At 36.9% G+C, this 117,899-nt stretch overlaps 10 protein-coding genes and 1 pseudogene across 16 annotated transcripts; 5 read left to right on the top strand and 6 right to left on the bottom strand.

Annotated features, from left to right (window-relative positions):
• Positions 1-2,872: 2,872 nt before the first annotated feature.
• LOC137729670 (indole-3-acetic acid-induced protein ARG7) lies at positions 2,873-3,633 on the bottom strand. The gene is given in 2 exon segments (XM_068468673.2): positions 2,873-3,121; positions 3,123-3,633. Coding segments are annotated over 2 exon segments (456 nt in total). The 5' UTR covers positions 3,552-3,633; the 3' UTR covers positions 2,873-3,094.
• A 5,855-nt stretch (positions 3,634-9,488) lies between these two features.
• On the top strand, positions 9,489-11,749 carry LOC137730355 (putative ribosome-binding factor A, chloroplastic). The gene is made up of 5 exons (XM_088678009.1): positions 9,489-10,005; positions 10,324-10,495; positions 10,700-10,758; positions 10,804-11,014; positions 11,472-11,749. Exons 1-4 carry the CDS (start codon positions 9,613-9,615, stop codon positions 10,948-10,950), a joined length of 771 nt encoding a protein of 256 aa, XP_088534135.1. The 5' UTR covers positions 9,489-9,612; the 3' UTR covers positions 10,951-11,014; positions 11,472-11,749.
• Positions 11,750-13,760: 2,011 nt separating this feature from the next.
• On the bottom strand, positions 13,761-16,864 carry LOC137729402 (uncharacterized). Its single transcript, XM_068468345.2, has 3 exons — positions 16,657-16,864; positions 16,417-16,482; positions 13,761-14,075 (listed from the first exon to the last, which is right to left on the bottom strand). The coding sequence occupies exons 1-3, from the start codon at positions 16,702-16,704 to the stop codon at positions 14,028-14,030; spliced, it is 162 nt and encodes a 53-aa protein (XP_068324446.1). The 5' UTR covers positions 16,705-16,864; the 3' UTR covers positions 13,761-14,027.
• Positions 16,865-24,906: 8,042 nt separating this feature from the next.
• LOC148693413 (epoxide hydrolase 2-like) lies at positions 24,907-26,103 on the bottom strand (annotated as a pseudogene).
• Positions 26,104-28,199: 2,096 nt separating this feature from the next.
• VIP5 (plus-3 domain-containing protein) lies at positions 28,200-32,159 on the top strand. Its single transcript, XM_068468520.2, has 2 exons — positions 28,200-28,539; positions 29,870-32,159. The coding sequence occupies exon 2, from the start codon at positions 29,915-29,917 to the stop codon at positions 31,886-31,888; it is 1,974 nt and encodes a 657-aa protein (XP_068324621.1). The 5' UTR covers positions 28,200-28,539; positions 29,870-29,914; the 3' UTR covers positions 31,889-32,159.
• Positions 32,160-43,097: 10,938 nt separating this feature from the next.
• LOC137727938 (amidophosphoribosyltransferase, chloroplastic-like) lies at positions 43,098-45,237 on the top strand. The gene has a single exon (XM_068466804.2). It carries the CDS (start codon positions 43,232-43,234, stop codon positions 44,993-44,995), a length of 1,764 nt encoding a protein of 587 aa, XP_068322905.2. The 5' UTR covers positions 43,098-43,231; the 3' UTR covers positions 44,996-45,237.
• Positions 45,238-45,936: 699 nt separating this feature from the next.
• LOC137727937 (FMN-linked oxidoreductases superfamily protein) lies at positions 45,937-51,553 on the bottom strand. The gene is made up of 10 exons (XM_068466803.2): positions 51,027-51,553; positions 50,773-50,889; positions 50,410-50,646; positions 49,115-49,340; positions 48,782-49,038; positions 47,902-48,174; positions 47,378-47,659; positions 47,075-47,195; positions 46,404-46,573; positions 45,937-46,323 (listed from the first exon to the last, which is right to left on the bottom strand). Exons 1-10 carry the CDS (start codon positions 51,270-51,272, stop codon positions 46,225-46,227), a joined length of 2,028 nt encoding a protein of 675 aa, XP_068322904.2. The 5' UTR covers positions 51,273-51,553; the 3' UTR covers positions 45,937-46,224.
• Positions 51,554-54,504: 2,951 nt separating this feature from the next.
• On the bottom strand, positions 54,505-59,226 carry LOC137728905 (protein BASIC PENTACYSTEINE4). Of its 6 annotated transcripts, none has more exons than XM_068467703.2 (4): positions 59,082-59,226; positions 57,518-57,643; positions 55,609-55,703; positions 54,505-55,513 (listed from the first exon to the last, which is right to left on the bottom strand). In XM_068467703.2, the coding sequence occupies exons 3-4, from the start codon at positions 55,678-55,680 to the stop codon at positions 54,650-54,652; spliced, it is 936 nt and encodes a 311-aa protein (XP_068323804.2). In that variant the 5' UTR covers positions 55,681-55,703; positions 57,518-57,643; positions 59,082-59,226; the 3' UTR covers positions 54,505-54,649. The 6 variants fall into 6 exon arrangements, with proteins under 6 accessions (XP_068323804.2, XP_088534782.1, XP_068323803.2 ...); XM_088678656.1 differs by having other exon boundaries at positions 57,518-57,651; XM_068467702.2 differs by having other exon boundaries at positions 55,609-55,719; positions 59,082-59,215.
• Positions 59,227-66,616: 7,390 nt separating this feature from the next.
• On the top strand, positions 66,617-69,891 carry LOC137727800 (polyprenal reductase 2). 2 transcript variants are annotated; one of them, XM_068466623.2, is made up of 6 exons: positions 66,617-67,255; positions 67,574-67,923; positions 68,630-68,864; positions 69,169-69,267; positions 69,387-69,458; positions 69,589-69,891. In XM_068466623.2, exons 1-6 carry the CDS (start codon positions 67,100-67,102, stop codon positions 69,691-69,693), a joined length of 1,017 nt encoding a protein of 338 aa, XP_068322724.2. In that variant the 5' UTR covers positions 66,617-67,099; the 3' UTR covers positions 69,694-69,891. The 2 variants fall into 2 exon arrangements, with proteins under 2 accessions (XP_068322724.2, XP_068322725.2); XM_068466624.2 differs by having other exon boundaries at positions 66,715-67,255; positions 67,577-67,923.
• LOC137727802 (NADP-dependent D-sorbitol-6-phosphate dehydrogenase) lies at positions 69,834-73,590 on the bottom strand. Its single transcript, XM_068466625.2, has 6 exons — positions 73,359-73,590; positions 71,407-71,501; positions 71,029-71,146; positions 70,769-70,901; positions 70,436-70,655; positions 69,834-70,314 (listed from the first exon to the last, which is right to left on the bottom strand). The coding sequence occupies exons 1-6, from the start codon at positions 73,492-73,494 to the stop codon at positions 70,084-70,086; spliced, it is 933 nt and encodes a 310-aa protein (XP_068322726.2). The 5' UTR covers positions 73,495-73,590; the 3' UTR covers positions 69,834-70,083.
• Positions 73,591-109,478: 35,888 nt separating this feature from the next.
• LOC137728975 (V-type proton ATPase 16 kDa proteolipid subunit) lies at positions 109,479-112,734 on the top strand. The gene is made up of 3 exons (XM_068467792.2): positions 109,479-109,737; positions 110,209-110,494; positions 112,262-112,734. The coding sequence occupies exons 1-3, from the start codon at positions 109,659-109,661 to the stop codon at positions 112,392-112,394; spliced, it is 498 nt and encodes a 165-aa protein (XP_068323893.1). The 5' UTR covers positions 109,479-109,658; the 3' UTR covers positions 112,395-112,734.
• The last annotated feature ends 5,165 nt before the right edge of the window (positions 112,735-117,899 follow it).

Raw genomic sequence — 117,899 nt, forward strand, 5'->3', positions numbered from 1 at the left:
CAAACAGGGCCATGATTTAGAAAGCTGCCATGCGATGGTACCATCCGTAAATACAAACAAACATACGAGTGCAGAACAACTGGAAGCTCGAAAATCATTTTTTATTTTTAAGCACACTCTAAATACAATTTTTAGTGTTAATCTCGATTTACTATCCTAAAGTTTCTTGGTTTTTAACATTTCATACATTTAGTTTTTTTGTCGCAATTTGGTACTAAAGTCATAATTCTCGAACACTTCCATACATTCATCAAGTTTTTCGTCAGAACTTCCATTAAATGATGAAGTGGTGCTCATGTGGAGAATAATTGAATGCTTCGAAGCCAACATACAAAACGCCTTCACATTCTCCAGACTTAGCTCCATAACCCGAGTCATATCCTCGATCATCGAGTCAGCCTGTGCTTTCTAGTTCATCGACTGCTTAATCTTTGCCCTTTTGATGAGTGCATCGTTGTGCTCCTCGACAGCCAAGCTCTTCTGGCAGAGAAAGGACAGTGCAACGTAAATGGCGTCGAGGGCGAAGGTCTTGAATCCATGGGCGCTGAGGGTGAGGGATTTGAGAATGTGGGCGGCGTCCTTGGGGTCGAGTGTGATGGCCTTTTCAACCTCGTCGAGGATCTGCTGAGAGAGAGAGGTGGAGGAGGAGCGGGAATCGGCAGATCAGGACTAGGCGAGGAGCTGGTGGCCTTTTCAACCTCGTCGAGGGCCTGCTGAGAGAGAGAGGTGGAGGAGGAGCGGGAGTCGGCAGATCAGGACTAGGCGAGGAGCTGAGTGTCGTAGACGAAGTCGGTTGGCTTGGGCAACGGTTTTGTTACAAAAGCGGTGCCAGAGTTATGCGAGGAACTTTTGGGGATGTTGTGGATGGAGAGGAAGGCAACAACGACGAGGATGATTAGGCCAGCTTGGAGGAGAATGTCCTTCACGATTCGGGAATGATAGATCGGTGCCGATTCTTCTGTTTACGAATTAATGTATCATAATTGGGATTGAAGGAAATCCATGAGTGGGTGTTTAGGAGTTGGGTTAACTGTTAAGGGAGGACTGGGAGATACGTGGGGGGAGGGGAATTAGGAAGGGTAAGGTAGGGAGGTAAGGGGAAGGCTGAGGTGGAGATCAAAGGGTGAGAGAAAATTATTTTTTTTAATTTTTTTTATATCCACATGGGCTCATATTGACACGTGGCGTTCAATCATTATCTATATGTACATCACTTCATTAGTTAACAGAGATTTTGACGAAAAATTTAACGGATATATGAAAGTATCCTAAAATTATGACTTTAGGTACCAAACTAGAATGAAAAAAAACTTAATGTATGAAATGTTAAAAATCAATAAACTTTAGGGTTGTAAACTAAGATTAACCCAATTTTTTTATTACGCATTAGAACATTGACTACCCAATCAATGGCAAAATTTGCCTTTTTGGTGGGTTGTATGAGATTAGGCCTTAGGGAACGATTGGATTGGTAACAATTGGTTAGGCTTTGTAAGACAAGATTTGTAACATTAACTCATGTATAAGGATAGATAACATAACCTCCTCTATTATGAATTCATAACACATCACGTCTAACTCACATTTTGACACAACAAACAATGAACTGAACTCAAGTCCATTTTAACTGTTTCCAACCTATTCTGACCATTCCACCAAACAGGCGGATTGAATTGCTACAAAAAGCGATTGATCATAACATTAGGGATGTGCTATTCACACATCATTTTTTACTTCTCACACACTCTTTGTTAATTTATGTCCGTTGATCATCTTCAATTCATCCGATCCCACGGTCGAAAATTAAAAAGGTATGTGAGAAATAAAAAAGGGTGTGTAGATATCACATCCCTAATATTAAAATTTCGGAGCATTCAATATGACGAGGCATTGTAGCCACACCCTACTATAAGACATAGAATGAGTATTAATTTATCAATTTTCCCAATTGAATATGCTTGCTTTTGTTGAAATGTTTGCAACAATAACTAAATAGTTTAACCAATCATGATTTTATGAACTTTCTTTTAAAGATAATCTTTGAATGAATACAAAAATGTGAGCAGCTTCCATCATGAGATTCAATTGCAACCCCACAAAATGGTTAGCAACAATTAACTTAGCAGTACTTGAGCCGTTGAGCACATCTGCTTTTGATATTAAGTATAAATTATTAGAGGAAATAATAGTAATGGTTTCTCAATTTTAACTTAGTTGCTGTAATGATCTTATAATTAAAAATTCATCATTATTCGTCTCTTAAGTCATCAAAACATGCAGCTATGTTCTTTTCATGAACTCCGTTAGAATTTCCGTTAAAATAAGTCATGTACTACGCATGTGAGGCTGAATCAATAGGCAAATATAGAAAACCAAATAAGAAAACTTGTAGTAATGATTTCTCAATTTTAACCCAATTAGAACAATAATCCCTCAATTCTAACCCAATTGTAGCAGTGGTCCTTCCAACATGACTCATTTTGATGGAATTCTGATAAAGTTGACGAAAATGACTATAGTTGCATGTTGTAATAAGTTAAGTGACCAATGATCATGAATTTTTAGTTTAAGAACCATTGCTCCTATAGAGTTGAAATTGAGAGATCATGGCTACAACTTTCTTAAATTATTATTTTGTGCTACAATTTTATTTACGGTAAAGAGTAAGAGAATAATTATTTTTTAACACATTATTTACGAGATTTGAATTTAATACGATAAAGGTAAAGTTTAGGGATTACATGAAAGAACTTCCGTAAATTAACTAGATCTCTTCCAGTATAAAAGTATGTTAAAGACCATAGAAATTAGAAACAACTAATAAGAACAAAATAATATTAATCTACCTTTGAATTACTACAAGTATAATAGATTAGATATCAAACATTTAATTTGTTGAATATTTATATCCTGAAATTCTACAATAATACACAAATTAACCACTCCTAATTCAGTCTTTACCAAAAATAATTAAAAAAATAATTAGTTAACTCATAGAGTAGTCGCCAGTAGTCAGTACTTGTAGTCCATTTAACTCGGAAACTCGGCTGAGTCGTCTCAACTCGACCCGCTCCACTCAAAGCCCCGCACCTAATTAACATACAGATTTATCAGCCAACCCGAGCGCGAAGCAACGGCCCAGATTCACCCAAATACTCAAGCTGGTTCAAAGCATCCCCGTGGCAGCGTCTCTGGAGATCCTCCACGTTCAAGAATCGCCCGGACTTACCAGACTCGGACCGGGCCAGGACCCGAAGAACTTCTTCGAAAAACGACTCGTCGCATGGGATGGCCAAGGGGCCCTGGTTGGCGAAGCCGTACTCCTCCTCGGCCTCTACTAGAAGCTTCTGGAAGATAGGGTGGTTCAGGTACGTCGCGCGCACGATAAACCGCTTGCAGCTGCTTCCCACGCAGACCGCAACGTGTCCTGAGGGGACGTCGGACGGCGCGCGAGCTGCCGTGAGGCGCGCCTTCTTGTGCCAGCGTTGTAGCATTTGACGGATTCTGACAATGCGTCGGAGTTTGTTGCATTTGCTGATCGCCGGCGACATATTGCCGGAAAGAGTTGGAAGGAATGGGAGTTGCTTAAAAGGAGGTAATGGCGATGATGGGGGTACGAGTACTTGTTGGTGGGAGGGTTATATGGGACGTGGAGAAGTGAAATGGCCCTGCAGTTGGAGATAATTACGGGATTGTGGCTTTTGTTAAAGTTGTTGTTAAGGCCATGTGATGGGTAGAAAGGAAAGTTGAGATGATAACATGGTATTAGCGCACTGAAGTCTTCAGTTTATTGATAGATGTGCCACGCCTTTGAGAATCTCACTAGATGAATGCTTGATTGGCTCCTGACATAGGAAAAAATAGACGGAGGCAGATTGTCTGCACTTTCGTTATCATGCCCTTTCTATCTCTTCTTATATTGTGCGATCACGATTAAATCACGTTAATATTTTATATTAATTTTTTAATAAAAATAATAAGATAAAAATAATAAGAATATAAAATATTGATATATTTTAACCGTGATCGTATAAATACAAGAGAATAAGAAGGGCATCGTAAAAGAAGGACAGACAAACTGCCTCCAAAATAGACATGCTTGATTTGGGGGAAAGAGTTGCCTACACGGCTATTGCTCTACGAAATTCGACGATATAGACGTTTGTTATTATTATTAGATGTCGAAATTATATTGTTTTGGACTCTTCTTCACGTATAACAGTGTTATAATATAACGCTAAAATTCAACGTAATTGTTAAAATTTACACTTTTTTGAGGTTATATAGTAGTGGTAAAGTTATAGTTACTGATATAGAATGATGTTGTTATCACTTTAATAAAGTTGGTCTTCACGTTATGGACTTCCCATAACACTGTTAATGTAAATAATTATATTTAGACTTGATTGTATTACACTACCAACGTTGATGGTTATATCATACACACCTTATTACATTATAGAGGTAGACTACTATTAGAGACGTCGTGAAGTAATTATACATCACTGTTAGTCACTTACCTTCATATCTTATAGTGTTGAAACATGAAGTACATTATTCAACGTCTGAATTGCAAGAAAGATAAAGTTACACCATAATTGTTAACATTGACGCTTTATGGATACACAATGAAGATAAGGTTAGAGTTTATAACACAAATTGATGTTGTTATTACTGGAATAAGGTTGTTGTGTAACTTGTGGACATTCTATTACACTTTCAAGATAGATTATGATACTTGAACGCAATTGATTTACACTACAAACGTTCATATTTAAGAGTACGGATACCATTTTTGTTTGGTTAAAGGATACCGTAAGCTAACCCATGAAAAAAACTGATGTAATTGTGTTAATCCTGATTAAAAAAAAAAAATTATGTTATTGATATAAAATATTTTACAGTGACATGTTTGACGTAAATAAGTCATCCTCGGTCGATTGGCTAAAACGAACGAAAAATGATAGGTGCATGTACTAGTAATGTGTTGCAGGGCACGAGGGAAGAAATAAGATTGTTTTTGGCGGATTTGGAGTATGTCATTGTCGTGGGCTTGTTCAGCGACCAACAAGCAAATATATGCAACTGGATTTTCTCTAGTTAAGTACGAGAAAAGAACAAAGAACAAAGATGGTGTTTTCCAACCACAGATGCAAGATTTTCTCAAGTTTGGTAATGTCTTGCAACTAACAGATGCAATGTGTTTAGGAAGGTTAAAAGTAATATTTTATTGGGTATGGAGTCAAGTAACATGAAGGTGTATGTGAACTTTATATCAAATATATTTATGTCTGGTTTGGTGGTCAAAATTAGAGTACTTCAATTAAATTGGACTAGAGTCATGTTTATATTTGAGAAATTTCTGTTCAATTCTATTGAAATAGATGTGAAATATAAAATCGAACGCTACGTAAATGTATGTTGACAATATAATTTAGTAAAAATAATTCCATCATTAGATTTAAAGTAGGTTTTTTAGCCAAAATGATCACTGAGATTAGCATAACTCCCCAATTTAGTTCTTGAGATTTGAAATCGATAGAAGTGGTCCGTGAGTTTGTCCACCATCAATCATTTTGGTTATTTCGTGAAAAATCTCTATTAAATAAGGACCATAATGAAAAAAATACCAAATTTGATGAATTTTAAATTCAATGATCAATCCTCCAATTAAGTCATAGTGAAGGGACTATTGATTCAATTTTCTCAATTTAGTAGACAATTGTTGGTATTTTTAAATCCTACCAACATTTATAAGCTTGACAATTTTGTTTTGTATCCTCCTGCCCATGTTTATGTAATGATATGATCCGATTATATTCTCTGTGTCGAGGAAATAGAACATGTTTACAATTAATGAAGTGCATGCTAATCATTTCCAAGTGAAAAACTAAAAACTGAAAATCAATTATTCAATAAATATTATTTATGTTGATAAATGTGTGTAGGATTTTATGCTGCGAAATACCATGTGCATGATGAAATAAATAAACCCACAAAATAATATAATAAGATACCAATTAATTAATAAGTTAATTAATTATTCAAGTTAGTTTTGGCAACTTAATTATTAGGAGGAGGAGGAGCATGACATGAGACATCGGTCTTAACTTGTAGTGTTAACTGATCAACAAACAGGCTCTGATCAACAAGATTTTCTCGCAAACAAAAATCAACACACACTTCTTTATACATGCATGGCATCAATTAAATATTTTAATGCAAAAATACCTGCTACGTACATCGAAAGTTATAAACCCTTCTTCTCTCCCTTTGAATTTGCAGTGCCTCAGTGCTACAAGTGCAAAGACAAACACTAAATTAAAGATCATTTCCTGATTAGCCATTTCTTTTTGCATTATTATATTTGATATGATTCGATTAGAAAGCTAACTGTTTTGTGTTTGCAGTTGAATGGACCACATGGTATCAAAATTTTATATGCACATACTCATTGAGTAGAGCACAAGTAGCTAGGAAGTAAGTTATAGCTAATACTCATTTCACCACACATTCAATTTTGGAATATTGAAAATCAAGGTTAGATCAATTGATCACAACAGTATAGCCGCTCTTTTTTTTTTTTTTTTTTTTTTTTGCACTCAAATTTATATATATTTTTTTCGTAAATTAGTGTAGTTTAAATTAATAGAGCCTTGTACAAAGAACTGAAAAATCAAGCTAACGATGATTTTACCTAGTGATTTATTAAACTTTATTTTGGTGAAGGAGGTTGAGGTTCAAATTTCATAGAAGATAATTTTGTTGTGCTTTTGAATCCAATGAAATATTTACACTAAAGGGAATAAATTAATATCAAACCCGCTATCCACGAGATTCAAACGTAAGCCTTCTTATTTACAAGTAAATAGAGAATATGTACTACTAAACCGTAGTACTTTGTGAGTTTTGAAAACAAAAGAAAAAATTGAAAAACAAAATGAAAAATATGATTCGATCCCTCTGTCCTAATAAACAATAAACAGAAATATTATGCGACGCTAAATAAATAAATGAGTGCTTGAACTTTAATCAGTAGAAACTTTGAAAATTCTTGGTGTGGTGCTTAGTGCTTAAGTCCACAAATATATGTTAATTAAGCATGAAATGGAAGGATATAATTTTGTTGTGGCGCTTTTTATTTTTTCCGTAACCCCATTGAGCTCTTGTCGACCACTATCTTTTTATCACAGTAATATTGATTAAAATGTCACAACATTGAAGATTTAGGAAAATATGCTCCAATTTGGGGGGTGATTAATTAGCTGGGGTAAATATGGAGTCAAAGGATATATTTGAAAGTTCAACTACAAAAGTTAAATAAATAAATAAATAAATAAATATTGGAATGGAAAATCGGCTAGTCAAACTTTCATCTCAGCCTTTTTTAAGGGAATTGTTATTAGTATTCTAAAAATCTCATTTGGCACTTCAAATTTTCTATAATTAGAAAAAAAAATACACTTATAAGGAGTGTAGAATGAGATTTTCAGAATGCTAATAAGAGTTCCCTTAAAAAAACATATTAAAACCTATTTTTGTCAAGTGTTACTTTAAACAGGTACGTTGGTATTGGTATTGTGACGTTTCGTATAACACAATACTGTTTAAAGAAAAATTTCCATAAAGTGTTGTATTATTAGTGCTAAACTTCACAACGAATGTACTAGTGTCATTCATGTCTTTTCCGACACAAACTCATACCTTATTTTTAAACATTGCAATTCATACATCAACTTACGAATTCGTTAAAATGTCATTCTTCGTTTCCTTCTCCATCAATTTATCTATTAACTAATGACATGAATAGTGTGTGGCCAACTCCCTCCTTCTAGAACTCCATGTTGCTGACATTTCCAAGGTGGAGTGCGGCTAATCCCATTCGCTAAACATATCCAAAAATATCCTTTATGTACACCTACCATCCTTGTCTTCTCATGATTGTTCGCCACGTGGCTCCCTCATTCGCTTTCATCTCCAGCTATTTTCCCTTCCTATTTTTCCTCCCCTAGAAAATCTAAAAAACCCTAAAGAATTTCAGAGCAAAAAAAAAAAAAACTTGAAACTTGATCCTTTTTTAATTTTTGAGTTTTGCATAAAAATGTGGAGGTTTCTGAAGCGGGATTGAAAGAGGAGGTGGTTGAGAATGCGCTTCTGAATTTTCAGACGAAGTGGGAGATGCAGGCGTTGAGAAGGCAGGAAGCAGGAGGAGAAAAAAAGGCAGGACAAAATGATTCCTAAGTGGAAGACCAATCGAGAGAAAATGTGAATATGAATTTGAGCAACAAATTGAGCTGCGCTACCCGGTTCAACAACTGGGTTAGTACCCATGCCCGCCGCTCCCGTTTGTTCCATACATGAACGGGTCATCGTATCTCCATGCTATTGTTAAACTTGGTAGCGCATCTCCGTTGTCCCTTGCTCAAATTCAAAGTCACATTCACATTCGTCTTCGTTCTCTCTTTCTTCATCGTCGGCTACTCCTCCACCTGGGAATCATTTCGCCACAAGCTTTCCTTCTCCTCCCGCTTTCTCTTTGCTTCCTGCCTTCTCAATGCTTCCATCTCCCATTTCATCTGTGGATACGGGGGATATTTTGGATATATTTAGCGTATGGGATTAGCCACACTTTACCGTGGATATGTCAGCAGCGTGGAGTTCAATGGGCGATGGAGTGGGCTCCGCGCTTACCATGCCTGCAGTTGACAAATAAATTGACAGGCTAAGAAATATTGCAACAAATTTATAAGTTAAAGTATGATATTATAATGTTCAAAAGATGAGGCATGAGTTTGTTATGTGATCCAAAATTGAGGTGATAAAATATAACTTTATTTACACTTTAAAAATCCACAATGACCGCTAGTTTTTAGGTACTTTTGCTAAAAAATTTATTCGGCCCAGTTACAAAAGTTACCAGGCCGAATGCAAAATTTGAACAGAACAATGACATTCTACTATTAACAAAAATGTTAAATCATCTTGCTCATTCATGTAGGTCAAATTTGAAACTTCTTTTTTGCAGGTGAAGAGAACCTAATACGTAATGCTAGTTAGTATCCTTTGTTTTGTTTATAAAACTAAATGGGGAGGAATTTTGGAAAAGACACACAATTTATCAATCATAATTATCAAATGTGTCATCCATTGTAGTCAAATTTAAGACATTCAACTTGTATATTAGTAGAGAGAAATATTATTAAATTGTAGCGCACGTGCAATAATAAGAATTTAAGAGCAACAAAATGCATAGACAATAATAACGCAATATCAAACTTATTATTCATAGAAATCAACCTTAAACCCTTGTTGTCACTTAATACTGCAATTTAATGATATTCTCCTTCAATTATAAGTGAGAGGCATTTGATTAAATTATTGTTAAAGGAAAATTCGAACTAAATTATTACCTATGAATGAAATATTTAAGCCTGGATTTAAAACACCGGACATTGTCCTGTCCCACAAATTATCTTCCCCCTCTTGAAAAAAAAAAAAAAAAAAAAAAAAAAAAAAATCGTACCTCTTGCTCTTGCCTCGTGCAACTTTGCAATCCCTCGCTCTCAACTCAAGGCAAATTCTTCAAAGTAAGAATTCAACACAAACAGTAAAATGAAATCCAAAGAGGCGAAGAACTGGGATAGAATACAACAATCAACAATGCCAAACTTGGTCCTCCACCACCCACTACCACTCACCCCCTTTCTTTCCCACCTCCCATCATCATCATCAAGCTTTCGAATTCGGAACCAGAAATTATCGGCCTCGCTTCCCCCAAAAAATCCTGCGGTTGTACTCCGTTGGCGGCCCAACACCATCAGGTGCATGGCGAACCCGCGCAGAGTGGCAATGGTGGCCAAGCAGATAAGGAGGGAGCTGTCTGACATGCTCATAACTGATAAGGTCTTGCAGTACGCTATTCTTCCTGAGGTTTCTTTGGGTGCTGACCGTTTCCTCTCGTCGCTAACCACCATAAGCGATGTTGAAGTCTCCACCGACTTGCAGGTACATAGTTACTTGCATATGGAATTACGTATGCTTTCTTTTTATTTTGATTCTGATATTTTGACTTTGTTTTGGTGTTTTTTGTTCGATTTGTAGTGTTGGGTTTTGTGGGTTTGCTATCTTGTTTGGCATTTCATTCTCAGTAAACTTCTGTAGCATATTTGACACTTCGTGGGTGCAAATTATATGGCTTCTTGTTTTGGTTGTCTCTGAGAGTAGCTTCCTTCAATGTTTCCGCGAAGATGGCAATGTTCATCATTTGACGAATCTCGTGGCGCTAAAATTTTAGTAAACTATAGTTTATATGTTTGCCTACAGGTGGTTAAAGTGTATGTTTCTATTTTTGGCGATGAGAGAGGGAAGGAGGTTGCCCTTGCTGGGCTAAAGTCAAAAGCCAAATATGTCCGAGGTCAATTGGGAAGGCGTATGAAGCTGCGGTTGACTCCTGAGATACGCTTCATAGAAGATGGGTCATTAGAGAGGAAGCAGGGTAAACTTAATACCATACTATTTCATATGATTATCTATATAACTGGGGAAAGCAATACAATTGGTTTCTCTTGACTTTCTTCCAACTTTTTCCGTGAGAGTAATGAGAGTACTTAAGTCGTTTTTGTGTGGTGATTCTTGCATGAATTGAGGTCAAGATAAGATATAAGTTGGTAAAAGTAAAGCCAATTGTGATTGCTCATAGAGGTTGACAAGACTTGGTTATCAAGGTTTGATTTGTGTACTTGTAAAATTGCTTTTGAGGTGGGTGTCAATATATGCTAATATGTCAATGGTGAACCATTTCAGGTGATTGCAATATTAGATAAGATAAAGAATGAAAGGAAAGATGAGGAAATTCAAGATGAGGAACAATTGGAATCATCCGAGGCACCTGTGGATGACGGAGATTGGGAGGCTGATGACCCTGATGAAGACATTATATACATAAAATAGTTACTCTCCCTAGTTCCTGAGCATTATGCTATTCTGATTGAAGCTTGGCTTCGCTTGTCTACAGGTTTGTTTCATTTTCTTCACTTTCTTTGTATATACCGTTTACAAATATATGTATGTTTTAATTGTTTCTTCCATTTGCTGAAATTGGACACAAACATAATTTAAATGAAGCGGACTACCTGCAATTTGGTTTGACAATGCTTGGTCTATTTAGGTGCAATCAATGAGTTGTTGGAATCAACTTTAGGAAGGTTTAGTATTGTGTTTGTGTATTTGATTAGAATTTAGATGATGTTGGGATTAAAACTAGCGTACTATGGTTGAATTAGGAGTTTTGGTACGGACACACAGAGTGGCCAACTTTAAGGTACAAGGTTTGATCTCTGAACACCTCCCACTCCAGAGGGTTTGTTGTGGGAGTTGGGACTGCCTGTGATGGTACAATATTATGCACTTTTAATAATCTTTATTATGCTCATAAGAAGTGTATAATGTTTCATTTACTTTCCGTGAAGCAGGCAAGCACGATTAGTCACAAAGCTAACCTAGACAGAAAAACTCTTCACGGCTGGAGCCCCATCGTCTGAATTACGAGCTTCAACCATGGCACACCTTGTAAAATTACCTATAATGTTTCCGTTCTTTTCTTCAGGTATGCTTGTGATTTGCTTTTTGTTTTGGTTATCTAAAACCAGAAGCAGAAATTGTGGTATTTATGGTGCTAGATGGTTCACGAAGTTGACAATCCACATGATGTGAATGGAATTCTCATATAAACATGTCTGCCTTTGTGATATTCTGCTGTGTCTGTTACCGATATCACCTACTAGTTACTGATGCTTGTGGTGAATAAGATGCCGCAGCACTAGCTCGTATTCTCGTCCAGTGGTCAGTTTACCGGGACAGAACTGAAAATTTATCATTAGCACGTCGACGAGCCTTGGACTCTATTTACCCCATGCTGGGAATTAATAATGTATGATTTTCAAAAGAAGTAGTCTGTGTTGAGCATCCACGGGGTTTGGATTTAAAAGTTTAGGATGATGTATGACGTTACAAGAGCAGAGGCAAGGATGAAATATGAATAAATGGATTTTTCTAGTGGTTTGGCAATAAATCTTTGCTTTTACCAAAAAAAAGAAGTATATCTACCCCTTTAGCGATATAGTCACACAACTATGTCTTGTGATGACGGGATGTTACAAGTTTATGCGAATTTTAACACATGTGCAATCGCTAACGTAAATTCCAAACTCAAGTCATTATAATTGAGTGGACGTGTAGCATGACATCAAGTTGTATGCCCTATATAAATGTGTCTACAAAGACATTCAACGAAAGTTGGAGCAAGCAATTTTACTGTCCTCTATGATGAATTTCAGCTTCCAATGACTGGTACAACCTTTTTTTTGAGCCTTCGGTCTGTCTCACTAGAAGTGAATCTATGGGCATTTGGTACGTAGAATTGGATTAGAATGAACTAACTTTAATTTCAATGTATGTTTGAGGTGAGAAATGAAAAAATTATGACCATTACTCATAAAATAAGATAAGTGTTATGGTACTTCAAAAATCTCATTCTACACTTCTCTCAAGTGTATTTTTCTTTCTAAATTGAGAAATTTGGAGTGCCAATAACAAATCCCTAAAAATAAGACTTATTTTTTACGATGCCGCTAAAACTTGACTTCAATCTCACTCTCCCCCTAAACTAAAACTTGACTTCAATCTCACTCTCCCCCTAAAACTCAAATTTCGCCACTTACCATTCTAATACTCAATTTTTGTCTCTACTCTGCAATTTTCCTTCAATATTGTTAAAAATAATCTTTTTATTTTATTATTATTATTATTATTATTATTATTTTCAATTTTTATACAAATGATAGTCGTTAGTGGGTTAAATTATTAAGGGAAGAGATATCGGTAAAATTCGAACCCGCACGAGTGCATAGACATTATTACTTTCTAGCATGTGGTTAAACGCCATTTGCTAAAAAATAATAGAGAATTGTTATTGGCATTCGAACAATCTCATTTTGCACTCCAAACTTTCTATAATTAGAAAGAAAAATACACTTATGAGGAGTGCGGAATGAGATTTTTAGAATGCTAATAACAATACCCATATAATATTAAAAACTTAAGAGATGTAGAGAAACAAAAGGAAGAAGCTTGAATTTGCTTTCAAAGCTGCCTCAAGGTTTACCACCCTCCCCCATATCGCTTGTGAAGTAATTTCTCTACTAACCGAACTATTCAATATCATAATATCAACAAATATTATTAATGCATATATTTTTGGTGGTTCTGAATAATGTACGTGATGAAATTGAGCCTTAGGCAAATACCACACAAGCTTTTCAACCTCAAATGGAAGCATAATTCCAATTTCCCCACAAATCCTTACTTGACATTTTCCATTGCTCTCAAGGGCATTGTTTGGTATGTAAGATCGGATTAGAACGGATAACTCTTCAATTTAAAGGTCTGTTGAGGGAGAATAAAAACGTTATGTCTAATTAGAGGGTAGAATACGATTACTCATGAAGAACACTTATCAATCCCAATCCTTTCCTAAATGGTAGGATTAGAAGGTATGAGTTTTCTTCACGTATAATTCTCTTCTAATCCCCGCCAACTGAAAAATTATTCACTTCTACCTTCAACATATCAAACGAGCCAAAAATCTCCAGGTTTTATGTCTACACTATGATATGCAACGCAACATAGGCGCATGAGTACTGTATCTCGGTCACACATCAAATGATAATTAACCATTATAACAAAATCACCTAATAGCGAAATTGAAGACTGAAAACGATAAGCATCTTATTCATCACGGGAGCATTACCCTCAAAATGTTCGCTATGAAATGGAAATCTAAATCATCCTAAGTACCAAATTCATAATTCTCAATTTTAAAAAAAAAAACCTGGAACTTAAGCAAAGTTTTCATGGTGCAGAAAAGCTTTAAGAATCAAAATATTGGTACAGTCCACCCTTTCGTATTATTTCTATCTGAAAACCAACTCATTTTTCATTCACAACTTCTGATAAAACACACATCTCCTTCAGTGATGAGCCTTTGCCGCAGCCTTTTGTTCAGATTTAGCCTTTGCCTTAGTGGGGAGAAAAAAAAAAAAAAAAAAAAAGGAAATAAGCACTCGTGCACAAATAAAACGACATGGTGTAAGCAATCCAACAAACAGGCACAAGACTGTCACACAACTCAAACGGCATAACACATAATTTCACATTGCATTATATGCTAGCATCAACTTTGGGTTGAACAGCTTAACAATTTAAATAAAGGGAACAGCTTCAGGTTACATTTCCCATTCCATTAGTTAGCCCTAGTTGGTCAAATACCAGACCCGTATCCTTATAATGTCTTGACATGTTAAACATAAAAGTTGACAGTTATAACATATATACACATATTAAGCTGTGGTGAAGCTTTGATTGGTCATGATCAGAACGAAGTATATTATGGTAAATTGATAGGTGGTTAAAAATGTTAACCCTATGACTACTTTCATTCTCCATTTCCAGTTTCGGAAACTGGAGCAACCCCAGCTCCTTTCTAGGACACTGCTGCTAGACTTCCTTTCACATTTGAAGATAAATCTCAGCTTTGCCCCTAACTTCAGGCAATTAATTATCAACTTAAAATCCAGCAATTCACAAAGGGTTATTTCTCTCTCACATTTACTCGAGCATAGTTTTGGACATTGTGCTTATTTATATGACAACAAGTTATCAACACATTGACAAATGGTTAGCAAATATTTAGCTAAAACCCTCCCTTTCTCACAAAACTCTATGCAGCCTCGTCATTTTTCTTTTTCCCTTCACACTTGTAATTGTTTCTCTAAAACATATGCTACTGGTCACATTTTCATTGACTAATTCTGCTGTCAAATCACACCGTGCATTGAAGACTTGAGTTTTGATAGTGAGTTTGTGTAAGTTGTGTTTGTGGGTTGGCAGTTAAACCACTAAGAAGCTATAGTGAAGTCATTGGATTGGTTGCATACAGCTTGAGTTAAGATTTAATAGCCCAACCTAGAAGTCTTCATGATGTGAGAAGTCCTCGAAACCAAAAAATATTGTAATCTCTATACAGTTTCACTTGATATTCTTTACCTCCTTGTGTATTGAATACACTGCTCAAGCAATCTGAACTCGCTCAACGTGCAAGCCACTCAAAATTGAATCACTAAACTGTTTACAACAGCTTGGTTTCCTTATGAATAGTTTATTTTCACTTCAAAGACTTTGTATGCACTTTTATGAAACTTCAGAAACGCATTTATTTATTTCAATGGATGACTTGATGCTAGAAACGAAGCTGCAGTTGGAATATTTAAGTTTACTTCTAGAATTTTCCATGCACAACGTGCATATCTTTCTTTCTTAGACACACTTCCGATTGAATTCTTTCATCTTAACATAGTGGGCTGCATTATTATGCTTGACCATTGCTATAAAGACTCAGGCTTTTTACAAGCATAGCCAATAATCTAGGCATTGACATTATTTCTTATTTGTAGAGCCCCTCTAAAACATCCTTATACACCAATATCTGTTATATGCATTTTGCAGTTTTGTTGAGGGAAAGTTAACACTTCCATCGAAGCTTTGTGATAGGGAGCATACTTGGAGGTGAAGAAAAGTTCATTGCTTGCATACAACCAAATTAATAGACCATATTTAGAGCCTAGTTCTATTTCCAAATTGTTGACATGATCACATAATTGCAACATGCTCGGATTGACAAGTGGTCGAACACCCCTACAACTAAGCAATCACATACGTAAATCAACCCTAACTGAAAAAGGAGAGGACTACAGAAAAATAAAAACTCATCACGAAAACATCACCAAAAAGGGATAAAATAAAGAATAATAGAAGACAACATATGTACATTGTACAAGTTAAACAAACTATTTCTCGATTATTACTACTCTTGGAGCCAAGAAGTCAGATTTCAGCTACGCATGCCTCTGGCACTACTGAATTTTTTGATGTTTGGTGTTACCTTAGACGCCGCCAATCATTTAAAACATCAAGTACGATTTAAGCATTAATTAACAATCTCTCCTATTTCAAGCAACCTTATTCATAAGATAGAAGAGTTCCATACCTAATTTGCTACTTCACAAATTTTAAGACAAGGTTGACATCTACGATATGAGCTCACCAAATGGTGCTTATACTCTTCCATGAATACAAAGAAAATACACGAATTCTTCGTATGAAAATGGAACCAAACGAATAGAAAAAATTAATCTTTGGAATCGATTTGACCAACATCGATTAAAATCCGCATTACTTATTAAAATCTACAAAAATTTAAACAAAAACCAATACAAATTTGTAATAAAATGTACAAAATTAACTCATAAAATAAAAAAGTGCGTCAATTGAAAAAAGAAAACGAAAAAGGAAAGGAGGTACCTGGAGATACTTGAGCTTAATGCTTCCGTATACGAGTCCAAAGGAGAATGCGGAAGCCCGAGCCACCTGCAAATCACCAAGAACCCAGATAACCAATTAGATTAACAACTACCAAATTGGTCCAAAATCCATACGCTAAATTTTTTTTTTTCCCAAAATATAAACTAATTAAAAAAAAAAAAGTTAGATCCGGAATGAAAAGAGCAAAAAAAAAAGAGAAAATTTAAGAGAAATTAATACCAAGGCGAGGGTGCTGGTTCCAGAATAGGGTCCAGGAGGCGGCGCCATTGTTGTTGCTGGAGAGGACGAGACTGACTGTTAAGCAATTAGACGAAGCAAACAAGAAGGAATCTGTAAAACCTCCCAAAGTCACAAAGCACCAAGCCCTTCTACTACAGTTCAGCGTTCCGTTGCCTTATATATCGAGTAATTGCGGACCTGGATTATCTACCCCGTTTCTACCTGATTTTACCGGGTTTAAATCCTGATCGTACATCACTGTGGAAAAGTATGCGGTCGTTATCGTACGTCCACTTGTTCCATATGGTTGTGCCCGCTATTTGTACAGTCAACCAATAAAACATGGTTTATTGTCGCTCACCACCATGCTTACCACCTTACTTATTACAAAATTTAGAGTCACACAATAGTAATAAATAGAGCAATGATCATTACCATCATTTCAGGGAAGTGAGCAACTATATTCTAAATAAAACACCAACATGTCTTATCTTTAGGAATAGAGTTACTTACCTACTTTATAGAAGGGAATATTTTTGGTCGTACCACTCAAGTGATGTTGATATTCACCATCCTATTTATCACCGGTAAATGAGTTTAAATTTCAAAATATGTGTAGTGGATAGACACAAATTTCAAAATTTAAACTCATCCAAAAGTGGTAAATAGAGTGGTGAGCAAAAATGCATCCCTTTATTGCAAGGTTCTAAAAGATACTAGACACTAATCAAGGGGCGGGTTGGGGCTTAGGCCATCTCCTCCCGAAGGGTCCAAAGGGCCAAAAATAGCCCGAAAACTATCTCCAATCGAAGGCTAGGCCAAATGGCTTGTGGGCCCCATGGGACAAAAAGGGCCAAAGGACCAACCGGCTGGCCCAACTCAGCTAGCCCCAGGCCAGGCCACAAATTTGAATGCAACGGCTAGTTGACGTCAACGTGACGTCAGCTAGCCATTAGATTTGATTTTTTTTTTTTTTACAATTTTTTTTCCTATAACTTCCTAAGCCATTAAACAACATTAAATAACATGAAACAACATTAAACAATATTAAACAAGATTAAATCACATTAAACAACATAATTTTAAGTTGTTGTAGTTTTTAAATTTAAATAATAAATTATGTTTGGCCCTTTGACCCTTGGTTGAAGATGGTAAGCGATATAACCATGTACTGTTCATTAAAATATTAATTTCTTAGAGAGCCAGAGGGCTAAAACAAGCCATTTGGCCCTCCTTTGGTTAGGCCATCTCCAATCGAATGGTCCAGAGGGCCGAAAATAGCCCAAAAAACGTCTCCAACCAAGGGCTAGGCCAAATGGCTCGTGGGCCCTACTGGACAAAAAATGGCCAAAGGGCCAACTAGCTGACCCAACTTAGTCAGCCAGCCAGCCCCGAGCTGGGCCAAAATTTTCATTATTCATGTCAGTTATATCTGACAACATTGTATTTATTCCTGTCGGTTATATCCGATAGGAATGGAAGGCCAAAATTTCAAATACAACGGCTATTTACCATTGGATTCAAATTTTTTTTTGGGCCAATTTTTTATGAATTTAGCTTGTAGTTTTTAAATTTAATTTGTAGTTCTTAAATATAAGTTGTTGTAGTTTTTAAATTTAAATAATAAATTATGTTTGGCCCTTTGGAGACAGTTTTTTGTTACAGGGTTAAAACGAGCATATGGCCCTTTGGCCCTCGGTTGGAGATGGAGGCAAATATGACCCTATACTGTTCATTAAAATATTAATATCTTGGAGGGCTAGAGGGCTAAAACGAGTCATCTGGCCAGTCTTCGGTTAGAGATGACCTTAGGTCTCTATTGAAAGGGGCTAAAGGTCCAAAGGCCAAAAAATGGTTTGATTTGTCAAAAAACTTATCTCCAACCGATGACTGAACTATAATTCTATAGAGCCCATCAGACTATTATTTCGCCAAAGGAGCATCGGGCTAGTCAAATGTAGCCCTCATCTCAGCCCCTTTTCTGGGGCCGAGCTTCTCAATTGCAATAATTGATTCAAACTCAATTATTAGATTTGAAAGCATCAAACGATAGTTTAATTAAATTAAACAATAAATTTAAAATATAAAGTTAAAACTAATAAATTTCCGAAGGGGGTTGAATATGGTATATGAATATGGCATGACACTATATATTTAAAAACAATTTTTTGTAGGGGTATAATTCCGGGTAGAACTATGTTTAGCCCTTTCATTTGGAGATGACCTTAATAGTTGAAGAATGACTATGACATATGCCCAACCACATTGGATTTACTTGTGCTCATACTTTAGAATGTTGAAAATTCAAATTGTATCAAAACAAATGATCTATTGACTTCAAATGTACATTTTTTCACAATCGATATTACTTATTTAAGCTATTTTATGAGAATAGAAGAAATAAATTTGAAACGAACATAGTTAGACAGAAACATTTTATTCATCAGAATAATACACTAGCAAAATCAATTGTAAGTAAATGAAATGCGTAACAATATCTCTCTGTGATCCCATTATACCAAGATACGCCCCCAGAGCCACCACTTGCCAAATTAAGCTGCATCTCTTTCAAACATCATGTGCTTCCTCGGCAACAAGCCATAGGCTCCATAATAAACAGCACAACTTTCCGAAGATTCGGAATCAGGTGGGTCTTAAGAATTACATAGCTTGGGGTTATCATCTTGAGGACCCATATCATATGGATCAGACCAAGGCTGGTGCCCACCGTACATATTGCGCCTATGCCACTCTTCAGTTGGAAGGTGGAGTTATAACACTTGAAGTAACAGAGCACCCTCATTTGCACCTATAAGTCGGGGCATATTCTGTATTTAGCCCATCGAAAAAAGAGATTGTAACTTTGAGATTTCAGGTGGTGATTGACACTAACAAATTAGCTAAAATAAATGTGTAGAATTCAATGTTTTAAAAGGCGAAGTGTTTCTCGGATAGCCTCACTTAGGCGAAAGCCTTGAGGTGTGAGGTTAATTTTTTTTAATATATAATATAATTATAATTATATATATGTAATATCTTAGTGCGATATGTAGTTCTTAAAAGTTTAAAAATCATTTTGTCTTGGGCTTATCTTTTAGTCTTTATAATATTCATAAAATTAATATTAAAAACAAAAACATAACAAAAAAGAATATCCTTAAAGCATATGTTGTACAGCTGTCAACAAAGAAAGAAAAAATTTAAAGAAAACAAAAAATAAGGCAAAATATTTGTCGTCTTCTTCATCTTTCTTCTTTGAGCTATGCAACCAAAACCTCCAGTAACTTCTACAACTAAAAACCTAGATTTCAACAAAAAAAGAATTTCAAATTTCGGCAACATTGATGCCCAATAAAATGCCTTGAGGCGCGCCTCTGCCACCCAAGCACTCCCCAACGAAGCCTAGGCGAGTTTTGGCCTACCCCCACAAAACAAAGCTGATTTTTCTGCAACCCCGCCTCCAAAGTCGCCTTGGGGCGAGTTTTTCAAAACACTGGTAGAATTTTAAACACCCAGTTAACAAAAAAGTTAATCTTATGACTGAATAATGTTGCAGGCATTGAGTTTAGCAGCATTATTAACAAGGAAGAGCATAAACCATGCAACTCCATCATCATGCATAAGTGGTATTTTAGGAAATACAACCATACCTGCATAAGGGTCCTAATTGGATTTACTTGTGCTCGTACTTTAGAATGTTGAAAATTCAAATTGTATCAAAACAATCGATCTATTGACTTCAAATGTACATTTTTTTTTCACAATTGATATTACTTATTTAAGCTATATTAAGAGAATAGAAGAAATAAATTTGAAACAAATATAGTTAGACATAAATATTCTATTCACCAGAATAGTACACCACTTGCAAAATCAATTGTAATTAAATGAAATGTGTAACAATATTTCTCCGTGATTCCATTATACCAAGATACAACCCATACTCCCCCATACCTACCACTTGCAAAATCAAGCTGCATCTCTTTCAGACATCCTGTGCTTCCTCGGCAACAGGCCATGGGCTCCATAATAAACATCACAACTTTTTCGAAGATCAGGAATCAGGTGGGTCTGAAGAATTGCATAGCTTGGGCTATCATCTTGAGGACCCATATCATTTGGATCATACCGAGGCTAGCACCCGTACATATTGCACCTATGCCACTCTTCGGCTAGAAGGTGGAGTTCGAGTAACAGACCACCAACATCTGCACCTATAGGTCGGGGCATATTCTGTATTTAGCCCATCAAAAAAAGAGATTGTAACTATGAGATTACAGGTTGTGATTGACACTAACAAATTAACATAAACAATGCGTAGAATTCAATGTTTTAAAAGGTGAAGGCGTAGGCGAGACGTTTCTCGGATAGGCATGCCTAGGCAAAAGCTTTGAGGCGTAAGGTGAAGTCTCACGAAACCTAAATTTTTTAATATATAATATTACAAAAACAATAATAAAAAAAAATGGTTGTATCAACATTTCTTTTCCTATTGGCCAAGTGGATTTTTGGATATTATAAACTAATATTAAAGGAATAAAAGTCTTTTGATTTTTTAAGATTTATAAACTAATATTAAAAAAAATAAAAGTCTTTTGATTCTTTTCCTATTGGCGCAAGGGAAAATTTTATAGGATGGCAATAAGGCCAACAATGTTTTATGGCACGGAATGTTGGGCGGTGAAACATTAACACGTACATAAAATGAGTGTAGCAGAGATGAGAATGCTTCGTTGGATGTGTGGACACACGAGGGATAAGATTAGGAATGAGGATATTTGCATTAAAGTAGGAGTATCTGAAAATGAAGGAAAGATGAGAGAAAATCGGCTATGGTGGTTTGGACATGTGAAACAAAGGCCCACTGACGCTCCGATTTGAAGATGCGATTATGGGACAGAGGTTTAGGGCCGTAGGGGTAGAGGAAGACATATGAAGACTTTGGAAAAGGCTGTAAGAAAAGACTTAAAGTACTTGGATCTAACGGAAGACGTGATACAGAACTGAGCGCAATGGAGTTCTAAGATTCATATAACCAACCCCACTTAGTGAAAAAAAGCTTTGTTGTTGTTGTTATAGATAAAATTTGATTGATTGTTATTACTTTCTCTCCAATACGGAGGCAGTATATATACACATCAACTCCTTGTAGTACAAGGAATAATAATACAAGAGTTTATCCTAAACTAGGAAGGAATCCCTTTAATCCAGGAAACCAAATTACATTCCAATACCTATTAACTTATGACTCACACACCAACAATTGTTGTATAAAATAATATTAAAAAGTTAAAAAATCTTTTTGCCTTGGGCTTATCTCTTAGTCTTTATAATATTTATAAAATTAATATTAAAAACAAAAACATAACAAAAAAGAATATCCTAAAGGCATATACTGCACAACTGTCAACAAAGAAAGAAAAAAATTTAAAGAAAACAAGAAATAAGGCAAAATATTTGCCGCCTTCTTCATCTTTCTTCGAGCTCTGCAACCAAAAAGCCTAGTAACTTCTGCAACTAAAAACCCAGATTTCAACAAAAAAAAATTTCAAAATTCGGCAACATTGACGCCCAATAAAACGCCTTGAGGTGTGCCTCGACCGCCCAGGCGCACCCCAACGAAGCCTAGGAGGGTTTTCGCCCACCCCCACAAAACAGAGGCAATTTTTCTGCAGCCCCACTTCCAAAGCTTCCTAGGCGCGCCTTAGGGCGATTTTTTCAAAACACTGGTAGAATTTTAAACAACCAGTTAACAAGAAAGTTAATCCTCTGACTAAATAAAGTTGCAGGCATTGAGTTTAGCAGCATTATTAACAAGGAAGAGCAAAAACCATACAACTCCCTCATCATGCATGAGTGGTATTTTAGGAAATACAACTATACCTACGTATAAGGGTCCTAATTGTCATGAAAAAATAGCATGTACATGAAAATCTATAAGCATCTTGAATAAAATATATATTCTAACTCATATATTTGTTTCAAATTTATTTAGACAACAGTTAAAAGGCTTAATTACTGATGCACCATTGAAAGTGTGAATAAATCTTACTCTGCCTCTGGAAACTTATTTTGATCCAATTTACTTACTTTCTAAAATATGTAAACGTATCTTATTTTATCATCTACCGTTAGCTTCATTAAGTTTTTCTTTAATATTGCTCACATTAACGTGTAATCCATATGGCAAAAGATGAGGCCGAGGGAATACCGTTAGTATATGAATATGGCATGACACTATTTATTTAAAAACATTTTTTTGCAGGGGTACAATTATGGGTAAAATTATGTTTAGCCCCTTCGTTTGGAGATGACCTTAATAGTTGAGGAATGACTATGATATATGCCCAACCACATTGGATTTACTTGTGCTCATACTTTAGAATGTTGAAAATTCAAACTGTATCAAAACAACTTATCTATTGACTTCAAATATACATTTTTTCACAATCAATATTAGTTATTTAAGCTATATTAAGAGAATAGAAGAAATAAATTTGAAATGAACAAAGTTAGACAGAAATATTCTATTCATCAGAATAATAAACCACTTGCAAAATCAATTGTAATTAAATGAAATGCGTAACAATATCTCTTCATGATCCCATTATACCAATATACACCCCATACGCCCCCCAAACCCACCACTTGCAAAATCAAGTTGCATCTCTTTCAAACATCCTGTGCATCCTCGGCAATAGGCCATGGACTCTATAATACCAACTTTTCGAAGATTCAGAATCAGGTGGGGTGTGAAGAATTGCATAGCTTGGGGTTATCATCTTGAGGACCTATAACATCTGGATCAGACCAAGGCCAGTGCCCACCGTACATATTGCGCCTGTGCCACTCTTCGGTTGGAGGGTGAAGTTCTAACACTCGGAGTAACAGACCACCAACATCTAATCCTATAGACCGGGGCATATTTTGTATAGCCCATTGAAAAAAGAGATTGTAACTATGAGATTTCAGGTTGTGATTGACACTAACAAATTAACTAAAACAAATGTGTAGAATTTTGAACAACCAGTTAACAAGAAAGTTAATCCTCTAACTGAATAAAGTTGCAGGCATTGAGTTTAGCAGCATTATTAACAAGGAAAAGCAGAAACCATGCAACTCCATCATCATGCATGAGTGGTATTTTAGGAAATACAACTACCTACATATGTGGGTCCTAATTGTCATGAAAAAATTAGCATGTACATGAAAATCTACAAGCATCTTGAAAAAAAATATATTCTAACTCATATCCGTTTCAAATTTATTTAGACAATAGTTAAAATGCTTAATTACTGGTGCACCATTGAAAGTGTGAAAAATTCTCACTCTGCCTCTTCAAACTTATTTTGATCCAATTTACTTTCTAAAATATGTAAACGTGTCTTATTTTATCGTATACCGTTAGCTTCATCAAGTTTTTCTTCAATGTCACTCATGTTAATGTGTCATCCATGTGGCAAAAGATAGAGTACTTTTTTGTCTTTTCCCGATCTCCAACTCAATACAAGTCACTTCTTCTCTTTCAGTCATTTCGCTCATTTCACTATCTCTCTCTCTATCTCTCTCTCTCTCTCTCTCTCTCTCTCTCACTGACTTCTATCTCTTGATCTCACACTATGTTTGGATAAGAAATTTAAGATTACTAAGAAATTTTGAAATGACGGGATTTTATTTTCTAGAATATGTGAATTTTCTTGTTTGGTTAACCTAAAAGAACAATGGAATTGAATACGGAATTTGTTATTTTTAAACTTTCAATCATAAAAATTGAGAAATGACACCTATTTACATGAAATTTAAATCTGGGAATTAGAGGTTCCAAATATCAAGTTTTTTTTTCCATGCGGAAATTCTAAATTTCTATATTTATGAATTAAAACAAGGGAATTGGTGTATGTCAATTTATAAATTCTAACTTTAATCCAAATTCCAAGTTTATTTCTCTCATTCAAACATAATGTTATTGATTTTTGGCTAAATAATCTTTAAAAAATATGAGTTTCCACCTTTTTTATAATTTGTGATTCTCATTTCCACATGTGAGTGAGATGGTAATGTTTAACTCACATGAATGACAAGTTCGGTATTCAATTATTACTGCCATATTGCATGACTTTAACCTCAAATTCCTATCTCAATAAAACGTGCAACAAATGAAATCTTACTGTAGTATTTGAGAAACATTACACGTCAAAATTACAAAGCAATCTTCTGTATAAATGAAGATAAAATATTGTTCAAATTATCGAATCACATGCATAATTTTCCAGTGGTTCACATAAAACCTTTGCAAAGCCTTCTATAAATAACACTTCGTCTCTGGCAATCTTCACGCATGCATTAGCAGTCAAACGTGCTTTCCAAGGAAGGTAATGATAAGCTGATTAACCTCGTCCGGCGATTGTTCTTGAACGAAATGCGATCCTTTAGACATGTATTGAATCTCCAAATTGGGGACAAACTTTTTCACCCTCCCAACGTCAATGTAGTAATCTATCCCTGGAAATTTGTTTACATAATCCTTGCCTCCCATTATATAAAGTGCTAGAGCTTTAACAATTAGATTCGTCAAGCTGGATTCTTCTCTAAGTGCCCTACCAATACATAACGTAAAGTTCAAGAAATCATTAACGTGTACTGACAACTTGAATCCAAGTTAGCAGGGTTAAACTAATTTCAAATGATAGGTCTGATGATTCGATAATAATGTTTTTTTCATTAACTCTTCTAGTATGCGGAAGTGATAGTGAATCGAAGATCAAATGCGTTACCTATACGGAATTTGCAGTGCAGTTTGGAAGCCCGATTTCTCATACAAAGCTCCATATGCCGGAAGGTCTTCCCTCGGTGAACCAAGGGGGAATAGGGGTAGATGGATCCACCAAGTCCATGATCTCCTGGTTTTCTGCAGCTATTGGTATTTCACTTATGGAGAAAAAGATGTAAATGTTTCGAACAACAGTTTCGGCATCAAAACACCCAAAATCAGCCTCTGCTCGGCCAGGTTCCTATAGTAGAGATAACAATAAGTTGTAACTTGTAAGCAAGCTAGTCATGGCATAGATATGGATAACAAGACCAAGAAAATGCACACCTGCCATCTTAAAATGTAGAAGCCCTCAGGGAAGTTTTTATCAAATTTTAGAGGGCTTGGTGGCATGATTGGCACTCCGATTGTAATAACTCCCAAGACCCTCTCTGGGTACGCAAGGGCAAATAAGTACGGTGGCCAAGCTCCAAAGTCCTTTCCGATGAGGAAAACCTACGTAAAATTTACTGAAAATATGACTTTAACCTCTTAAACTCAATTTCTTTCATATAAAACTTGACATAACCTTTTTACTCGAATAAAACCCAATGACTAGACTCTACATAAGCAAATTCAATTAATTATATGTTTGACTCTACACATTTTAATTTTTTTTGAATGCCTAAAATACCCATTTTTGCATGTTTAATGTGCACAATTAAACATATGCATATTTTAAGAAGGATTAATGATTTTACAAAAATTAAAAAAATTAAAAAAGGCACTAATATTCTAAATGCATTGCATGTTATATGAGAATTCAGGATTTCCACGTTCTGTAATTGATTTGGTTGATTCATGTTTCTCTCACTCCATAAAATTTGCTTCTAATTTGATATAAGAATTAATTTGGCAAGTTTTCTTAATCTTAACAACATTTTTCAATTTAAATATATTTTTTAGTGAAATAGTCTATCTTATAAAATATTTATCAATAAAATAATGTACCTATAATTTTTTTTTTTTTTGCCAACTGCAAATTTATACCATAATTTATCTATCATATCAAATTTGTGGTGTAATAATGTACCTATTATTTAATTTTTACAACACTAATGTATCTTCAAAAATAATTTACCTACTGTGTATAATTTGTGAAGCTAATGATGTACCTATTGTTTTAATTTTTTAAAAATTAATGTATGTACAAAAATAATTTATCTATTGTTCAAATTTCAGGATAAAATTTTACCTGTTCTTATTTAACAATAATATATCCACAATTTTATTTTTCTATAAATATAATTTACCTACTTTTTAATTTTATATGAAATTAATTTACCTACTGTGACAATAATATATCTACAATTTTACATAAAAAATTTACCTTTTGTTACAATAAGTTTTGTATGAATTTAATTTACCTACAATTTAACTTTTCAAAAAAAATGTATCTTTTATTTTATGTTTTACTATTATATATATGTTTGATGTTTTTGTGTTCGCAAAATAATTTATCTAAAATTACATAGTCAAGAGATATGGTAATGCATTATATTAATTCATTATTAGAATGGTAAAAGAAATTGTTAAGAATGTCACACCCGACCCAGGCCCCTACCATATCCCGGGTTCAACTCCACCGTAGCACGATATTGTCCGCTTTGGGCCCCGACCACCCCCTCACGGTTTTGTTTCTGGGAACTCACATGAGAACTTCCCAGTGGGTCACCCATCCTTGGATTGCTCTCGCGCGAACTCGCTTAACTTCGGAGTTCCTATGGAATCCGAAGCCAGTGAGCTGTCCGCCGTAGTTGGATTATCCGAATAGACCTGTCCGCCGAAGCCCTCAGATTTTTTTTTCTTTTCAGGTGATTGATTTATTCTTCTTGTTGTTGCCCTTCGTTTGTTCGAATACCAGAAATTTGACTACTTTCTTTGTCTTGTTTGCTGAAAATTTTTGTTTTTTTAGGTTGGTTTTAAGAATTAAAATCGGTAAATACTAAGTACCCTTTTGGGTTTTGAGCGAGATATGCTCAATATGTAGAGATTAAGGATTAATATTGTCTGAAATTCCAAAGTTGTAATTTTGGGATTTGGTTGTTTGAGCTGGAAATTGTGGGAATTTGAGCAATGGGTGTTCAATACAGTCCTAGGGTTTGAAAGGGGATATTGTTTTTGGGAAGTTTTTCGACTCGTTGCCAGTGTCTTGGGGTTGGTTTTGAGCTGGAAATTTTGAGAATTAAGGAAGTGGGTGTTCTATGTGTAGTCTTAGGGTTGAAAGGAGGTCTTTTTTTGGGGAAATTTTTCAACTTGTTGCCATTCTGTGAGTCGGTTTTGAGCTGGAAATTTAGGGAGTTTAAGCAATGGGTGTTCCATATACAGTGTTAGGGTTGAATGGATATGCTATTTTCGAGGAATTTGTTTACTCGCTAATTCGGAGTTTGTGTGTAGTTGAATGACTTAGATGAGTTCACAGAGGATGAAGCCAAGCATCTCGATATATCTTGTGTTTCTTCTTGGGGTGGAAAAAAATGCCGAAAATTCCAAACCGAATTGAAAAAATCCTGATCTCGAATCGAAAAAATCCCAAACCGAAAATTCCGAAATTTTTGCTACCCAATAGCAAACCGATCTCGAAATTTCGGTACGGGAATCGATCTCACACTTTCATTCATTTGGTAATCCCGAATCTAATTGAAATAAAAATATATATTATTTAATTTTAAATATATATTTAAAATTGTAATAGCCATCTGATTTAGTTGAGATTTAATCTCAACCGGTGAATGCTAATCAAAGTTCAAACCCTCAGATAACTCAACTCAGTCTCTCTCTCTCTCTCTCTGTCTCTTCTCGACTCGACGACCTAACCTCAGACAACCTCACCACCCTCCTCGACCTCACCTCAACCTCACCTCAGAATCTGGCCGCACCCACATCACACGAGTGACTCACCTCTCTGATCTCTCTCTCGACTTCTCATCCCTCAGACCCTCACCGTGGAGGAGCCTTCCTTCACGGCACAGAGGCAGAGCCACGGCCACCGGCGCCGCTCATCTCTCTGATCTCTCTCTCGACTTCTTCATCCAGATTCCAGTGCACTGCGCACCGATTCTCCCCCAAATCAGGTAAATTTTGGAATTAATTTAGGGTTTGTGAAATTTAGATTAGGGTTTGTGAAATTTAGCACTTGGAACTGATTTGGAGGTAGAAGATATGTAATGGCCGAACTATAGTATTAGAAATTTTAGTGTTTCTACCCTCTGAGCATGTTCTTCTCACCAACGTTTTTATTGCTGGTTTTGGTAATTGATTTATTTAGTTTTTTTCTCGTTTTTGAAAGAAATGAAATTAAAAATGGTTATTTGTGTTTTGGGATTGACATTGGCCATGAAAATTGGAATTTAGCTCAGAAATGTGGTTTTATTTTGGGAAATTGAGTGCTTGTTTGTGATTTCGACATTTTTGCTTAGTTTGGTTGATGAGAAATCGAAAAGTAATCGAATTGGAATTAGAAATTTTGGTGATTAATCTGGCCTGTGTAGTTTTGTTTTGTGATGGTAACTTAATAAGTTGTTCATTTGTAGTACTGGAAATTAGGGGAAAAGTGAGTGAGATTCATAAATTCTTTAGCAGTCGGGTTTTTTGTTTACTGCGTCATGAAACGAAAGGTGGGTACTTGATTTTATCAGTTCCGAAGAAACTATGATGGCCCGAGAATGCTGGTTGTAAAAGCATATCATATGAGGTGGTTAAAGAAGAAAAAAAAGGGTGGCAGGGGCCGGGTGGTGGTTGCAGTTAATGGACACAATTGAATCCAAGTTCAAGTGGAACATATAATAAGAAAATCTGTTTTCTTCACTTTGAAGCATTTCAAACTCTTGTTCAATGTCCAAAGTTGGAATCTTTGTTTGTGTGAACTGTGGAATATGGTTTTTACTAGCCATTGTGTACTTGCATGCTTCATTTAATGCTGATTTTTTAGTTCTTCCATCTCAGAGTTTTATCATTCTGATGTTCAAACTGATATCTTTCTGTTGCCTTTATATGAAGTTCTTGTTTGAGCGACATTTTGAGATTAGGCCTAATGGGAAACCTTCTGACATGTACTCTCATTTTGAGATTAGCCCAAAAGCCCAAAACTATTTCAGGATTCCCGATTTGTCCCGAAATCCCAAAACTATTTCGGGATTCCCGAAAACTTAGGTTTGGGAATCGGGACTTGGTTTTCGGTTTGGTATCCCATACCGAACCAGCCTTAGTTTCTTCTGCGTGAAATTGTGAATTATTAGTCGTCATCAAAATTGTTAGTAGCAGATTAGAATTTTTAGGTTTCAAAATTTTTGTTACAAACTAACGTGTTTACTATCAAGTTGAAGTAGTTTTGAACCAACAGATGGAAATAATGTGTTGGTGATTTTACAATCTTTTCGAATGCTGACTTTATGAGTTCTTCAGGAACGCAAGTAAAACATCAAAACATACCGGAAGGGACAGCGGATAATGGCAGAATTAGAAAATTTGCTCTTGGAGGCTGCGGGAAGAACAAGTTCATCGGGGAAAAACCGACACTCACATTCATCATCTAGGAGGAGACGTGGGGGTTCATATTCTGATGGAGGAAGTGATTCCAGAGGTGATGATTCTGATGATGGTCGTGGCTATGCAAGCAGGAAGCCTTCTGGACCTCAAGTTCCTTTGAAAAAGAGGCTGGACCCAACAGAAGTAGACGATGAACAGGGTAGCCAGGAAGAAGGTGGTTATAACGATAGTGGTTCGGATCGTGGTGGGGACAGCAATGAATCTGATGTGGGCAGTGATCTTTACAAGGATGAAGATGATAGGCGGAAGCTCGCAGAGATGTCTGAACTTCAAAGAGAGCTAATTCTGTCTGAAAGAGCACAGAAGAAAGATGACAAGAGTTTGAAGGAGAAGTTCCGACCAAAGTGGGACAAAGGGAAGGCCCCACAGTCCCGGAAAGAGACTCCACCTCTTCCGTCCTCTCGTGTGCGTTCATCAGCTAGATCTGCTGACAGGGCAGCTGCCAAGGATGATGCATTGAATGAGTTACGAGCAAAACGTTTGAAGCAGCAGGACCCTGAGGCTCACCGCAAGTTGAGAGATGCTTCTAGAGGAGGAAGTTCAAGCAGTCGAAGTTTCTCACACCTGAACAGGAAATCCTTCACTGCAGTGGGTCGGAGTAGCTCTAGTCAGAGTGACAGTGATAGTAGGTCTCGTAGTGAAGATGATGGATCATCAGGGGATGATGCAATGATTGACAGTGATGATGAAAGGTCAGAAGGACTAACTTTTGATGATATAAAGGAGATTACCATTCGAAGGTCGAAACTTGCAAAGTGGTTTATGGAGCCGTTCTTTGAAGAGTTAATTGTGGGTTGCTTTGTGAGGGTTGGAATTGGGAGGTCAAAATCTGGGGCTATCTATAGGCTCTGCATGGTCCGGAATGTTGATGCATCAGATCCTGATCGACAGTACAAACTGGAGAACAAAACCACACATAAGTATCTGAATGTTGTTTGGGGCAATGAGAACTCTGCTGCCAGGTGGCAGATGGCTATGATTTCCGACTCTGCACCGCTGGAGGAGGAGTTTAAACAGTGGATTAGAGAGGTGGAGAGAAGTGGTGGCCGATTGCCAAGCAAAGAGGACGTGTTGGAAAAGAAGGAGGCCATAAAAAAAACCAACTCATTTGTCTACTCAGCCGCAACTGTGAAGCAGATGATACAGGAGAAAAAGTCTGCTTCGTCAAGGCCATTAAACATTGCGCTTGAGAAGGACCGGTTGAGGAGGGAGTTAGAAGTTGCAAAAAGCAAGCAAGATGATGCAGAGGTGGAGAGGATCCAGACAAGATTACAGCAATTAGAAGCACGCCGGCAATCACAGGGGAAAGATAGCAAGGCTATTAGGCTTGCTGAGATGAACAGGAAAAACAGGGTTGAGAATTTCAAGAATGCATCAGAATTAAAACCTAAGAATATAGGTTTGAAAGCAGGGGAGGCCGGTTATGATCCTTTTTCAAGGAGATGGACTAGGTCAAGGAATTACTATGTGTCAAAGCCCGGTGAACAAAAAGAGGAGGCAGAGGCAATAGCTGTGGCTGATGGAGCCTTGGCAGATATAGAAAGTAATGGGACAGCAGTGGTGGGAGCAGTACGGGCTGGCATGGCAGCAACTGCAGCAGCTTTGGAAGCTGCAGCTGGTGCGGGGAAGCTGATTGATACGAGTGCCCCTGTTGATTTTGGAACAGAGTCAAATCTAAAGCATAATTTTGAGCTGCCAATCTCATTGGCTGCTCTTCAAAAGTTTGGCGGGCCACAGGGAGCTCAGAAAGGGTTCCTGGCAAGGAAGCAGCGAATAGAAGCAACAGTTGGGTGCCAAGTCCCGGAGAATGACGGGAGGAGGCATGCGCTGACACTTACAGTTAGCGACTACAAGAGAAGAAGAGGGCTTCTCTGAAATGGCAATGGTCCAGCCAAGATAAAAACCAGAGAGGCAAGACGGACATCATCTTCAGCAACAAACAGGATTGGTGGTACTGGTTTTCAACGGTAAAAGCTTGTTGGTGTAGTCTAGTTGTTTGTTTCAGTCCTTATTTACAATTAAAAATAAGAAGACTGTATTTGTGTGATTTATTTACTGGAAGTGTGGAAGAGAGCAAAAATAATGCACAGCTTGTGAGAGATTTGATATTTACTACTTTAATGAGATTACTGTTGTTTTTTGGAAACTATGAGATTACTGTTGTTTCATTCAAATGTTGTCTTGCTTTTTGTTTTTCACACGAGCAATATTGAGGGAGGAGAAATTAAACACACGAGTTTTCTTCAGTTTGAAGCTCCTGTTGTGTCAAATAGGCCCATCATGATTTTTCTTCAGTTTCCTTGGCTTTCAATCCCCTCGTTTGAAGCTAATTTAACTTTCTGTTAGTTGAAGAACCAAGATGACATCAAAGGTTAACTTCGGACAAAGTAACCGTGCCAAAATGTTCAGCTCCATTAGCTTCCTCCCTGATGAAAGCACAACTAGATTACTGAATAAACTGTTTAAACTTCAGCTCTCCTCAGCACGGGCGTACAGGGTTACAAACGTATGTCCTTGAAGAACCAAATTTTCTGAGAGTTCGTTTCAGAGAAAAACCAAAAGGTTTATTGATTAATTATGAATTGATGCATTACATTGGGAGAGTCTTTGACTTAAACACGACCTTGGAAAGGCTCAAGCGTCATTGGGAAAAATAACACATTGAGTGGATGTAAATTAAAAGGTGTGATTTTTATTACAAAATTTAAAATGCAGTTTTGGAAGCTTCGAATGGTTAAATCCATCATGTCACAAAAAAATGGTGAGTAGAACTGGGGCTCTGTACTTTTTTTAGAAAGGTATCATGACCCAAAAAATAGAGTTCAGACACCAAATTTGTAGATTACTATTGCATCATTTTGTCTTCTTTTGGTCAATTGCGTTTTCATTCCATTCGGCAATTTGTTCTACATTAGAAATAAACATTTTTTTTACTAGGTAACTAATTTTTGTCAGTTCTCAAACTTATCCCCATAACCTTAATAATTACACACAATAAAAACACGTCTCATGTTGATATTTTGAGAAAACAAGTACCAACTTGAGTCAACTGTCAAAGTATAATGAAGAACTTTTACCAAAAAAAGTATAATGAAGAATGGAAGTATTAGACCAACTCCAACCCTTGTAGTAAGTTCTAAACTTTTCCTTCTATTTTCCTCCCATTTCTCTCCAACCCTTGTTCTATAATTGGGTTAAGTGCTAAAACTTAAAAAAAAAAAAAAAAATACACTCAAATTCTCCCTAAGATTTAGCCCAAAATTAGTAGTAGAGCCCACATGTGAGAGTGAAATAAGGGAAGTGAACTGGACTCACCCAGCCTAGACGTGTCGAAGGCCCATCACGTGCGCACTTGCCCAGCCCTCCTCAGCTTCGCTGGCCCACCCATGTGTCGGGTTGTTGTCGGCCCGTGACACGAGCCCAACAGCTCTTTTTGGTGATTTGACAGCCAGAATTCAAATGGATCATGGAGATCCAACAGCCCACTTTAATTTATTTAATTTTTAGTTTTATATTTATATATTTATTGAATTCAATGGTTGAGATCGAATTTAATCAAATTTAAAACCAACTACTAAAATAATTAAAAAAAAGAATTTAACTCAAAATTCACCCAAAACTTTATAAATACCTATGTATTTGTTCAAATATCCACACAAAACTCACTTTTTCCTACAATTCTTCCAATCTTTCTTTCTACCATCTTCCAAAACCATTTGTTCCCATTTCCAAAATATTCAAGATGGCAAAAGATCATATTAGAGGTCATAATTGGACCTTTGAGGAAGATGTTGCTTTATACTTGACATCAATTTAGTGATTTTTCACTATTTATTGGAATTTAGGGCTAAAATTTTATGTCAGAAGATTTGGAGCAGAAAAATTATTTCTGGGCTAAAAATTTTAGGTTTTACTCCAATGGTTGGAGATGGTCTTATTGTCGTGTCATTAGTAAGCTTAATCCTTATTTATTGATTTTTTTTAAAATTATTTCTAGAATTATAACTTTTTATATTCTAGGCCGGCAAACGATTATTTCCTATTTAAGATATAAAAATTTATGATTTTTTTTTCCGCCATTGAATAAATGTTTATAATTGAAGAAATAATTAAATAAAAAATATGAAGAAATAAAACCATGGGATTTTCGCACTAAAAGCGAGCCAAGTGGAGTGGTCCAGCCAAGCTCAAGATTTTAGGTCATCTCCAACTAATTCGGCTAGAGGGCTGAAAATAGTTCGAAATGGCAAGAAAATCGTCTTCAACCGAGGGCGGGGTCAAAGAGCTCGTGGGCCCCACCGGGCCAAATAAGGAGAAAAAGGATAACCGACTAGCCCAACCCAACCAACTAACCAGCCCCGAGGCAGATCGGATTTTGAATGCAACGGCTACTAGTTGATGTCAGCTAACCGTTATATTTGAAGTTTTTTTTTTTTTTTTTTTTCACAAATTTTTTTTTTAAACTTTAAAAAGTCTTTTTTTTTTTTCCTATAACTTCCTAAACCATTAAACAACATTAAACAATATTAAACAATATTAAATAACATTAAACAACATCAAAATTATACAACATAAAATAAAAACATTTAACAACATGAAACTTAAACAACATTTTTAAAAACATTTAACAACATAAAACTTAAATGCCTACTCCATGCTTATTTTGGCCCAAAGATGTGCAACAAGATCCTGTTGTAGATACTTATTTGTGGCAAGAGAACGTATCATCCTGTGGCGTCTCATATACTCATTCAAAGAGATAGTACCAATTCTTGGATTCAAAGGCAAATTAGGCCCATCATATATTTTTGCACGAGCCTTTCTTGATTTATTTGGATCCTGTTGGTCGTCATCAGACTCATCATGATGGAGTCCAAATTTTCTCGACTCCACCCTCTTGCCGATTCCTTGATGATCTTCTACCGCGCTTGTAGAATACCGAAAGCTCTCTCAACATCTTTCCGATATGCCTCTTGGTGCAAGGTAAACCACTTTTCGGCGTCATTCGTAGGATTTGGAATTGCTTGGACAAATGTCGCCCACTTTGGGTAGATGTCATCTGCCAAGTAATATCCCGGATTGTACTGACGGCTGTTGATGTAGTAGTAAAGTTGAGGTGATTTACCTTCCTTCAGGTTATTGAAGAGGGGTGAACGTCCAAGAACTGTAATGTCATTTTGGAATCCAGGGATCCAGGGACTCCAAAGAAAGCATGCCAAATCTATGTATCATACAAGGCAACCGCATGTAACATAATAGTTGGCTTTCTCAACCTTCTGCTAAAGCTTCATTGCCATCTGGGGGACATTTCTTCCAATTCCAATGCATGTAGTCTAATGAACCTATCATGCCTGGAAAGCCATGGTATTCAGCTTTTCAAAGGAGTAGATCCAGATCTTCTTGATTTGGCTCACGGAGGTACTCCTCTTTGTAAAGCTAAACAAATGTGTCACATAATTCACCAAGAGTATCAAGGCATGTAAACTATCATCTATTGAATCAGCTGGGGAGGCATAGGCCATCATTTGGAGTGCAATAGTAACCTTCTGATGAGGTGAGAAACCCGAATGGCCTGCTTTATCCAGCTTTTGTCGAAAGTGTGGATCGACCTACTGGACATCATGAAATAAACGCTCGAAGACATGGCACTTCATCTAGAAGCGAAGTTTGAAATCATCTTATGTGTACACCGAGTTGGGGTTGAAGTAGTTGTTCATCAGATTGGCATGCGTCATCGCTCTGTTTCATGGTTTGTAAGAGTGACCAGCAACAGAGCCACCCCATTGAGGTTGTTCCTCAGTTGGCTGACATGCCATAACCGCAGTCATGGCTGCCACATATTCTGTGTTGCGTCGTGCTTCATCTTCTTCATCAGACTCCTCATCTTCTTGTCTCATTTGCGCCCATTTTTCTTCCAATTCGAAATTGGATGCAGACCCCCAATTGGAATACGAAGAGGATCCAAAGTTGGAATTCATTGCAAACTTGAATTGAAAGAGATTGAATTTGAAGGTGTGTGAAACCAACGGTTAGCTGACGTCAATTACCATTGGATTTGAAATTTTTTTTTTTAAATTTTTTTTAAATTCTTGCTTTTTCCTATAAATTTAAATTGTTGTAGTTTTTAAATTTAAGTTATGGTAGTTTTTAAATTTAAATAATAAATTATATTTGGCCCTTGGTTGGAGATGGTAAGAAATATGGCATTACACTGTTCATTAAAATATTAATTTCTTGGAGAGTCTGAGGGCTAAAACGAGTCATCTGGCCGTTATTCGGTTAGAGATGGCCTTAGTGCCTAGGCAGCTAGGTGAAGGCCTACGTGGACCAGGTGGATGTAAGTAAATTTATTATATATTGCATAAATAAGTCCTTATTTATTCTTAAAAACACAAACATAATTGCCACTCAATACTCTGGTCTGGTGGTATTCCTTTTCACTTGAAAGTGAGAGGTCTTAGGTTCAAATCTCGTAGATGGCGAATTCGATACCAAATTAGGCTGCCCATTGTGTGGCTTTGCCAAACTCTCCCTCCTCTCAGTGTAAAAATATCGATATACTCACAAAAAATACAAACATAATTATATTGAGATAGATAAATTACAAAATAAAATAACATATCAATTATAAAAGATTACAACATATTGAAAACATGGGGAATGAGCTTATAATTAATGTTCATCCAAATATTCAACAAGTCTCTTACATTCTATTGAAAATTTAAATTCAAAATGAAAGTTATTAATTTTCTAAGTGAAAGTCGTGACCTAGGTGGGTTTAGGTGGGCTAGGCGGAAGCCTGAACGGGTCTAGACGCACTTTCTTAATTTTCAAACACCTAGGGACTAATCGAGCTGGTGACCAACCACCTCGCCTAGGCAGCGCTAGGCGGGAATTTTTAGAACAGTGCTTTATTGATTTAGCTATGTAATCTACTTGTCTTTTTTCTTACTTATTTTTACATTGATTAGTCTCTTCGCACGGGTCCACGCGAAAGGCTTTTGATAATCACCTGATGTGCGCAACTTATGTTATAAATAGGCAAAAGTTAGAGCGAACAACCTTTGCTAAGGATAGGAACGAAGCAGGTGCGAAATATCACACTGATTTGTTTTGTAACTATAACACAAAGATTGTAGATAAAAGAGGAGAGGAGGAAAACTGATATTATTGCTTTCAATGCTTTTCTCTTTTTGTTGCTGTCATTTGATCACCGGTGGAGTGCTCTATTTATAGAGCCACATCCATAGGTTTACAGGGAATGCCCCTGACCAATCCAACAACATCTGTGATCAGTTTACAGAAGTGGATGATTGATTTACAACAAACAAAAACAACACTATTAGGCATGTGAGAAAGTTACTGTTGGCATGTGGGCATACATTCCCACTATTTACAACAACTTACAATTTTTTATTTGATTATTTATATTTGTATTTTTTTGGTTTGTTTTCATTCTCTTTTTCGAGTAAGGAGGTTTTAAACGCAAATATTGTCACCTAAGGTTTTTTTTTTTTTTTTTTTTTTTTTTTTTTTTTTTTTTTTTTTTTTTTTTTTTTTTTGTGAAGCAATAGAATGGTCTTTCATTGATCATTACAAGTCAATTGGGTATATTGCTCTAATGACTAAGAAATTAATTTGGAGTAAATTTGTACAATAAAACATATTAGAGTAAATCCTTATATAGTTACCGTAAACACAAACCTACAAGCGCTACTAGCACAAATTTGTCACAAAAACCAATAGATGCAATAGACCTATATCGACGACCACATTGGTCATCGCTGAAAAGCAAGGCCACATAAGTCATCGCATAAGAGTGATAACACATAAAGTCATCGTTGAAAGACGACACCATATAACTCATTCCTCAATGAGAAGAATACACACAACCATTGCTTACGTGCGATTGCAATACTTGCAAGGTGAGTCAACAAAACAACTATACAACTCCGAGAAAGACAAAGACTAGCTACACCTTAGTGGAGGACAAAGACACTCTAGCCAAAGACCACATGCACCTTTACCGCACTAGTGAAAGTGAACTATGCAACACCCACGAGTTAAGGCACCACCAGATCTAGTTGCACAAGGTGGCAAAGCTGCTAGATCTAACACACTAGGTGGCAGAGCTGCCGATCTAAACGTGCAAGGTAGCGTAACCGCCAAATCAATCAAGGAGAGTGACATCGCCATGGAAACGAGTTGATAGAAGTGGAAGGGTTAGCAAAGGTGGGAGAAAAAATTGAAGAAGAAGATGAATGGAGCCTTTGTGCAAAACTAAGAGAAAGGGGTGGAGAGGATATAACAGAGGTGGAAAGGTTAGAAGGAGATGGAGATGTTAAGAGGAAGGTGAGAGAGTCTGTCACCGATCCTAAGTTGGAGCAAGGGACTGACGGCTAAGATTGCAGATCCTAGGGTTTGGGTTGGGGAGAGAGAAAAAGGGAGACAGTTTAGTGGCAAGGAGGAAGGTGTTTTATTAAACACCATAAATAAGTACAAGTAAGATCAGAGTAGTCTATATACGATATCAAGCGTGAAAAAAAGGACACAGACTTCAAATCTTTCTAAGAAAGATGTGCTGCATGAATAGAACCACACTAGATGTAAAAACAAAGCAAAGAATGCACACTAGTTCTCAAATACAATTGTCGATCAGTCACAAGAACGTCTAACAGGGTACACTAATTTGAAGAAAAACCTTTCCAAAGAAAATCATGTGAAAAGACAATGTGATATAGAAAAAACATCGGACTTGCTGATGTCAAATCATGACATCAGTCTATGGCGCAAATCTATTACAAGTACTCTAAAGTACCGGTAAAAAGCAAGCTAAATATAGAATGAGCTCCATATGAAAGTAGATATGAAGGCTTATATTAAATGGAGCAAATAAATGAAAAGGTTGCCTAGGCTAAAAGTGAGTTGCATTTAAAAGTAGATAAAATATAGGGTATAATTTCTTTTTCTCTCGTTCAAAAAAAAAAAAAAAATATATATATATATATATATATATATATATATATTTCTCAAAAGAAAAGAGCTATCTAGACTATAATTTATGGAGTGAGAGTCTGCTATCTCCAATTTGATGTAAGAAAAATTTTATTTGAATCCATATAACTTCTTTTTACATTTAATTTACTCTCCACATCCATATTGTTTTTAATAAAACTATTAATATCTTTTTAAACCTAATTTTATTACCTAAACTACCCTCATAAACCCAATTCAATATGTAAATTTATCTTTACACCTATACTACTAGTTGAATTTGTCTTCTTTCTTGTGAATTTGTGATAACTTTTTCTCTTATAGAATAACCAAATCAATATGATTTAGATTCTGATTTATGCATTCCCTAATTTTGGTTTTTACTAAGTTTGATTTCGAGACTTAAAGGTCAGAGGCTACTTGCAGTTTTTCTTTAATCTAGTTATATTTTGCATTTGTTAGAAAAACATCAATTGCAATTTTGTTTGACAGGTTTATACATACAAGTTTAGGTATGGGATTGATGTCTGCCCCCGCACCCTTTGCGGTCATATTGTTGCCAATTCCATCAGCAATTTTACTCTCTTCATTGTGTCCTTTTGGGTGATTACAACTTTTATATTGACATTCGACTTCAAATCTTTGTTACAATGTTCAAAAAAAAAACTTGGTCGGTGATTTTCACACTCGATTGAATCTCTTGCACTACTGAATTAAAAGACAAGTGAAACAATGTATCAGCTTGATGGCCTACATGCAATTGTTATACGTTGATTTGGAAAGATGACGTAAGAATATGGTATTCGATTTATTTTTGATCTTTTGCGTAAGCATGATGGTAATGGACAGGAACAAATATTAATTGGAGAATAAACACAAATAAGTTTAATTAAGATTATGTTGTTATGTGGGACATGCACGGAGTGGCTCGTGGTGATCACGATTCACGTCTAATGGTTGTGGTATATCCCTTCTTGTCTTGAAGCTGTGCCAGCTGCTTTTTCATCCCTATAATTGTTAGCCACTTCTCTTGATTCGGAAGAGCTCAACACTCACTTTCAAAACACAATTTGCAAAGATGACATTTTCTTTAAGTTTTGGAATACTACTTGCACAAATTTGAGTGAATTCAGACCAAAGGCTTGATCTAGATATATAGGTTGGCTTGATCTGGATACCTAGGCCCCATCTAGGTGCTAGGCAGCTGGCAACACCCTGATAAATTCATGGACGTTTAAAAATTAAAAAAGAGCGCCTTGACCTGCTTAGGTGTCCACCTAGCCCCCTTTGACCCAGCTTGGGTGTGACTCTCACTTAGACAGAAAATCGATAACTTGAATTTTGCATTTTTTTTTTTAATAAAATGTAAGAGACTTGTTGAATACTTGAATGAACACTCATTATATGTTTGTTCCACATGTTTTCAATATATTCTAATACTTTATAATTTATATATCAATTCATTTAGCAATTTAAGTATCCCAATACAACTACATATTTTTTAAGTATAAATAAACACTTATTTATACGATATATGATAAATATACTTAAATCTGCCTAATCTACCTAAGCGTTAGGCTCCAACCCATTACCGGACTAGCACCTAATGCCTTTTAAAACCTTGCCTCCATCTAATCCCACTTAACATGTTGTATGTTTGGAATGAGGATCCTCTCTGGATCCTTTTTTGTGAGGATCCTGGGGATCCTCAAATTATATTCATTCATCGTATATTGTGTGGCCAGAAATTATTTTAAATACTTTTATTTTGAATTAAATATAAATAATATCTGATGAAAACTGACTGCACAACATACGATAAACAGATATAATTTGAGGATCCTCAAGATCCTCATAAAGAGAATCCGAAAAGATCCCCTTATGTTTGTATTGGAAATATCGAGCATAGCTATCCTAGCTAGGTTGTCATGCCATATGAAAGGTGGAGGCTGGTAGAGCTGCTTATGAACTTTGTCAATTTGCCTTAAAAATTTGTAATTTTCTCTCTTGGATCAAAGAGGAGCCATCTTGGTTGTCTTCTTTTCTCTATGTTGATGGAGTACACATTTGAGTTTTCAATGAAGTTTTACTTTCATTCAAAAAATAATAATTATGGGTAAATTACATATTATCTTTTTAGGTTTTCGTCCAATTTCAATTTTATACAACGTTTTTCAAAATTTTCAATTTTTTTTCAATTTCCTATAATAACTCTCCATATCGGACTAATATCATACTACTGTCTCTTTTGTCATCAGTTTCTCTTTAGCTACCTGACATGACAACCAAACAAAAAAAAAATAAAAAAAAATAAAAAGATTACACCTTTAACTTATTATCAAGTGTAAATTATATTTTGCCCTTTCACATTTGGCGTCAATTGTAACCGTATACGACATTTTTAAAATATTTTTCTTTTTAAATTTTACTATTATTGATGAGAGAGATGAGAGTTTGAAACTATTACAATAATTTAGAGAAAATGAGAGTCTCAAATCCTGGATGCATGAATAGAAACTCAATTGTCACATTCCGGCCCGGGACAGATCACTTCCCGGGCCCGCTCCACCACCGTAGCACGATATTGTCCGCTTTGGGCTTACCATTCCCTCACGGTTTTGTTTTTGGGAACTCACAAGCAACTTCCCAGTGGGTCACCCATCATGGGATTGCTCTAGCTCCCTTCTCGCTTAACTTCGGAGTTCCTACGGAACCCGAAGCTAGTGAGCTCCTAAAAGGCCTCGTGCTAGTTAGGGATGGGAATATACATATAAGCATCACTCCCCTGGGCGATGTGGGATGTCACAATCCACCCCCCTTAGGGGCCCGACGTCCTCGTCGGCACACACGCGACCAGGGTTAGGCTATGATACCAAATTGTCACATCCCGGCTCGGGGCGGACCACTTCCCTGGCCCGCTCCACCACCGTAGCACGATATTGTCCGCTTTGGGCTTACCATTCCCTCATGGTTTTGTTTTTGGGAACTCACGAGCAACTTCCCAGTGGGTCACCCATCATGGGATTGCTCTAGCCCCATTCTCGCTTAACTTCGAAGTTCCTACGAAACTCGAAGCCAGTGAGCTCCCAAAAGGCCTCGTGCTAGGTAGGGATGAGAATATACATATAAGGATCACTTCCCTGGGCGATGTGGGATGTCACATCAATACATTATCCACTAGCACACTACATAAGTCTTTAAAACATTTCAATCTCACATTTACTTATTATTTATTTCAACTTTATACGTCTGTTTCAATTTTTATTAGTTTTTTTATTATATGCCTATGTGGACGTCGCAAACCACAAAATATGTGTAACATGAATAAAATAAAATAAAAGGTTTAAGAAAAAATAAAAAAACAAAAAGTTATTCGTTTATCTTAAACCCTTTCATACACTCACTCCCACCACAAGTATTACAACTTTACAAGTGTAATTTATCTCAACCAGGATATATGCGCTATGAAAAGTTTATTCACGATGATAACAAAGAATCGGTTAGGTTATTGGAGGTACGTGCCCCTCCAAAGGATCCAGAGGAGAAAATCTTGGTTTTCCAAAAAATAAAAATAAAAATAAAAATAAGGAGAAAATCTTGAATATATGTAATTACTATCATTTAATGTGACAAGTGATGTATACATGTCACGTTAATTAACAATTTACCTCTTTAAATATTTATTGTATGCATCAATTGCCACGTAAAAATAATATTATACATATGTAGGTCTTTTTAGAAAGAGTTAAAATAATTTGTGCTTATTAGTATTGCACCACGCATTAATAATATATTAATCCATCTTTCTTATACTAATTCAAATTTTAGTAGATGTAGAATAAGCTACCTAATATTAACTAATTGGTACTACAGTTCGATTGTATTTCTCTTTACTTATGAGTGAATTTGAGTCAAATTATTATTGCTCACTCATTTTGGTTCAAATTCGACTTTTCAGATAATTAAATTTAAAACTTCTCACTTATGAGAACGACTTGAATTGAAAAAAAATCTAACATGCTTTACCAAAAAAAAAAAAAATTCCAATTGGAATCTTTGTTTGTGAGGCAGCCATCTCACCAACGGGTGAGTCAACACGTTTGGTTGATTCCTTCAAACTCTCAAAAAGACCTAGAAACCAACACCACCCTCCAAGTCCACGGTTCCCTTCACTGTCGCTTTACACTTTCACTAACTTGACGCCACCTTCTCTGCAACTCTCCCATGGCTGCCACCGCCACCACTAAGCCCTCTCCCTCCGCTCTCTCCTCCTCTCTCTCCAATCCCTCTCCTCTCCCCCGAACCCACAAATCCCCTCCCTCCTTCTCCCCCAAAACCCTCCCTAAACCCACTTTCCCTCTCAAAACCTCCTCCTTCTCACGTACCCCCAAGCCCTCCTCCTTCACCCTCCGCTCCAAAAACCCAATTTCCGACGTTTTATCGGCCGCCAACCAAAACCCAGATGGCCATTCAATAGATTATGTTGATGACGAAAAGCCCCGGGAGGAGTGCGGCGTGGTTGGCATATACGGGGACCCGGAAGCCTCCCGCCTCTGCTATTTGGCCCTGCACGCCCTCCAGCATCGCGGCCAGGAAGGTGCTGGGATTGTGTGTGTCCAAGACGACGTGCTTCAGTCTATAACCGGCGTGGGGCTCGTCTCCGAGGTGTTCAATCAGACCAAGCTTGACCAGCTGCCGGGCGACTTGGCAATTGGGCATGTCAGGTACTCCACTGCCGGTTCCTCTATGCTCAAAAATGTCCAGCCATTTGTTGCAGGGTACAGGTTTGGGTCAGTTGGGGTTGCCCACAATGGCAATTTGGTCAATTACCGCTCCCTTCGAGCAAGGCTGGAAGACAACGGCTCCATTTTCAACACCAGCTCTGACACAGAGGTTGTTCTTCACCTTATTGCAATTTCTAAGCATAGACCTTTTCTTTTGAGAATTGTTGATGCGTGTGAGCAGATTCAGGGGGCTTATTCTATGGTTTTCGTGACCAAAGATAAGCTCGTAGCCGTTCGGGATCCACACGGGTTTCGGCCATTGGTAATGGGTAGGAGGAACAATGGCTCGGTTGTGTTTGCCTCTGAGACTTGTGCGCTTGATTTGATTGAAGCCACATATGAGAGGGAGGTGTTTCCTGGAGAGGTTGTAGTGGTGGATAAAGAGGGGGTTCAATCACTTTGCCTTATGTCTCATCCTCAGCCAAAGCAATGTATCTTTGAGCACATCTACTTTGCTCTCCCAAATTCTGTGGTTTTCGGTCGTTCAGTGTATGAGTCCCGGCGGGCATTTGGTGAGATCCTTGCCACTGAGGCGCCGGTTGATTGTGATGTTGTGATAGCGGTGCCTGATTCTGGGGTGGTGGCCGCACTTGGTTATGCTGCTAAAGCTGGTGTGGCTTTTCAGCAGGGTTTGATTAGGTCTCATTATGTTGGGAGGACCTTCATTGAGCCCTCACAAAAGATTAGGGACTTTGGTGTGAAGCTCAAGTTGTCCCCGGTTCGGGCTGTGTTGGAGGGGAAGAGGGTTGTGGTTGTGGATGACTCCATTGTGAGAGGGACCACTTCTTCGAAAATTGTTAGGTTGTTGAAGGAGGCTGGTGCTAAGGAAGTTCATATGAGGATTGCAAGCCCGCCGATTATTGGGTCTTGTTATTATGGAGTGGACACACCAAGCTCTGAGGAGTTGATTTCAAATAGGATGAGTGTTGAGGAAATTAGGGAGTTTATCGGGTCTGATTCACTTGCCTTTCTGCCAATTGGTAAATTGGAGAAAATGTTGGGCAGTCAATCTCCCAACTTTTGTTATGCTTGCTTCTCTGGAAAATACCCTGTGGAGCCTAGAGAGATTAAAGTGAAACGAGTGGGTGATTCTTTGGATGATGGGTTAGTCGGTAGTTTTGAGAACATTGATGGTGGCTGGGTTCAATCGAATCACAGCCCTAAAGAGGAGAAGGACAAGGAATTTGAGGGCGTTGTTATCTAATACCATTGCTTGCAACTCCTCCAGTTTATGGTGGATGTTTTTGTGATCAAAGGAGCACAGCAGGGGATACTTTGCTGTGACTGACTGGTGTCTTAAACTGATCGAAGTTATGGGTCTGGTTGGTTCCTTTTCAATTTTGCATCTGATAAATTGAATTTATGATTTATCTTTTCTTGATGATACACCGTTTGGTTAAATTTTTATACAAAGCTTGAATGTTATGAACCTTTCGTTCCATTAAAGCTGTCTTTCGTTCCATGATGATATGATCTGTATGTAGTAATGTACTACCTATTCTTCTTCAAAGTTTATAACTTCTGTGAACTTGCAAGCAATGGGCAAGTACTTTATTTCTAGATAAGTTTGGAGCAGTAGTTCCTGAACTTTGGCACGCTTGGAGCTTTGGTCATGAACTAAAAATCCGTGAGTATTGGTCGCTGAAACTTGTTATAACATGGAACAATGGTACTTTTGGATAACTCTGTTAGAGGTTCATCTATTTTTTTGGCCCTATAAACCCTTTTGTTTGTGTTGGAGAAAAAACCTTCTTGAAGAAAATTACGTGGAACAAAACTTTGGGGTAGAGAGGAGAGTTGGACGCCTGCTATACCAACTAAACTTGAACTCTTTGCCTTCGATCAGAAAGCCATTGTGAATTATGCTAAATATACCTTCATGGTCAAACATAATGTTTAAGCTAGCCACATAAACGCCTTTTTCTTCCGTGCATATAGTTCTATTAACCTACCACCTTATAGAGCTTTTTAGTAATCAAACTGATTTATATTCGAATTCAGGTCATTACTAAACTTAGTTGTAAGAAAGTATGGAACCAACATCGTTCCTACACCGAGTAACTCCAACGGAAAATCTAATATCCGACTCCTCATAACGACGGACTAGACTGAAAGACCAAAATTAGACCTATCAAGGCGACGGCATAATAACATACCAAATGCTTTTTAAATACAAATTACAACATACATAACAAGAATGTTTGCATTTTAATCAAACAGGTTTCAATTTCTGGGGCCAGTGGACAAATTGGCGCCTACCAGAATTGGTTAAGAATTATTTGAGGACATTTTAGCATACACGACACGATCCGCGTCCAGCAATAGTACCGAGAGGGCAACTTGGTTTGAGGCAGGCATGAGGCAAGTCAGGTTCACCCACATCGACGCGTGAGATTATATCGTCCATACGCAGAATCGAGAAACCATGCAAAATCAACCGTTTTCTGCTCGGTCGTAAGAATTGGATTTGTGCTTTGGTGCAAATGTAAAGCCATCTGGAACCTTGCCAAGCAACATCTCAGAGATCCTAACCTGCAAATGTCAAGAAACTATATTGTTAAGCAGGTTGGCTCAGTGACTTGGATCGGCTGTAAGAGAAGGCAAAGCCATACCCAATCAGCCGCAGAATCAGAGGCCATTAGTGTCTCAAGGTCATCACGGCCATAATAGGATGGCGGGCGCCAGTTCAAGCGTTGTGGAATGACATCTAGAAGACCCACAGGTACGTATCTACAAGTGTAGCTAAGCCATTCTAACAGAAAACGCCTAGTTGTCTCCACACCTGGGACATCGATAACAGTCCAACTAATTATACAATAGATTAAGTGCTGAAAACAAAGTAAAACTTTTAAGTAGAAACCAACATGAAGTTGGTAACCAGTCATCCTGGTCAGCTCCATGAAAGGAGCAAAACATCCTATGAGGGCACAGTTTCAATATAATGCCATGTACAAAATAACATAAGTAATAATAAGAAAAAGGGAGCTGTTATTGGAACTCCAAATAAGTCAACCCTGAACTCTTCCCTAACATTTTTTTATAAGAGAGAATTTGCACATGAAGAAATGCATGACAACCCCTTCGCAGTACCACATTACCCTAAGGCCTCGTTTGATAGGGAGGACTAACTTGGATAGGACTATTCACTAAATTTAAGGCATTTTTATGAGGAGAATTCACACATGGAGAAATGCAGGGTGACCTTTTCGGAGAACCATAGTACCCTAAGAAAACTCTTGCTGAGTAAATTACTGATGATATGTTAAAAACTAATTATACAAACCTTTTGTGTCAGAGCCCCAATGTTCAAGGCCAAGACGTACATAATCCTTCAATATATTTAATCGCTCCCCAGAACTGATGTCCCAATGCCTCTGCTCCTTTATTTCAGTAAAAATCCAAGGCTGAAAATCACAAGGATGGTTAGATAGCACAAGTTTTAAACTTGGTTGAGACAAATACAGGAAAGATAAATACATACATATATGTGTGTGTGTGTGTTTTGGGAATGTACTTCAAGATAAATAAACGAGTAAATGTGGCAGAAGGAGACAGTTAAGGACAAGACAAGCTGCAAAGTACAGACCTTAATTAGTGCCCCTCGAGCAATCACGCATGTAGACAGCTCAGGGCATTCACCCTTGTGCTTGTTCCAATCTACATATGAAAATATGTCTCCATTTCCAAGTACTGGCAAAGCCTTAGAGGCCTTTCTGGCACACTGGTAAACATATTCCCAATCTGCAAGCTTGCTGTAGCGTTGTTGTCGAGATCGACCATGTATTGTTACTCCACTAGCTCCCCAGTTTCCCATGTCCGCAATAAGTGAATCAATGCGATTTTTCCCCTCAAAATAGGCTGTCCTGACCTAGAGCAACAATAAAGCAGCAGTATAACATTTTGTGGACAACCTTAAAACCTAGAAGCGCACATAAAAAGCAATCAAGTTGAAAAGATTTAAAAGAGGCCATGACTGCCGGGAAAGCATGTCATCATTTTGGAACAAACAATTAAAAGAATGCCACACATTCTTCAGCCAAACTTGCTATCTTGCAGACTGATGTAGACTGTTTCGTTCACAGTTATCTAGAACAGGAATAAATTCAGTACCTTAATAGTTATAGGACAGTCCACAGTACCAGAAGCTGCTTGTACGATGCCTTTCATCCGCATGGGTTTTGTAAGAAGAGCTGAGCCAGCACCCTTGTTCACAACAATATCAATTGGGCACCCCATATTTATATCAATAAAGTCCACTTGACATTCCTGATCAATTAGCTCAACCGTGTGTGCCACAGTGTCTGGATATGCTCCACATATCTGAACACCAAACAAATCCTCAGATGAATGTCGCCTCAGCAGCGCCCATTCTGATGCTTGACCCTATTTCCATATGAAAATTGCACTTAGAAGAATGTGGCATTGGATAGTAGATTACAACATCATCCATATAAAATACAAAACTTGAAAAAGAAAATTGTAAATACGAAGAAAAATGATTAGCCCTGACAACAGTTTAAGGAGAAAACACTGCCTACGTGTAGTAGCATATACATTGCAGAACATTGAAGATGGAAAAGCCTGCTTCCCTTCCAGTGCACGCTTCAGAATAATATATCATACTCAAATGGCCCAAATACCTATCTTAAGGAACTTAAACCATATGAAGTAACAGCATCACTAGCCATACTGTTAAGCATAAAGCTCCATAAACACCGGAGAATTTGGGAATGGTAAAATACAGTTTATTTTCACATCAAATATTGTATGTTTAATATCTTAGAAGACATAATAAATAAATACTCATAGGTTTAATTATGGGATGTTGCAGACTTTGCAGATGAATTCTAATAAAATAATTATCATTAAAATCACTTGAGACCCATTTAAGTTTTAAACAAACACATTAATTTTTATAAGGTCATTTTCTTGTAAAAAGTTAAAAACAGCAACAATAACAATAATCGGCTGGAAAAAGCAAATCACGAACCTGCAAAAGATTTGTGCACATTGCCATTTCACCACATGTTATATCTGCTCCTAACACTTTGCAAACCCTTCGGAATGGAAGGTTTCCAACAGTGGTCAGAGGTGCAAGGTACAACTTTTCTCTAAAATCAATAAGCTTCTTTTCACGTGGGTGTAGTCTTAGGCTTCTATCACTCTCTGGTAATACAATACCAACAGTAGCCTCTGGTTCAGGTGCGATAGAGGTCTGCTCAGCAGCTTCTTTTGCAGCACTTATACCTATAATCAACTTACATTGGATGCCTCCAACTATTAAGAAATAAATAAACAAAGCAAGGGGAACAAAAGGCTATACCTCCATCATCTGCTTCACCAGAGCAAATCTCCTCTTCAATTACAGATCTTGTCTTCTTCGAAGGCCGAGATTCATCATCTGGACATGTTTCATCAAGGCCACCCTCTTCTCGTATTTCAGCAGGCAATTCACTACAGCCATTTCCATCAGTGACATCACAGTTATTTGAAACAATCTGGTCATCCTCATTATGTTCTAATATCTTTATTTTTGACTTGGCATTCCCCTGGAAACAGAATGGCAGTAGATATGAAAATATTGAATCCAAGTTAGACACACAGAAATGCATGTAAACCAAACACAAATTCCCTGTCCCAAATACTAACTTTGAGAATATGAAAAGCAAGAAAGAATAAGGAAGAAATTTACAAATGCGGTGCCAGTTGCCCTTTCAACTTTCAAGTAGCCTAATCCCATAGCCACACTTGAAACAAATTATTGAGATAAGATTATCGCATTTTACATAGAAGCAAACACATCCAAAAGATATTTAATTAGTTAATCAATTCATCGTAAAGTGTACAAGTTTTTGTGTCATTAAACATTTAAGACAGCATTTACCAATTTGAAGCCTTCAACCAAGAACATACAAATCTGCAACTACACCTTTCTTTTTTCCTTCTCAGCTTCATATTCAATATCAATGGATTTTTTAAACATTCCTTACATCACTCAGTGGTTTAATTCAAGATTGCGTCCCACGTACTAGGATGTTTCCGATTACCCACTGATTCACGCCGATTTGCGAATCACTGAAATAACTACTTCCGACGTGTGGTTGGTGCGCGGGGAATAACCTGGAAGAAGGCTGCTATACGTTTGAGCCCTTTTTTTTTTTTTTTTTTTTTTTTTAAGAAAAAACTTTAAAATTAAGTTACACTATCCCAATTAATTAGATAAATCTACCCCACTTTAAAATTAAGTTACTAAATCCCAATTAGAATTAATAATTAGGGTTGATATTTGATATTTTTTATGTTTTGGATTTGAATTTCTTATGTTTTATTTTGGATTTGAATCATTCAGTTGGTCAAAATGATATATTTTAATTATTCACACATTGTAAATATTTTTTTTATAATTAGTGTATCCATGCCGTCCCCGTATCTTGAAATTTTGTGTTTTCACGAATAGCCAAATCGAATCGTATTGTATCGCCAAATGATAGCGTCATGCGAATCACAGCAAAGAATCCCTCTTTATACAATCATGCATATAAATGCGCCCGCGCGCGCACACACATATAGAGAAAAGAGACATTGTTAGGGAAGAAGGATGATGATGTATCTCAATACCTCGAGCCCAAGAGCCTTGAGTTTGGCATCTGCTTTGGGGAACTTCATTTTATTCTTCCACAAAAGCTTTTGTACATCTTTGGTCAATGCATTCACCTCGGAGCTTCTCCTGTGAGCACTCACATCTCCACCATCAACACCGTCTTTATGCGAACCCAAGAACCTACATGCCAATCCATACGGGCATGTCTCTTGGGCAGTCATGAAAGGACACTCTCCCTCGATATCGTCAGGCTTCTACACTCAACAACAATTGAATCCTCATAAGGGTCAATCCCCACATAACATTTTGTTTACAATAAAACCCAATGAAGCAAAAAATCAACTACTACACAAGCAACATTCCAATTCATTTCAAATTACCTGAGCTTTATAAGCTTCCACGTCGTGGCTGAACCGGCATTTGTCCTTGTACGGGCACCGACTAACATCTCCTCTTTTCGCCACCTCCGGGCAGATGCCTACAGCAGACTTCACTGCCTGCAATGTTGAAGAAAAACAAAATTACCAAAATTATTGTCTTAAGCTCAGATGGCAACTCAAAATTTTTAATCCATTTTCAATGATTTCAATTCCCCCCAAACAATGGATTCGCTCTTCCCCTATCCAAACACAACCTGTTGGCGTTCGCGTTTGAGCTGCCGCTTGGACTTCTTCTCCTTCACCACACTCTGGGAAGCCTTTGATTTCCCCTCCGGGACGGCGTCGCTCTGGTCGTTAGAGAGACCTCTGATAGGGGGAGGGCGAAGGAACTGTTTCTTCACGGGAGCGATGCACTTGGCTACCAGCTCCTCCGGCGTTCGCTCAGAGCCGCCGTTCCTAGCCTCGGCAACCGGGGCCGTTTCGGTGGGAGACTCGTCCATGGCGGACTGAGTTGACTGGTGCTAACTCGGAGGCTTGGTAGGGGTTTATGGAAATTGTCAAGGGTTCACTGGTGCATTGGAGTCTGAGTGAGGGTAGGGTTTTGCAGTGCGTCTAGGTGACCCGAAAAGACGTTCAAATTTAGCGTGCCGACCCGACCCAGGGAGCTCGGTTGTAGTTTTGAACTTTTGATTGCACTGAGTACGGGTGGGTCGGTGGGTTTGGAATTCAACCCTTATAGGTTCGGGTTAGAATTGTTCCAAATTTATGGGCACCCAATTCCATTTGAAACCAATCTAGTAATCTACCCAAATTATTCTTTAACCGGGTTTTTTTTTGTTTTTGTTTTTTTTTGTTTTTTTTTTTTTAAAAAATTTTTCTCGAGAACTCTTTAAGCGGGTGTGGTTGGAAGAAAATTGGCAAACCAATTTACCCAAATTGCTATTAGACCCATTCTAATATTTTATTTCACCACTCACGTTATAATTTCATCCATTATAAAAAATTAAAAAAATTAAAATATTATTTTTCACCCCATATTATTTCTAAAATAGCTTGTAGATATTTTTATTACGTAAATTACATTTTACACAATTCTCGACGTTTTCTCCGTCCTCCAGCACGCCAACATCGTCTTCCACTTCATCGGGGCCTCCCACCGCAACTGCCGCTACTATATCGACTCCAACCTCTACCACTTCGACTCCAACATCGTCCGGACAAAATATCCTGCGAAGATAGATGGCTGTCAAACAGACCTTAAATCATTCCAAACGCCGCCGCAACATCCAAACCCCACCCACCCTTTCCACCTACCATCCTGTACATCTCCCCTTCCCCTCTGTTCCCTCCAATCTCAACGACCTCCGCTATCAAACGGCTATGCAGCTGATCGCGACTATGTCGTGGCTCCTCCGATCAAACCATGGTAGAGGGAACGTATGAAGGCTACTTTGGTAATTACATGATACTCTCCGGTGAAAAATTGAATTGCTGCCATTGTCGCATGTGCCCTCGAAACATCACCTACTCCAACTCCAACCAGTGCCGCCGCTGCCATCTTTCTCTCTCTCGGAGAGGGAGAGATATTTGGTTAATAGGTTGCGGTTAAGAGAGAGCTTATCGGTTTTTTTTTTTTTTTTTTCCTTTGGTCTTAGATGTCATTTTACAATTGAAATTGTATTAAAATTTTTATTAAAATGTGGGTGGGAAGATAAGATAATGGGATGTGTTCATCACCACTCTTATTCTTTAAGCGGGTTAGGTTGGATGGGTTATACGAATTGCTGTAATTGGCTTCTTTCTTATTTTTAATGTGAGTATAAGTGAATAATAATTAATACTTGCATGATAATAGGTCTAAAATTATATAAATTGTAAATTCAATGTTGTAGAATTACTACACGTTACATGATATATAAATTTCACTATTCAAATAAAGTATTAACAAATAAGTGTGTTCAAAGGTTATTGAAATTTATGTATATTTTTATCTAATATACATTTACGTTTAAGAATTATTGTCATTTGAGTTAATAGTATTTCAACCCAACCGAACCTATATATAGAATTGGTGATTAGGTCTTTACCATAAAATAAAATTTTAATGTCAAAATCAAACCCTATCCAACCTATGGGTTGGTTGGTAGACCCACTTAAATGCCCAAACCTAGCATCGAGCTCATTAGGATGGTCTCAAAGACCGGTTTAGGAGTAAGGAAGGATCACATTAATGTGCGGCGGTTAAAGTTTTCGAGGGGTGGGGGTGGTAAAGTCACTTTATGTTGATTATTTTCTAAATATAAGTTTTCTTCTTCTGTGTGTAAAAAAGGAATAAATTAATTAATCATTTGGTGGATCTCAAAGACCATTTGAGACCAAAAAAACCAAAAAAAAAATTTTAACGAAAAGCTCCTGATACTATTTACTTTAACGAAAAATCACATTTTTACACTAAAAAGTCAATCCTGATACTATTCACTTTACTCTTTATTTTGTCTTTATCGTTAAAACTCAAAGTTTTCAAGCCATTTTTATTAGTTTTCCTAAAAAAAAAAAAAAAAAAGCCATTTTCTTTTTTATGATGTATTTGATAAAGTTTATTTAATAAAAGCAAATGTTTTTAGTAACAAAACTAAATTAGGCTTAAATATTAAAACGCTCCTTATTTATTACTCATTTGGCCAATTTACTTCATGTGTTTCAAATTTGTCCGATTTATTCCATGCGGATAGGATTTAAACAATTATATGCAAGAAATCATTTTAAATTAATTTAATCAAACGTTTTCTAGTTTTCGCAGCAAACTTGGAAATCCAAATCATTTCTTTCGAATTCCGTCATCCAAATGAAGCCTTCAATTTCGAAAAAAAAAAAAAAAAAACAGTTGAAACATGGTGGAGTTTGAGCCGCTTCTTGGCTCAAATGGCTTGCATCAGTATGCAAATGGAGACAGAAGGGAATATGCTGATGTCCAACGCACTACAAATTAGGGGTGGGTTCAAAAAATCGAAAAAAAATCGGACCAACCACTAAACCAAAACCAAAAAATCGAAAAAAAAAAAAAAAAAAAAAACCAAACTGAAAATGAAAAAACAGAACCAAACCAAACCTTATGGGTTCAGTTTCAGTTTTGGAGGTTCAGAAACTGAACCAAACCAAATCGAACCGAATTCCTTTACACTTTACGAATGTATGCCCATGATGTTTCTTTGGTGAAACTTTGTTGCAAAGTTTGAAACTAACCTAGGGCATTTCAAGGAGAATACTTGGTCCAAATAGGAAGGATGTTTCATTGGTTATAAAGGAAAGTTTTGGAAGGCTTTGGAACTTGAAAGAGCTTCTCTATTTATTTGCTTTTTGAATGAGTACGGTGATCATTTTTCTTTGAAATTAAGGTTGTTGATAGTATTAAGATTGGTTTATAATTTTTTGTATATATACAACTACCTTCCCACCTTCCACTTTCCCTATTTTCATTTTCTTATTATTAGTCTATTAATGGAAGCCTATTTTCTAAATTTCATAATAAAAAAAAAAGATCAAGTTTTATAAAATAAAATAAAAAACTAAAACCGTACCGAAGCCAAACCAAACAAACGAAACCCGAAAAAAACAAACCGAATGAAACCGAACCTACACCTACTACTAATGTCCTTCCTAAGAAGGGGCAATTGAAATTCTGTGACTGAATACAAGAGTCTATGTTAACCGAAGGAAGATGGAAGTACTCAATTATCGAAAATTTCTCCCATTGATTTCATTGAATACAGCCACATGCCAACGAAGATATCCGTTGAATTCAGAGACACGAGAGGGCGAGTAGGAAGAAAAAGAGAGAGGTACCTCGAAAGAAAACATCCAAATTATTGCTTCTGACCTACTTGATCGTTATGTAGCGATTTGTCCCATGTCTGGCCCAGTATTCTTTCAAATCCAGCGGTATTGACAAATCATGACCATCTGCTGCTAGCCGACTAAGCAATCTTGTAAAAACACTTCCGCTCATCTTCCGCCCACCCATCCGGGCATGGCGCTTATTTGGCATCTGAGGTAGTGGATACATAGACATATGGGTGGTGCAACAAGATGACTGCCACCCGCCATTCCCCCATTTGTAGCACTGCCGCGGAATTCCAGTGCATGAACAAACTGGCACTGGCATTGTAGACTCATCGAAAGAGACAAGATTCAAACCCAAATCATGAGTATCCCACTCTGATTTATACTTAATCCCATCCGAGGAAGCCTGCCTATTCAAATCTTCGCCTACTTTTTTCCGTGACTGCTTTGCCCTAGATGCCTTGTTCTCCTTTGCTCGCTTTGTCTGACGTGACTTGACAGCTTCAGGAGATATAACTGAAATAGGGTAGGCCTCAGTTACATGCACATCTTTTGTGCTGTAATGAACATCAGCCAGGGTAACTGAATGGTTTGAGGGGCGCTGCACGCGTTTAGATCCACGTTGAGCTCCACCACCCAACGGGAAGTTGACAGCATTATCCCGCGAATGAAGGGCTGCATAGGCGTTGTCCCGTTCCATCAGGGCACTATCACGCTGAGCTAGTGCCTCATCTCGCTGACGGAGTGCCTCATCTCTTGCAGCCAAGGCTTCATTCTTTTCAGCAAGTGCTGCATTCCGTTCTCGAATAGCAGCATCCCTGTCAGCAATAATGGACATGATCTTCTTGTTCATGACTAAGGCATTTGGTTCCTTCGCTTGCTGTTGGGTCATCATATTCCACTGCACATTTCAATTCTACCCCATTCAAATGATCTATAATTGCATTAGAAAACAAACATATTAACAGCACATAGTAAAACATGCTTTCTTCTTACCGGCGATGCCACCCCCCCTCTGTAATAGTCCATCTTGTGTCTCCCATTTTCATGTTGCCGACCATCATCCATTTTCGAAATATTAGCAGCAAGTGCTGAAAATTTTAACCACTAAAACGTTTGTTAACATCTGGAGTCAGTGAGACGCAGATCTTGCCTATTAAAATGAGAACTCAAAACCGAACAGAAAAACTCTATTTCAAGTTAAAGACTTAAAACAATAACAAAGTAATGGATCGAAGAAAGTCTCTTGAAACAATTATTTATATTTAGAGATGGAAAGAAATTTGAAGTCTTTTCAGATTTTGTGGATTAAAATGACATCCAAAATGAAATCCAATTCCACAGAGAAACTACATGCCTTGGTAAAAAGCACCAATCTGACGAAACAATGCCCATAAATCACAGAAACAGCTCAATCCTCTAGCTATTAGAGAAAGGTTTGTTCTGAGTGTGAAATGCGAACGTATCACAAAGTAGCAGAGACTCTTAATAGCAAATACAACCCAAAACACACTAGTCTTTTCAAAAAGCACATTTACACATAATCATCTCGCCAAATCAGTCAAAAGTTATGCTACAAAAAAATAGCCATATTACTGAAATGTTATCATATCCATCAAGTCATGTACTAAGAAATATTTCAAATTCTACTCAAAAAAGAAAAACAGCTCTAATAGCATGAAAGTTGTGCTAATGATAGTGGAAATTCTTCTGTAGCATACTGCATACATCACGAAGAAGACAAGAAAATGAAAAGGGTGCAAGTCCATCAGATGCTCACTGTAAATTACAACTGCTAATAGTATCACCAGCTCAGTCCCTGACCACAGAATGATGCTAATAACCTACACAAATCAAATCATGTACTAAAAGGTATTTCAAAAACCATGGAGTGTTGTAATGGTATTGACATTGTTTCTGTAGCTTACTTTACAAAGAAGACAAGAAAGCAAGGGGTGCAACGTCAATCAGATGCATAGAGAAAATTACAACTATTAATAGCATGCCCACCTGCGCCCTGACCACAGAATCATGCTATTACATTAATAAATCAAATATGAACTACAAATATCTCAAGTAGCATGAACAGTTCTAATGAAATGGACATTGCTTCTGCGGCCTAAAGGCTTTTACGTCACACATTGCACACTATAAATGATAAGAGTACTTCTTTTTATAACCTTAAGGTTGTTCCTAAAATCTTTCTGAAAAAAATGTATCTTATATCTCATTTCCGCAAATGTTAAACATCATTATTTTCAAACACTTCAAAATGACATGGACATTGCTTCAGCAGCTTACTTCACAATGAAGACAAGATACTGAAGAGGGTACAATGTCCATCAGATGCTTAGGAAGGTTGTAACTTCTGATACCATCACCAAGTGATCATGGAGTCAGTACAAACATGAAATTCTGGTCTATATGGAACAGTCGAGAGGGTAAGATTTGTTTGATAATATCCCACCCCCATGATACATATACTATTTCTATCATTTTTATCTTCTTTATTATTAGTTGGTACTTTTTACATCCCATCCCAAACCACTTGAGCCAAACCCAAAAGAGCACTGCCATTGTTAAAAGAGATTCTTAGATTTTAATCATCAAAATGCAAAGTGTTGAAGTCTGGTAAAAAATACATCGTTTCAACAGAAATTGACCCAGGTGGACTGAACGCGCTGTTTATAGAAAGTTTGAAACATAAAACACCTTTATTGAATACAAATACAATTAACAAGAATATGGATTAATCATAACAAAAAAGTGTGAGCTACACATTGAGAAAGAGTTCTGATTTTGCATTAATACCTTAGGAAGTGTAAAATACAAATTTTAAGCAAACAAAGAAAGAGACTATTTTCCAGGGCACACAATAAGAAAACTAGAATACTTCAAAACTTACCCTTTCCTCCTCTCCTGCTATCTGCTGACCGAATACCATGAATACGTCCCCATGCTTAATAGAGCTAAAGTTACAGGTACACAATAAGTGGGAAATGTGTTGCAGTTAGCACATATTGAATCCTACCTGAAACACTCCAAAGGGAAAAAAATATATGTTAGTTGCAGGAGGCTTATACATATGCAAGAACACGTGAATATGCAATTATGCATATACAAGTATACATATAATAGTTTGAACGAATAACATGTGTGCATGCTTAAATTTAAATATCATTACACATAATTACAGTTAGTGATAAAGAAGTGAGATCCAGTCATAACTTCAAAGTACAATGTCATTACACATATAAGGGCAGCCATCATTAAAATAACCCACATATTGAAGGGGCGGGGGGTGTGTGTGGAAGTAACAACAACAAACAAATATCTTTCTGAAACTATAGCATTATGAAATCACTAGGTATAAGCGAGTACCCAAAAAAGTGGAAGCTTTGCACTAAATGCTTATTCTATGGTGATGGAAAACTACGATTCTTTAAAATGAATAAATAAAAAAGAATGTCCCTATTTCAAACTTTAGAACTGCTTAATATTTGTTTGTTGCAGTTTTAAACTATTCAGTAACTTATGGTCTCAAAAGTGAACAAGTACGTATTCATCAACAGGTTTAATAGTCCTAAAAAAGCAAATCCGTTACACTTTCAAGCACTCTGTTGCAGTCCTCAACTCGTGTAAACAATCATTCACGAGCTCAAAATATATGCTGTTACAACCTAACTGTGATTCATCTCTTCCACTATCAAACAGTAGCAAGACTTCTTTTTTTTTTTTTTTTGTTATTTTTGTTCAATTTGATTAAATCGAAATCCTAAACGCAACTACTAATCTCTCAGTGACATTAACAAACCAAAAAGCAAGCAGTCGCTCTCTTTCTCTTGCAAACTAAATCACCGGCTAATATCTAAACAAGTACGAGCTAAACGCGCGCAACTCCGAAGTACACAGCTCAATCTCAGACAAAATATTCAGATTTCGACAAGAAATAAAGGGTTTAAAACCTCATTCTCATGTTCAATTCAACTGCTTATCTCTCTATCACATTATACCACCGCAAACCAAATTCAAATGTTGTTCAAATTGATTAAATCAAAATCTTAATTCAACTACTAATCTCTCTATTAAATTAGCCTCAATTATTGATCAAGATTTGCCTAACTAATCACACTAACTAAACGTGCAACATATCCAAGTGTTAAAAGGACAAAGCAGAAAGAAGAAACGGTAATTCGAACAAGCATGAGCTGAACAGAAGCAATTTTACAGAGATTAAACAGCTCAATCTCAGTCAAAACATAGAGATAATCCGCCTTCAGAAGAAAAAGCAAAAAATGTGTATTGAAATACTAATTGAATGATAAAAATTTCGAATATCCGGCGCTGGAGCTTCACTGAAATTAGGTTTCCGAGCAGGAAATTTCGAATGAGGATCTCCGAGATTGAAGCTAGAAAACTCGAAAGCTCGGAAGCTTGAAGCGTAGAGAGTGTGAAGGAGAATAACTCACAGAAATTGAAGAATCCGCATAGACTCCGATCGATTCGCGTACTTTCAAGTTTCAAGTGTTTCCGTTTTCTGAAAGAACAAACAGCGCAGAGAGAGAGAGAGAGAGAGAGAGAGAGAGGCTGGCGTGGTGAGTGTGATTTTCTGTCGTGCGTCAATCATTTTCGTGCAATATAGAACGACATCGTTACGGTACCCAAGTTCAAAAAAACGACAACTTCAAACATTCTAGATTTTTGGGTGCAATTTTGCTCACTTTGCTAAATTTTTTTGGTGTGGGCCACTCGCCCGCTTAAGAAACATATGAGGTGCACAAATTGAATCTTTTGAATAATATACCGTGGGAGAATTGGTTAGATAATTGAGAATGAATCCATATGAACTTAAGATTCGACACTATGATAAAATACTATCCGCATGATTAGACCATGTTCTGAACCATTGTATTTGAGTCCGATTATATTTTTACTCACCCCTTAAATTAGAGAAATTTTTAGGTGCAAATAGTTTACTTCACTCGTCCACCCAAAGTGCACATAAAAGGGAGCCATATACATCGTTGCATAATGCTCTGCTAGAATAGGATCATGCACAATGGCGAGGCCCGAAATTGTCGGGAGAAGAGGCGAAAACGGGTACTGTTGACCAAGAACTCCTTGGAACGATTTCTCAGTCACATGAAGACCCAACGGATCATAGAACATGCAAGGCTTTTTCTCTATGTTCTCTTACATAGGAATCTGGTTTACGTATTTAAAAACAGTTTCGGAGAAATCATTGTTACAGGAGGGCTCAGTCTTAGACAAAGAGAATGAGCCTCCATCTGGTGGACTTAAACTATTATATGGAACAAATGGCTCCACTTGTCGTCATGCTAACTTTAGGAACAATATTCATTTATGAGGTTTGGAATTGTGTGTGAATTGGGTGAAAAGGTTAGGCCATTAATACTTAAACCATTCATGTAATCAGGAGTTCCATTGAAAGTTGTGTAATTGGTACCAAGTGGAATAAACTACAATAAAAACTTAGAAGTAACTATAATGACTAGTCAGATGAACTAGTCAACTGAGTACAGTTGTTAGATATCCACAAGCATATAAACCAAGTAAACTGATATTGCTAAAGCAAGACAAATGATCTCCAGTTATTGTTTTAGCCTTTGTTCTTGAGTTAAGTTTACTTAGTTAACAAAGTGTCAATACTAGCACATCCTACAAAGTTTATCTCTAACAATGATTATTTGGACATAAATGTAACTTTGCAAAGTATTGAACACAAGGAAGTTTTTAGCCGGAAAAAAACCCACCTCTAGGTTAACAAAACCGAAGACTCCACTGAGTCCAATCCATTAGTGTAACTAAGGTTCATACAAAGACCACAAAAGCTCAATTCCTAATCTATGGAGCAGCTTTACCTTTGTGCAACCTCGCCTTACACGAGACGGACTCCTTCGGTCTTCACCAAGTGACAACTGCTCCTTAGCTCATCACCTTGTGGCACCGAGATCAACACGATCAATGAAATGATATGATGTACTCATGAAATGAGGATTCAATGACTAGTCAAGTTCTCTAGTCAAACAATTGAAGAAGAACCTAACATGAATCCAAATACTTAGTCTAAGAAACATATGAAACTTTGAAGATTAGACTAAGAACTTAATGCAAAACCATGAATACAATGCAACCCTAATATGCAGTGATTGGGTATTTGTGCATGAGATGGTTTTGAGGCTAGGGTTTTGGTTTGGAAGCTTAAGAGGTAGCTCTAGGCTAAATGCATTCTTTTCTTGAAAATGTGAAAATCCTAACCAAGGAACAAATGAAACCTTGAAAATCCTTATAATGGAAGAGATGGATCAAACAAAGGGAACAAGGAGACACGTGTCATGAGCCAAAGAGACCTTCCCAAATCAAGGGTGAGAGATTCACGCACGAGAATAGGTGTCAGATGGCTCATGTGGGCTATCTTATTTTGCGTGCCTAGACAACTGGAAAACATAAAAATTCTAACTAGACAACTACACTAGACAAAAAGATTTTGGAAAAAAATAAGTGTGACATGCATATGCAAATGTATGATTCAAACCTTTTGTAATGAAGATGGCTGGTGCCTTGAAGATTTAATTCCAACAGAAATTTCATATCAGCATTGCACCTTAATTCTAAACTATGAGCATGTCTAGTACCAGATACAAGATTTGACAAGAGAAACCAAACAATAAAACTAGTATTTAACGAGTTGGATGATTCATAGCAATCATAGAAATACACAATATCTGGGTACAATTCTAAACTCTAGAACCCCTCTAAAACTTAGAGATTCAACACACAAAATGATGAAATTTAAAGATTTAATCTCACAGACAAATTCAGAAGAAACCCATCAAAAAAATTAAAGCATACTAACAAGAATAGATCAGAAACAAAATTGAAAACCCTCAAAAACCCATCAGAGTTTTTGCAGGTTTATTGCTCATAAAGCAAAGGGTTTTAAGTGGAAGGCTCTAAGAACAAGCAAAGATCGAACCTTTACCAATAGGAAGACAAAGAACACGGTTTTGGAAATGGGTGGAACACGATTGCTCTGCTTTGATTGGCTTTGGAAATAAGAAACCCACGAGCCTAAACAACGTCGTCCCACTTACAAAATTTTTAATTTTTTTTTTTATCAGGACCAAGATGACTTCATTTTGGCCTGAATTTTTCAAAAATGATTAAACTTGCGCACAGCTTTGCTGTGCAAAACCAGAGCAAACCCAGATTGCATGTTTCCAACGAGACTAGATGGGCGGAACCAACACTCCTTCCTTGATTTCCGACGAGGGGAGGGGCAGATGCCCCTCTTTGCTACTCTGTAGCTTCGCCACTGATCGTGCAAGATATGGATGTAGAGTCGTCCTTGTGTGTTTCTTAGACAGACAAATTATTTATATCCAAGATTTTTTTTCCTTAGATAGACATAAAGGGGATGTAAAAAAATCAATTTAAGGGGTAAGTTGTGTTAAACTAAAATTCAAGGTTGTTGTGGCCTTTTTTTTGTTGGAAGGCTTAATCGGGCTCGTTGAGTGTCAGGCCATGGTCAACGGTGAACGAAGTTTGTGTCTCCCATTTTTTAGTTAGCGAGATCAAGGCTTTTCGAATGAGAAGTGAATACTAGGGTACTTCTTCTTTGTGTTTTTCCGTGGAGGTACTAAATGTTCAGTTTGGTGGTTTGTGGCTTGATGTTGAATAAAAAAGGTAATTCGTAACAATGGAGTTTGGTATGGGAGGCATGAAGTGTCGGAGTTGACGGCCCACAAATTTAGTAAATGAGAATGCATGAGTCTTCCTTGACCTTCGTTGTGTTTGGGATTAAGAGAGGATTTCCATGGGCTTGGTGATGGATGAGTCAATATTATATTATATATTTTATCATATTCTTAGTATTAATTTGGTAATTCTTTTTGCAGAATTTTGATATATTGCTTTATATTTTCAATATGGGACATTTGACTTCATCTGGAGCAAAATATGACCAAACAAATAAATTTTGGAGTGACTCAAATTGAAGGACGTTCGTGTCAAAATTTGAGATTTTTCTACCAAACGGTTATTTTCTAGCGATTAAATAAAGGAGTCGTGCGCATTGCTAGAAAGTGACATTTTTGGGCTTAAATTGTGTTTTTGGAGCCCAACATGACCTCAGATGGGTTCGTGGCCTTCTGGATAAGTGTTCAAAATAGTCCAAACTTTAAATCTAGCTATTTTGGGCCAGTTTTGAAGCTAATATGGGTCTAGAACATGGCTGTGCAGATTTCTAGGCGAATTTATCAAGTCAATTTAGGATTATATTTCCTATTTTATTTCAATTTATTTAGTTTCCTAGTCTGATTCTAGGCCCTTTTACTAGGATGATTTTATTTAGAGTAGTATAAATAAGCCTTTTGGCAGACCTAGGGTTTTTTTGGTAGAACGTATGCAATTTTTGGGAGAAGACTTCGGGAAAAGCTTAATGATTTCAAGACTTATACTTTCAGTTGTTTTCATTCTTTTTCTAGTTTAATACAATTATGTTGATTTTAACCATGATCCTTATTAAGAATATGTAGTCTCTTTTTAATTTTCTTATGAATTTATGCATGCAAGTTTTGGATTGTTAATCACAGTGCTTTAAACTATCTATTTGTCTTAGTGATTCCCGACCATTAGGATATTTAGAAAAGTAATTTGATGCAATTTTGGCGGAGTGTTGTCCCTAAAATTGACTAAGGCTTCTTGTGGTTAACATGTGTAACTACTTAGGATAAACGACACATCTTAGGAGTTATATGGTTTTTCAAAAGGTTTGCACAAAACTTAATAAGTCTTGTATGTTCACATTCGATCTGAACGTCACAGACGGGTTGCATGTTAGATATACGTTCCATATTGGGGGTTCCAAGTAAGGTATACTTTAGGAACACTTAACCTTCAAAATATGCATGTGTAATTCATAAGGAATTAGAAGAATTACGTAGGATTGTTAGGGTGACGGTGGAACCCTAGTGCTTTTCCAAATTTGTTTCTCAAAATCTTTTCTCTTTGATGTGTTTCCTTTTTAATTGGGTATTAGTTGCTTTCCCTAACTTACTTTTATTAAAATTCGTTTTTTTTTTACTTTTAAATTCAAAATCAAACTTTTCCAATCTTTACTTTCAGATGAGTTTCTATTATGGTGGTTGAGGTTTCAAATAGTAGAAAGAGGGGAAGCATAAGGCTTGGTTTGTCACTAGTTGAAAAACAAAGAACAAACAAACTATGAAATTAGGGGTTTTATTAATGAAAAAATAGAGAAATAAAAATGCTGGGACGGTTACAAACTGACGGTTACTTTGTGACTAACTTGTTTTCAAGTGAATAACAAGCATCCTATTTATAATAAAATAAAACCTAATCTCTAAACAAAAACCTAATTCTAACGGGCTGGACCTAAAACTTAAACAATAAAATAACCTTAAATATTAATATTTTCCAACACCCATTCGTCAAACTCATGTTGATACATGACATGAATTTGTTAACATCATGCGAATGCAAACTTAGTTAAGCAAATAGGTAGGCAGACAAGTTTATTTCAGATATATGGCAGCTGGATATGGATTCATATGACATATAGATTCAGGCAAGCAGATTTCGTTAAGTGCACATACCTTAATGCAGATTCAAGCAGGTGGATTCATTCGAACAGGAAAATGGTGGGCCTAAGAAAATAAACATGTAAATGGCCCTAGTCACTAACGAACGAGATTTCCAAATCTAAACTGCATCAACAAACAAACAGACGATCCAACTTATCACCATGTAAACGACATCTCTAGCAATATCACTCTAATGGTCATTTGTCCAAACACTTGAGTTTTTGTTGTTAGGGTGGGCAACAAACTTTATTCCAGTAGCTAAGGCACCTTGAATATACCTTAGAACTCTTTTGACATTTCATACTTAATTCTCTTATTAGATAGATCTTCACCAAACATTTTCATTTGATTAATCAATCCAAACAGCCTAGTCAAATAATTAGACAATGTTTCACCATTTCTCTTTCTAGCATATTCAAATTCATGGTGAATACCTTGAAGTTTCACAACCATGACCTATGAGCCACCCTCGTACTCCTGCTTCAAGACATTACATGCCTCCTTTGTTGTTTCCTGATTTGCAATCCTAAGAAAATTTTAATCGAACACAACACCTTGAATCAACCTCAGTGTTTTTGCATCTTTTGCAATGAGATCTTGAATCATGATCTGCTATTCTCAGTGTCTTCATCAGTCTCCTCTGGAGCTTGATTCTTTCCTCTGCAAATTTCCACAGAGTGAGGGATTTAAAAATAGTCTTCATCCTAATGCATCATAAGTCATAATTAACTCTAGTGAGAGCCTTGAAGCTTAGCTCCAAATCCTACCATTTTGTTCTTCGATTCACCTAAGTTCTTCGTTGAAAACCAAAAGAACTCAAATCAAAGATTTACGCCCCTTGATTCAAATTGAACCAAGCTCTGAGGCCATGTTAGTGTTTGAGAGTATTTGATTACTACTTTATAGAGTTTCACAAATCAAATCAATGAGAAATTGATTCACAAAGAAGAAGAAAGTTGTTGAGAACAAAGGAGATGCAAAATGGAGTACATTGCTCCTTAGATTTCCATGTGTATTCGGTTACATCACACACTCAATGAGAGAGAGGGACTGTAGCCGTTGGTGCCTCACACTTGTAGAGCGACTATGATCATGTGCACGACACACACTCACTTACTTACATCAAAGCGATTTTGACAAGTGGCTCAATAAACACCCTTTAAATGTTTTAATCTTAGTCAACTATTACGAAAAATTTGGAAAAATAACCAAAATTTGAATCCCATAGACAATTATATTTATCTTTAAAGTTTATAATAAATATAACCAAAAGTAACATGAAAATACTAATATACCCGTAGAAGGACTAATACACAAAGTCGCCACTTGCAATTATTAGCTATGATTGCAATGTGGAAGAATGATGAGTTTAATATGAATAGATCGATGAAGAATCGTTGGAAGTTAGATGTGTGGATGATAATTGCAAGTGGCGACTTCATATCAAGTTTCGATTTATTCATTTTGAACTGATAATTTTAAAGGTATATTAGTACTTTTATATTAACTTTTGGTTATAATTATTGTAAACTTAAAAAGGTGGCTACGATTCTATATGAGTCCAAATTTTAGTTATTTTTATGAATTTCCCGACTATTGCATAAGCCTATTCTACTTGAATTTCTAAACCAGAACAACAAGAACTCCATTGCTGCAGTGATTGAATCTGCAACAATGTTCATGCTTCAACAATATATTTATATATATATATATATATATAAAATTTGTATATATAATATCAATGTGAAATTGGAACCTACAAGGAGGATGAACACCTTCAAGGACAAGAAGATATAACAACTCATCTTCCTCACCGGTCTTGCTAAAGCTAAGATTACTGAAAAGCAAAGCAGAAAGCCAAAAGTCCACTGATAAGAATCGATCAAAAACGTCACTTAAAACTGAAACGTCCAACTAGCAATTTCTGAACAGGGAATTTTGGAATTTGGTATATAAGTTTAAAAGTGTCATTATGCTATATGAATCTTTCGGAAAATAAAGGTGATGATCATTGATCAGGCAATGTACTGAGACTTCGCTTGCCAAATTGTTAATGTTTCCACCACATATTTGCCTTAATCATTCATCCATCAGTCCCCTTCATTTTTGAAGATTCCACACGACATACATGCGAGCGAAAACGGAGTAGAATTCTCTCATTTCCTAATCTCTTCCCTTCTCTTCTCTCCTATTTACGATTAAATCACGTCAACTTCTTGTTTTGAATTTTTTGTATAGAGAAGACGGCAAAAAGGAAGGTGTAGGAGGAGAGGAGGGTTGTAGATAAATATGTGAGGAGACAATCCTACCCCTACCAAAATTACTCCAATTAAGGACGCTACGATGGATACATACATAAATCCATACCATACAAGCATACATGAATCAATGATCAGCACAGCAGCCAGCGGGAATCGGTTGAAGGCAATTGAAGCAAGCATCGGAGGTGTAAATGGGGCTCAAAATTAGTTCAAATGGGGGGCATAACAGTCTGTCTACTCGTCTAAAACACGCCGACAGGTTATAGGTTCGGTTTGAATCCTAACCGTTGAATGTCATCCCACGGCTGCAGCAGTCCCCGTGTGCCTCTGCCATTCCCCTGTTGTTGTTCTATCGCAAAACCTCACGTCACGCCTGGTATCCCCTAAGTATCTGCTCTGCCCACTCCCCCATCATTGCATTCATTTCTACAATAAATTGTCTCCAGATTTCCTGTGTCTTTTTGTTTCTCCTTTTGCATTGGCATGCGCCTTTTATCTGCAAAAATGGCGTAGAGACCCAACTGAGAAAGTGCTAAAATTTCACAGTTTCTAGCCTTTCCCAAATCGTTAAGCTCTTTTCTGATCTGGGTATTCGCTCAAATGGAGGTTGGTGTTGTTGGGTTGCTTAGAACAGCATGGATTGCTGTGACTCTGCCTCTATTCATTGCCGCTCTACCTTTTTCTTGGCTGAGCTCGTTTCGTGGGGCTGTACTGGGGTTTGCCAAGAGAGGGAAGACCATGCAGACGTCCTCCCAGGTAAAGGATTTGCATTTTTTGGCGCGAATTTGATGGTCTATTTTGGTTTATGGTATCTTTGGTTGGTGAGAAAGTTGAAGAAAATGGGAAACAAGGGTTTATCTGTTCAATTGTCATGGGTTTTTGAGAATGCAATTTTTTTAGTTTATTTCGTATTTTTTGTGGACCTCTGATGCAAGAGTGAATGTTCTTAACCAACCGAGTTACAAATCGTTATGAACTCCTCTATCTAGTTCTGTTCACTACATGATCAATTTTTTATTTTTTATTTTTCCATTTTAGTAAATCTGAAATTTGTTTTCTTTTCTCAAATGGTAGAAGTTCACAGTTCCTCAAAAGTTCTTCTGCCATTTCTATTTGGTAGCCGTAGCATGGACAACGGTATTGCTCGTTGCAACTTTGATGTATGCGTATAAAGCGGTGCCATTGGTTTCAGATTCGTTGCTTCATCCTTCACTCTCCAACCCCTTCACTGGAGGTTCACATATCTTTTCATGGCACAAGTATCTTTCGATTCCTATCAGTTATAAATATAGCGTTTGGCGTTCGGTCCTTCTGCTTTTATTGATGGAGGTTCAAGTCCTGAGACGCCTCTTTGAGACAATATATGTGTTCAACTATAGCTCCTCCGCTCGGATGCACATTTTCGGATATCTGACTGGCCTCTTGTAAGTTATTTCACAATGCATATATACACTTTTATATGGAGCATGCATCTTATTACTGCTTTTAACTGCGGGATCATATCCAAGAAGGTTTCAACTGTTTGATTCTAGATTTATTAATTTTGAATCTTGATTGATTTGAGAACGTATGGGGAAATTAAGTTTTCGGTAGTATGAAATTCGGTTTAAGTTTTTAACGGAGATGACACATGCAGTGTTTGATGAATAGCCAATGAGAGACGCAGTACGCTAACCATATATGAGACCGGTTTCTAGTTGTGATTCAAAAAGCATAACAATATGTATTTGCTCAATGCTAAGGGCTCTATTCGTAACTTGAGGTTGTTTAGCCTTCATTTTTAATGATAATTCTGTTTTCCATTTTGGCTTTCAATATGAACAGGGGATTTAAACTGCTAAACAAATTATAATGGTGTAGCGTAAGAAAGCTGGTTGCAATTCATAGTGTTCTATAACTGCTAATACAGTTTCCAATAGGTTAAGCCTGGTTAAAACGTCTACGACTTTGTTCTTTCTTCCAAGATATGCACTCTTCTAAATAATAGATGTTGCTTCATAAGGCAAAGCAATGAGAAATGTTAAACGTGACTATTATGTATAACTGTCAGTTTCCCCATGTATTTTGACGTTTTCTTCATCATACGTAATAGAAGCTGTTTTACTGATTACGGTTCTTTTTTTACATTAGCTTCTACACAGCAGCACCGCTGTCACTTTGCTGCAATAATATTCTGGACATTTATAAATTTTCGATAAATGGAGTGGCTGAGTTCATTGTCAAAGGCAAGAGTAGCATGCGAGAAGTGGAATTTGATTGGTTGCAACTTGTGAATTCTCTTTTGAAGCTTGGTTGGCTCCAGTGGATTGGTGCAGCTATATTTTTTTGGGGTTGGATCCATCAGCGCCAATGTCATGCAATTCTTGTATGTCTCAGTGTCACACACACACACACACACACACTTCCCTCTGCTTGATCCTGAACCTTTTGATTGTCACAAAAAAAAAAAAAATAAAAAAAAAAAAAAAGCATGCATTTTACGCGGTTTAAAGCAATATATAAAACAAAATGCAATGGTTGATATCGATGAGATGCTGCAAGAAATACATCTATAGTTACTGTTTCATTTCATACCGCTGAATTAGGGGAATGTTAATATTGTGTTTCTTATCTTGATCTTCCTTGCATTTACTTTTATACTGTTCCTGACATGTGAAATCTTATAACAGGGCTCATTACGAGAAAACAGTGAACAAAATGATGAATATGTGATTCCTCACGGTGATTGGTTTGAAATTGTTTCATCTCCACACTATCTGGCTGAGATAGTAAGTCTCACAATTCCCTTGACTGCCTGCTTAAAGAGAATTCTTTTGTGACGAATAAACTCAAAACTCTTTCCGAGTCTTGATTTATATGTTGAATTGCTCTTTTTATGACGATGAAGGTTGTATATGCTGGCCTTTTGGTCGCTAGTGGAGGAACAGATCTCACAATCTGGTTACTTTTTGGATTTGTGGTATGATTTCTGATGTGCTGAAAATATACGTACACATAAAGAGTGTGCGCACGTGTACATAGACAGATGTCTTCGAAAGTAAACTTATTTCTCCTCCGTGTGCTTTACTCTCTTATGTGGTGTCTTTCAGGTGACAAACTTGGTATTGGCAGCAGCGGAAACACATAGGTGGTACCTCCGGAAATTTGAAAGTTATCCCAAGAAACGGCGCGCCATTATTCCATTTGTATACTAAGCACAAACTACAAAAGCTACTCGACTGGCAAAGGTAATTGAGTGTAAAGCTATTCGACTCCGCAGGATTCAATTCAAATGAACAAGTAAGCAACAAATAATTTGTGCAAATTGTAATTTGTTACACTGAACTATACATGATTTTCTTTAATCACTCATTTATTAAGTACCAAAAAAAATACAACGGCCATTTATTATATTTTCCTTTGCAAGGCCTACTGCAAAGGGCGAATAATGAAGTTTTCGAACTAGTAGATAGATGAGCTTCGGAAAATTATATGAAGCTCAGTTTATTGTAAGTAAGATTCACGATAGTTTCCATTTCACTTCCGTTGAACAGCCTTGGAAGAAGTTGGGGAAGCAGCAATTCGAAGGTTTTTGAATGGCACGCTTATGCATACACGTCTAAGCCCCAAGTCTTGGAAGGTAGACTGGTACGATACTTCCTGTCGATACTGTAGATGAGCTGCATGTCTTCATCGCTCAGCTGGAATTCAAGAACCTCCAAATTCTCTTTCAATCGCTGAATTTTCGATGATTTTGGAATCACTGCTGTTTTCCTCTGAATTCCCCACCTCAGACAGATTTGTGCCACGCTCCTTCCGTATTTCTTAGCCACATCCTGAAAATGAAACGCTCGAGTGAGCATACGTTTGTGAATCATTAGTATGGTTGTATTTTTACTAGCGCTATGATCCAGTTGTATTTCATACAGTGTGTGCGCTAAAAGAGAGAAGACTTACATTGAGAATTGGATCATCCAAAGGTGAAACAGAACCAAACATATCCTTGTTGGCAGCAGCACCTCCGAGAGGGGTGTGAGCCGTGGGAAGAACGCCGTGTTTGATGCAGAATTTGACGAGAGAGTCGCGCTGGAAATAGGGGTGGGTTTCAAATTGGCTCACAGCAGGCTTTATTTTGGAGTAAGCCAAGCAATCTCTAGTTAGAAAGAGGTCGTAGTTGCTGCAAAACGGAAGCCGATGATCATTTGGTTTAGTGACATTCACTGGTTAATTCTAGATAATCGAGTTTGAATACAAAGATGAAAGTCTAGCATAAATGCTCATGGGATGTACCTGAGACCAATGCTACGAACTAAGCCCAAAGAGACGGTCTTTTCCATGCCCTCCCAGGTTTGTTGAAGGGAAATTGTTACATCGATGTCCAACACCTTATCCTCGCCCAAAAGACTGGCAGTTTTACCAATTGCTGTGACCATACAGCAAGCAAAATAAATACCAATTCATTGTAAATTAACTATTTATAATTATGTAACGTTACAGGGTTGAGTGACACAATAATCTAACCAGAGAGAGAGAGAGAAAGAGAGAGGTACCATTGTGCCTTGTGGGCATTGGGTAGTGAACCAGGTAGAGATCCAGATAATCTAACTGAAGCTTCTCGAGGCTGTTCTTACAGGCCTCCACCACATGCCCATGGTCTGAATTCCAAATCTGTAATATAAGAACAACAAAATTATACTTTAGTCTCTTCGGAAAATGTGAGATAAACTCTAATATTTCGCTGTTTGCATTGTAGTCTTGATATATTTTTGTTCATTCGTAAGTACGAGTCTTAAATTTGACTCTTATAAATGACGACTTAATACTTGGTTATCACGGGTCTGTTTTGTGGCATAGCCTAAATTTGTCACACCAATATTATTTTATAAAAGTAGCAAAAAAAAAAAAAAGGGTAAATAAATTAAACTGACCTTGGTGGTAATGAAAAGTTCTTCCCTCTTAATAAGTCCAGTCTTAAAAGCTTCTGCAAATGCTTCCCCAACGTCTGCTTCACTCTTGTAATGAGCTGCAATATCAAAATAATTTACCATTATTAAGCATACAACAGTAACTAATCTGAAATTAAATTTACAAACATGACGACCAAAATGTCTATGATTTTTATTCTAAAAATCAACTTTGCGACTAGTTAATTGTTCCTGATAATTAAGACACTCTTCCCTTCTTCTAACCACTGTGTCTCGCCTTTATTATTAGTATTATTATTATTATTATTATTATTTTATTTCCCAAGGTGAATAGCAAATTAGGCAACCATGGGGTAGGAACTGGGAACTTGGATTATTCCTCATCTCAAGGTAAGAAGCAAACATGGGACTGGATTATGATTATTCCTTTTCCCAAGGTGAGAGGCAAACTTGGGATTGGTCCAAAAACATAGGGAACCACGCTATGCCACTCATTTGTCTTCTCCACCAGAACACAACAGTACCTTTGCCTAGTTCGTCATGTTGTGCTCTCGGATGTATAAATTTTCAGCGTTTCGAGAACATAGTCGAATACAATAATTGTAATAATTTAAGAAAATTATTATTAGTATTTTAACAATTTTTTTTGGTATTTTAAATTTTTTATAATTTGAAAAAAATATGCTTAGAAGAAGCGTCGAATACTAATAACAATTTCTTAATTTAATTGGTATTGGTTTTTTTTTCTAAATGTTTAACTAATTGTATTATTACAGATAACGTACAAATCGTGTTCTCAACACACTAAAAGTTTTTTTCATTGAAGGTGCACTTAATCGCGTCCCAAAAGACAAACTGCCATTTTTGGAAAAAACCGTAATACCCTTTGCGGCCTAAACAAAAAATGTAAAAGATTAAACACTTATTTATACAACTCATAGTAACCAAACCTGTGTTCTTGTGTGATTGTTTTGTTTATAAAAATTCATATGTTTGCATAAGTCGAATTCATTTCTAACACGGTCAATATAAATAATTTTCTTTTTAACTAAGCTAAATGAAAACAATTTTTCCTCCTCAATTAAAGAATACCACTTAAAAACTCTCTCTTCATCGACCTCGTTTAAAAACACAAGATGTTTATTGATATAAAGTATTGAAACCATTTTGTGACCTCAAACTAATTATCATAATTTTTCAACCAAATAATATTGAGAAAAAGAAAATCAAAATCACGAATGCATGGATGCAGTAACATAAGCATACAGTGACTAGCGACGTGTAGTAATATTTTTCTCAGAATATATAAATACACAAATATTAATTAATTTTACTAAACTATAAAAGTAACAAACGGGTTTCCCATTATTTTGACTCCTTTACAAATTACATCCATTTTTTTTATTTGCTAGTTACATGTGACCAAAAAAGTTGCGTTTATATTGCAGCACCGCCGCTTTATGGCGTGTACACTCTTTTCTTGTTTCTGAAAAATCTTCTGTGCATGATGCATGTGATTTCCTTTACCAAATTGTTAATGGAAAAAAAAACCAGTTAAACCCTTTAGTACTTCAGCTAGGTAAAGTGAAATCCTTTGAAATGTTGGGCCCTTTTTTTTTTTTGGATAATGACCTCAATCCGTGGCGGTGTACGCAGACATAAAACGATGGTTCTATAATACGACAGCTATGAGTAAGAATATTGATTAATACTAGCAAGGGAGCATTATTGTTCAATAGTCAAAGTCTAATATTTGATTATCCCTTCTTTAATATCGATTGTGTTAAAAAAGAATAAATATGAATTATTTAGAACGAAGTAAGCGAAAAATAAAACAAAAAATTGAGGATTAACAAACGCTTCCCCTTTCTTTGCGGTTGAATATAAAGCAGAATAACATGTAGACATGCATGAATTAATGTTAAAAACGTGGACGTGAGGGATGGAGGGTATACCAGCACAGTCAAAATGGCGATAGCCAATCTTAATAGCATTTAAGATGACTTCTTTGAGCTCGTCCTTCTCCAGACGCCAAAGGCCGAGACCGATGACCGGCATCTCGTAGCCACTGCTCAGGGTGACGGTGGACATGTTTTCTCACTCTCCAAACTCTCTCAGCGACTGCTGCAGCCTGTTTCTGTTTTTCTCTTGTCTGGCTTTGTGTATGAGTTTGAAGTATGCTACTAGGTTGGTGCCGCTCATGCCTTTATATAGCTGCATGGGCGTGAGATAACAAAATTTATTTAATTAAAATTCTGAGAAATTTTAATAATATCGCTTGTAATGAGATGATATTTAATTAGAATAGCCTAAAATAGTAATATTACTTCTAATAATAGAAAAACTATGGAATTAGGATTTTTATTAATTTTTTTTTTGTTAAATCTAGTGATATCTATCTATCTATATATAAAGCCAATGGAAAAGGTGAATAGTGATTTTGGTGTCACCAAGCTTCATAAAAAATATTTGGACAAAAAACTTCAAAGGCATCCTAAAATAATGCATCAAATAAGGCATGGGTATTTTTGTTATTTTAACAATATTTTTTTAATAATTATTTTTTGTGTTTTTTTTTTTTTTTGTGGTTTTTTTTTTAATTTTTTTTATTAGTACCTCATAATAGGCTAGCAATAATGTGATTCAATTTCTCTATTTTTAAACACGTTCAAAACATCTTAAGAGGCTTGTAATGCCGGTTATAAAAAAAGTCATTTGCACGCGGATAATAATGTGATTAAATTAGTTGTTAAATGATTGTTTTTTTAACAAATAATATTATCTACACTAAGGGGGTGGGCTTGGCCCTACAATGGGCTAGCAATAATGTGATTCAATCAGTTGTTTATTAAATATTATTTTCTCTATTTTTAAACACGTTCAAAACATCTTAAGAGGCATGTAATGCCGGTTATAAAAAAGTTCTTTCGCATGCGGATAATAATGTGATTAAATTAGTTGTCAAATGATTTTTTTTTTAACAAACGATATTATCCACACTAAGGGGGAGGGGGTGGGCTTAGCCTCACATTGGGTTAGCAATAATGTGATTCAATCAGTTGTTTATTAAATATTATTTTTTCTATTTTTAAACACGTTCAAAACATTTTAAGAGGCCTGTAATGCCGGTTATAAAAGAGGTCTATCGCAAGCGGAAAATAATGTGATTAAATTACATTAAATTAGTTGTCAAATGATTTTTTTTTTTTTAACAATGATATTATCTACACTAAGGGGAGGGGGTGCGCTTAGCCTCACAATAGGCTAGCAATAATATGATTTAATCAGTTGTTTATTAAATATTATTTTCTTTATTTTTAAACACATTCAAAACATCTTAAGAGGTGTGTAATACCGGTTATAAAAAAGATCTTTCGCACGCGGATAATAATGTGATTAAATTAGTTGTCAAATGATTTTTTTTTTTTTTTAACAAACAATATTATCTACACCAAGGGGGAAGGGGTGGGCTTAGCCTTACAATGAGCTAGCAATAATGTGATTTAATCAATTGTTTATTAAATATTATTTTCTGTATTCTTAATGTAAATTATGTAGAGACCGATTTTATTATGTGAATTCAGCTGTTTTAATTGGTTTATAAGGGGTTTCTTCTAGTATGATCTAAGATTATTCATTTACTTCAAATATTTGACTTTCATTTTGTCAATTTACGCATATAAATACATTTAAAATGTGTAAATTGCGCGTAGCACGTCGTGATTCAAAAAATACCTTCTGCACGTGTGTGAGCGCGTGCATGAAGGTTAGTTCAAGTAGAATTCTAGAGAGTTTACAACATTTCATAAAAATTTGAGTATATTCAATTAGAATTTTAAATGAAAATTTAAAAATCCGCATTCATGATCAATTAGGATTTGTTTTAAGGGATTTTAAAAAGAGAGCTTATTAAAAGTCTATAGATTTCTTGGTACATTTAATTAGGATTTTCTTTTAAAGGGTTTAAAAAACTGAGTTTGTAAAAGTGCACAAAAATATGAATGCATTCCATTAGAATTTTCAAATAGATTTTTAAACTTCAGTTCAATTAGTATTTAAATTAGTATTTTTAAAGATTCTAATTACAACCTCAAAGGATACTGAATTAGGATTTCAATAGAGTTTATAAAACTCTTACAAAATTGGCGTGTATTCAATTAAGGAGTTTTTAAAGGTTCAGGCGCATTCAAAAGGATTTGATTTCAAAGAATTTTAAAAGGGATATGCTATCCGCACACTTTCTTAATTTGCAACCGTCGGATTAAATGAATTAAAAAAAATTAAATGACAGAAATTAACAAGGTGTGTGTGAAAAGTAAAAAAGTAATGCATGGATAGCACAACCCTTTTAAAAAGTGAGGATTTAGGTGAATTTGGAGGTATTTGATATAATATTTTTAAGTATTCCACAAATCGAGCACTCCCTCTAAGATTTCGAGAGAATTCACTCCAAATTCATGCTTGTTTGGGAAGTACTTTTAATTGATTGAAAGCGCTTTTAAAGAAAATGATTTTGAAATCAATCTTAGTAAAAATGCAAGTTAATCCAAAAAAGGCACTTAAAGGCTTCATGCAAGAAGTACATAATTGGTGCTTCTTGAAAGGACTTTAAGTGCTTTTGGAACCCAAACCATTTTATCTAAAAGTGGTTTCAGTTATACAAAAGCATTTCCCAAATGAGCCTGAAAACTCTAAGCTTGTTCTCTTGATCACTTGATGAACAATGATTCATGATCATTCACATTTGAATTTGATATCCGAGTTGAGAATAAAATTAAAAGCATGGGTACAAAACTCCACCCTTCATGACCAAGAAAACATTTATGTTCAAGCTCCATCAAACTTTATAGCTAGGTTGTAATCCTTCAAAATCTCTACTGAATACACCCATTCATTTTTGTTTGTTTAATTAAAATCAATAAAAAGGATACAGAAAGAGAATGCGAAATAACAATTTGATAGTTAATCCTATTTCGAAATTGCTTTTAAATTTTTGTTTAGGTTTTCATTTTAGGTTTCCGTTTTTTTTTTTTTTTTTTTTTTTTTGCTGCCAGTCATTTTTAGGTACCCGTCATTCCACACATTATTTCGTTTGTCCCTCACCCATCACTCTCATTAGTCATTACCTCCCTTTCTTTCCCCATTGTTTTTTTCTCGGTACATTAATATTTTCTCTCTCTCTCTCTCTCTCTCTATTTTCCTTCATTTGTCTAAAGGCGTTCATCTTTTACCTCAGCAGAAAATAAGATGGTTAAGGCAAAAAGATAGATAAGGTAAGTGAGCAATGCTAATCTCAATTTGTAAGAAGACTGACTCTTTAGGTAAAGTTCTTTTATGAAGCAACTCTTTAAATCTTATTAGTCTTGTATTTATCTCTCATCATATATAAGTTGTATGATGAGAGACATAACACATAGTCGTATATAATTGGCTACAAAAAATTAAAATTCTGCCTTGATATATATGAATATTGTAATTATGTATATACTCTTTATACTGTGACAAATTTCATGTATTGAAAGACATAACACAGAGTTGCAATCATGCGCACAAACTATTTTATGCTGTATAAAGTCACGTAAGTTGTACGTATTTAACTGACTCAAACGATTATAACTGACTGTAGGAAAAGAAACGCCTCAATGCCGCCCCTCCATATCAACACCACACCCATCGATGGACTGATTCATACAGTGCCACACAGAGACTTGAGACAAGACAAAGGGTTTCAACCTATGGTTCTTTCTGACCACACAAACACTAATCCCTAAACCATAAAAGTCAAGTACACTAGAGCCACCCCTTCCAAAATTGTCCATACCTCTATCCCGCTAGCTAGCAGGATTGCAGACGTGAGGGGATTGGGGTATACAGGTGTCAGGTGAAAATCCAGCTGATCATGATCATCCTCTTGTTGCTTGTTTGGCCTTCGTCCTAGTTGCATGCATCTCTAGTCACAACATATATAGTAATTAGTCTGAAAAAACACTCCGAAAATGCTGGTTAAAATGCCTAACTCTTGACAACCTTCTATCGTTTATCCTTTCCTCTCTGATTTATTTTGATTAGCATCTTTCCTCTTTCAACTAACCATTTAGGCCATTGTACGTGGCGTGCTCTTACTGGTCTAGGATTTGACCTAGTAGGGCCATCGTTATACCATCAACCAATCAGCTGGCATGGGGGGTCTTTGTTTTTCCGATGGGCAGGGCATGTGCACTGGTCAGTGGTCAATTGATTACGTAAGTTACGTTCATGAATGATGGAAGGGCAATAAATCTTTGAACGTAAGAAGAAAAAAGCTGTACTGTTTCATTGGTCTGAAAGACAATATCTACCGGTGATATTTTATCAACATCTTTTGAGGTTTATATTTATTCAGCTGGAAGCCACAAGTTTTCAAGAATATACTAAACATTATTCTCATTCGTATTAGGATGGTCAGTGGAAACTTTTAACACGACTCGAGATCGACAGGAAGCTAGCTAGCCGATGGATAAGGGTTAATTGATAGTTATTTACCAAGAACACGAACACGATATGAACCGCCAAAATGAATACGTACATTCGTAGTGAATTACTAACACGAATGATATTCAAGTGAGATTAGCGTCAAACACAAGTAACATAAGTTTGACAAATCCACTATCTAGTCTTATTTGGAGAAAATTATGATTTCCATTTCTTAATATATTGTATGAGCTAATCATTGAATAATTATAGGTCTACTTTTTATATTTGTGACTCTAACACGAACGTGAACAAGTTGTGTTGGTTTGGAAAATCTTACACGTAACAATGCGGGTGAGTGCTTTTGTATGAATATATCCTACCACATATTGATGGGCTAACAGTTCGTACCATATGAGACGGCATCATACTTTTGACCGATAAATCAAATCATACGCCAAATCAGAATTGGTGACTCTAAAAGATAAATTGTTGAAAGTTCAAGCTCGAATCAGGAGTTCTGAAACTTCACTTGCTTTCCCACTACAAAACCTCTTGTAATTAGTTGGGTGAGTGCATTTAAAAGTGAACTGAGAGAAATGCTCGCATTTGTGGCTGTCATGTAGGATATCCAGGTGCATGTGTCTTTCTAATATTTCATTTTCCCCATTTTCTCTATACAATATGTTTGAAGGATGTTTTAAAGAGAGCGGGTCACGAGTTAGCCTGGAGAGAGGATACAGCAGGTCCGGGGCCAAGCTATTAAACTTGAGATAACTTTCAAAAATATTTGCAACAGACCGCAAGGTTACAAGCTTGTATCTATGACGTACCTGAGATTCTGTATTGAATCTTTTGAAAAATGGAGGTTTTGGATTTGAATTTCCCCATGAGATTGTTGCAGTAAAAAAGAAAAAATGGGCATCCAATTCTTGTTGATTCTCTATGAAATTATAGAAACAACAGAACCTGAAAAAACAATTCTGAGCCATTTATAAACTATCGCCAATCATCCACACACAACCCATATTTACATAAAGCTGCCCCAAACATACTTGTGCCGAAAGCAAACAAATAAAAATAAAATATCCAATATATTAAAGATCCTAGAACCCGATGGTGTGATGTCATGCTTATAAGTTTAATTTTGTGGGTTTCATATTGTTGTTAGTAAGGATGATGGTTGTTTAAGTTGTGCGATTTTGTTTTTCTTTTAAGAAACTTCGATAGTGCGACAGAAATTTTAGTAAATTCAAAAAATAAATTACACTGAGTCTGAATGGACTTAAATTTTATCCCTCATATTACGACAAAAAGACAATAAAATATGCATAAAAAGAGAGGAACATAAACCTTATCCCTCTAGAAAAAAATATACACAATAAAACAAGCGGAACATAAACATGACCCCTCTAATGCCAAACCTAAAAGGTCTAAACCTATTAAACAAGTTGAAAAACACCAAAGGGTTAGGAAAAAACAAGAAAGTGAAACAAACCTGTATGCTGAGATGCACATTTATTTTAGAAGCGGAAGCCAAGCAAGCCTACATAGGCCTCATTTCATATTTATTTTCAACAAAAATTGCTTTTTTTTAGTTAAGTGGTAAAAAGAATGATAAAAATAAATATCCTGTTCATTTTAAAAGCAATTGCCTCTAGACAACAACTTTTAAAAGTAGATTATAGGTTGTTTTTAAAAGTCGCTTTAATAAAAAGCGAAGTTGATCTTTAGTGTATGTTTTCATTTCCTGTAATACCCTCATTAGTTTTTGAAAATGACATATTTATCCTTCGACACACATCTTATCCCTTGGAGAATAAAGTTACCACCACCACCTACCACTAGAAACACTAACCTTACACCACCGCCGTAGTTACCCACCACTATTGTTGCCAGCAAGAATATAATAAAGAATAAATAAGAAACATAATTGTAAAAGATAAATGATGAAATCTTTATCTATAGAGGTATGTGCATGTCGCCCTAGGACGCTTATAGTTTATGGGATTTTCTGCAGCAGCATCGATCATCATCAGACAGGTTCCTACCATTGTATAAGCTTCGTGATCCTTCAACCAATAATGAAACAATGGTGGTTATTGCCCTAGCTTTTGTTGTTGCTTGTGACATCCCACATCACCCAGGGGAGTGATCCTTATATGTATATTCCCATCCCTACCTAGCACGAGGCCTTTTGGGAGCTCACTGGCTTCGGGTTCCGTAGGAACTCCGAAGTTAAGCGAGAAGGGGGCTAGAGCAATCCCATGATGGGTGACCCACTGGGAAGTTGCTCGTGAGTTCCCAAAAACAAAACCGTGAGGGAATGGTAACCCCAAAGCGGACAATATCGTGCTACGGTGGTGGAGCGGGCCCGGGAAGTGATCCGCCCCGGGCCGGGATGTGACAATTTGGTATCAGAGCTTAACCCTGGTCTCGTGTGTGCCGACGAGGACATCGGGCCCCTAAGGGGGGTGGATTGTGACATCCCACATCACCCAGGGGAGTGATCCTTATATGTATATTCCCATCCCTACCTAGCACGAGGCCTTTTGGGAGCTCACTGGCTTCGGGTTCCGTAGGAACTCCGAAGTTAAGCGAGAAGAGGGCTAGAGCAATCCCATGATGGGTGACCCATTGGGAAGTTGCTCGTGAGTTCCCAAAAACAAAACCGTGAGGGAATGGTAAGCCCAAAGCGGACAATATCGTGCTATGGTGGTGGAGCGGGCCCGGGAAGTGATCCGCCCTGGGCCAGGATGTGATATTGCTCACGGTAGACATTAGTGGTTGGTGAAATATGATTCTTCACTTAATGAAAGTATCAATTATTTGAACCAAATTCGCGTACATCCACAAATGGAGACAATAGTTGAACGGAATCACCCATGAACTCCGACGAGGGTGAATGAGGTTGATTGGGGGTGGGCGTGGGGGGTGTGATTGAATCCATATTGAACTGCCTACATATCACATGGTTGGTGAATCAATGACAATATAGTTACAAGGAAGAAGTGGTGTGATGTGTGTTATCTTGAACCATCCTTAGCGAAAATGCCTTGGCTTAGGCGTGAAAGAGATGTTTCTCCCAGTCTATGTGTAGACGAACAACATGTAGAAAATATGTATGTAGTGGGGATCATAAGAGAGATGGTTAGAGAGAGATCCCTTAGGTAAATACCCAAGCTAGGGTATTTATAGTGTCACACCTCGATCTAGAAATTATGTATGTAGTCCAGGATCGAAGCGTGATGTCACTAAATACCCATACTTCTATCATACCCTGCCTTCGGGATACGGGCCATACACACTCTCACAATCCAATTGCGTAGTAATTTTTTGGACACATTATGGTTGCATCTAACCTCTTCGTTAGACTGCCTACATACCCTAAACAAAGATCAAGCCATGTGTAGTTCTTTATTCACTACACTCAAACATTCATCACATAAACCACCATGTCCCAACATAATACCATGATTCAGGCATGCAACATCTCAAGGAACATTCGACGAAGCACAATAATATTCTTTAGTCATCTTGCCATTCACACACATATGTTTTCCAACATCATTCAATAATCACAGCAATCAATAACACATACAATACATCGAAATGTAGGGCTAGAACGACACGGTTTGGCATAAGCCTACATCTCTGAAGCTGACTCAAATGAAATCAAAGGAACCAACGAGTCAAGTGATGCGATTTCGGACCACTTAACAAAATATATCAATATCGGGTTTCGAACCACTCAACGGAACCAAAATACCAAACGGGATTCCGGCAACAGAATCCAAACCAGGATACGATTCCGGATCACTCAACGGAATCGCGAAGTAGAAGGGATTTCGGACCTCTCAACGGAATCCGAGTGGATACGATTCCAGACCACTTAACAGAATCATGGAGTACAATGGATATCAGACCACTCAACGAAATCCAAGCTGGGTACGATTCTAGACCACTTAACAGAATTGCAGAGTACGAGGGATTCCAGACCACTCAATGGAATCCAAACGAAGCAGGGAACCAGACCACTCAATGAAACCCAAGTGGAACCCAGTTTTGGATCACTCAATGGAACCGAGTGGAAGTCCAAGAAATATAACAACGCTCGAAGAAACAATACATGAACCAATTACTCAATTTAGAAAGGTTGAACGAAATAAGAAGTGAAATAAGGAAACAAGATGTGAAACAAGTGTTGAAGCAACAAACCCCATGACAATGGGTTAATGGTCCATTACTAACCCTCACATTTCATCACATCATGCCAATCATACAACACAAACCACATTTCAAACATGCACGTCAAATCACAGTTCATCAATGTTTCCAATCCATAGTCAAATCACAATTAAGAAACATAGAACGATGGCTAAGTATAAAAATAACAATTCAATAAAAATCACATATATTATAGTCACTAGTACGTAAATCGAGATACACATCAACACAATGAGCCCACTAAGCTCCATGAGTTCTTAACAACACTCTAAGATAAACAACATGTTAGAATAACTCGGACTAGTTGACTAAAAAGTCAATCGTCGATCAAAATCGAGGGTAGGGTCCACAACCCTAGTAATCTAATATGGAAGATCCGCCTATTAGATTTCTGATCCATAACTTCTCAAGAGTCTCAATAATCTTCTAGGACAATATCCTAAAGTTTTGGAATGATACAACGGTTGGATCTCCGTCAATTGCTAAAATTAAGTGGCGGTCGACGTTAAGTTTTACAAACTTAGAAATTCAATACGGGAAGATCTGTACGTCGAATTCTTGATCTGTCAATTCCTAATGTCTTCAAATATTACATACTATTATGTATTAAATTTTCATGTCGATCCAATGGTCGGATCGTCAATTCATATAATGACCAAGTGGTGGTCTTTAACAAAACTATGTTCACATGACGAGATTTCGTCAATCATACGTCACATATAGAATCGAGGTATCCAACTTAGCCTAGGAAGGGCAGGTGGGGTCTCGGCCCATGCGGCAGCCGACAGCCCCACCTCATCGGAAAATTTCACCTAACTTTAAAAATTACCAAATTTCACCAAAATGAAGATCTTGATGAGTGAAGCAAGTTTCATACCTATGACTAAGGCCAATTTGGCTGGGAAAAGCTCCAATTTCTCTCAAACCCGTTGGAAACCCTAAAAAGGGTGAGATTCGATTCGTCACCTCCGGTGTTCCATTGCCTCCAAACCTGTTTGGGCTTTGTTCCTGGCTTTTAGATGATTGTTTTGGTGGTGGTAATTGAAGGAGTTAGCTTCAGGATTTGAGGGATTGTCACACGAACCCGTCACACCCACCGACGGTTCTTCACCAAGTTACAACCAAATTTCTTCTAGTTTTGGGTGGAAATGGAAGAGGAAGTGGCAAGATGATGATTGGGTGTGGTAGATCGATCTAATTCGTCAGACATCCGATGGAAAACCATTGGAAAATATGGAGGAAATGGGTTGGGTCACGATGCATGAGTCAGGAGGAAGAGGTATGGATCCTGCGTTCCTTCCCTTCTCTCCTTTGCCACCCTACTTTCATTTCTGATTTGCTCTTTCCTATCCCCTATCCCAATTGACTGACCTTTCTCTCCCCTTTTCTTATTTTCTCTCATCTCTTTTTCATCATAGCCATACACGTGGCATCAGATCTTTGCTTCGAAAAATCTGGAGCCTTCCAGATAATGGTCAAATGACCATTTCGCCCTTTTCTTTGCTCGTTTATAACTTCTTCGTTGTAACTCCAAATTGCGTTCCGTTTGCAGTCACGTGCTCGTATCGACGAGTACTATCAAATACATAAGAAAAATAGAAAAATATATGCAAATCAAATACGTCCTCGAAAATTCCGTTTAGTCCATTAAGGGCGTTTTGGTCCTTATACTCATAAAAAAAAAACTAAACACCGTAAATACAAAATCGTCAAAAGTACAATATGAATACGAAATACGAGATACTTAATTTTAAATAATGAAATCTGGGGACGGGATTTCACATATAGAGATCTTGAAAGAGTAATCCTTATTAAATCAGAAGATTACAATCTTTATTAAATCAGAAGACTATCTAGGAGGGAATCTAAGATAAGATATCCAATCCTCCTAGGATTACAATTATGTTGCCTAATCCCCAGAATATCCTAATTTGACATGAATTAGGATTTTCTTAGTTAGGAGAAAAGTAATACAAGTATCGCACTTAAGCCTAACTTGTCAGATTAAGGTTGTTGGACAACATATCCTAACAAGTCAACCAATTGCTTACTTCAATTATGACTAAGAAGCTTGACTAGTTTGATAGTTCGAGAGCCATGGGCTATAAGGATTCCTGTCTTTCTTACTACATAAGGTGCCATGATTCAGGACCCCTTAATTCATGGTCCCGCAACTAGGTTTTAATTGAAAAATAAACAACAATTTTTTTTCGTTAAATGGTGAAATGGTTGACCCATTAACAAAACATATCATTTTGAATTTAATCATTTCCACTCGCAAGCTTAACGGATTGGGTTTGGATGACTCGTTCAGAAATAGGTTTATGGTTAACTTGACCCAAACTCGCTAAACCTAACTCATTGCCAACTGTACTTTGGGAGGGTCATATCCAAAAACGTGATGCCATGTTCAGAGAAAGGTGGGATGGTGGTGGCTATTGACATTTTTGTTTTCAGTTTTTTAATTCATTTTATATTGAATATTAATGAAGTTTTTAAAATAAACTATACTTTATTATTGGATAAATTACCAAATACTCATACTCCGGCAAGCAAATGGGTTTTTGTAATAGAGTTAAAGGTAAAGTGGAACAAGAAAAAATACACGAGGTAAAGGATGATATAATAAAGTGTATGTGGTAAAGTGAAACTTTGGGCAGTTGGCAATGACCTTAGTTTGATTAATATGGGCACATGGCACAATCTGAGCAACAAATTCAAAATTATTTTAGGGAATTGTTATTAGCATTCCAAAAATCTCATTCAGCACTCCAAACTTTCTATATTAGGAAAGAAAAATACACTTGTGAGGAGTGTAGAATGAGATTTTTGGAGTGATAATAACACTTCCCTTATTTTACCCATTTGATAATTATTAGATAATTTAATTATGCATTTAATAGAAAAAAATGGTTATTTGTAAATAGTAACTTACATAACCATTCGTGCATGGGTGGACTTGCTCCAAGACAATTACTATTCAAAGTGAACAGTAACTCCCTTAACTTTCAATGCACTTTGGTATTGACAAAATTGATTGACTTGCTGAGTCTAAATATATTGCTATATTAAAACAAAAGCAATAAATGATGAACTTTTGTGTCACATCCCGGCCCGGGTGGGACCACTTCCCGGGCCCGCTCCACCACCGTAGCACGATATTGTCCGCTTTGGGCTTACCATTCCCTCACGGTTTTGTTTTTGGGAACTCACGAGCAACTTCCCAGTGGGTCACCCATCATGGGATTGCTCTAGCCCTCTTCTCGCTTAATTTCGTAGTTCCTACGGAACCCGAAGCCAGTGAGCTCCCAAAAGGCCTCGTGCTAGGTAGGGATGAGAATATACATTTAAGGATCACTTCCCTGGGCGATGTGGGATGTCACATTTTGAGGAAAACAAATTTAATTATACGAGTAAATTACACATAAAGCCAAATATAAGACTATATTGTGGATGTAATAACTCGTCCCTAATTTTATGAATTTAATAATTTTAAAAGAGTGAATTGACCAAAATGCCCTTTGAGGTGAGATTGTTGACTTTTGTTGGCCGTCATTTCATGACACATATGAGCTATGATTTTACCGTATTTTCAAAGTACTCAATGGTACGAACGTGTAGGCGTAAGTGGAATCAAATTTGGAGTTACGACAAAGATATTATAGAAATACGAACGTGAGGGTACTTTAGTAATTTTGTATTTTTGAATTTTGGTCCTTTATTATTTTAATATTTTCTGGTGGGATATTTTAACGATCTTCTGGCCTATGGGGCCTACACCCACACCAAACTCTCCACTTCTCTCTTGCCAAGTGTCCCTTTTCTCACACACTCATCTTTCTCTTGGCACTCTTTCTTTCTCTTATACTCCTTTTTCTTTACTCATTGTGCACACACGGTGCATCAATTTTCCGACCACCACCATCCAAACCAAGAGCACCACGAGCTCAGAACACCCGACCCCACCTTGAAATTCTTTTCGGATCATCGGGATCGAATCTCAGTCGGACCGTGACCTTTCTGGCTATTTTTCTGCCAATGCACGATGAGTTAGCATTGAGAAATGTACCATTCTTTTAGTCTCATCGAGAGGTATGATTTTCATTTTTGAATCACCCAATTTCGTTGAGTATGGAAGAAGTTATTACCATTTGAATTTTCTCCAATTTTTAGTGACATCCGTGCCTTTGCAGGCATTTTTTGGCCATCTCTGACCACTTTTTGAACTCCAAAGAGGTAAATCTTGTTCTACTCTTCTCTGGCTTCGTTTTGATGTATTATGGATTGATTTTGGTTAAGAAATGAGAGAGTTATAGCCATTTGAAAATTCTCTAGAAATCCAGCTAATAAGCCCAGTTTCGGTGGGTTTTTGGTGAAAAAAAAAAAGGTTAGATTCCGAAAATGTTCCCGGCTGCTAGCGGTGGCTCTAGCGACCAGAGTAGTGAGGAAGAAGAAGGAATATTCTTGGAATATTCCTTATGTTGACTTTTTTGGGTTTTCGTCGGGACATCTCCTAGGCTAATTTTGATGTCCCGGGTCTATTTTTGACATCTATTTACTAAAATTCCAAAGTTTTAACGTAGTTGACCATCTCGGCAGCTCGGTTGATTTTTTAGGGTTGACCGTTGACTTTTTACGAAAATTGCCTAGGACCCTTCTTAGCGTATTTCGACGCCCTGATTCCAAATTCGTACTCCATTTTCCCAAATTTAATTGTTTTAGTTGAGTTTTACTGATGGGACCCAATATTATGCTTAGGTGTGATTACTATCGGAGACTCCGGCTTTCCTAGTTCGAACGGTTATGACCTCGCAAGTATTCGCGAGTGGGTCTTTTCTTTTATATAGTATGTATATTTGTTTAGTTTTCACACACACACACACACACACACACACATATATATATATATATATTTAATAATGAATTTTCTACGTGATTGCCATAATTAAATTAACGGTTATAAGGAAATGTCGTATTGTTAGGAAATTATGAATAATCTTATAGGATGCATAGGTAAGTGGATTGTGGGGGATGCCTTAATTATAATTACGGCTGGGAATAGTATTATATTGACTAGAATTGTTGAATTATTGTGTCATGATCATATTTACGTTATCTGCTCATTGTGTGCTACATTAGTGTTAGTACTCGCTCAGGCCAGGGCCAGTCTTCACTTGTATTTTCACATCGCACTGTACGCTCACTTTGGATACATTGTAGGTGCCAGTTATGTCCTAGATTACTATAGCAATTAAGCCAGTCTTCACGTGATTGTAGTACAAGAGCGTAAATCAATATTACACCTAGTCCTGTTCATGTCAGAATGCCTCTGCATGAACTTGTGTGCCAACATATGTCGATGAGCACCTATTCGTTTAGGTGAGTTATTGTGGTCGTCGTACGCTATGGTTTATTTATGAAATATTGTGAAGTTTTGCACTTTCGAGATGTTACTGTTTACGATAAGTATTATAATTCTGTATGTAGTATGCTATGTTTTGTAAACTATACTTATTTTACGGCGAGGGGTTGTTATGTTTTAAAAAAGTTTTTACAAAGTTTTATTTTTAGGCCCACTCATCCTTGTTTTTCTCCCCTTCAGGTTTTAGTGGCAGAGCTTTTGTGTCAACAAGGAATCTTGGCAAAAGTTGGCATAGTAAAGTACCTGCGATGGTATAATTCTCATTCTACTTTACTATACTTTAGTTATGCTCTGACATCATGTGTGAAATGGGTTCATTCCCACTCACAAGCACACTCTTACATTTAGGCATTTTATGGCTTCTTCACCCTTCTGGTGTCGGCCAGCATAGCTCTATTTGGAGTCCAGGTGGACATTTCGGGTTGGGGTGTGTTAATGGAGGGAGACAAATTTTTTTATTTATTTCATAGAAGGACAAAACTTATCTATGTGACATGTGATGTCATAGTTGTTTTTTTTTTTTTTTTTAATTCTTTGCATTTACAACTTTACCCCTCTATGTTTGGAGATGGATTTCTATCTCCTTATTTATCTTTCCCTTTTTTTTTTTTTTTTTTTTTTTTTTTAGTATTCTCTCATTTTCTCTCTTCTCATTCCTCTTCCTTTCTCTTGCCTACGTCTCCATACTTCTCTCTCACCTAACTTCTTTTTTTCGTATTGTTCCCTAGATTTATGAGTTTAATTTTTTTATTTTTTATGAGAACCATTAAGATTTTTTATTGTAGTATTTTTTTTTTTTTTTTTTTTTTTTAGTTTTGATGATTTGGATGCAAGAATTTTGAAACTGATCTGACAGAAATGCTGGAGTTTTGCAACTGATCTTGCATAAGTGCATGAGTTTTGGAAACGATCTTGCAGAAATGCTTGAATTTTGAAACTTACATTGCATAAGTGTAGGAATTTTGAAACCGATCTTGCAGAAGTGTAGGAATTTAGAAACTGATCTTGCAAAATTACGTAAAACTATGAAACTAATCTTGTAGAAGTGCATGGATTGTAAAACAGATTTTGCATAAATTAGTTTTTACAGATCTGAAATCAGTTTGAAGTTTTTAGGGTAATTACACAAAACCACCTCAACTATAGGTTGCACCACAATCTCATACGTCATGTTTTAAACATTGCAATCTCACACATCTTCTTACGAATTCATTGCAATGTTAGGCATTTGTTAAATTTTTTGTCAATTTGATTGTTAAATGATGACGTGGCAAGTGTGAGGCCCACTTTTCGGATTAAAAATTAATAAATTAATAATCATTTACATTACTTAAACTCATGTAATCTCTTTTTACACCCAACTTAAATTTTAAATGTTAATTGTCTATTTTACCCTATTGCATAATTACTATTAAGTACAAAATGAAATTAATAATAAAACTCAAATTTATCAATAAACCCAAACACTATAATTAAACCCTACAATCACTCTTTGTTTATCCTACGTTCATTCCAGCTAAAACCCTAATAGCTCTCATAGAGAAAAACAACTTTTTTCATTGATGGATGGTGATTTTGAAGTTTTGAATCCTCCAACCAAGGTATGACTCAATTTATGAATTTTTTGTTCGTTTGATTTCAATTTTTTGGAGTTTAGAAGATGACTATTTTGGATGGCGTAAGGTACAAAGAGATTTACTACATCAACTACGTTAAATTCCTTCTCTTTTTTCAAGAGTGTTTTGTAAGGAACAACAGGTATGCAGAGATTGAGCAAGCACATGATTATTTTGAAGATGGTTTTGCACCAGAGTATAGTTGGTTGACCATGCCAGATATAGGGCATATTATTGCTACATGTTATAACGTGGTTTTGATACACTTGAGCATGACACAATGCATTACGTTTCTTCTATACTCTCTAGAGTCATCATCTCAATCGAGTCATACTGACCTATGTGAGGTTGCCATTGGTTATCTAACCGAAGATCATCATTTTATCCAGGTATAAGATATGTTTTTTCTTTTTACATATATATATTTATTTTATCTTATTTGATAACTCTAAATTGATTAATGACTTTGTGTATTGTAGGTACATTTGTGTGAAGATCACCCTATGCCACCAGTTTCTACCTTTGGCACAAAAAGAGTCAAACAAGCAGTGATATTAAAGTGAAAAACTTGTACTCAAAATACTAGGGGCGTGTGGATCCATTTAAGCAACTTCGAGGGCTAGAGAATGTAGTCACTAATGATATCGTGGATCTTGAAGATGATTAAAATATTGAAGCATTTCTTGACACCCATGTACCTCAATTTGTGTATCAATGCATGAAACTTACAACTCAAGACCCATTGAGAATGATTTTCGAGTGGAAGACAAAAATAAGCTTCAAGTCTTTAACATGTACATTCTTAAAATTTCATGTAGTAAACTAGTATTCACAAGGAGATGTTATTGAAAATTTCTCTATAATCTCTCTTCCCTCCCAAAAGAGATCAAACATCATTTCACCTGTAATCTGGTAAATGATGATATTTTATTGCCGGCTTATAAGATTCGTAGCCGAACAATTATAATATGTATTAGGGATTTAAACAAGCAATATATACTGCAAAATTTCGTTCACGAATATCTCATTCCTTACAATGCCGTATGTTGTAGATCAAGTGACAAACGTACAATACAATACATCCACTTATTAGCATAAATAAGGAATTACGATCAATTTTGATACACATCAAGTTTGTTTTAATAACAAAATATACGTATTTAGGTGTTTTAATTTAGAATGAACATATCACGTACGAATGAGTCAACAACTTCTTCCGCATATACTTTCAGTCAAAAATAGTGTCATTGTGAGCTCAAAATACCAATGTACCAATATTAGCTCCAGCTTTACTAGCTAAACAACAGCTAATGGCATTGAACTATTGAAGCTCCCACGAAGAGCTCTAGCTCGACTCGATTTCTTCTTCTTCATTCCTCCTTTGATGACCTCCTTCTCTAGTCCCATAGATATTTTCCCAAATGAAACTAAGGCATGGGTCAAGATATGTGTCATATTACTATTGTCTTTTGCAACACCTCTATGAATAAGTATCCTAGTAATCCCAACGTAGTGCAAAGACTTAGCAATCTGCAGTGCAATCACACCTTTGTTAGTTCGAGCTTTAGCATCAGCTATTTTCTTGACCAACATCTTAATCACATCCGGATGTCTTGACTCCACTGCACAGTGGTGTATCCATCCTCTATATCCACACACTAGTAGAAAAAACACTTTGCGTGACGTAGGTACCTTCGTCGTGCAAAGTCAAAAATCGTTGCCTAAGGGTTTGCACGATGCAACCTTCACCGCGCAAAAATTGTCGCGCCAAGGCAGTGACAGTAGAGTTTGCGCGACGAAGATATAACATGCGTCGCACAAAGATGCTTTGCGCGACGCATGGCCTACGTCGAGCAAGGCCACTTTGTGCGACACAGAACCTACGTCGAGCAAAGAGTCCTTGCGTGACACATGGCCTATGTCGAGCAAAGTGGCCTTGCGCGAGGCAGGACGTACGTCATGCAAAGTGTCCTTGCGCGACGCATGGCCTACGTCGAGCAAAGAGTCTTTGCGCGACGCATGACCTACGTCGAGCAAAGGGTCTTTGCGCAACTCAGGGCCTACGTCGTGCAAAGTTGCCTTGCGTGACGCAACCTACGTCGCGCAAACCCTTTTTTATTTTTTTTTATTTTTTATGTTTTATTCAAAACTATTTTTTTTTTTTATAATTTTTTGATAAATATTGTAATCAAATTGTAAAGAATAATTAATTAAAGATATAATAAAAACAACTCAAATGAAAAGACATCACAACCTTCCATGAGACTAACATAAAACTTACATGATATCTTTATCTTTATAGAATGGAGATGATCAGACGATTTGTTGGGAATATTAATGTGGGTAGATGAGCAGCGGTGTTAAACCCTCAGCCTCCTGCTTTTGCCTTTACAAGTTTATATTAATCCTCATCCGAACTACAATAATAACTCTCGCTATCTTAACTACTATCATTTCCGGATTCCCATTCGTCCTCATCTTCATTTGTCTCTTCTGGTGCATTGTATTGAGGCAAATCACCAAGGTCAATTGATATTTCGAATTCGGGTACTCTAGGTATGTCAAACGGTTCTTGGACAATATTAGTATCTTAGAGTGTTTCTTCACCAATTTCTATCGAAGATGATAACTGTTGGTCAGCGACGTCGTCGTTGTCATCATGATCTAGTTCCGGAATATCATATAGCCCTCTTCGCTCAATCCAGTTTTACTTGTAGACAATTTACTTTTCGACTAGATGAAGAACTTGTATGAATTTTGTCGTCTTAGTTGCTTTCACTACCTAATCTTGTCAATTTATAGGATTTGTGATTTTGCATGTCTTAGTTGATATGAAGTATATATTTGGTTCTAATGAAAAGATGGGTCGTGCGTATGTAGTTGCTAATTTGAAAACCATTTATAACTGGACACATATATGAACGTATACATAAATTAACAAATTGGAAATGGAAGTTTAAAAGATGAGTTAGTGTTTATATGTATCTCAACTCTCCATCATGAGGAAGTAGAACTATGTGCCTTATGGTTGCATAGTATATCGAACGACCTACTGCTCTATATTTGAGACTACTTTAGACCAGAGCACCAAATAATAATTATGCTCAGGAATGGGAAAATGATGAATGTGTGTTTGACCTCTTTTATGACACCAGAACTGCAAAAGAATTACAGTACCAATAATCATCCAGTAAATGGTTTACTTCTAGAGTTCGAATCTTTGCTGCCACTTCAAAGTAGCATTCGAAAAAACTGCTTGTAACAATTAGCCACTATATGGCATTCTCTTCACACTGCCCTGAAAATAACATATACAAGACACTTGTTTAAAATTTAATTGTTCTTATGTATTGCAAAAACATGACATTATCAAAAAAAATATTAGACTCTCATGGAAATGTGATAGAATCAAGGCCAGATGTTATTGGTGCACCTAAGGTGTTTGAACTACCATACGTCTCAGGTTTGAAACTAATAATCATATGCTAGTTGTTATGATTGTATTGATCGAGTTAGTTGTAAAGTCGGGTTACTGTACAACATATTGTATGACTCATTGACCCTTATCATGTAATAAGCAATACAATTGAAATCCCCATTCTCTCTCTTGTCCCGCTCATCTCTTTCTTCTTTCTTCACCTACTATTAATACAAACTCCCCCTCCCCTAAATTATTGTAATAGTTTCGTACCTTCCCCTCCTCTTAATAATAATTGAAAAAGGGTTGAAAAAGGGTTGAACATGCATGGATAAGGGGGTTTGGAGGGCTTAATTTGTCTGTGATTTCCATGGAGAGCTGGTTTCCTATGTTTATAGAAATATTTCCTTTGTTTTATTAATTGTCACTTAATCATGGTATTTCGAGAAAGGTAACTGAAGTACAAATATGGTTCACAATTGAGTATTATATGATTAGTTTGAAAATTTTCTAATTTATTCAGTTTATAATTGGCCATAAATAAATAGGAGTTTATAATGTGCGTAGAAATCACTTTCCAAAAATATAACGTATGCATAAGATTCTTATAGCGCCTCTGGTTGCTAGAGTTCAAACTTCTCTAGTTGTCTTATGTATTTGTCCAATGTTCAATCCGGGTTAAGCAATTATATTTGCATTCAAATTTAAATTTGTTGGTTTTGCCCAGTCAACTCTCATATCTTTTCCCACCACAACACTAACACTTGCAAATAGCAACATATATAGCAAAAATCAACAACAATGTTAGTTAGGTGATAATGTTTTAGCTCAACTTTCTGTATGTAAGCTAAAGAAGTTTCTAAGCCACACACGATCGATAATATATAATGTTACATGTTTCCTCCTTAAATTCATTTTTTCAGCATTTTCATGCTTGTTATTTAATATAAGAACACCATATTTGTATTAAGTTCATAGTTTTTATATGCATCAAATGAATGTCTATCTCATATACTATGACTACTTTCTGGTAGATAATTTCCTTAATTTTTCGTATTAACAGCATGGAAAGGATCCTAGAAAGGTACGAAAGATACTCATATGATAAGAGCACTAGTAGAAACAAGGTTAGTAACACAATATTTTTCAAAGCACATTTACTAGTTAAAGTATTGTTGGAACTACCTGGTGTATAGAGAAAAAGAAAATCAACAAGATAGTTATCTCCCTTGATTTTACAATTTCAATTTCATAAATAAATCACATGAATGATCTACATAGTATTAATTCAGTTTAAATCATGTTTAAGAGCAAGGGAAAGATTGCAATCGAAAAAAACACAAAGAATTGATATCAATTCAAACCCGATTTGGTAGACGATTTTGAAGAGAGAGATGGAGGATGAAGGTAGCTGCTGCAACTGGGTTTGTAGTTTCTACCTCCCAAACTAATCAAATGAAATAAAAAAAGTTGTTGACTTTGCACGACGTAGGTCCTCGTGCGTCGCGCAAAGACAACGAAAAAAGCGGTAAATCCTTTTTGGTTTGGCTCCAAAAGTTTGGCGATGAATGACGGCGTCGCGCAAAACACCTTTGCGCGACATAGGGGAACATACGTTGCGCAAAGGCGTTTTGCGCAACGCTGGCCTTCGTCGTACAAAGTGTCGTTGCGCAAAGTCCATTTGCGCGACGTTTTGTGTTCTACGTCGCGCAAACTGACTTTGTGCGACGAAATTTTCTCCTTCGCGCAAACATGTTTTTCTACTAGTGACACCTTTTTCAAGCAGCGTTTGAATGGCTATCTTCCCTTTGAACCATGCTCTATGGAGATTAGTCCACCTATTTAGGTCTCTTCCATTGATTGTCATACCTGTCTCAAGCAGCCTTACAACTGTTCTTACCTCTCCCTTCCTCGCTGCGATACACAAGTTATCACCAAACAGTAATGTTTTCGAACAAACCCAATTTGATTACTAGTGTTCTACGCACGCCATGAAGCCTACAGAAAGATTCCTATGAAAAGGTATGGTAGCAGACACCACATAGAGAGAGATGGTGATACATGGTTGTTGTCAACATGTATAGAAATGTCAGTCTTGTTGTCAGCCATGGCTAAATTGTCACATCCTGGCCCAGGCCCCACTACATCGCACGCCGGGATGTGACAATTTGGTATTAGAGCCACTCTGTCATACGGTGCGAGTGTGCCAACGAGGACGTCGGGCCCCTAAAGGGGGTGGATTATTAGATCCCACATCGCCCAGGGGAGTGGATTCTCTATGCCTTATATGTACATGCCCACCTCAATATAGCACGAGGCCTTTTAGGGACTCACTAGCTTCAGGTTCCATCGAAACTCTAACGTTAAGCGAGTTCGGGCGAGAGCATTCCCATGATGGGTGACCTATTGAGAAGTTCTCGTGTGAGTTCCCAAAAACAAAACCGTGAGGGCGTGGTTGGGACCCAAAACAGACAATATCGTGCTACGGCGGAGCCGGACCCAAGATGTGGTGGAGCCCGCGTCGGAATTTGACATGAATTCACACCTTAATTCTCAATGTCCATTTCCAGACGGCGTAAAGATAGAGTTGAAAATCAAATGGGTGTAAAAATAAATCCACATATTGAATTGGGTTTATGGGGGTATATTAGGTAGTAAATTAGAGTTTAAAGAGATATCAATAGTTTAGTTAAAAATCAAATAGGCGCAAAAAGCAAGCTGGATGTAGAAATATGTTACATGGATTTAAATAAAATTTCCCATTAATAATTTTTTTGTCTAACCAAAATTAAAATTAATTAAACAAAAAAACTCTCTCCCTTTTCTCTTCTCCCCAAAGCAAAGAGTGGAGGCCAACAACGAAGTCAACGGTCTCTAGTGCATAATCCCACGGTGGTTATCGTGATCATCACCGCAACTTCCTTACCCTTCTTCCTCTGAAGGCCCACTTTACGGAAATCCTAGTTGATCAAACTCCGTTCTTCCATTTCAGAAATTCTAAACCCTGAACCCCATCATCCCTAAATCTGAACTCTGCATCAAATCAATGGCCCTCTCCATACCCACTTTCCTTACCCACCTCAAAACCCTAAAAACCTTTAGTCCGTTTAACGCCATCATCATTCATCTCCCTTCACCTTCTTCTCTTTCGTCACCCTCGAAAAAGTTATCACCAAACAACGTCAGCACAAGCGCCGGCTACACCTCGAACCCTCTTTCTCCTCCCTCCATCGCAACCAGCAACAATAACAAGAATAGCCCCCAAAACCCTAAATAAACCCTAACGCCCCAAAGCTTCCTGAACCTGTTTGCTCTCTTCGGCAACCGCCTCAACCTCCACAACCCATTCTCACCCTCGTCCGCCAAAATGATGTCTAGGAGGCAACACTCTGACCTCCTTACCCTGCACCATTACATCATTAGGCCAGCGTTGCCTTAATATCCTCACTCACAATCTCATCTTCTAGAGTTATTGGGATTGCCAAAAGTCCGATAACCTTTTCAAACCTTCCCCAACTACTTATAGATTTTGATTAAAGGGTTGGTGGATAACAACAAATTGGACAGGGCTATGGAGCTCAAAGAGGAAATTGATGCGAAAGGTTTTGTGCCAGATTCAATCCTTTACCATTATTTAATACATAGTTGTGTAAAGAATTTAGATTCAGATGGGGTTTTCAAGCTTTTCAAGGAGTTGAAGGAGACGTTGGGAGGGGTTCTGGAAGATGGGGTTGTGTATGGGAACTTGATAAAGTATTTCATGAGGGGGATTGAGAAGGATGTCATGGAGTGTTACGAGGAGACTAAGGCGAAGATAAGCGAGGGTTGCAGAGAACGAGGAATAAAAAAGAAGAAGAATAATTAATTTTTTTTAATATTTTAATTTCTTGTCCACGAGGCCCAAAAATATGAGTCTCACATTTGGCACGTCATCACTTAATTGTCAATTGTCAGAAAATTCAACGAAAGTCTGACATGGCAATGAATTCGTAAGATAAAGTATGACATTGTAATTTTTATAACATGAGACGTGAGATTGTGGTGCAACCCATAGTTGGGGTGGTTTTATGTAATGTATTCAAGTTTTTATAGATGGTGTGGTTTTGGACAAGTCCATTGGGGACATGGCTGAAATTTTAAAATTTTGGTTTGCTTGTTTCTAGGAAAGGTTTGAGATTTTATTCTTCTTGAAATGATTTGAAACTAGTGAAGCTCTACGAAATATAGTTTGGGTTTTTATCACTATAGTTAAAGCTCCCTTATTATAACAATAATATACCTCTGAATTTATGTTATAACTTCAATTTCATTAATAACATAGGATTCACATAAGTAAAATAATAGTAGCAACAGAGGATGAAACAAAACCCTGCTTAGCTCAAAATAAGCATAAGCTACAACTAATATTGCCATGAAGCACTCGACAAAAATTTAAAATGTCTTGAAACATTTAGAAACTGAAGAACTAGATTAAGAAGAAGGCATACGGATACTCTCGAAAAATTATTGTTGATCATCAAGTGGTGGAGGGGCCATTTCATCACGACACCGTAAGGCTTTCTTGCATCCTCTATTGTAAGTGTTAGAAGGCGGAGGCAAGCAAGTACGGTGCTCGCAACCACGATCTCTTCCGATAACACCATAATTGAGGGGTGGACCGTGTGATTCGTCTTCCGCATTAACTCTAGGAAAGACGACGGTCATGCAGAGTAGTCGTATATGAAGGCAGAAGAGAAACATTTTCTTGGTCGTAGTCATTGCAAATGAAATCAATGAACATAATTGCAAGCTCAGAAACTTTAGCTGTCATAAAATCGTCGACATCCCCTCAAACGTTGTAAGTGGTTAAATAGCCTACGTGTTCAAGAAAACTTCTTACAATTGCATTAGTGGCAGTGGTAACGTAAAGTTGCACACACTTTAAACTTTCATGCAAGGAATAACGAACTTGCTTGGTTACATTTTTACTTTAATTTTTTAAAACTCTTTATTATATTTAAATGAGGTTATTAATTCGGAGTATAGAAATTTCATTGCAGTTAAAAATAAATAATTTGTACCTATGTTAATCTCATTCGATAATATAATTAAGAATGCATTATATAGAAAGAAAAATGCATTATATAGAAAGAAAAAAAAACATATAATTAATGTTTGCCTCATGGACAAGTACATGCATGCCATGCATGCAGGACAATTGATAAGTGAAAATACGAATTCACTAAAGGGAAATTGCCAAACAATTTTCCATCCGTCCTAGGAATCATATTCTCTCTGTTTTATGTGTATTTTGACAATTATTTGGTTTATTCAGTTATTTTTCTGTCGGTTCTCAAATCAGTTTACCCGCGTTAGTTCAACATTCATTTTTTTCACTTGCTCTCTCAGTCTTGACTTCATTGTCATTTTATCTTTTGTAGGTTACCAGGTAAATGGCAAGAGTTGTCCGGGTATGCAATATCATTTTAATTTTATGTATAAGAACTACCCATTGGATAGTGTTTGATTGATTGAACATGAATGGTTTATTGTGATTACAAGTTTTATCAAGTGTTTCAACATTATCGAGTGGCAGAATGGAAACAGAGAGCACAAATGGAAAACATCATTGCTTATTTTTGTTTAGTACTATGAACTATGTGGATGCAAATTTTCCGCCTTTTCTTCTTGGACGAAAATGCACCTGTAAAACAATTAAAACATAAGGTTAAGGCCAAGAGTTTCACAAGCCCACGATGAATTGGTGGGGGGCCGAAGAACCTCCGATGCCAAAGTTAAAATTTGAGGGAGAAAGGGTTTAGAGAAATTTGGAGAATTTTTTAAGAGAATTGGCTCTAGGTTTTGGAGAAAATGAGTGGCTATATATATAAGGGTGTGGCAGGCCCTATTTGGAGAAAAGGGGACCGGCCACTTATGGTGGTTTCTTGGCTCTAATTGCAAGATATTATGTCGAATAATATCTTGCAATCAATTAGGAAATTAATCAATTAATTTTGGTAATTAATCCCAATTTGAAAAGAATAATTGGGAGTTACTTTGTGAGTGAAGATTTGATGAGGAGTGATGAGAGGGTTTAAAAGAATCCTATTTTGATCACTTTTGACATCGATTGAGCCATTATTATCCGTTGCATGTGCGTGGGAGTTCCGATGTGCCTCAAGGGTAATTTTGTCTTTTTAACCCAAAAGTTCACTTGTCTCCTCCATATTTTTCTTGATTATTTTTTTCTCCACAAACTATACATTGTTTTTTAGATTACAAGTAGTTACACTCTCTTTAAAGCTGAATATTTAATACCAATGAAGGTTGGTCAGAGTGGAAGAGGCTCTGGTCGCTTAAGCAAGTGGTCTCGGTTTTGAGCCCTTGTGGATGCAGAAAACTTTTTTGGGAGAGGTCCCCGCATATACGCCTGACTGTACCTCAAAGTATTAGTCCTTGGCTTTGCCTAGGGACACCTTGGGAAACCTAAAAAGCTGAATATTTAGTCGGGAACACAATATAAATTAGAATATAAAAAGAATTTCAGTCATCAAGATTAATAATACAAATTCAAACTTGCAAATATAATTGGATTTGTTTTCATTGCTCAAACAAAAGTCACACACAGTTCGTAGTAAGCCAATATTCAGAAGCATACCTTTGATTTCCTAAGCGTAAAGAAAACACTTCTATTATTCCTGACTAAAATGTCAACTTTAAAATAACCGATTTCATTCACCCTTATCCTAACCACTCTCTCATACTTTTGATCCAAATAAAAAGTGAACGCAAATAGACAAAATGAAATGTTTCGTCAGTACTATGAACCATCTGGAGGTTTGTTTTAGCTTAACAGATTGATTACTAAGGCCATCTCCAACCGAAGGAGGGTCAAATGGCTCTCTTTAGCTCTGTAGCCCTCCAAGAAATTGTCAGGCCATATTTCATAACATCTCCAACCGAATGGGCCATAGGCCAAACGTAACCCTGTGACAAAAACCATCTCCAACCGAGGGGGCCAAAAGACTATAGGTCAAACATAATTTATGATTTTAATTGAATTAATATAGTTGATTAAATTAAACTACTATATTAAAATAAGATTTTCGGACATATTGGAAGATTATTGAAAGAGGTGGCCATTTGAAAATTATTGAAAAAATTAAAGGAAAGATTATTGGAAGAGAATAGAATGTGAAGAATTGAAATAAAATAAGGTAAGATAGTATAGAATGGTGAAAAGTATGTAAGAAATGGTGTAGGAAAAAAAAAAATTAGAGATTAAAAAAAAATCTTCCAAAAAAAAAAAAAAAAAAAAAAAAGGGCTAGGCTCATAGGGCTGGCTGGCTGGCTGGTTTTAGCCCTGTGGGGCGCACAAGCCATTTGGCCTAGCTCTCGGTTGAAGACGGTTTTCGTGTCATTTCAGGCTATTTTTAGCCCTATAGCCTCTGGCTAGATCGGTTGGAGATGGTCTAAGTATTTGAATATACATCGGTACTTTGACATTTAAAAGATCACAACTAAAATATGGATTATAACTTTTGCTTACTTATTAAACCAATTTGACTTGAGCATGATTAAATTGATTGGTTTAAGTTTGAATGGATTTGATTATTTGGATTCATATACAATTAAGGTTTAAACTTATTTTCATTGTTATTATATGTAGTTCAAACCATACATATATTTTGTTCTCTCATTTTTACAAAAATTATCACTTATTTACATTAACAACTTTCATTTTTTCAACTTGTAATAGAGAAATGAAAACACCTACACATAAGAAAAAAGAATAAGGAAGTTCTGAAATGCAATGAAAGTTGAAGTGAGCATCTGTGATGATGGAGTTGTATTGCTATTTTGATGCGTACATAGGGATGGCAACCATGGATGTGAGGTGACATGCTTTGGTATTCAAACCAATCTTTGAAAAGTTGAATGGTTAACCAATCTCTTGTATATGGTTGTTGGAATATTTTTGACAGTAGGCCGTTCATCCCACCCTTAGACACCTATTTTGTTCCTTTTTGTAAATAGGGTTGTACATATATTTCCACTTGTATTTAAATAGTATGTCCTATCACACACATATATGTAGTATATATATTAAGAACTTTCTACATATTTTACACGATTTTAAAACCTGTAACATCGCACGAGAGTGGAGCCAAAAATAATCAAGAGACAACACGTGGATTTTTAGGTGAAGATGACAAAATTACCCTCGACACATACCGGGTTTCCTACACGCGAGCAGTGGAGAATCATCCATCAATTGAGTCAAGAGTGCCCAAAATAGGTAACAAGTTCAAATTTATCTCATCCATCTTTACTCCATATCCTCTACAAGGAAATCATTCCATAACCCTTAAAACATTCCTGATAAATTAAATTAATTAGGCTAATTAATGGATCAATTCCTAATTAATCCATTAATCACCAAATTAATCAACATTACACCCCAAAAAACATCCAAGGGCCGGCCACTCGCTCTTCCAAAGAAGGTCGGCCATACTCCATAAATAGGACTCCATTTTCTTTGAAAGGAGAGGTCCACCCTCTTGTAAAACTCCAAAAACTCTCTAAACACTTTTTCTCTCTAAATTCTAACTTTGGCATCGGAGGTTCTTCGGCCAAAGCCACCCCCCCTCCCCATTCATCGTGGGTGCGTGAGGCTCTTGGCCTTGACTTAAGGTGTTAATTGTTTTGTAGGTGCAATTTTGTCCAAGATCAAGAAGGCGGAAATTTGCATCCATAAATTGGTGCTTTCATTGAGAGGAGAAATACACACTCATAAAAGACTATCGCATAAAAGGTTTTTTTTTCTCTATTTTCTAATTTCTGGTCCACTTGTATATTTTCGTACATTCTTATTATTAGAATTTTTTATTTGCAAAGATTCTTTGATAAAATGTAAAAGAGAAGTACAATGGCTAGAAATTTAGAAAATTTAAGAAGTGAAAATACTAACATTCAAGAGATGGGACTGAAGGAAGATTTGTGAAAAACAAGTTCATTTGAGCAACATCAACAACATGCAATTAACAATTAAAAGGCGGAATCATGTTTATATGCACTCAAAAACAAAACTTAACCCATGAACTTCAAAGCCTAGTAGATAGGTGAACCAAGACTCAACTCAAAACAAAGTGAGTTGAGAAATCAATACCTTTGTAGATTCATCTTTGCATAAGCAAAGGCTAATCACCCAAAGAGAGGGCCTTCATTCCTTGCATCTTAGATCCATGGATTTGGATGGATGAAAAGGTTTCTCCAAGTTCCCAAAATTGAGAACCTCTAAGTCTCCACACCAAGGCATTTTGTAGAAGAAATGAGTGACCTAGAGGAAGTAAGATTGCTAGCTATTTTCCTCTAGGGTGGCCGGCCTCTTTGAGAGCAAAGAGAGGTTTGTGTTCTCATCTTTACTCCTAAGAAAACCCTTAGGATGAAATGGCTATAAAGATGTTTTTATACCACCTCACAATGGAGTGGCAAACTTGCAATTAAGCCAAGTTCACTACCCTCCTCTAAATGGCCGGCCTAAGGGGATTTATTGGGCTATTTGGGCCTTTGTGAATCATTATTCATTAAGTTGTCATACAACTTAAGTCAATGGACTTGACGTTCGAAACCCATTGGGCCTTAAGGTCCAAAACTATCCCGAGGTTTTTAACGAACTTATTCGTTTGATTAATTAACATATTAATTAATCCTTGCCATAAATAATTAAACCATTTAATTATTCTTACTCATCTCCGTTGAATCTTCAATCTCTACCTTACACGGTGTACGATCCATTAGGTTCCTTTTAGCGAGGCAGTGGGCGATTCAAACTCTTTCAAATCGATTGTGAATTGAAACTTACTTTCAATTCTCCCGTTAGTGATAATACACTTTTAGGGCTTCCACAAACCATGGTTGACGCCTAGCAGCATGTCATGGTTACCCAAGCTAATCAGAAGAGGTGGAGAACCTATTCAGTTTTAGGATTACAAATGCAATACGGTCTTTCTCTAATACAATACTCTTGACCACATTGTTTGGTTTGATAGTTTATTCATGTCTACTATCCAATGTGAATCTTGTACTTATATAATTACCTTGAATGTGATCTGGAATGCATTCCAACATCTCATTCATACTCTGGCCAGAGATTCTAAATCATATCATAGAGTATTCTCCCTCAAACAGTTTGAAGGTTAGAGATCCCTTGTTGCGCATTCACTTGCCTCCATGGCTAAGTGGCTTAACCCCAACGATGCCGTGGACACCCTCCTGATGGAGTGACTTTGACATAATCAAAGATTAATGACCTAACCACAAGACAACTGTGATGCCTCAGGTCATAAGACTAATTTGCATTATCCCAACCATGAGTTCTCATGTGACATGAATATGAGAACTCTTCGTTGATCGTGTTCAGTGAACTCATTCTCTATTGAGCACCTACGTACTTGTCTTGATGTCACACACACCAATGACTCGAGACTAGTCACTCTCCCTGAGAGAAGACATAGCACGTATTGATCTTAACGGACTGTCAATGCCCAATTGACAATCCTATGATCAGGAACGTTTAGGATGTGTCAACGAAAGAATGGTCTCATGAATCTAACTTCTTTAGATCGCATTCTTCCAATCACATATTCCTTGGACTTATCGTTTAAGCATATAACATTTATATGAGACGGCTCAAACAATAATGTTTGCCCTTAATATTAAACTAGATTAGTTTAACATGTGAAATGTCCATAAAGTATCATCATATGATTGGTTTTAGGGCACATTTCCAACAGGGACCACGGCGATCCACGAGGCTAAATATGACAATAGGTGGAGTGGCACCACCACCACGAGTTTCCACCACGGGAACCACTGCGGTGGCTACCACGATAGCCACCCGTGGCAAGGTTCATGGTGTCACCACTACCACGACCCAAGCTGTGCCACCAAAGCAAGCCCAACGTGAGCCCAATACATTGCTAAGTCGAGCCCAAGCCTTGCACTCACGTGCATCACGCACCGAGCAGCCCACTCTTGCAGTCCAGCCTGTTACCATCGAGCAGCCCACTCCTTTGGCCCAGCCTACTTTCGCAGCCCAGCCTGCTCCCTCCAGGCAACTCATTCCCGTGGCCCAACCTACTCCCGCAGCCTAGCCTGCCCCCGTGGCCTCCCACACAGCCTAAGTCGGCCCAAGACTATCTCAACCATCCAAACCTACCATCAAGCCAAGGACATTTTCACCACATTTGACATTTCCCAACTCAAATCTCGCGCTCGGAGCCTACCACACTTCCACTGCTCAAGGAGGCACATTCATTCCAAGCTCTTCTAATCCAAATGGTGAACAACACTTGTCTCAACAAGTCATAGAGTTGACAAGCGTACTTGCACAATAGACAACCTTGGTGAATCAACTCTTGTAACGCACCAAGATCCAACGTGCCCCAGACGAGGTGTCCCGAAGTAGGACAAGGGCAGATGAACCTCTCCACCAACATCCAAGCAAGCAGCCCATCAACCAGTCACGATCTGAGCGTTCTAGCAGTTTACGCTCCCGCTTGGGTCCTTGGGATAACGTATATTCTCATCTTAGTGCACGAAGGAGCGTATATTCCCGATCAAGCCCATGAAGGAGTATACGTTCACGGTTGAGGTCACACTCTAATTATCAACATGGACAACCTTCCAAGAGAAGTGTTCATTCACAACTAAGCTCGTAATGAGTATTCTCCACCTCACATTGAAGTAGGCAGCATGACAGACGGAGATAAGCAATCACTCAATCCGACTCAAGTTCAATCGGTAGCCTGCGAGCAGCCCGTTCGCCAGCCAGGAACATGCCACATGCACCGCATCTGCGACATAGACGAGTCGAGCATAGGGAAGAATGACCCAAACCCATAAGTCATGACCGGAGGCAGCCGAAAGTTCCACTGCCCCAACAGAGGCAAATTCAAGAAGAAGTTGAGGCTCATATATGAACGATTGCGTAATTTCCAACGTAACGAGGCTGCTGACGATACGCTTCGACGAGACATGACCAACATAAGTATGTCACCATTCATGAATAAGATCAAATGGACAGATCCACTTCGTGGGTTCATTATGCCTCACTTCATTTCGTATAAGGGAGACGAAGATCCAAATCGACATCTCAAGCACTATCGCAGTACCATGATCCTCTATAGGAACAACGATGCGCTTATGTGCAAAATTTTTGCCATAATTCTACAAGGCGAGGCGCAAGACCGGTTTCACACTCTACCGCTGCAGTCGATCCAGAGTTTCAATGAACTTTCCTTTGTTTTCACTAAGGAGTATTTGTCTAACTGCTTAATCTAAAGGACATCCGACCATCTCTTCAGCATCATAAAAGACCCTTGGGAGATAATTCAAGATTATGTCAAAAGGTTCAAAGCAGAGAAGGCTAAGATTGTTGGTTGCAACGAAGATAAAACAACAGCAGCATTCAAAAATGGGTTTTCCACCGAACATCCTTGATTCGGAAAACTAATTATAGGAGAAGAACTGACCCTAGCAGCTTTGTATGCTTTGGCAAAAAAACATGCACTATGGGACAAGGCTAAGTAATCTAACAAAAATGAGTCGGAAAAGAAGCATATGGAACATTCCCGGACCAGAGAAGACTCAGCGCCTGAACCATTCACAAAGTTCATAGTTCCAATTGGCCCAATTCTCCGTAAGCTCAAGAAGGAACCTTGGTTCGAACTGCCGCCACCCATGAAAGGCGATCTTACCAGGCTGGATCATACAAAGTATTGCGCATTCCATCAAGGACCGGGCCATACTACCAACAACTGCCTGAAGTGGAAGTAGTACCTTGAGAAGCTAACAAATGAGGGTCGATGCGACGAGTATCTTGACAGGTCAACAAAATGGCCTACACAAGCAAGGGGAGTCTCCATCACCCTCTGAACCTCAATTGGTTTTTTTTTTTTCCAAATAAGTTCGAAGTGTCAAGTAGCTCAACGAACAAGGCTTCACAAGCTGAAGATTATCCAGTTTGTTATGTAGTTTCTACCTTCCGTCACAGTTAATTTATTTCTTTATTCTCAATGAAGATTCAAGAAGTTATTCATAAGCTTGGCTCAACTGTTGTCCACAACAACTGCTAAAAACCCTTTCTGGGTATGCTTTCTAGTGTGAGAGGATAAATTAATTGCTCTCCAGTGCGAGAGGGTAAACCAATTCCCCGACACCCATATGGGTCTACTCTCCAGTGCGAGAGGATAAACTAATTGCTCTCCAGTGCGAGAGGGTAAACTATTCCCCGACACCCATCTAGGTAAGCTCTCCAGTTCGAGAAGGCCACATAGCTTTAAAGATTGAATGCTTAAAGATCAACTAGGCAGCAAATGGTCAGGGGGCAGTAGCCACTTTTGCACTTAACAGTTCACTCATCCGACACTTCATCTTCAGCAGCTCTGATATGGGCAGCTTTATCCTTGACTGCTCTATCTACGGCAGTTGAGAAATCAAGCTCAATCAGTTTCCTTATTTTTGGCAAGCAACCCAGACATGGCAACCCAAACCATTACCCATGCCACGCCACTTCCTCGGCCCATGCTGAGCCAATCATTGGCTTTAATCAAGCCGAGCAGCACAAGTAATGGCCCCTGCTACACCACCTCCTTGGCCCCTACCAGCCAACGTGTCGCACCACCTCGATGGCTGCTCCGTGGCCGCACCTCCCAAGAAGAAGACAAGGAGAATTAAGTTTTCCTTACATTAGTGCGGCGCATAGAAGATGAAGAAAGTAACGAAAGACGGTCATTTGCACTGGCAAGTGTAAAAGATTGCTAGAGGAGGGGGAACAAATATCCTCTAAGCTTTCTCTCTTTTGTAGGGTAGAATAAATCGCTTTCCAAAGTTGATTTAACAACCCACTTAAGGTGGACTTAAATAGGCTTTGAGAGAAATTTATTTCCCCTTCCTATAAGGATTTAATTTCATATTAAAGAGGGAATCTACATCAAAATAGGAAGCAATCCTAAGTTTCCTAGAGCAAAAAGATCTCTACACTTGCTGCCCTTTCCTACGAGCAGTCTAATAGGTGTGGGAGCATTTGTGGAGCCAAAAATAATCAAGAGGCGACACGTGGATTTTTAGGTGAAGAGGATAAAATTACCCTTAAGACACACCGGGTTTCCTACACGCCAGCAGTGGAGAATCATCCATCAATCGAGTCAAGAGTGTCCAAAATAGGTAACAAGTTCAAATTTATCTCATCCATCTTTACTCCATATCCTCTACAAGGAAATCATTCCATAACCATCAAAACATTCCCTATAAATTAAATTAATTAGGCTAATTAATGGATTAATTCCTAATTAATCCATTAATCACCAAATTAATCACCATTACACCCCAAAAAACATCCAAGGGTCGGCCACTCTCTCTTCCAAAGAGGGCCGGCCATGCTCTATAAATAGGATTCCATTTTCTTTGAAAGGAGAGTTCCACACTCTTGTAAAACTCCAAAAACTCTCCAAACACTTTTTCTCTCTAAATTCTAACTTTGGCATTGGAGGTTCTTCGGCCAAAGCCCCCTATTCATCGTGGGCGCGTGAGGCACTTGGCCTTGACCTAAGGTGTTAATTATTTTGTAGGTGCAATTTTGTCCAAGATCAAGAAGGCCGAAATTTGCATCCACAGTGGGCACCCTTGCTAATTACACCTATAATTTAATCATACAATATGGACTTATAAACTTTAGAGTGCAATGTGAAAAAAAAAAAAAAAAAAAATTATAACCTCATGACCCATTTTAGAAACCACCTCAAATCTGAATAGTGTAAAATGCAGTTAGCTTTAAATTATACATATACTAGGATTGTTATAATAGGTAAATTAGATATCCTAGGATTGTTAGTAGGAAGTTATGGCCAATTTGAATGAGTAATTATTGTAATTTATTTATTTATTGTTATTATTATTGCAAGCGATATTACTACACTAAAAACTAAATATTAGGATGACAATGGTTTCAATGGTTATCAGTATGACAGTGGAAATGGTGCAGATCTGATAAGGTTGTGATGATTGGTTATGTGGTAGTTATTATCACAAAGATAGCGATCATATGCAAACGTGGTTAATGTCATCCATATCTACCTCTTTTCCTGTCAAACATAAGCTTCATTCTTAGAAGAAAATGTTACAATTGATAAATTTAAAGAAATACTGCTAGTCGCCCAAGTGAACAAAACATCCTAAGCAAGGTACATGATGATCCAAGACTTGATTGCTGATGCAAGTATTTAATGCAATAATCACCATGTATCTTACCAATCCGTCGTTCGATTTAGCGAATACGCGGTCAACACAAACAAAACACTAAGGCCATAAAACAAAACCACATATGTAAATCAGTCCCTAACTTAACAACAAAGATTTACAAATAATACATAAATTTGCCTCTATAAAGCTCAACAAAATATATAAGTAGACACAACCAACAAACAGATCTACCACTCGAAAACCAGCAAGGGAAGACTTCTGATGCCAACAAAGCAAGAAGATAGAACACCAATAGAATTGTAAAAGAAGACGACCTGGAGACCCAAACCAACTGCAAATCATTTTGCACACCTTCATTTGGTGAGCGACGACTCACTCTCAAGGTAGGTAGCAAAAATAGTGGCCAATAAAGGCTTTTCAATCGAAAGCAAGCATTTAATATGAAATTGGAGGATTTGTGGGCAGAGGAGTGGGATGGTAGAGGAGAGCTCTCCTTTGATGCACAGATGAATGAGATCTAAGTAGTTGTTTGGGTTAGGGATTAGAGATAAACCAAGGACTAATTTAAATATGGTACAAATTGAAATTCTCCAAGAGGTGAGCAAAAGATCAAAAGGATTGGGACGAAGCACCCAATCTGAGACCGAGCTCAGGCCTATCACCACTGAAATTCGAAGATTAGGACTCACCACCATCTGCTCCCAATTCAAGAGAAAGGATTTGGGAAGGCCACCCTCCATAAAGATGGAGAGAGATATGAAGGGAAAAAAAAAAAAAAAAAAAAAGGCTTCATTAAACAACAGTTATGGATTGTCTGCAAAAAAAAGGTGGGAAATATGATGGTAAAGGGGAGGAGGAGGCGCATGTAAAAGAAAGGGAGTGGGAGAAAGACAAGGTAGAGGAATAGAGGCAAGATATGGGGGCTAGGGGAAAGGGAGATCGAAGAAAGACGAGGCTAGGAGAAAAGAGGCAGGACACATGGTAGGTTGAAACAGAGTGCGATTAGGGAAAGGGAGAGAGGGAGAAGGAAGAAGCGCATGGGGGGTAAGGGTTGGGAAGGGATGCAGGGCCCAGGGTAGGGGAACATACAGAGGTGTTGGCACAATGTGTGGGAGGGGACGAGATCGACGATTGGATTGCTGCTGACCCTAAGCCGGAGCAAGAGGCTATCGGTTGTGGGTTTACTGATCTAGGGTTTCTGGGAAACTCAGCTACTTTTGCATCGTGCAAGCTTTATCAAATCAACACAATTATGACTTTCTGTCATCTATACCTACTAAGTATTTGTTGAAATGTCACCAATATATGGTAGACTATTAATTGGCATCCATATTAGTACCAATATGTCAATATAATGTTGTTAATACGGTATTGATATTCACTTGTTATGTCATCGTCCATGCAGTTGATGTCACTCTTTGTACTGATTTGGCATTGAGGTGCTTTTTTCACAGTTTTTGGTGAAAAAAAACTGAAAACGTTAAATAGCAAAAATAAGCTTATTCTCACAGCACAACAAAAACAATTTTTCTTTAAAGCACAACAATACCAAACCAGCCATTTGTATTATAATGTGACCCGCTCATACCGTACACGAGTCAACTAGTCTGATTTCAGTCCTGGTACCCAGAACTACGTTTCGTCCATGTCCTTGGGTCCTAAAATGCTTAAAGTCCAAAAGAAATTGGGTTGGGTCCTTGGGAAACTTACAAACAAGTCGGATTCGGGCAATGCCCGGCCCATCCAGCATGCAACTACCGAGGGAGATTACAAATTATAGCAGTTCCTGTCGACGACTTTTGCTTGGTTCGGCAGGAGACACACCAATCACTGAGCGAGGTAGAGAGAGAGATCAGAGATCCCAAATCTACGCTTCGCAATGTCTTCAACATTCAGTGGCGATGAAACGGCGCCGTTCTTCGGCTTCCTCGGCGCTGCTGCTGCCCTCGTTTTCTCATGTAACCAAATTCTTAACTCCAATCTCGCTTTTTCTCTGCGTTTTTCTTTTTGCAATGTGTTTGGTTCCCGAGAAAGTTTAGATCTACTTTGGATTTGATCATATGTTCCATTCGGTTGTTAAAGGAAATTGGTTTCTCTAATAACAAGCAATTAGGTGAAGTTACAGTTTTGATTAACTTGGGTTTTGATGGTTAATTTTTGGTTAATTATCATTTGGGACCCTGAAAGTACAAAACTTTTGCTTGAAAGGAGCTAAATTTGACTATTATTATTCACTTTATGGTCTGATGATATGTTGTGTGGAGTTTGTCAACATGGATCTCAAACCCCATTACTCAAAAGAGACTGATTGATCTGTTTGGCTTGGTTTATACTACATACTTGCATTTATTACCCAAAATTTTAGAACCCCAATTGGAGGTTTAGTGTACTTGATATGACGGCGACCTCGTTGGGGATTTGTATTTTAGGTATGGGAGCTGCCTATGGCACCGCAAAGAGTGGTGTTGGTGTGGCATCTATGGGAGTGATGAGGCCTGAGCTGGTGATGAAATCCATTGTTCCGGTTGTTATGGCTGGAGTTCTGGGTATTTATGGCCTTATTATTGCTGTTATCATCAGTACCGGGATTAACCCTAAGGCCAAGTCATATTACCTCTTTGATGGTTATGCACATCTCTCATCTGGTCTTGCTTGCGGTCTCGCTGGGCTCTCTGCTGGAATGGCAATTGGTATTGTTGGTGACGCTGGTGTAAGGTATAAGTTCTGATCTAAGTGCATATGCGTTTCCATAATTGTTTCTTGCTGTTTTCTGGTTTGTTTTATATGTTTTAATGTCTATGATCAAAATAAATGTCATTGAAGTAGATGCTGTTCAAATCAGTACCCCTTTCTTTTTCTTTTCGAGTATTACTTAATCTATCGAAGGCAGAGAATAATTACAGTAGCCATATTTGTCCTTAAACATGCTTTTTGAGCAGTGAACAGAGTTGAACTAACTTCACAAATAGCAATACTGGTATTTCTTGTTTTCCTTTCTTTTATTTGTCTCTTACAGAAATTTCCAAGTAGTAGAGTTTGTTGGTGAGCTTGTTGTTACCGACTGTCACAATGAACCGAATTGCTTAGCCTCTTGTTTAATTTCAGAATTGATATGCAAAGCAAATTTTTTTTCCAAGACTAGATTTAAAGATAAAGAGATTGGCCTGATAGAGGACTCGTATAGTCATTGTAAATTGGAATATCCAAGGAGGGATATTAAACCCCTGAGTTCATTTTAATATGGGAAGTTGGAGTCCAAGACAAGGATAGTTAGTAACTTAAAGCCACGACAGACTAGAACTAAAATAAATGATAAATCGTGGTTTGGAAATGGATAGTGAAAACATTGCAAACTATGCTAGGGCTAATAAATTGATGTCATGTTTACTTACAAGGAATGAGAATGCAAGGTTGGATATCATTCCCATTTCTGGAAAATCTACTGTTTACTATCACAAGGAATGAATAAATAAGTGGGCCCCATTTTGATGATATTGCTCTATTCCCAATTTAACTAGGTATCATTGTCAGGGGATGTTTATCCCATACCTAAAAATTTAAAGGTATAATTCCCCCATTAGCCCATATCACTCCTATTCCCAAAAGTATAAGTATCTTAACTGTTCCTGGCAACGTGTAAAGTTATGAAGTCCAAGGCCAGAGTAGTATCTGAACTATAGTAAAACATGTCTCGCAGAATATGATCCAAATGTCAATGTATGTTTGACATGTATGACGAACATATCATTCTCAAAAACAGCTATTGGAGTGGTTCTAATTTAGGGCTTGGAATTACTTGAGAATTAATATTAAAGTTCTCTTTACAAGTAATGTGGTGTTTTGGTGTAATTGTAATCTGTATGGCCCTGAATATGATTCAAATTCTCATATGTATGCGTCACAAATCACAATACTCAGAAAGTAGCAATAGTGGTTAAATTTGAAGTTTATAACTAGTTTAATTTGGTAGACAAATGGTATATCGTTTTACTATAATTTGGTGTGTGGGTCAAAAGGAGTAAAGATGAAATGATGGCCCTAAGCCCTTAAGTTTTCATGGATCTGTGAAGCTACTTTTTGTCACTTGAGAGCAAAAGAGCAGAACAACTAAAGTTTTAATTGGTTATTGAAAGATATTTGGTTGTAGTGCTTGCTCGATATTCCCTACTTTAAATGCTCTTTTTAATTTGAGCTATATTATCCTCTGTAGTTTGGTTTGGTATTGTTGTGCTTTGAAAAAAAATTGTTTCTGTTGTGCTGTGAGAATAAGCTCATTTTTGCTGCTTCACGTTTTCATATTTTTTTCACCCAAAACTGTGAAAATAAGCTGTTTTTAAGTGTTTACCAAACACCTTTTTGAGCTTAGCCTTTTTTTTTTATACCCACTTTTTATAAAAGCATCTCAGTACCAAACCAGTAAGTAGTCTCAACCTAATTTTAATTAAGTTGTACACAACTGGATTAACTGAGCTTGTTTTGTAGAGCTAATGCACAGCAGCCAAAACTCTTTGTTGGGATGATCCTCATTCTCATCTTTGCTGAAGCACTGGCCCTTTACGGCCTCATTGTTGGCATCATCTTGTCTTCTCGATCAGGCCAATCCAGAGCAGACTAAGAAGTGACCATGCGGTCTAATATTCTTTTATTGCTTATTTATATCACTTCAAAGGGAAAACTTTTGGCTGCTCTCAGGTTAGTAGTTGGACTCTGCTCGCTGGTTCGTAAAGAATATGTTTGTGTAAGTAACGGCCCTGCCTTGTAGTAGCAGGATTGAGGTTTTCATTCAACAGAATAAAAGCTTTTGAATCTGTTACGGTTTTTTCATTGATTGATGTATTTTTCCGCCAGAACTATATGACCTGGTATAAACTCATAATTCGAAAACTAGTGCATGTATTATCTCATCCATCGTCAAACTCTTGTACATCTTTATCTTGATTGTCAAATCTTTGCTAGATTGGGCTTTTGTTGTGCTATTTTAAGAATTTGTGCCTTGTTATGTTGCAAGCAAAGGACCAATCTTTGCTAGATTGGGGCCTTGGTCATGTACATGGTTGTAGTCGGCAAAACCAATTGGTTGTTATGCTTGAGCAAGTCAAGGAAATGGGCGATATGTAGAGGTTAGAGCTTTTGGGCTTGAGCCAAAACTAAAGTGTATTACGTAGGAATCAACCATTCATACAATTCTTTGACAGAAAGAAATCACAAAAAAAAGGCATGTTGCTGCCGTTTTGAAACGATTTAAAGATCACACGAGACTCGCCTGGGCCGAGACCAACTCACTTCTCAATCCTTAACGTCTAGTACCATAGCCCTGCGACTCTGCTTGTCTTCTTGTGGCCGGATCCCACATTTAGATTTTTATAAATACTGTTTTATTAGTGGGGGAAGGGGGAATCAAACGTAGAATTGTTTTAAAATTGAAAAGACATAATTTGACAAAAAAAACTAGTTAGTTTATATAAGCGAATCTTCATTACATTTTTTTTATGTAACACTTCGTTTGGGCATAAGGCATTGTTCTTAAAAATCTCCGCGCTAGCGCCACGTAAGAGGCTGGTCACCGTCCCAATTAATTCTTAGGCATTTGAAGATTCATAAAGGGTGCCTAGACCTACTTAGGCATCCATTTAGCCTGCCTAGACCTGCTTAGACACCTACGTAGGTCGCGACTCTCAATTGGATAGAAAAATTGGTTACCTTCATTTTTGCATTTTATTTTTTTAATAAAAATGTAACAGATTCGTTGAATACTTGGATGAAATTCATTATATGCTTGTTCCCCATGTTTTCAATATGTTCTAGTATTTTATCATCTATAAGTCATTTTATTTTGTAATTTATGTATCCTAATACAATTATGTATTTTTTTTTAAGTATAAAAAGACACTTAGTTATATGGTATATCATAAATTTACTTAAATCCACCTAACTCACCTAGACCCATGCCTAGGTGCTAGGCTCCAGCCTGCTGCCCACTGACGCTTAGTGTCTTTTGAAACTTTGGCATAAGGCGGGAGCGAATCGATCTCAAAACTCATTGATACACTTGTCATGTCTTTCAGAGGCTGAATTATTTATTTATTTGTTTAATTGTTTTATCTTTAGGTATGTTGCAAGAAAGAGATCTTAAGACAAAGTCGTTAGAGGGGAGGAGGAGACAGAATTTACTATCCTTCTTTCTCCTTTTTTCTTTAGGTTTCACTTGGTGAATTGAAATTTCCTTGTAGTCACCTGGTATGAGCCATGATCAAATTCGAGAGTACATCATCATTTTTCTGTTCTTTCATCAATTTAATCATTCCCCCAAAAGTCTCTCTCGAAAATTTATTATTTTTCTAAACCTAGTGTTAGCTCGCGCCGATTTAAGTAGGAACGTAAAAGAAATAAAATATACATATAAAATGTTATGTGGAAGCTACTGCATGTGAGTTCATAGAATGGTCATGTAAAACACTCATATTTCACAAGTAATTTACATAAATGACGTACATTAAAGTGTTTTGACGTAAAAACACAAATTGCGTCTTTTTATATATTTTGTAAATGATATGGGGAAGAACGTATTACTCGTGTATTGCTTAGGGGCCTAATTGGGGGTCGAATATGTAGAGAAGCATGCCTAGGGGCCCATATATGGTGGTTGAATATGTAAAGAAGGTTATGCTCATGGGCCCGCATGGGGGTCATTTGTGGAAAGAGATTTTACTGGGGTGTCATAGTTATAAACTCACTCATCAAATTTAGGACATTTGAATTATAATAAGGGTAATACTTGCTATCCACTCTTCAAACATTCTTTTTATTATAATAAGGGTAATACTTGCATTTCTTTTGGGATGAGCTCATTCTCCAACCTTCAATAACGTATCTTCTTTGTAAATTTTTAACAATTAGAACCATTTAGTCTCTTAATCTTCATTTGAAGATTATCCCTTAAAAAAATCATTCGATTAGGAAACGGTTGAGTCATCCAAATGTATATATATAAAAAAAAAAATCAATAATGTAGTTACCAAGTAGGATATTCATAATGAACCGCTGATTTATTTGATACATTTAGATGACTAAACGATATATAAATTGTAAATGGGGACAAGTAAGCCCCCTTAGCCCCATCCTCTTCCCTTTTGTTTTGGTTTTTGGTTCTTCTTGCTGGGGCTTGTGTTGGAGGTTCAAATCTAATGACTCTTCTCCTATGTGGCGGTTTTGGTGGCGAAACTTGGTTGGGGAGATCTCATTGTTGGGTTGGAAATTTTTGTGATGCAATACCTTCATCGAATTCAACGTGGAGTTGGTTTTCTTACCTTTGTGGTCGCTGGCGAGGTGGTTGTGTCGACAGTTGCGATGGATTTCTGCCTATGCGGGATAGGATTTAGGGTTTTTTTTATTTATAATATTCTGCCCGTTTGTTGTTTGGGCGTTGGCTACATTTTTTGTGTGCTTGATTGTTGTACTTGTTATAGTGCCACTACCTTTCAACGAAATATTTGCTTTTCGACCAAAAAAAAGAAGCCATATAAACAAACAAACTTACATTTAAAAAATTGCATTTGTAAAAGTTGTTAGAGATGCTTTATATGGTTGGTACCCATAAATCATGAACGCATCAAGTAGCATCTTCTCTTCACCAACCAGATTGCAGATAGATAGGGCTAGGCATATTTTTCTGTAACCTAATATCGCCTCGATGCATTCACATGCTCAGCATCAACCTTTTGTTTCTTTTTATTTATCAGTTACCAAAGAAAACATGTTTTTTGTTTTTTGTTCTTTTGCTGGTTAGTTTGTTGGCCTTCAGTTAATTAGCTATACTTTTTTTAATTTTAAATAAATGTTTGTCTAAAATGATGATTATATATAAGAATCCTATACTGTATCTGTATACAAGAACAAAACAGATCATTTGTTCGATTACTTCTCCAGATTAAGGTTAAATTTTCAATAATATCTCCTCTAGCTAATAACGCTGTGTTGTCAAATAGCTTGTAATGTCTTGTGTTGTCAAGTTTTTCCCAGTTAGGAAGGTTTTTTTTTTTTTTTTTAAAAAAAAATATATATATATATATATGTATGTATAAACATCATTAAAATAATTAAGAAGATGGTACTAGAGTTCCAATCTGAGCCATGTGGCTTATTAATCAGAGTCTAATTAGTACTACCAAAACATTAAACAAAAAAAACCTGTTAGATCTTGTACCACAAGGATTCTTTGTCCAACTTCTGCAATAATTGAACGATCGTTAGAAGAACGGAAAATTTTCTCGTATTTTTGTTACTAATTTCTTCTCATTTTACAAAGGCAATCAACCCTTCATCTGCCAAATCTCTTTTGTCAAAGAGAAGTGATTTTCTCTCTATGCCAGGTCCAATTTTTGTGATTGTAGTCGATTTCTCGCTTTGTCGAGCGGAATTTTCATGGTTGTGGTTGCGTTCATACCTTGGGTATCTTTTGTTCAGGTCTAAAGTGATTTTTTGTGGTTTGTGCCCTATGCTAAAAACTATGAGAATGGTGTTCGATGTTTGTTGGATGTGAATTATAGCAAGATTTTTTGTCAACGATTGTAAGATCATCCGAGGATGGTGCGATCATTTCCTCTTGGTGCCTTTAGTTCTTTCAAGACTGGGGTTTTGGGTTTATAATTGTGGAGTTGTAGTGTTTTGGCATGTGTGGCTTCTTGAATTATTCTATAGGTCACGTTTGACAAGTCTTTTTTATGTACATTAATGTGAGCAAACTTATTTTCTCCCTTCAAACACTCCTCTTTATTTTGACACTTTGAATAGAATGAATCAAAATAGAGTTAATAAAAATAAATAAACAAAAGCGTGCAAAAATAAAAATAAAAAGTATGTAGATGTACCATTTCTCTACGTAAAATGTAAAACTATGTTTTCTAGAGATTATTAAAATGTAAATTAATTAGGTCGGAGATGTAAACTTTCCCTACTTCTTCAAAACTTCTTTTTCTACTTTCTTCTTCCACAGCAAACCAATCACCCTAGCTGCTTTTCAATTGTTTCGCAACTCAACTAGTTATGGTAAACAACAGAAGCATGCGATAACTCGACAGAATGGTGGGTCTCTCTTAGGAGATAACCCTACGCAACATTGCATTAGACGTCGTGAGCATGCAGTATGTGCTCGACCGACAAACTTCCACATTAAAGTGTTAAACTAATTTTTGGGTTTTTAGGTAATATGTAATATGGCATTGTGATCCAAGGTCTTGCGTGGGAAACCATGTTTCTCTGTATATTAATATCCTGCTGACCCAAAACATGCATATTATATTAATCTGTTGTGGAGGCGATAAGGTACTGCTCACATCCTTCAGTTAATGGCCAAAAAAATTATTAGGTCATTCCTATTCCGCCGGTGTCATTTTTTCGGCATAGCTAGGGTTTGGCCAACTTTCTTTATGTTCGTTATGTGGTCCAATTCTTTCTTTTTTCCTTATTGAGATTTGAGATAATTATGTGGTCCAAATTTAAAGTAACAATTCATTGAAAGTACAAGTTTTTAAGAAGATAAGTGATATTTTATAGAGATGCAAATCTTGGTCGACAAAAACTTGAGCTGTTTTTTGGATTTAGTCCAGTTTGTAACATACTTGTATAATAAGAAATATATTTAAGATAGAAACGAATACAACTAATTCTAGAGGAAGATTACAAACAAACAGGATCTATTATATAAATAACTAAAAATGATTTATCTGAAAAATGTGTGATCTGATAGAGAAAAATGATTTCATTCCTAATATAATCTTATGATTTAAGATATCACATTCTTTAAAACATTCATTTTTATAAACTTCATAAAAAGATTATAAATATCATACCAAACCTATTTCAATGAACTGAACTATTCTTAATATAGCTCACAGAATTAAATTATATTGAATTTATCCAGACGGTGCATCATGTTAAACATTACATTATCGTTTTGGAATTAAGAAAGGGACAACCACACATTTGAGAGAGGAGAGAAAGGCAGCACTTCATTTTATATCGTTTCTTTTCTAGTTGTGGATTACGAGCTTTACACTTTTCTAGTTGTGTATGTACGAATTATATTATATGAATAATAAAAGCATATATGGAGATGGATGCG

The sequence above is a fragment of the Pyrus communis genome, chromosome 10 (genome assembly GCF_041283825.1).
Source record: "Pyrus communis isolate YQ-2024b chromosome 10, ASM4128382v1, whole genome shotgun sequence".
Classification (NCBI taxonomy): domain Eukaryota; kingdom Viridiplantae; phylum Streptophyta; class Magnoliopsida; order Rosales; family Rosaceae; genus Pyrus; species Pyrus communis.

Bases quoted from the DNA above. Each gene is read 5' to 3' on its own strand.
- LOC137730355 (XM_088678009.1), top strand. From the start codon at position 9,613: ATGAAATCCAAAGAGGCGAAGAACTGGGATAGAATACAACAATCAACA. The intron at 10,006-10,323 runs GTACATAGTTAC...GTTTGCCTACAG, and splicing joins AAGTCTCCACCGACTTGCAG to GTGGTTAAAGTGTATGTTTC. The intron at 10,496-10,699 runs GTAAACTTAATA...GATTGCTCATAG, and splicing joins GTCATTAGAGAGGAAGCAGG to AGGTTGACAAGACTTGGTTA.
- LOC137729402 (XM_068468345.2), bottom strand. From the start codon at position 16,704: ATGGCGCCGCCTCCTGGACCCTATTCTGGAACCAGCACCCTCGCCTTG. The intron at 16,483-16,656 runs GTATTAATTTCT...GGTGATTTGCAG, and splicing joins GAACCAGCACCCTCGCCTTG to GTGGCTCGGGCTTCCGCATT. The intron at 14,076-16,416 runs GTACCTCCTTTC...CTCCCCACTAAG, and splicing joins TTAAGCTCAAGTATCTCCAG to GCAAAGGCTAAATCTGAACA.
- VIP5 (XM_068468520.2), top strand. From the start codon at position 29,915: ATGGCAGAATTAGAAAATTTGCTCTTGGAGGCTGCGGGAAGAACAAGT.
- LOC137727938 (XM_068466804.2), top strand. From the start codon at position 43,232: ATGGCTGCCACCGCCACCACTAAGCCCTCTCCCTCCGCTCTCTCCTCC.
- LOC137727937 (XM_068466803.2), bottom strand. From the start codon at position 51,272: ATGGACGAGTCTCCCACCGAAACGGCCCCGGTTGCCGAGGCTAGGAAC. The intron at 50,890-51,026 runs GTTGTGTTTGGA...TCAACATTGCAG, and splicing joins TCAAACGCGAACGCCAACAG to GCAGTGAAGTCTGCTGTAGG. The intron at 47,196-47,377 runs GTCTGTACTTTG...TGTGATTTTCAG, and splicing joins CTCGAGGGGCACTAATTAAG to CCTTGGATTTTTACTGAAAT.
- LOC137728905 (XM_068467702.2), bottom strand. From the start codon at position 57,556: ATGGTATTCGGTCAGCAGATAGCAGGAGAGGAGGAAAGG. The intron at 55,720-57,517 runs GTAAGTTTTGAA...CAAACGTTTTAG, and splicing joins TAGCAGGAGAGGAGGAAAGG to TGGTTAAAATTTTCAGCACT. The intron at 55,514-55,608 runs GTAAGAAGAAAG...TGAAATGTGCAG, and splicing joins GAGGGGGGGTGGCATCGCCG to TGGAATATGATGACCCAACA.
- LOC137727800 (XM_068466623.2), top strand. From the start codon at position 67,100: ATGGAGGTTGGTGTTGTTGGGTTGCTTAGAACAGCATGGATTGCTGTG. The intron at 67,256-67,573 runs GTAAAGGATTTG...CTCAAATGGTAG, and splicing joins CCATGCAGACGTCCTCCCAG to AAGTTCACAGTTCCTCAAAA. The intron at 69,459-69,588 runs GTATGATTTCTG...GGTGTCTTTCAG, and splicing joins GGTTACTTTTTGGATTTGTG to GTGACAAACTTGGTATTGGC.
- LOC137727802 (XM_068466625.2), bottom strand. From the start codon at position 73,494: ATGTCCACCGTCACCCTGAGCAGTGGCTACGAGATGCCGGTCATCGGT. The intron at 71,147-71,406 runs GTCAGTTTAATT...CTTATATTACAG, and splicing joins AACTTTTCATTACCACCAAG to ATTTGGAATTCAGACCATGG. The intron at 70,656-70,768 runs GTACATCCCATG...TCCGTTTTGCAG, and splicing joins GTTCGTAGCATTGGTCTCAG to CAACTACGACCTCTTTCTAA.
- LOC137728975 (XM_068467792.2), top strand. From the start codon at position 109,659: ATGTCTTCAACATTCAGTGGCGATGAAACGGCGCCGTTCTTCGGCTTC. The intron at 109,738-110,208 runs GTAACCAAATTC...TTTGTATTTTAG, and splicing joins TGCTGCCCTCGTTTTCTCAT to GTATGGGAGCTGCCTATGGC. The intron at 110,495-112,261 runs GTATAAGTTCTG...CTTGTTTTGTAG, and splicing joins GTTGGTGACGCTGGTGTAAG to AGCTAATGCACAGCAGCCAA.